This window comes from Antechinus flavipes, chromosome 3, assembly GCF_016432865.1.
Source record: "Antechinus flavipes isolate AdamAnt ecotype Samford, QLD, Australia chromosome 3, AdamAnt_v2, whole genome shotgun sequence".
In the NCBI taxonomy this organism is placed as follows: domain Eukaryota; kingdom Metazoa; phylum Chordata; class Mammalia; order Dasyuromorphia; family Dasyuridae; genus Antechinus; species Antechinus flavipes.
In genome coordinates, this window is record NC_067400.1 from 434,470,366 (window position 1) to 434,600,025 (window position 129,660).

Consider the following 129,660-nt stretch of genomic DNA (forward strand, 5'->3'; position numbering starts at 1 on the left):
TTTCCAGATTCTGGAAAAAACATTGTAAGTCCTTGGACAGATGAATTCCTTGATATATCTTTCCCTTGCTCCCCTCCTTTTAGAAAGTTAAATAATTTGAAGTGGATGGCAGCTTCAGACTCTGTTAATCTACTCAGCTACTTCCTACATTCCTACCCCTACTTAAAGAATATTCTCCAGTTTTAGAAATAATTTCTTATATACTTTTGCCTCACAGAATCCCTAGTTTTCTTTAAATCACAGCTCAGATACAACTTCCTAGGAAGCTAATTGTAAAAGCATTTTATTAAGTGTATACTGTGTCAAGCACTATATTCAGCACTTTCCAATGATTTTTTCATTTGATCTTCACTAGAACCTTGGAATTTAGATATTGTTATTATGCACAATTGAAGAAACTGAGGCAGGCAGAGGTTAAGGGGCTTGCTTAGGACAACACAGCTAGGAAGTAACTAAAACCAAACTTAATTTGAGTCTTCCAGACTTCAAACTTAATGTTTTATCTACTGTCTTCTCTTCCCCTTTCCCTCCCACTCTGGCTGCCTCAACAACATAACTGCATCCTCCAAAAAGCTTTCATATCATGAAATTATTTTGTGCATATTACTCATCTCCATGAATATTATATCATCTCCACCCAGGAGAATGTAGATTCCTTTGAGCAGGAACTATTGCACTGTTGTCCCTTTCCTATTTCATGTAATGAATGTTGCCTACAAAATGCTGTGAGATGAAAGTTCTTGAGGCTTGAGGCTGTCAGTGGATAAGTTTAATTTAGCAAAATGTTTTGTCTTTTTTAAAACCTATCATATTTTCCAAGGAAAATATTTTATATGTGCTATTAAAAAAATCTGAACTTTCTCAGTCTTTTCCCCACTCCCATTGTGGGCTTCTTTGCCACATACATAAAATTTGAAACTCCCTATGTAGAAATTCCTTCCACCAATGAATTGCAATCCATCTGTCTTTTATGACTTTAAAAAGTTGACTGAGGCTTTACATACATTCTCATTTGAATTGACAAGTTTTGAGGTAGATACTATGGGTAACCATTTTACAGAAAACAGATTCAAAGTTGTTAGGTGACTCCTGGTCTACTAATTGGTGTCAGAAAGGAATTTGAATTCAGACTACCTGATCATTCTTTTAGAACTATAGACTTTCGCCCCTCACTAGAGATAACAACCTCAGGTTCAGTGCTAAATAGCTCTTAAGGAAGTTAGCTATCTGATCATCTGATTCAAAAGTGACTGTAGTCCCTGCTGGTATATTGATACTAGGGGAACTATTTGGTGACACCAAGTAAGCACACTGTGTCCAGAATGCAGAACAGTGTCCCTAATTAATGAAGCACAGGGCGTTCCAAAGATGACGCAGAGTATAGGGGCAAATACTTTAGTTATTCTACAAGAATACTTTCTAAAGTGGCCTTAGTACTCAGATGTGTTTCCTAAATATAAACATCATTATTATAATAATTGGTGTTTTTAAGGGAATCCAGGAAAGATAGTGAAGTTTACAGATATAAACTTCTTCTTATAAAAAGAATTTTCCTGTAGATTTAACTAATCTCCAAAAAGAATTTTGGGAAACTCTACTAAAAGAAAGAGAGGGAAGCAATGTTTGGAGCCTAATCAGAGAGTAAAGGGGGGGGGGGTGAGGTTGGTGATGGGATTGGGCTATTGGTCAATTTTCAGAGTTCCAGTTATGTGCCTGGCACTTTTCTAAGCCCTGGAGATACAAAAAAAGGCAAAAAACAGGCCCATTTCTCAAGGATCTCAGAATCTAATGGGAGAGATAACATGAAAAAAATTATACACACAAACACATAAAACGTTTTATTTATATATACATATGATATGTATACATATATGCATATATATTATATATCTATATATATGACAAATTGGAGGTAATCATTAAGAGAAAGGGCTTAGAATTAAGGAGAATCTGGAAAAAACTTCTGAGAGAGGACAGGATTTTAGTTGGGACATATAGAAAACCAGGTGACTTCTACAACAATGTGGAGAATAAGAGGGGAAAGAGCAAGTACCAAAAAAAGGTCTAGTGTGGGTAAAATCTCATTATTGTTCATATGTGTATAGACCTTATGACTTGGTAAATTGGAGGGGGTAGAACTATAAAAGATAATCTATTCCAAATTCTTCTTTTTACACATGAGGAAAAGTAGAATCAGAGATCACTGTAACAAATATTCATTAAGCATGTGCTGTGTGGAAGGGCCAGAGATACAAAACAAAAATGAAATCATTTTCAGCCAGAAGGAACCTACTTTCTGCTGGGGGATTTGGTGGGAGAAAGTAATACATTGATTGCATAGCTAAGTAAATATACTGTTTTTTGAAGTAGGAACAAGTATCTGCAATTGCTTGGGTCAAGCCAATGCTTGCAGGAAGGTGAGCATTCTAAAAAGTGAAGGTGAGGGAAGACTATTAATTCCAGATTTAGGAGGACATGAAATAAGAGATAGAATGACAAATTGAGGAATCCTTTAAAAGTCCAGCTTCTAGAAGTCTACTGTAGGAATGCAGTGTACATGAAAGAAAATATGATTTGGATTAAAAAGGTAGATTAGAGTGAAACTGAGAAAAGCCTTTAATGTTGGGTTGAAAAGTTTGCATTTTATCCTTGAGCCAATCAGGGGCCACTCAAGGCACCTAAAGTCAGGAAGTACAATGATTAAATTTATGCTTATGGAATATTATCCTGACAGCTTTGTGGTGGATACATTGGGAAAGAAAAGACAGAAGCAAGGAAACCAATTAGGAGCACATTATAGTAGTCTGGATATGATACAAAGATTTAATACCAGGGTGATAACCACTTAGGGGAGAGAACCAGGAGCACAGATATAAGCATTGATGTGGAGAAACATTAAAAAGCCTTGGCAGCTGATTGGACTTGGAGTGGGGGAAATAACCAATGACTGTAAAAAATAATCAATGATTGTAAAGATAGTGTTACTGTCAACAGAAATGACTGTAAAGATAGTGTTACTGTCAACAGAAATGAAGAAATTTGGAAGAAAGCTAGGTTTAGGAGAGAAAAATGACCAGTTCTTCAGTTCTCTTAGTTGCCTAAGAGAAAGTTGATAATGCAAATCTGGAGTTTAGGGGAGTTATTAGATGTAGATTTGAGCGTTATTTGAGGGTATAGAAAGGAGCAATGATCCATGGGTTAGAAGACTGCAAGAGAGACAGAAAAGAGAACTATCAGCACAGAATCTTAAGGAACATTTAAATGTTGAAAAAGGAAAGTCCAAAAAAAGTATACAAAAAAAGAAAATGAGAGAGTAGTGTCAGAGAAACCAAGACAGAAAAGCATATCTAAGAGACAGGGGAAGGTTAACAATGTAGAGGGATAAAAGGTCTACTGCAATAATGTAGAGAAAAGACCATTGAATTTTAGCAGTTTAAAAAAAATCATTTGAGGAACAGCTTCTATAGAAAAGCAAAAGTTAGAAGTTAGATGGCAAGGAATCAAAAAGTGATTGGGTGGTAAGGAATTTTCAGAATATAGATTACTCTTTGGATATTTGGTGATGAAAGAGTACAAAGATACAGGGAATTGGCTTGAGGGAGTGGTAAGGTAAAAACATATTTTTTTTTTTAAAGAATGGGGGAGGAAGGGAAAAAAGGGAAAAAAGAAACATGATAAATTTATTATATATTTAAGAGGAATAGTAAGTTGTAGTTAATAGATTTGCAGCTTCATGTGCAATGTATTCTTATTTATATATAATTCTTATTATTATTATGTATTTTAGAAATGCTTGTTTTATTTCATAAATTAAAAATAAAATAAATAAAATCTAAAAGAAAGTTCCTAAAAGAAGGTAGAGAAAATGAGATTGACTGCATATTTAAGTAGAACGGTTAGATATGGCAAACACCTCCATCTCAGAAACTGGAACCTAAGAAAAGGTATAGAAAGGTTTTTGAAGGATACATGAAGAAACTCACAATTGAGGTTAATGACATCTGTTCTTATCGCTGGGTCCAGATCTTTGTTGCTATAGCCTACCAGTTTTCTCAGAGAGCTAGGAGGTGAGCCATCTGCTAAAAGGGCATGTGTCGAAGATGACTTTTATTGTCACAGTTTGGGGGTCTTCAAACTTTGGCAATAACACATCTTGGAGAATTAAACCAAAAGATTCTCACAAGTTGTCATTCTTTCAAAACAATAGTGTACATAAGAATTGAAATGTACATTTAATCATGTTGGAGACATTTTAGCTCACACATGCAAACTGAACTTTTAAATGGGAATTAATTCAATCAATCAATCAATCAATCAAGAAATTACTTAGCACTAGGACCCTAGTTTTAAAAGCTAGGGTCACAAAGACCCCAGTTTTGGGGATAAGAATGCATTATTTGACAAAAATTGCTGGGAAAATTGGAAATTAATATGGCAGAAACTAGGCATTGACCCACACTTAACACCATACACCAAGATAAGGTCAAAATGGGTTCATGACCTAGGCATAAAGAATGAGATTATAAATAAATTGGAAGAGCATAGGATAGTTTACCTCTCAGACCTGTGGAAGAGGGAGGAATTTATGGCCAAAAAAGAACTAGAGATCACTATTGACCACAAAATAGAAAATTTTGATTATATCAAATTGAAAAGTTTTTGTACAAAAAAAACAAATGCAGACAAGATTAGAAGGGAAACAATAAACTGGGAAAACATTTTTACCATCAAAGGTTCTGATAAAGGCCTCATTTCCAAAATATATAGAGAATTGACTCTAATTTATAAGAAATCAAACCATTCTCCAATTGATAAATGGTCAAAGGATATGAACAGACAATTCTCAGATGAAGAAATTGAAACTATTTATAGACATATAAAAATATGCTCCAAATCATTATTAATCAGAGAAATGCAAAGACAACTCTGAGATACCACTATATACCTGTCAGATTGGCTAGAGTGACAGGGAAAGATAATGTGGAATGTTGGAGGGAATGTGGGAAAACAGGGACACTGTGGAATTGTGAACACATCCAGCCATTCTGGAGAGCAATTTAGAACTATGCTCAAAAAGTTATTAAACTGTGCATACCCTTTGATCCAGCAGTGTTTCTACTGGGCTTCTACCCCAAAGAGATACTAAAGAAGGGAAAGGGACCTGTATGTGCCAAAATGTTTGTGGCAGCCCTGTTTATAGTGGCTAGAAGCTGGAAAATGAATGGATGCCCATTAATTGGAGAATGGCTGAATAAATTGTGGTATATGAATGTTATGGAATATTATTGTTCTGTAAGGAATGACCAGCAGGATGAATATACAGAGAGGCTTGGAGAGACTTACATAAACTGATGCTAAGTGAAATGAGCAGAACCAGGAGATCATTATATACCTCAACAATGATACTGTTTGAGGATGTATTCTGATGGAAGTGGATCTCTTCGATAAAGAGAGCTAATTCACTTTCAATTGATCAAAGATGGGCAGAAGCAGCTACACCCAGAGAAAGAACACTGGGAAATGAATATAAACTGCTTGCATTTTTGTTTTTCTTCCTGGGTTATTTATACCTTCTGAATCCAATTCTCCCTGTGCAACAAGAAAACTGTTCGGTTCTGCACACATATTGTATGTAGGATATACTGTAACCTATTCAACATGTAAAGGACTGCTTGCCATCTGGGGGAGGGGGTGAAGGGAGAGAGGGGAAAAATCAGAACAGAAGTGAATGCAAGGGATAATGCTGTAAAAAATTACGCTGGCATGGGTTCTGTCAATAAAAAGTTATTTAAAGAATAAAATAAAATAAAATAAAATAAAAGCTAGGATCATATACCCATATACACACATGCCGAGAAGACAGGTGGAAAACGAAGAAAGCTCTAGTTCTTAAGACAAACATATGCAGGGAATACTTAACAGAAGTGGAAGCTATAACTTATAGTGATAAACAATGCAATAGACTCCTTTTCTGGAGTCCTGATGGATCATTTTTCCTCCTATAGTACATTGCTTTCCTTTTCAGTGATCCCAAATTATCTCTCAAAATTCTTCATATTCATTTTTTCAGTGCATTAATATCATTACATTAATGGTACCATAATTTTTTAGCTATTTAGATAATCAGTGAATATCCACTTTTTTTTCTAGTTCTTTGCTACTGCAAAAAAAAGTACTGCTCTGAATACTTTATTATAGATAGCACTTTTCTTTCTGTCTTTAACTTCTTTGGGATATATGCCCAGAAGAGGGATTTGGGGTCAAAAGATATGAGCACTTGAATGACTTTTCATATATAATTCCAAATTATTTTTCTAGAATGGTTGGACCAATTCATAATTCTGCCAGCAGTTTGTTAGTATGTGAGTCTTCCTAAACCTCTCTCAGTTGGACAATTCTTACTAATTTGCATTGGACATTTCAATTAGAAAAAGAAATATATGGAGATTTTCTGAGCTTCTAAATTCCCCCCCCCAAAAAAAATGTGATAACTGGAGGTGGTGGGGGAAGAGGGGCAGAGAATCTGAAGAAAGTAAATATTTTCTAAGCAAGCCAGAATAGGAGGGGGTGGGGTAAAGAATGACACATGACATTGTCCTCAGTTTCTGAAATCAAAAAGCAATATTGAACAGGAAGCCCCATTTCCCATGCCTAGATCTCTCCTCTCAAATACTCTGCTTCTACTTTTTGGTGTATGTGTATTCAAATTGAAGAGTAGATATCTATCACCTTTTTCTTTCCCATGATTGAGTTGTATGTAGGGTTGTTCTTTGTCCTAACATATCTCTATTTCATTCTGTCAGCCTTGAAAACATGTTATTCTTTTCTACCTGGACAAATTAAATACCTACAGAAAAGATCATTATAGAATACTTAGCTATCTTCTTAATTTATTGTGAAAGGAAGAGAGAGACCTAAAAAGATCTCCTGTAGATTGTATTCTGCCAAGTTTTTATCCTGGGAATTCCAGATTGGCTTTATATATTTTTATCTGGGAATTGTTTCTTTTAAAATAGTTTTAGTCCTGGTAAAGACTGATTCTAGAATGATCAATTCTTGTCTTATGGCTTCATATCAACCTGATGGGTAGGGATGCCTTTTTATTTTTTTTTAAAGCTTATAGAAATTTTATATAATTTATTTCTGAATCTATCTAGTTTTCATGTCTCTTAGACTTCTACCAAAAAAAAAAAGGAAAAACAATATTTCAACAAAACCAGCCAAACACTATAACAATGGAGTCTAATAGCATGTACAGTGTTTCATGCCTATAGTGATCCTCACTCCCCTTGCAAAGAAGAGAAGGAAATGCATTTTCTTGGGTCCTCTTCATGGCCAAGCTTCTTGGCCATTATAATTGCATAGTGTTGGGTTTTCATTTTTTGATCTTCCAATTTGTATTGTCCCGATAATGGACATGCTTTTTATAAGGGTTCTTTAGATTTCTTCACCATATAGTTCACAAGTTTCTCATGTTCCTTTCAATTGATTATTTTTATCATTATGTCCTGTTATGTAATATTCCTTTACATTCATCTACTACAGTTTGTTTAGTCATCTCCCAATCACTTAGCATCTGTTTTTTTCAATTTTATGTGACTAGTTAAAGTACTCTTATGAATATTGTAGCAAATAACAAATCATCAAGCATTTATTAAGCACCTATTATGTGCCAAGGACTGTGTTGGAATTTAAAAAGGCAAAAAAAAAGTCCTATTCTTAAAGATTCCAGTTTAATTGAGGAAGCAACATGCAAATAATTTTGTAAAAAATAAGATATATACAATATAACTTTGGCCTCATCAGATCGTATGTTTAATATTGAGATCAAAGGATATAGATATTAAAGTACCTTTAAAAAACTTTCTAATTGTTTTTTAGGAGAGTTGGGTGACTTCACTGCTCTTTTGATAATATATTAGTTCAACTGTCTTTCTGCAAGGGCAGATATAGAGATTCCCTTTTAGAGGAAAGAAAACAGTGGTATTTTCACAATGGTTCAGTTGCTACCTTTATCTACTGTTCTCATATAAGAATCTGAGACAAATTGAATATTCAGATATTCCCAGATAAAATCATTATTATAGTTTCACTATATCTTTTATAATTTTCCCAGTAAGCAGACTGAAGTTTGAAAAAATATTTTAAAATTCTTGAATAATCTTTGTTAGGTTATATATAATAGATTGTTAAACTATTTGTGAACCTTCAAAAATATATATTGATAGTGAGATTTAAAGTATGAATTCTTTTGTGTATGAGGTAGTGAGGAGCTATATATATATATATATATGTCCTGGGATTTAAGGAGGTTGAACTAGGAGGCCTGAGTGTTAATATGCAAAATGAAATGCCCAACTAAAAGGGTGAAAGTTTGAGTAGAGGTGAAGGCTCAGCTAGGTACTAAAATCCTTGCACTATGGGGAAGAATTATCTGGAGGCTGGCAAATTACAGCAATTAGGTATCAGAATTAGAGGGTGTAAACAGATAAATAAATTTCAAAGAAGTTCAGAGTGATGGCTTTGGCTTATGAGGTCTGTTATTCTTCTTAACAAGGGATGAGTGAAATTTGGTTACTTTTTTCTGTGAAACTTTTCATATGGTAACCCTTTAAAAGAGTTAGTAGTATTTCTATTTTATGATAATTTGTATTATTGGCAAAGTGGAATATAGATAGATTTCAGAAGTGTTTTTGATACTATTTCATACTATTTCCCCATGTTAAGTACTTTAAAAAATGATTGTCAAATGAGGAATGAAACAGCTTCTGACATATCTTAACATTTATTTTCTGTGGGACCTTGGGTGATAACAATTTACTATGAACTTCATCTTCCTTAATTTAAAAATGAAAGTATTATACTCAATGACTTTTGAGATTCCTTTTAGTAATAAATCTATGAGCCTTTGGAATGTTACAGACTAGGTTTATTCCAAGATGTTTATAGTAAAATGACTATATTGATTGTGAATTGGAAATTTTTTTAAAATTTAGACAGAAATTTTTTCATAAATTCTTAATGTAGCTGAGCGACTCTATGTGGGCAATTTTGCTTAATTCAAGGATTTACAAAGTTGAATGTTGTGAACATAATAGATTGTCCGGAATGCTTGATTTTTACTCCCTTAATAATAAGCAATTTGCATGAATATGAGGTATGGGAATGTAATGAGAGTCTTTCAAAAACCTCTTGTGAAAATCAATTGTATTTCTGATTTTCCTGGAGAAAGTATGACGCTTATCTCAAGAAACAATCTTATTTGGTTTTCTTCAAAATATATAGTGCCAATTTCATGCAAAGCACCAAGCTAAATGGGTTTAGGAAGATACAAACATACATACATCAGGTCCTTGCCCTCAAAAAATGTATCTTTTGGCATAGGAGATTCTTGGTCAGATGATGTACTTCTAGAGCTAGATGTGGTTCTTACTCAGAGACTCTGGCTCTTAAGAGCCAGTGCATTCTTCCTCCTGCCCAGACAGTTTAACTGAGAGAGGCAGATTTCAATCAAAGGGAAGAGATCTCAAATGAAGGGGAGTAAAGGTTAAATTGTTGTCATGTCCGATTCTTCATGATTCCATTTTTGGGATCTTGGCAAAAATACTAGAATAGTTTGCCATTTTCTTATCCAGTTCATTTTACAGATGAGGAAATTGAGGCAAACAGGATTAAGAGACTTTCCCGGGGGCTCCATAGCTAGTAAGTGTCTGAGTCTAGATTGGAATTCATGAAAATAATTCTTGATTCCATTGCCAAGTCTCTATCCACTAGTCACCTAAGTATTCTTAGGAAGAAGTGGGGAAGTTGGGTTCAATAGAACACCTTAGAAAGAAAAGTCATAAAAGGATAATGACTGGGAAATGTAAAGGCCAGACCTAATAAGGATAAGTAAGGATAGAGGCAGCCTAGGAGAAGAGGAGTTGTGCTTCTCATAATTGTAACTGTGTGGCACAGGACTTCAGAGAACAAGAAGTGGGAGTTTTCTTGTAAAAGGACTAGGGAAGTACCATTTGAGTGGGGCCTTACCCTCCAAAAGTCATAGGATAATGAATGATAGCAAACTATTTTGTCAGGAATTCACCTTCCCAAAGTTATATGGCTCCAAGCAGTGTAATAATAGTCAGGAGATCTGACTTTGAATTCTGGTTCTGTCACTTGACTTAACTTATATGATTTTGGTAAAATCACTAAACTTTACTGGGTTTTATCTGCAAAATGAAGAGATTGCTTTAGTATAATAAAAACTATTATTAATCCTACTAGCTCTAAATCAAGTGATAGGTATATGTAGAATGGAAATGTCTAGGATGCCTTCTTTTTAAATGTGGAATAGTGAAGGATGGAGGACTCCTGTGGAAATGAAATTAAGAGAAATTATAATACAATAAAGTCATCCAGAAGATCTAATGTTGATAAAAAGATCACCTAAAAGATAAAAGTAGGATAGAAGTACCCCTGAGAAGACATAGTAGGGAAAAGAAATAGTGAGATGCATAAAGTTTGTATCCTAATCATTCAGAAGCACAGCAAATATTTATTCCTATACTTGAAGAAATAAAAATAACTTTTTTTTCAAAGGGTATATTCATCTTGATTTTTTTTAACTGAATAATAATAGTTTTTTTTTTTCTGTCAACTTTCAACATTTAAATATTGTCACCAGTTCTCATCAGGCTATTTTGATCTCCTTTCCAGAGAAGAAATTTACAAATGAAATCAGTCCCAGTGAAGTGTGTATTATATGGAAAGTCCCTTATAGTACTGAAAATTGACTAGTGGTTCTTCTTTTTGCGGGGTGGGATGGGGTGAGACAATTGGAGTTAAATGACTTGCCCAAGGCCATAGTGTGTCAAGTGAGTGAAGCTGAATTTGAATGCAAGTCCTCCTGACTCCGGGGCTGATATTTTATCCATTGTGCCACCTTGATACCCCCCCCCCCCACACACACACACACACACACTGGTTCTTCTGGAGTTTGTCTTCACCTTTAGTCATCTAAATTTTAGTATTTTTATGCTTTTATGGTTGTATTGATTATTTGGGCAAGCTACTTCATTCCTTAGGGGCTCAGGTTCCTCATCTGTCAAATGAAGGAATTCAATTAGATAGTCTCTGAGAGCCCTTATAACTCTAAATTTATGATTCTAATGATAGTAAGCATTTAATGAGTAACTAGAATGTGTCAGGCACTGTGCTAAGTACTGGGAATGCAAAGAAAGGTTAAAAAAAAAAGTCTCCCCTCTTAAGGAGCTAACAACCTAATGGGGAGTAAAAATGCAAACATTTATTACAAACAAGCTATATAAAAAATAAATTGGAAATAATCTACAGAGGGGAAAGTACTAAAATTAAGAGGGATCTTAAAAAAAATTCTAGTAGCAGGTAGGATTTTAGTTGAGATTTGAAGGGAGCCAGGGAAGCTAAGGGGCAGAATTAATGGGGGAGATTATTCCAGGTATGAGAGCCAACTAATAAAAAATACCCAGTCATTGGTTGTGGCTTACTTGTGTCTGAGTTTATGACGTCTTTTGGGATTTTCTTGACACGGATATTGGAATGGTTTCCATTTTCTTCTTCAGCTTATTTTACAAATGAGGAAAATGAGGCAACAAAATTAAGTGACTTGACTAGGGACATCCATCTAGTTAGTGTCTGAAGTCATATTTGAACTCAGGATGATGAATCCTCCTGATTCCAGGTCTGCCACTCTATCCACTATCCCACCTGACTACCCTAGAAGTTGTCACAGCCAAGATTTTAAAAATAGGTCTTATCAATCTGAACCCACCATTCTTTCCACTATACTGTACTCCCTCCTACATTCTACTACTAAACAACTTAAGCAAATAATAGAGCTTTAATTCCAGATGGCTTTAGAATGCTGTTGGGTCAGCCAACAAACATTTATTTAATACTTATTATGTGCCAAGCACTATTCTAATGCAAATACTAGCAGAAATTACTCTACCCTCAAGGTACTTTCCATTTATTGGGGAGGGGGAGACAACACATAAATGGAAACTGAAAGGGAAGTCTATGGGAGCTGAAATGAGGTGAATGAGAATGATAGAGAAGATTGAGTGAAGCCAGGAAAAGAGGGAGAAATATGGCTGACATGGTTTTGAAAAGAATAGTACAATCAAAGGGAGAGGCTGCAGAATGGAGGATACTTCCAGTGGTAAATTTCAGTGTTGGAGTAAGCTTTCAAGATGATAAGGTTTCAAGGAGCATGATAGAGAAAGTCTGGAGTATGCCGTAGAGAGCAATGAGATCATAGTCAAGTCCTAAGGAAATATGATAGCCAAGGGGCTCCTAGCTCATCACATGATAGAATAGTTCTGTTCAGGTAGGATACTTTTTATATGAATGTACCATTATTGAGACCATCCCTTTGAATTCAGCCACTTTTCATAGAACAAAGAATAAGGTATGTATCATTAAAATTTTTGAATTTTTTCTCAATTTTTTTTTCCATCCAGATAATGGCCCATTTACCATCCGCCATGAAAACAGTGACAAATGCCTTAAAACTGCCAGTGGTTGGGTAGTAGCAGTGGACTGCAAGAAGACCAGTGACATGCAGTGGAAGTGGGTATCACAACATCGCCTCTTCCACGTGGAATCCCAGATGTGCCTTGGAATAGATATTGCCAAACCTAAAGATTCCTTGAAAATGTTCACTTGTGATTCCAATGCTATGTTATGGTGGAAATGTGAGTATGGTACTTTATACGGTGCTTCCCAGTACAGATTGACTCTGAAGGATGGACAAGTCACTGCAAATGTAAATGCGTCTGATACTTGGAAGAAAGGAGACTCCAATGAATACCTTTGTGATCAGCCTTACCATGGTAAGTATGTAACTGGTTATTTGGTTAATATACAGGGTTTCATGTTTTGTTTAGCATTTGACTTGTTTGGGGCAGCTAGATGGCTCAGTAAATACAGCACTGGTCTGGAGTTAGAAGGGCTTGAATTCAAATTTGATCTCAGACACTTAACACTGTGTGACTCCCAATTGCCTCCCCCTCCCACCAAATATTAACCTGTTCAACTGAGAGTTACTACTATCTTCACTTGTTCAATTGTTTTTCAGTCACGTCCCACTCTTCATGATCCTTCTTGGGGAGGAGGGAGTGTGCTCCAGGCATGGAAATCAAGTAATAAGAATACCCAGTGTCAGGAATAGAGGCATCACTTTGGTTGTTATTCAGCTTTGTCTGACTCTTCATGACCCCTTTTGGGTTTTCTCGACAGAGATACTGAAGTGGTTTGCCGTTTCCTTTCCAGCTCATTTTACAGATGGGGAAAGTGAGACAGAGAGGATTAAACTATCTAAAGCCGGATTTGAACACGGGATGATAAATTTTCCTGATCCCTAAATCAAAACTATATTTACTGTGCCACCTTATTGCCCATTTTGGTAGTAATATTTTAAAAAATGAAGTTTAAAAAAATACCTTCAATGAAACATTTTTAAAACACAGACAAAAGTTCAGAAGGGTGCATTGGAGGGCGGGGGGAGAGGCATTGTTGATGCTACTGTGTTAAATTTATTTTTTCTTTTAAAAACCCAAGTTATGTATACTATGTAGCTTCATAGGCAATTCATATTTTTCTATTGTAAACAAAAAACATTTTTCATGTTGTTTTACCAGTATGCTGTGTTTATGGTTCATTATCTCCCATTTGTTCTGCATATATCTTGTTCGAACATACTTGTTTGCACATTGTCTCCTTCATTTAACTACAAGCTCCTAGAGGGCAGACTTCCTTCTCTCTCTCCTTCTCCTTCTCCTTCTCTCTCTTCTTCTCCCCCCAACTGGGTGACTTGCTCAGGGTCACACATATCTAATGTTAACGGTCTGAAGCTGGATTCTAATCCAAGTCCTCCTGACTTCAGGACTGGTACTCTATCCATTGTGCCATCTATCTGCTGCTGAGGGCAGACTTTCTTTTGCCTTTCCTTGTATCTCCACCAAATACAAATTTTATTATATTTATTTATTAGATTGCTTGATTTCCCAAAGTTACACAGTAAATGAAGTATTTTAAATTTGAACCTTCTGGTTCCAAATCTATTACTTATCCCACTAGTTAACATTTATTAGATATTTCCAGGGAGTTCCACAAAAAAAAAAAAATTCTACTACTAAAAACTCAATTGATAATGTAATAGAATGTGAGTTTCCTTATAAACCTGACAGCACTGATTTTTATAGTTCTAATTATCATTATCAAATTGACACATATAAGGAGATGGCTCAAAGATGTTTTAATGAATATTTCTCTTGGAGAATGATTAATTTTTCTAATAGTCATTTGCAATACTTTTTGTCAAAAAATATCTCCTTTGAACAGTTGTCTCTTAGAGGATTAGTATAATTTTTACAAATTACCAGTTCCTTATTATATTCCAAATGTCAGTTTTCCAATAAGTTTTAAAAATCCATTCCTCGTCATGGGTTGACTATTTTGCTCATATTCACATCCCTCACATGGTTCCTTTCACTTATTAAGCTGTTAATAAGTATTTGTTACCTGACAGCCAAGTATATTTAGCATATTATACATAATTCCATAAAGTAGACCATAGGTATTTTAATTGATATTACATTGAATCAATATACTTAATTTGGGAAATATTGCTTTTTTTTTTTTTTAACATGTCAGGTATCCATAAACAGGCACTATCTCTCTTACTATAGAGTTTCTTCTTTTGCATCAAAATTTTTTTAAAGTTACCTTTATATAGGTTTGATGTCAGGCTATCTTGGCAAGCTAGTGCCCAGTATTTGATATAGATACTCTTTATTATAAATGATATTTCTATACTTTTGTAGTTTTTTAAAATATACTTCCTATTGTGTTAATAAAACCAGCTATTGCTTCAATATTGTGTTTTCTTTGCCTATTTCTCCCTTCCTCTTTCTTGAATTTAGCAATCATTTGTTACTTAGTGTTTGGAATTTGTGCTGTAAAAACCTTATTCAAATTTTGAAATAGATAAAGAATTATGGCCTCCAAATTATAACAGACCAAAACTAACATTGAATACAATTTTTAATTTTCTGCATTGTACTTGTTTAGGCAAAATCCAGTATTATTCGCCTTTGTGGTTTGCATAGTCATTCTTTTCCTTCTGTTTTCTATCTTGATTTTGCTTAGAATGTAAAGTATTAAGATTGCCAGAGTCCCATCTGGTAAACTTGAATTCTTACCACTGGATATAATCAAGCAAGGTTTCCAGTAACTCTTTAATAGTATTCATTGAAAGTTTATAGTCATCTGTCTTGATGAGCAAAGTTTGACAACAAGGAATCTAAAATCAGAGCAGAAACAAGATATAAAAAAGATATTAGAAGCTTGAGTTAAGAGAATCAAGGTGCATCCCACCATGAGCCTGATTGTCTGAATAGAAGATAAAACTAGAAAACTTTAAATTAAAAAATCTGGCATTTTATTTTCCCCTCCTCATCTGGGAAATACCAAAAGCACTAGTTACAAAGTATAATGTAAAAGGATTATAGGTCTTTTTAGCATAAAATATTTTATTTTCAATATGTGTTCCCTCTGATACTTAACAATGGTCATTTTGCCCACGTATCCTTTGGAATCAGAAGTCATGAATTCATATCTCAGATCTTCACTTTATGACATTTATGATCTTGAGTGAATCATTTCATTTCTCTTCAACTTGGTTATCTCAACTCTAAAATGAAGCTGGACCAGATGCCCTCAGTTATATCTTTAAGCTCAAAATCTTATGAATATGTTTCCTGCTTTTCTCAAGGCAAATTATAACTATATGAGATAAGGGCTCTTTAGGATATAGGAAAATACTTTTATACATTGATTTTTTTTTGGTTATTCAAGGGAAATATAATGTAGTGAAAGACTGCTGCTAATGTAGTCAGACCCTTTTATGGCCCAAAGAACTTAGGTAGGACAAATTGTCACCAGCAGTGAGCATCTAGGTGTCTCTAGCAGAACACACACTGTGGATACAGACCAAGATTGCAGATGGAGCTTCTTGTTCATTGATTTGCCTCTTTCTTCTGTAGCTGATTTGCTCTGTTGAATCTAAAGCTATTATTTTAAGTTTACTTTCAACCCAAGCTGGTGAGCATTCCCCTTGAGAGTTGATCATCTAGCTACAGGAAACACAAGGGACTTAAGAATAAGTCCAGAAACAACAGGATATGAACAGAAAAAGAATTCTCTTAAACAGTTAGCAGAGTTTTAGCAGGGTTTTTGTTATTGTTGATCATTTAATTTAACATTCTTCAATAGAACACCTCAGTTATGTTCCCCTTCCAACTTCATTCTGTGAAACCAAATTATAAGATACCAAGAAAGTAGCTGGCATGTTTCAGTAAAGTAAGGACACCACTTTACACAAAAAGACTTTTGTTGCCTGAGAGGCAAAGGGATTGGATTAGTTTGGTCACTGAGGTCCTTCCAATTTGCAAATTCCATGCTTCTATAAAACTGCAACAAATATCTGTGGCCTGGGCAAGTCACTTAACCCCAATTGCCTCAGCAAAAAAAAAAAAAAAAAAAAAAAAAAAATTTCAACAAATAAAAGGACAGTCTTCATGTATGCAAAGTGGGAAGAACTGCAGTTTTTTTTTTTTTCTTAGCTTGATAATTGGATGGATAGTAGCTGCTTAATAGCAATCCTGCTCTGTTTTTTGCTCCATTTTAGTCAAAGCACCATTATATTATATGAAAACAAAACTTACTCTACAGAAATTCAAACTTGCTACAGTACAGTATGATGTGCCTTGCTTTACATAATAAAATTTGTTGCAAATAAAATTCTATAGGCAGTCCCCTGACTTTTCTGATTATGTGGATGTATGTCTGTGCATGTCCTGCTCAGACACATTTGCTATTGCTAAAATAACATAACATCACTACTGGCATCTTTGTGCAATGTCCAAGAATACACATGGTATCCAGACTTGTGTACTACTACTGTTTTCTGCTTGTCTTTGGAAATTGTGTGAAAGATATATATAATATCTATATAATAAATACCACATATTTTCAAAACTGCCCAGCTTTTCTTTGCTTTTTTTGTTGGTTTTCTTTTATCCTTTGCTGTACACTCTTTGCTTTATTTTTTCCTTTCTCTTCCCATCCCTAAAGAAAACCACAATTAAGCTTAGGTAGACACACATACACATACACATACATATATATATATGGAGAGAGATACATATATGTACATATACATACATATATTTACATACCTATATTTATATATACACATATATAAAAACATCTAAACCTATACATTTATAGACATATAGAGAGAGATAATATCATCCTATGCTTATTTCTCCCTCTCATCTGTTTCTCTGAAAGTATATAACATCTTCCTTCATAGGACCTAATCTTTCCATATGAACAAGCTCATTTCATATGCCACAGTAGATTATCTATGAAAATTTTTTTCTCAATGTTCTGCATTCCTTCTATTCTTGACTATATAGGTTTTATTAAACAAGAAAATTTAAAGTTAAAATAATTGAAATCATCCTTTTTACATTTCAACAAATGCTTTCCCTTATAATATAGTTCAAGGTCTGATACTATTGGATCTACTTCCTTTACATTTTTTTGCCTTGTTTCTTTGAAGTTCCTTACCTATTGTTCTTCCAAATTAACTTTGTTATTTTTCTAACTCAATAAAATATTCTTTAGTAATTTAATTAGGATAACATGGAATAAGTAGATTATTTAGATAAAACTATCATTTAAAAAATTATATCAGGTTTATCTACCCATGAAGAATAAATATTACTTCAGATATGTAAATAAGTTTATGCATATAGAAAGTATCCTGTGTTTACATTTTTATACAGATAAACTCATTTAATTAAAATAGTCCATATAGTTTCTGTGTCTCTTTTGACAGTTATATACTCACATTTTGTTTTGTTTTTAACTCACTAGGCATTTTTTCACTTTTGAATCAATCTATTTTAACTTAATCTTTATCTGAGATCATGATTACTATCCTACTTTTTTTTTTACACAATAAATTCAAATTCCTGCTCTTTATTTTATCTTTGTGTATATCTCTCTTTTTATGTTTCCTGAAAGCAACATATTGTTGAATTCAAATTTTCAGTCCATTTCTATTTTATGAGTAAATTTGTTCCATTTACATTCTAGGCTACAAATACTTGAGTATTTTATTCCTTCCTATTTTTCCTCACTATACTTCTTACCCTATTTATCCTATCTCTTCTCACTCCTCTACTTTATTTCTACCCACTACCTTGCTCTTCAATTAACTTCCCCATCCCTCTTAGGATACCTCCCTTAGCCTCTCCTTCCACCCTATTCCCTTGTATTCTTGTTTCTAAATTTAGAAGATTTTATACATACATATATACATATATATGTATCTATTTCCCTCTTTGATCCATTCCTATTGAGAGCAATGTTCCAGCAATACCCATCCCCCTCCCACCAGCTTCTTCTGTATCAAATTTTCCTTTTATGACTCATTTATATAAGATAATTACTCCTTTTTATATCTTCATATGGTTTCATTTTTTTTAGAATCATCCCATCATACTCATCTCAGCCTAAGCTTTTCTTTTGAACTATCCAAGTGGCAATAATCCTGAGAGTATTGCTGATTTTTAGTCTTTAATATTTACTTTATATTTTTCCTAAATTGTTGAATTGTCTCTTAAGTTTTGGGACTTTTGTCACAAAAACCTGAAAGTCTTTGAGTTTGTTAAATGCGGGGAGGTTTTTTCATTCAGGATTAATTGCTTTTTTAAAAAATGTTTTTGTTAAAAGAAGTGTTATTACCATCATCATTCTACCTTCTATCCTAACAATTTTAGTCGATGTACTTATCAGACTTGTTTCTTTAACTGTAAAATAGAGATAATGATCCTTCTATCTGCCTACCAAGGGTTGTTGTGAGCAAAACACTCTTAGAAACTTAGAGCACTATGTCAATATGAGTTCTTAATTATGATCAAAACATATATAGAGCTGCTACTACAATACTTTTAGGGAACTTTAAGAATCATGACATTATATTTTAAAATGACTCTCTCAAATATATAAATGGCAGCCAAAAAGCCAATAAGATTTTGAGTTGCATTAACAAAGATACAATTTCCAAAGTGAATTTGAATAAAGAAAGAAAAGTCCCCCACAACTCTTTTTTGTCCTGACCAGACCATGTTTAGAATATTGTAATCAGTTTTAAATTGTCATATTTTAGGAACGGGGGAGGGAGAGAGCAGTTAAAATGGTCAAGGATCTTCATAATAATACCATATGAATTTCAATGAAAATAAACTTAAATCATTCCTTGTTCTGTCTATAAAGTGGAACAAGTCTAATACCTTCCATGTAATAGCCCCTCAGATGCTAGAAGACAATCATCATGTTCTCCCAAGTTTCCCCTTCTCCAACCTGAACATCGTCTGTACTGTCACTTGAATCCCACATGTCTCATCCATACCCCATAGAGTGTAGTAATTCAGGTACTGTGTGTGTGTGCTATCTTGTGTGAGTCATTCTCTTTTAGACCACACTACAGATTTTTTGGGGGAACTGGTATAACTAAGTAAATGACTAAAAGAAATGGAACCTTTCCATACACATAATACTTACTAGAATATTATGCCTGCCTCTTTTTATAGTTATTTTTTGGCTTGGTTTTTCTAATTTGTAAGCAAGAACCTGCTTTGGAACACCTTTCATTCCACATGCAGTAAGACACATTAGTTAGTTAAAATGTCATTGACATTGGATAATTAGTCATTCCATCATCATTATGTAGGCATCTAGACTTGGTGTCAGAATAACTTGAGTTCAAATTCTGCTTAAGTGTTAGTTGTGAAATCACTTAACTTTTCTCAGCCTCAGCTTTCCACATCTGGAAAATGGTGATAATAGCACATTTACCTTATGGGATCATATTGTGAGGAACAAATGAAATAACATATGAAGCAGTTAACCAAACTTTAGAACACTATATGAATGCTATTATTATCACTAGCAACAGCAAATGGATTACTACCAAATAAGTCACTTGGGCCATACTTATTGTAATTTCTTTGGGCTGCCAAATATATTTAATCATAAAGCCAAAATCATGTAATTATAAAATACTGTGGCTCCTGTGGACCTTGGTCTTCATGTAGTCCAAACCCTTGTTTTGCAGAGGAAGAAAAATGACTTGCATGTGTGCCTTATAGCTAATTAGTGGTAAGGCAAGGAACATTCATTATTTCCCAGCACTTTTCTTTAGGCTACATCAGAATTATTGAACTATATAATTTTAGAGTTGGGTAGAATGAAACTCCTATCTATATGACCCATATCTGAATAAGAATCTCTTCTATAACTCTAGGCATGATTAGCCCAGAGGAGAAAAGATTCTATACTTTCAAGTATAAAAGGGAACTGGAAGCAGTGGTTAGAATGGACCAAAGTAAAGCAGCAGCTACAAAGGGGCAGATTTAAGTTTGGCATAAAGAACTTCTTAACAGAGGTAGCCAAAATTGAAATGGGCTGTCCCAGGAAACAGCAGGTTCTTCTTCATTTGAGGTCCCAAAGATTGGAGAATCACTTCATAAATGTATGAAATAATTCTTATTAGAATCTAGGTTGGATTAGTTGGCTACTGAGATAGCTCAATTCTACGACTTAGCCTCATTCACTTCTCATAGGTGCTCTTTAGAGAGTGAAACAATTCTATCGCATAATGGTAATTTTATTATTATTATTATTATTATTATTATTATTATTTGCTTATACATACATTTATTTTATTATTATTTTGTTTTTATATGTGTATATTTTTTCATTTATATATTTATATATTATTAGTTTGCTTATATATGTATATATTATTATTTTTATATATATACACATTTTGTTTTATTTTATACTTTGTTTATATATGTGTATATATATACATATAGATAGATATATTACTAGATTAAAAATCATTGAAAGTAGGGACTGTATTTTTTCTAAACTTTTTGTCTCCCCCAATATTTGCATAGTAGGTACTTAATAATTATTTAATAGAAGCCCTTTTTCTTTCCTCTTAAGTAACTAAAATTTATTTATTGATAGCAAGAGTTTGCAAACTATATATAGACCCCATGCTCTATCTAATGTGCCACCTATGTGCCCCAAAATTTTTTATGCATTATATTTCTGTATCTCCATCTAAATGTAAACTCCTTGAAATCAGGAACTATGTCTTATATTTCCCTGTCTTTCATAGGAGCATAGTAGACTTAGTAAATACCTTGTTAATTGATTAGTCAAGGTAGACTTTTCCTAGTTAATGTTATACACTGATTTAGTTTTTCATGAGTCTTATTTCACAGCAAGAGGATTTAATTTACATTTCTAGTACTATGGAAAAGGTAGAATATTTCAAACAAATTATTAAGCTTAGGAATAGAAATCTAAATTGAAAGATATTTCCTGAATTTACTAATTGTTTTTGATATGTTCACTGATTCCTCTTTTAAGCATAACAAGTATCTTACATGAATGTACTGTATATTGGAGCATTAGTAATTTGGACATATTAATCTATCTTTTATCAAATTTTTAAAAAAGAACAACCCATGGATCTTTCAAAAATAACTCAAAGGAGCAAAGCACTCAGTACTTTTATTATTTCTGAAATTGTCCATTAGAAAGTGATTACTTTGTCTCTCTCTTTAAACAGAAATATATACCCGAGATGGAAACTCTTATGGGAAGCCTTGTGAGTTTCCTTTCTTAAATGATAATGTCTGGCATCATGAATGCATCACTGATGAAGATCATAAAGGGGCATGGTGTGCTACATCCTTAAATTATCCATATGACCAGAAATGGGGAATTTGCCTAAAAGCAGGTAAGTATGGAAAGGATTGCCTCCTCTATAGTATGATTTCAGAGATGCCAAAATATCCATCTGTTCCAAAATATTATTTTCCCAAAATCATCATTTTTTTTGAGTAGAAGAATTTATTGGAATATCTTATTAAGATGTGAGGACAAGTAAACTTTTGAAGCTAGTGGATTTAATTTGAAATTAAAATCTACAATGTTCTGAGATTTTGGTGCAATAAATAAAGTGTTATTTGCAAACAGGAAGATCTAAATTTTTTTTATTTGTCAATTGACATTAATAACACTGGGCATCAATAACAAAAAAGATTTTGTCATATTCACAAAATGTTAACCTGCTATGTATTGGGGGTTTTGCAGCCAATTTCAGCTGCAGTTTTACATTTCATCTGATAACTCACACAATCCTCAAAGGAATTGGTTTTACATTTTAAAAATCTTTTTCTAAATAAAACTGAACTGTATTCATTTAACTTGCCCAAATGTAGTCAATGATTTCCTGTCATATTTCACCCATAAAATCTCATTCCTCAACATCCAACAAAATAATTGGCTAACAATTGTTTTCTAATTACCAGGTTAGTACTTCTCCAGTTTGGAGATTTCCTAATAGCAGAGTTTCCTGAACTCATTCCTGAAAGCCCCTAGATTTTCCCAGGAAGAATTCTAAGTATGAATACATGAAATGGAGCTCAAGTAAAGATTTAGCCATAACTTTATAGTTTTGTTAAGTTCATTGGCAATTTCTTGGTAATTTTCTGTCTTGTTTCCAAAAAAGTTTTTTGGTCACTTGAAAAATGAATGTTGTAACTTTCTTTAACTTTTCTTCAGAATTTTAATTTTTTATCATTTCCTTGATTTGAGCCCATACAAATATCCCCACTGATTTTAACCTTACTCACTGATTCTTGGGAAAGTATTTTTCAGATTTAAAAATATCTATGTCATTTCAATTCATTTTGTTTTAGTCTAGAAATGAAAGTTCATCTAGATATGTTTTTTTGTTTGGGTTTTTTGTTTTTCTAAATTGAGATCATAAACTGAGATTTGGGTCAGTTTGTGTTACTAAATGAAGATCTGAAAATAGAAATGTAGAAATGTTCCCTCAAATAAGAGATTCTCAGTTTTCTGATCAGTGGCTCATGAAGCCAGAACTGAAAGTTTCTTTGAGTTTTCTTTTGAGCCTTTGAGTTTTAACCTCCTCATTTTAAGGAGAAGGAAACTGAAGAGACCCCAGGAAGTATGACTTATTTAAGGTTGCACAAATAGAGTATCTGAATAAGGATTTGAACTTGGAGTCTTTGATTCCAGTGTTAGTGTTATTTCACTTACCATTCTGTTAAATTTCTAACTTATCTTTATGAGCATCATTGTTATACTCTGAATCTTCAAGTGTATCTTTTTCAGCCAAATTCTATGTTTCTGATCGTTACATAGTAATTCTTCCTTAACTATATAAAATAGGTATTATAATTCATGATAGATTTGGATATTGTATGATATGTTTAGATGTGGACATATTTGATAAGCAAAAATATTAATTTTTTGAGTTGTTCAGTCATGTCTGACTCTTCGTGACCTTAGTTGGGGTTTTCTTGGCAAAGATACTGGAATAATCTGCCATTGCCTTCTTTAACTCATTTTATAGATAAGGCAAACAGATTAAATGACTTGCTCCAAGTGTTTTTTTTTTTTTTTTACTAACTATAGCTAGTAAGTTTCTGAGGCCAAATGTGAACTCAGGTTTTCTTGACTCCAGGCCCATAGCTCAGTTTACTCTATATCATTGGAACAACAGATAATATGTAACAAGGTCCATGTATCCCATCAGTTCAAAGCTGAATGAAAAGGGAAACAGCAAAAATAACCTGATCACCTATTTTTCAGCCAAAATGAGATAACATTTCATTTCTGAGATTTAAAAGTAAGTTCACTGTCTTGATTTACTAAGACATTCTGGAAGTTTCATGTATATTAGTGTCTAAAAAAAGTATGCAAACACTTGAGAAGACATCAGAAACAATAATGATATTTACCAAATGATACTCAGTACATGACTGACAGAATATGTTGGCTACACAGTTTCTGTGCATGAACATGTTCCAGTCTGCCCTGCCTCATGTGTTAATCACATGAGCTGAGATATTCCAAAACAGATAGGACCCAGCCAAATGGTGATTACTTACTATTCTTCCCATACATACAATAAACAACCATTTAATACTGCTTCATGTTACATAATTTAATTTATATAAAAATTCATATCAGCCAATGTTTGATAGGGAAATCTCATTTTTGTTTTTAGATATAAGATCCAAAATCACATTGTCCTTTAAGCTGTATGAGTAGCTAGATGGTTGTAAAATAAACTTATCTCTGTGGTTGCAATTTGTGAACTGGTAGAACATCTAAATTTTCTCCAGTGGACTGCTTTGCCCTCTGTAGCCTAAATGAGATGACTCTAAAAGAAGCCACCAATGGAAGGAATGAATTGGAAGTCATAAAGACTTACATTAGATACTTAATACTATGTGACTTTAGACAAGTCACTTAATCTCTACTTAGCTTCTTTGACTTTAAATTGGAGATATTAATAGCACCTATCCTCTTGGGTTGTTCCCAGAGAATCAAATGGAATGATACTTGTAAAATATCTTGTACAATATCTGGCACATAATAGGTTTTTAATAAATGTTTATTCTTTCCCTTCCTTCCTTCCTTTCTTCCTTCTTTCTTCTTTCCTTCTTTCCCTCTCTTCCTCTCTTCTTTCCTCCCTCCCTTTTTTCCTTTCTTCATTCCTCCCTCTCTTCTTCCCTCCCTCTATTTCTTCCTTCCTTCCTTCTTTTCTTCCTTCCTTCTTCTGTGTTGCTTGGAAAGATAGAGACTAGAGATGGGAGAAAATAAGAAAGGTTAGGAGAAGGTAGGGCCATAGAAAAGAACTTTTAAGGACATGGGTTTTTTAAAGTTAGGATTTTTAGTGGTAAAAAGTGTTGCGATGTTCTAATTCTAATTAGCAAAACTAGGATCAGAAATGAAGTCTTTTACCATACTCCTTGTTTCTGCTGTCACTCTCTACTTAACCCCATCTACTTTCCCCCCCATCTTAGTCACTCTTTCCTGACCTCTAGTTTCACCAACCATAAAAAATTCCTGATCTTAGAAAAGAACATCCCAAGTCATATAAAGTCAGCCCCAAGTCATGTAAAAGGAGATGGGAAGAAGAGAATAAGTTGTTATTATATGCCTGCTATGTGCTTTACAAATATCTTGTTAAGAGTCTTACATCCCTGTAAGGTAGATGATGTTTATTATTATTCTCATTTTACAGTAGAACAATCTAAGGCAGAAAGAGGTTAAATGATTTCCCCAAAGTGACTGAGGTAGACTGGATTTGAACTCGATATTTTTTTGACACCAGGGCTTAGCAGTCTTACTTAGCAGCCATACAACAATCTGTTTTTGTTGAGTCATTTTTCAGTCATGGCTGATTCTTCATGACTCCATTTAGGGTTTTCTTGACAAAGATCCTAGAATGATTTGCTATTTCCTTTTTCAGCTCATTTTACAGAAGAGAAAACTAAGGCAAAAAGGATTGTGACTTCCTGAGTCACATAGCTGGTATGTGTCTGAGACAGGATTTGAACTCAGGTTTTTCTAACTCTAGGCCTTGTTCTCTACTACATAAATGTGTGTATGTGTGTGTGTGTGTGTGTGTGTGTGTGTGTGTGTGTGTGTATAAAATCTGAAAATGATGAAATGGTAGAGACTAGAACTAGGACTTAGATGCTGAAGTCATTGATGAATTTGTGAATACAATAAAAGGGTCACTGAATCTTATAAAAGACCTAATTCAAACTCAGGTTCTACTGATGAGACCCTGTGTGGACTTGGTTTGAAGTCATTTATGTTTCTGGGCTGTTTCCTCAACCATAAAATAAAGAAATTGGATTAGTTGGATGTGAAGCTTCCATTTCAATTACAAGCACTTGGGTTGTGTAGTAGATAACTTGCAATTCAGAATGGTTACAACTCTAAAGTCTCAAACTCAAAGTTTCTCCAAAGGAGCCCTTATATCCTTTCACCAATTCTACTGCCTCGTTTCTAAATCTATTATTCATCTTCATATGACCTCCCAGGCTCTTAGTTTTATTCAGACTTCACTTGGCCTGAATCCCACAGTAATTTTCTAAGTGGTATTCACACTCTCATCCTAGGATCACCATGTTCCTTTTCTGAATCCTAGACTAGGATGACTTCTATCATTTGCTTTCTCTGTTCATACTCTTAAACTTGCTAAAGAAACACATAGTATCGTAAAGCTAAAGAGAAAGAAATCTCAAACCATATAGTCCATGGATTATTAACCTTGGGCTCTGTGAACATGGTTTGTTTGGCTTTTTTAAAAGATTTTTTTCTGGAATAGTCTTCATAATGTAGTTTTGATTATGTTGATCTTTCTAAAACTTTCAATGATTTCCTGTTACCTACATGAACAAAGATTTAGAGATACACAGAACCTCATCTAATACAATCTAATTTTATGATCAAGAAAACCAAGACCCCAAGAAGTTAATGTCACATATGATGTAGCACAGGCAGAATTCAAACCCAGCTTCTCTCATCCCATACACACTGTTCACTATGCCAAGCTACCCAGTATTGTTAGCCAGACAAAAATGCCATTCACTATTTGGTTTCAGCTAATCTTTGCAGATTTTTCTGCATTATATCTACTTTAAGCTAAACTATATTATTCCTCTAGCATAGTGACTTGTACATATTTTTTGTTGTTAAATTCCAACTTTTTGTAAACTCATTTGGGAATTTCTTAGGAAAGATACTAGAGTCATTTGCCATTTCCTTCTCAAGCTCATTTTATAGGTTAGTAAATTAAGGCAAGACAGGGTTAAGTTACTTGTCCAGGGTCACACATCTAATAAATCTGAGACCAGATTTGAACTTGGGTCATTCTGACTCCAGGCCTGGTGCTCTATCTACTGAGCCACCCAGTTGCCTTGCATATAGTAAGTTCCCAGATGTTTGAATGGATCAAACAGAACTTATAACATCAAAGTTACAAGCAAGCTCCAGGATGGCTTTCAATGTTCTAGAACTCTGTAGCTGAAGGAGAGTAAAACAGTTTTTGGCCAAAAAAAAAAATTTAAAGCAAAGTTTATAACAAGCATGATGGCATCAGAGAAATAACACACTGTGCCTGTGTTCTCTTTCCCCCACCCAAAGATTATTATATATTGGATAATAGAATTGTCAAGGATAGAAAGAGCCTTAACAAGCCTTTACAAGTTCTATAACTGGATTTGGAATCAGGAAACTTTCATTCATATCTAAGTTCTGCCATTTATTTGTTTACCTGTGACCATGAACAAAATCACTTAAACCACTACAGACCTTGAATTCCACATCCTGTGAACGTCATTTTATAAATGAGGAAATTGAAACTCAGAAAGATTCATTGACTTTTCTTCAAGTCACGCAAATGATTCAGTGGAGCTTAAAAAAAAAAACAACTAATTCTTAATCTTATACTGTGCTGTTCCCAGAGATATGTTTTAGTATTTTATCTTCCTCTTGTAATTGTTATTCCATGTTAATACTTCAGAAGTTATTTTTGTAAAAAACTGTAATGAAATTATTAGCACATTTCAATCATCTCTACTTGTGCATGAATCTGTGTTCCAAAACCCAAGTTATTATCTGGTAATTGCTGTCACAGTGGACAGAGTGCAGACCTGGAATTAGGAAAATTCATCTTCCTGAATTCAAATCTGGCCTTGGACACTTAACTATGTGATCCTGGGCAAGTCATTTAAACCTATTTGCTTTAGTTTCTTCATCTGTTAAAAAAAAGAAAAGAAACAAAAAGCAGAGGAAGAAAATAGTAAACCATTTCAATATCTTTTCCAAAAAAACCTCAAATAAGGACACAAAGAGTCCAGCATAATTGAAACAATTGAACAACAAGAAAAATTGAAATTTCAGGCTTAGAATCCTTGAGAAAAAAATAATCTAATGGTGTTTCTTCCATATCACTGTCTCATGATAAGACATCACAATTGTTAATAGTGATATTTAGGTTATCAAACATAATCAATAACATTTTTGTCACATAAAAATTTTGTAAACACTGAAGTTCAAGAATACATGATGGAGGAGGCAGCTAGATGGTGTACTGGTTAGAGCATCAGCCCTGAAATCAGGAGGACCTGAGTAGAAATCTGGGCTCAGACACTTAACACCTCCTAGCTGTGTGACCCTGGGCAAGTCACTTAACTCTCAATTGCCTCAGCAAAAAAAAAAAAAAAAAAAATAGATGATAGAAATAAAAATTCATGCTCTTTTAAATGTTGTTTCTTTCAATAGAGGATGGCTGTGAAGATAATTGGGAAAAGAATGATCAATTTGGAAGTTGCTACCAGCTTAATACCCAGGCATCCCTTACATGGAAGGAAGCATTTGTTTCATGTCAAAATCAAGGAGCAGATTTAGTAAGCATATCAAGTGCGGATGAATTAATTCTTCTTAAAGGTAAGCTAACTCCAAGGTAATATAGATAGAATATCTCATGTAAAAGTTGAATTAAATGTAAAGAAATAACAGGTGAATAGCAGTATCAGAATAAATTTATGCATACTATCTCTGAACTCTAAGAATTTATACTTTGACAATAGTAATACCTGTAAACAAAACTATATCAAGACAGATATTTGTTCACTTTAAATTATTCTGTGCATTGAAAATAAGCTCATGATGAATTATGCAAAGTGTCAGATGAATTCCATATTGGAAAAAAAAAGAATAGGTGATATAAAGACTGAATTAACATTTATTCTAGCTGAAAGGATTTGTAGAAGTAAGAAATAAAATTTTTGAAAAAAGGAATGAAAAGCACTTAAAGATAAAAGGGAGAAAGGAAAACAGGTATGGAAATAGGTATGTAGTAAGGAGAAATAAGAACCTTAAGTTTGTTCAGGTAGTATGTAAAAATTTTGGCCTTGAGTAAGTTTAACATTGTTAGAGTTAAGTCATACATTGTAAATGAAGTGATACTTCCTGTTTATTAATTAAATTAGTAAATGTTTTTAATGCTTACTATTTGTATTGTGCTAATTATTTGGTATCCAAACAAAAATTACAAAAAAAGTCTCTGCCCTTAAAGACTTTCTATCCTTTGCAAAGATATAATGTCTATTCAAGATATACACAGAGTTTATAGAAAGTATCCCAGTGTGAAGTGTTGGAGAAGAAGGCACTGGCATCTAGAGATTTAGGAAAATAGTTCCTATAAGTGGTAGCATTGAACTGAGTCTTAAAAGAAGAAGAGGAATCTTAAGAGATACAGATTAGAAGGGAGAGAATTCCAGACATGAGTGATGGCCAATACATAGGCCTAGCAATGAGAGATGAAAATCAGATGTGAGGAACAACAATTAGATCAGTATAACTGGTCTGTGAAATATGTAAAGAAAAATAATGTGTAAGAAAATGTAAAGACAAGAAGAAACCACTAGATTGTGAAGGACCTTCAATGAGGAACAGAGGAGTTTATATTTGATCTTAGAGAGCCATTAGTTTATTGAGTAGGGAAGTGAAATCATGAAACCTGTGTGTTTTAGTTAAATTCATAGTAGCGGCAGATAGGAAGATGGATTGAATTTGGAAGAAACCTGAGGAACTGAGACTTTATAGAAGGTTGTTGTTATAATCTAGAGGAGAGGTGAACTAGAGTGGCTACTTCAAGAGAAGATATATGGAAAAGTTATCATAGAGAAAGAAATTATAAGATTTGGTAACTAATTGAACATGTAGGGAGTAAAGTGTCAGTGATGACGCCAGGGTTGTGAACTTGGCTAATTGCCAGAATGGTGGTACCATTGACACCAGAAACTCTGAAGAGATGTGAGTTGGGGAGAAAAGGAAGTGAATCCTGATTTAGGCATGTAGGGTATAAGATGGTGCAAGGACATTCATTTGGAAATGCCCAATAAACACAGTGAGAGACTCAAGGCAGATATTATGGCTTAATAAATAGATCTGGGAATCATCTGTGTAGAGATCATAATTAAGCCTATGGGAGTTGATGAAATCACATGGTGAAAGTATGGAGCCTTGGGAGATAGCCAAAATTTGTTGATTCACAAGTTCCAGAAAAAGAAGGCTAAGGAGAAATAATCAGATGGGGATTATTGGGAAAAGAATGACCAATTTGGAAGTTGCTACAAGCTTAATACCCAGGCATCCCTTACATGGAAGGAAGCATTTGTTTCATGTCAAAATCAAGGAGCACCACAAGAACACCAGACCTAGGAAAGTGAAGTGATTACAAAGGATCCAAAGTCCCATTCTGTTTGACAGTTGAGAAATCAGTGCCAGAAGATGGAAGCATCAAGAGAGGAAATGATACATGATGAAACAGGGAAATTTGTTGATTTTGGACCAAGAGTTCCAAATAGCTTGGTGAAAGGGGGCAGGCAGAGTTATAGTAGGACATTGGAAGGATAAGATGGAAGTGGATAGGTGGCACAGTATATAGAACCATGGCCCTAGAATCAGAAGGACCTGAGTGCAAATTCAGCCTCAGACATTTACAAGCTCTGTGACTTTGGACAAGTCATTTAACCCCTATTACCCTGCCCTGTATCCCTTCCCCATTCCCCCAAAAAAAGATTGAAGTGGATAGGAATGAGGCACACATCGGAAAGTCATTTGCCCAGGGTCACACAACATTGCCAGCTGTCTTGAATCTGAATTTTAACTCATGACAATGAGTCTTCCTGACTCCAGGCCTAGACCTCTATCTACTGCATTAACTGGCTGCTCCCTTGAATTAGGATTACTCAGACTCTTTGCATCCATATTTTCCTCTGGTATACATACAGTTAGCACTATGTTCAACCCCTTGCTCTTTTTTTTCCCCCCCTTTCTTCCTACACTCTCCCTAAGAAAATAAGCTTCATGGAGGAAGAAGGAGGTTTACAATCCATATGTAATCCAACACACATGTATAAATGTGTATGTATGAATGCCTAAAATCACATTATGAAAGTACTTTTGTATACATACATATATATTCTCCTTGCTACTCAGTAAGCTCAGAATCTGGCTCTTAACCTTCAATTCCAATTCCTCTTCTAGTGAAGAAGTTCAACAAATGTGTTAATATTCCTTTAGATACCCCAACTTCTAGTTCTTCCATCTACTCCTCCACTTTACTTCAGCCTCCACAAGATCAGTCATACCCCTAATTCACAAGTGTTCTTGCCTCACTTTCTTCTTTTCCAGCCAAATGCTTGAAAATGTCATTACACTAAGTAATTTTTTCCCTTTATCTCCTTTCATTCCCTTTTTAAACCTTCTGTACTCTGGATTGACCTCTTCACCCAACTGATACTTCTCTCTCTCTCAAGTTATCAGTGATCTCTTAATTACCAAATATAAAAGCTCTTTCTCAATCCTCACCCTTCTTGACCTGTAGTATTTGACACTGTTAATTGCCTTTCCTTTCTGAATACTCTTTTCTTCTTGGTTTTTTTGTGATTCCTCCCTCTTGGTTCACCTTCTATTTGTCTGATTAATCCTCAGTTTCTTTTGATGGATCTTGTAAGTCCCTTGATTATATCTCTCAAGGCTCTATACCATGTCCTTCTCTCTCTCCTTTTTCTATCCTATCATTAGATTGTTTCTATCTTTCTCTGTCTCTCTCTATCTCTCTTACTCACACACATTCATACATCTGTATTATGCATATTAGATATTTCAATTAATACTTAATCACTCAACAATTTGACAAATTAAGAAGGATATCATAAGACTTAATTCTTGAAAAAACCTTAGAAATATCTCTTCCAACTCCATTTTGCAGATAACTCGTCCTTAATATATATTCCTTCACATCTCATAGTTCTAGAGCTCAAAATTTCTGTCTCCATGACTTACTTTTATACCTTCATATTGTTAGACTTTTTTTCCTCATTAATTTGAAACTTGGATAATTAGTACTTCTATGAGAAAAAAATATATATATATTTTCTGAAAATATGCTTCCCTATACAAGCAAAACATAATATCTCTAAATGTATATTTACCAACATAATTCCATGAGTTTCTTGAATAATGCTTAATGTATTCTAGTAGAAGGGGTTGAGTCAATTAAATCTGCTCATCTGAAGAGTTGGAAAGTAATTATCTGAGACCAAATCATAAAGAACATTTATGATATCACTAAACCTGGCATTTTTAGTAACAAAAACTCAGGGATTTTCCATATATTTTTAAGTATTACCAAAGAAAATCATAAAATTGCCTCAAAGAGTATATTTAGTATAAAAGGCCCTCTTCTATCTAACCCTTTAGATAGAGGCCCATCTTACGGTACTTATTCTTGACTTTGAGTTGCCAGCTGGGTAATGCTATCAATTGGCTTAGCCAGGATTTTATCATAAATCTCAGGAGTGTTCTTGTTATTTTGTAACAACTTTGTCTTTAATTTTATTTTGTCTTTCATTTGATTCTCTTAACTAAATCTGGACTCATCAAGAGATGTTCGGTCTGATAACTTAAGTCATGATCGTAACTATTCTTTCCTGCTCTAGTCTAGTCTAAATACTGCTTAATGTTCGTAATTTTCAAGCCTCCAACAATATATAACTAAAAACCAAAACCTATTGCATTAAAACAGAGGAATGGGGAGAAGGGGAAAGAGGAGAAAGAAACAAACATTTATTAATTGCCTCTTACAACTAGGCACTATTCTCAGCACTTTGACAACCATTTCAATAGATCTAGTAAACATATATAAAGTGCCTCCTATGTTCCAGGCTGGGTGAAGCACTGAATACTAAGTACTATCACATTCTCTGTGTTACAGATGAGGAAACCGAGATAGGCAAAAGTTATATGACTTGGTCAGAATCACAAAGTTAGTGTCTGAGGCTGGTTTTGAACTCAGGTCTTCTCAATTCTAGGAACTTGTTATACCACCTAGCTGCCTTATTAAGTAAGATTCCCTAAGAACTATGTAATGCCATCAGTCTAGACCTGGGATTTTATTGCTCCTGAAAGCTCCCCAGAGGAATCTCCTTCTCTCAATTGTTATTTAGATGTTTCAGACATATCCAACTCTTTGTGACCTGATTAGGAGTTTCCTTGAGAGATACTGAAGAGTTTGCCATTTCCTTCTCCGACTCATTTTATAAATGAGAGAACTAAGGCAAGTAGGGATAAGTGACTTGCCCAGAGTCACACAGCTAACATCCAAAATCGAATTTTAACTCAGAAAGATGAGTCTTCCTGACTCCATGGTTGGAGTTCTATCCACTGTGCTACCTTGCTGCCTTTGGTGAGCCATGCTTCTACTTTTCACTTCTATTAGAAGTAGTTTGGGGTGAGGCGTAGGGGATTGTTAGAAGTATACTATTGGAGAAGAGTGCTTAAAAATCCAGATTGTATCAACTCAACAAATATTTAGGAAGTGTGTTAGTAATCTAAAGAATTGTGTTGCCCTATTCACTCAGTGCTATTTTTAGAAGATACAAAATTGAATCACAACTTAAATTAGAGTTCTTTAGATTATGTAGTGCCAATAACTTCAGCCTTAATCAGATAACTCAATGAATGTCTTTTTAATCTTTACAGACAAAGAGGGGATTCCAAAAATGTTCTGGATTGGATTAAATCAACTAGATTTTTCAAAAGGTTGGGAATGGTCTGATCACACCCCGTTAAATTTTCTCAACTGGAATCCAGGTGATTTTTTTTTTCTTACTTGGAATAGTATAGACTTTAGTAAAATAGGTTTGGCTCTCTTCTCAATCCCTACCCAAGACTTGAGAGTTTGTGATACTCATAATTCTTTAATTTGTACTTATATTACCTATCTTTAAAAAAAACTTTTCCTTCTATAGTATGCCAGTTGTAATAGTATTAGTAGATAGTTTTGGACTATCTGATGGAGCCATTGAAAATTTATTGGTGACCATTGGATTAACTAGTCCTTGGCACATGGTCTGAGGAACCCTGAGTTACCAGGATGAAACAACTATCTGGATATTTTGTGGAAATGGAGAACCTTTTGAGAAGACGTGCCAAATTTAAATTTGTAGCACAGACCTGACATTTATTACTGAAACTATTCCTCAGATGTTCTAACAAAACTAGCCTTGTAAACCTCAGGACATTTGTGACTTTATCAATAAATCTTGCCAGACAACCTCTGATAAATCACTCCCACACTCAGAAATCTGTTTCTGAAACTAGGGGTAAATACTTAATAAGCATATAAAATTAAAACATAGACCGATGACGCTGACACATTTTTATCTCTTAAAAAGTAAATGCCAATACTTGAGCATATTTTCAATTCTAATAGAATCCCAACAATTCATTCATATGCAATATTCCCAGCAAAATGGATTCTGACTTCTAGTCCTTTTGGCATCAGTGGTGCATATTCTGAGAAAGTTTGGCAGTCAGTCAGATAGCTAGCATTAACTAATTGCTTACCATTTGCTAAATCTGGAGATATAAAGAGAGGCAATAACTTGGTCCCTGCCCTCAAGATTCTTGTATTTTAATGGGTGAAACAACATGTAAAAAATACACATATAGATAGATATAGGGGAAATGGAAGGAAATCTCCAGAAGTAAATTACAGCCAGCAAAAGATTGCAGCAACCCAGGAAAACAAACAAAAGAAAGAGCTCAAGTAAAGCAGTTCAGATTCTAAAACACCCCACTCTTAAAAGTAAAAATTAAGATGTGTGACAGAGAGGATATTTAACACTGCCTCTGTTCTCTACTTTTATACTTCCTTTACTCTTCCCACTAAAGGTCAATGGACATTTCTAGTTACATTCTAATAGAACCTCAAAGGTCATATTTTTATGCCAACTTCTAGCTCAATGTGTACAAATCTCCAGAGAGAATACCAATAGGGAATCATTACAGACATGGAGAGAAGAGTCTTTTAATTCCTTATCATTTCACCATCCTTCCCCATTTGGCGGATTTTCTAATGCTTCCTATATAATACCCTTGAAGTTGCATGATAAAAGTTGGAATTAGAGGGAGAGGATAAGAAAATGAATCTCTCTTTACCTTTTCCTTATGACCTCTTTCCCCAAACGTTCCTGGCTTCCCTTTTCTTTTTTTCCTTCCTTTCTTCCTTCCTTCCTTCCTTCCTTCCTTCCTTCCTTCCTTCCTTCCTTCCTTCTGCCCTTTTTCTTTCCTTTCATCCTTCCTTTTTCTTTCTTTTCTTTTCTTCCTTTCCTTCTCCTCTTCTTCTATATCTTTTTTTTCCTTCCTTCCTTCCTTCTGCCCTTTTTCTTTCCTTTCATCCTTCCTTTTTCCCTTTTTCTTTTTATTTCTTTCTTTCTCTGCTTCTATATTCCTTTAGTGTTCTCTATCCCCTCCTAAAGGTTAGAAATGCTCTTGTACTTTTTTTATTCCATCCTTCCTTCAGTCAGGACTTAAGATTCTTTGTGGGTTTTGTGGGAATGTTAGTTGGGTTCCAGTTAATTAAAGTTTTATTAGATTTACTAGATTATGTTCTTGTTCGCAGAAGTCTAGAAATTACCTTCATTTTCTCTTTTTTTTCTAACTAAATACAAAACCTTTCTTCCCCTCACTCCATTTTTTTTCTTCCCCTGCAACTCTTAAGAAATTCCCAGTTCGCCTACAATAGGTGGCTCAAGTTGTGTAATAATGAATGCTGAATCGGGGCAATGGCACAGTTTTCCATGTGAAGCTCAATTCCCCTATGTCTGCAAGAAACAACTGAATGAATCATCAACGTCATCAGGTAATGCTTCCTTTTTTTGATCATTTGCAAAAAAGACTGTAAAAAATCATAGTTTTGTGAAAAATAAAGTCAATAAATTTAGGGGATCTTTATCCAGATTGTCTTCATCCAAATGTGCTGACAGTGCAAATAGAGAGATATAGCTAATAAATTTTTGTTTTCTAGGAAGGATTCATTTATAGCTCATATTAACTCTGTGGCCTTGTTGAATTTTCTTTAAAACTGAAGTGAATAAAGTGAGGAGAGTAGAAAGTGAACATTTCAGTGTTTCTACAAGTGGAAAACAAAGCTCCTAGACAACAATTAAAGCATGTTTGTACATGTAGTTCTCTAGTTTCTAGAGTTGTAACTTAATAAAATAATTATTATTTTCATAGGATTAGAGTTGTTACTATGCTTTCATTGCCACTAAGCCTTCAATGGTATTACTCAGATTAATTTTGTTTAGATTGACTTCTTAGCATCTTAAGAATGAATAATTATCTCTCAGTTTACATAAGAATAAAATGCAAACTAATTTAAAGTATTAAATAATAGATATAAAATAGATCAAATAGATACAATAGAATTCCTAATTCAGGAAAAGAAGAAAAATAACAAATTCAAAAATATATATTCTAATGTAAGGATATTCCCTATAACATTGTGAACTAGCTCCATTTGGCTGTGAGTGAGCCATTATTTTCCTGAAACCAACAAGTTCAAATTAAACTTACCACCTTCCTCCCAAATTAGCTTCTCCAAATTTTCATAATTCTTTTGAGGGACACACCTGCCAATCACTCAAGGCCAGGATCCTTCCAATCACTCAGATTGGCAATTTTGGAGTCACATTCAACTCTCTCCAGTTTACATCCCTTTATACACAGTATATCCTTTCTAAACTGATTGGTTTACTGTGTCCTGGCATTGGCATTCCATCAACTGACTCTAACATTTTGTATCTGCTAATCTCGAACATGTGGGTACTCCCTCCTCAACACCATAATTTTTTTTTTTTTGCCTAGCTTTTTTTACAATTTTACAATTTTTACAATTTTTACAATGCCTAGCTTCATTTAAGGTTTAACTCATGTTTCTTTCTGTGAAGAAAGCCTTTCCTCATCCTTTTTCTCCAGACCTGCTTTTCTTCTTCAAAATATTATTTATACAAATATCTATATAAATATCTATTCTCCTCTCCTCCTCCTCACCTTGAGCAGTTTTTTAGGAAGCATTTAAAGACAACAATTGGTTTTCAATTTTTCTAAATATCTTCAGCACCTAGCCCAGCATCTAATACATTGCACAGTCAATGAATGTTGGATTGGACTGTTTGAAAAAACCATAGATTAGCAGTTTAAAATTGAGACAAATTAAGTGAACTAAGGTTCTACATAAGGGTCTCTCTCAAATAGACTCTCAGAAATGAAAACCTCAAAGAGGAAAGCAAAAGCTCACTGATAGAGAGCATTGTTTCCTAACCACAGATATTCCAAGTACACATTCAGAAGTGATAGGAATGGTGTCTTGCTTTTATTTACTTCAGAACTTTTTTTTTTTTTTTGGTGAATTTAGGTCAGTTGGTGCCCATAAAGGTAAAGTTGAGAGGAATGATTGATATGGCTGTTCTTTTATCCTAAAAGAAAGGGAGGGGAAAAGGAGAATTCCATATATTATCTTCTACCCTATTTAGCTGTCTCTTGACTAGTGGATAAATGGTCAAAATTGAATTTATTGTCTACATAGATTATTCCAACTTTAAATTTCCTTTTGTAGTCAATGATTATTATACTGATTGCTAAGCTGTTCGTGTAACAAAATGGTAGTGTTTGCTTCACTGATGAGTATTACTCTTTAGTTTACAGAGAGTATTGGTAAACTTGGCCAGGCCTGTGCCCAGAGAAAGATTCATTTATTCTGTATTTTCTCTGCCAGCAAGAGACCAAGGGATATTTTCTTTTCAGCACCTTTTGTTGCTTCTGCTCCTACCTACACAGATATGTGCCCAGTGTGTCAAATTAGGTCTGCCCCTACTAGATCCACCTTCTTGTTTTATTCCCTACCAAAAAAGTCAATATTTCCATAGCATCTAAGATCCCAGCTTTCCCAGAAGAGTTACATTTTAAGAAGGGAGAACTTATACAGTTATTTGGTCAAAATTAATGTGTCTTCAATGGAATATAAATAATTTTTTCCCCACTCCTCAGATGTTTGGACATATTTAGAGACCCATTGTGATCCAAGCTGGCTACCAAACAATGGATTTTGCTATCTTCTGGTAAATGAAAGTAGTTCCTGGGATGAAGCAAATGCAGAATGCATATCCAATCACAGTAATCTAATCAGCATGCATTCTTTAGCAGATGTGGAGTTTGTTGTCAGAAAGCTCCATGAAGGAGGTAAGTTTTTCGCTCTCAAATGAGATGTTTTTAAGCATTCTAATATACTTGGTCTATTAGCAAAAATGTTAACTTTGTGAAAACCTGACAAATTTTATCTTATGGTTTACATGTTCTCCACTATTCCTTATAATATAAGTACTCATTTATATCCTACCAGTGATAATAATAATTTTATAATTCTTAAATGTATCCAAAAATCATGAATATGTGAGGAAAAATAAATGAGTTGTTTGTTTTCCTTCAAGAGACATAAAGCACATGTCATCCTTCTAATTAAGTTCCAGCAGTTAATGTGGAAGTAATGTGGCCTTCTGTAAGATTAGTCATTTGGCAAAGGGAGGCAGGGGGGGGGGTAGAGGAGGCACCCAGATATAGTGAATGGAGCACCAGCCCTGGAGTCAGGAGGACCTGAGTTCAAATTCAGGCCCAGACACTTAACACATCCTAACTGTGAGACCCTGGGCAAGTCACTTAACCCCAATTACCTAGTCCCCCCAAAAAGGATTAGTCATTAGGAAATTATCTAAACTTACAAAAATATATAGATTAAAAGTAACAGAATGAGAAGAGGAGTTGGCACTAGAGAAAAAGAAACTATTGATGTCACTGAAAGACCAAGATAGGTAGTGCTTACATTTGAATTACTCCTAATAAAGAAGAGAGGGAATCAGATGAATTCACAATGAAATTCTATCAGATTTTAAAATAATAAGTAGTTTTCATGACACAGACTATTTTAATATATAGAAAGGTTAGGTTAAATAACACTTCCGTTGATCTCTTGTGCTAAAGAAAATAAAGCTAAGATTTGCTAAATGCCTACTATGTGCTAGTTGCTGAGGATGTAATACAGAGAATTAAACAGTCCCTACTTTCAAGAAGTCTAGAATGGAAGAGACAGGTACAAATGTAAGCATATATATAATAAATATGAAATGGATAATCTCTACGGGGCCTATATCTCAAAGGGATAATAAGAAAGGGAAAAGGTGTGCAAAAATCTTTGTGGCAGCACTTTTTGTGATGGCAAGAAACTGAGTGGATGCCCATCAGCTGGGGAATAGCTGAATAAGTTATAATATATGAATATTATGGAATATTATTGTTCTATAAGAAATTATCAGCAAGATGAATTCAGAAAGTCCTGTAGAGACTTACAAGAACTGATGCCAACTGAAGAGAGTAGAACCAAGAGAACATTGTACCCAGCAACAACAAGATTATGTGATCAGCAATTCTGATGGAATTGGAGATGATTCAGGCCAATTTCAATAGACTTGTGATGGAGAGAGCCATTTGCATCCAGAAAGAGTACTATGGAGACTGAATGTGAATCACAACATAGTATTTTCGTCTTTTTGTCATTTGCTTGCTTTTTGTTCTCTTTCTCATTTTCTTTCTTTTTTGATCTGATTTTTCTTGTGCAGCATGATAATTATGGAAATATGTATAGAAGAATTGCACATGGTTAACATTCACTGGATTACTTGCTATCTGGGGGAGGGAGTGAGGAAAGGGAGGGAGAAAAAAATTAGAACACAGTTTTTCAAGGGTGAATGTTGAAAACTATGCATATATTTTGAAAATAAAAAGTTTAGAAATGTGAAATAGATAAATACAAATAAATATAATAAAGTTAGTTTAAAAAGAGAGGGACACTAACAATTAGGGAAATCAGGGAATGACTTTTTTAGAAGGTGATGTGTAAGCTGCAAAACAAGGATTCTTTAAGACAAAAGTGAGGAGGTAATGCTTTTTAGCTATGTGGGAATAGTCACGATTATATGATCCTCAATGAGATTAGAAAGATAGGTTGGGGCCAAATTATAAAAGGTTTTGTGTTTATCCTATAAGATAGTAGAGAGCCTCTGGAATGTATTCAATAGGAATAGTGACATAGCAAGGTCTTACATTTAATAAAATTACTTTGGTAGAAATATGGACCAGAGTAAAGAGTCTTGAGACAAAGACCAATTATGAGGATGTTGCAATAATGTAGCAAGAAGTGATGAGAGCAGTGAACTAAAGTGGTAACTGTGGGAATAAAGAAAAGGGATCAGAATTGAGAGTTGTTGAAGTAAAAATGTAAGATAAAATAAAAAAAGATTTTTTAAATGTAAGATAAGAATGGTAACTGAGAGAGAGTGAGGAGTCAAGGGAGATGGTAAGATTATGAATCTGGGAGACAGGAATAAAAGTAGTGTCTTCAATAGAAATAGAGAAGTTAGGAAGAAGGACAGCTTCGATTCAAATATAACCAGTTCATTTTGGGACAGGTTGAATTTGAGATGTCCTTGAGAAGTCCAGCTTGAAATGTCCAGCAGGCAGTTGGAAAGAAAACCACAGATCAATGTGATTACTGAATAATAATGCAAAATTGCTAAACATAGAATCATAGATAGAATATAGCCATTTATCAAAAAGACTGCCCCATTATGACAAAGTAGAATTTACAAATAGGTGGTATATACCAGAAAAAAATGTTTAATATCATGCATTTTATCCTCAAGAAAAAAAAAAAAGACTTCATAATGATATTATATCCAGGAAAATTCCTTGATAAAATAAAGCATTCTTCTTATAAATATGTATACATATGAATAAAAAAACATATATTATATGATAAAATGTTGTTAATAATATGATAAAAAGCATACATTTGAAACCACAAAGTATATTATTATATATAGCTGAGCAATTCTAAAAAAAAAATTCTCATTTGGATGGAAGAGCAGGAGGGGAGAAACTAAAACAAGTGTATCTACTTTCTTTACTCCAATCTGATGTAAATTTTGAAATATTGATAAAAGTTATAAACCACATCAAAATATCATTCATAATATTATTATACATATATATCAAAAATTATATCATAGTATCATATACAATTTAATGTTAAAAGCAGTCTTTTTTTAAAAGAAAATGATAAACAGAATGCAGCACATAGCAAGCACATAGAATCTTAATTGATATAATTTTTTAAATCATAAAAGCAATAAAATATGGGGGGAAATCAAAGTAATTAAACATTAATAATGGAAAAGTCAAAACATATTTGCAGACAACATTGATTATATAGCTAGAAAACCTAAGGCTATCTCGATAAAAAATTAATGGAGATAATAAATGAATGTATTAAAATTGTGGGATATAAGATAGAAGTGCAAAAATTACCTGTATTTTTATATATCACTGTCAAGAAAAGAGAAATTAGAAGAAGGAAAAGAGAATTAATAGTTAAAAAAAATGTATCAAATATTTGGGCATTAACTTATCAAGACATAGAAATGTTAAGACAAAAGGAAAGAGGAACCTCTACCCAGTTCTAATAGCTGCTAGGTCTCATACCCCAGATTCTTTGAGAAATCAAAAGTTCTAGGATATTCTGATTTTAGTCTTAGTATACCTATAATACTAACATCAGTGATAATAATTGCATTTATATAGTGACAAAGTTTGTAGAATGTTTTGCAAATATAATCTCATTTTATCCTAACAACCCTGGGATAAATGTGCTTTGATTATTCCCATTTTACAGATGGGGAAACTGAGGCAGTCAATAGTTAAAGAATATATAGTCACATAGTTCACAAGTATTTAAAGCAAGATTTGATCTAAGTTATTCCTGACTACAAGTCAAATGCTCTATCCATATCCACTGTGCCACTCAAATACTTAATTCTCCAGTTTTATTAAGAGGTATTTAATAGGGATAATCAAAATGGTGACTATAAGAACAATCTTAGCTCAGTATTAAACATGCCATTTTATTGTAAGTTGAACTACCAGAAAATGGATCATCTGCAGAATAATTATTTCAACATACAGATCAATCTATAATACCTTCTATATGATAAAAATGTAATCCTTGATGATAGTTCTAAATATATAAATCATGTAATTATTCCCTTAAAGAAAATTGTAATGAATTATAATTGATTCTGAGATTCAAGAATAAGTGGACTTCTCAGCTCCTAACAGTGAGGAGAGTATCAATGAAGCCTCTGCTACTTCTTCATTGTTGTTTAGGAAGAAGTTCCAGAGCATTGCCCAAAGGCTGCTGTCTTATTTCTAAATATCAGGAAAGAAGATTATAAAGACCCTACTCTATCCAAGGCAGATTTTAGAGAAATTTTCCCTCCCTACTTAAATCTGTTTCCTGAATTCCTTATCTGTTTCTTTCTTTTATTTATACAGGACAAAGATAGGAACCTATATCCTGTAGCAGAAGTCCCAAAACACTGCCTTTTACTTTCAAGCAGGCAGGTAGTATGTATTTATTGGCAATTACTGTGCCAGATACTGTGTTAAAGCTCTAAAGATAAAATACAAATACCAAACAAAAAATAGTGCTTCCCCTCAAGGAACTTACAATCCACTAGGATTTGAGGTGAATGGATGGGGAAGACAACAGATTTTTTAAAAGAGCTGAAAAGCAGGGAGAGATAGGAAAGAAGGAGAAGGTATCCATGTTGTATACATAGTAGCAAAGTCTGGAGACAGAAGCACAGCTGGGAGGAGAATAAAAGATAGCCAATCTAGACTCATCTTCAAAATGAAGTTCTTGGATCAGAAACTCAACACCAGAGTAAGGAGTCTGTATGACAAAGTGATGTTTCAGCATGGGAAGGCAACTGAGTCATGGTGTCAAAGTTCAAAAAACAGTTAAAAGTACAGCTACAAATCTTAAGTAAAATATTAGCAGAGAGATTACAGCAAGTTATCTCCAGGATAATATACCATGAGCAAGTAAGATTTATACCAGGAATACAGGGCTGGTTCAATATTAAGAAAACTATTAGCATAATTGACTATATCAATAATAAAACTAACAAAAATTGTATCATTATCTCAATAGATGCAGAAAAAGCATTTGACAAAATACAACACTCATTCCTATTAAAAACACTAGAAAGAGTAGGAATAAATGCAGTATTCTTTAACATGATTAGTAACATCTATGTAAAAGCATCATATGTAATAGGAATAAACCAGAACCATTCCCAATAAGATCAGGGGTAAAAAGGTTGCCCACTGTCACCATTACTATTCAGTATTACATTAGAAATGTTAGTAAATTATCATTTTTTGCAGATGGTATACTTAGAGAATCTTAGAGAGTCAACTAAAAAAACTACCAGAAACAACTCATAACTTTAGCAAAGTTGCAGGATACAAAACAAATCCACATAAATCATCAGCATTTTTATATATTACTATCAAAGTCTAGCAGCAAGAGATACAAAGAGAAATTCCATTTAAAATAACTATAGATAATATTAAAATATTTGGGAGTCTATCTGCAAAGGCAAATTCAGGAACTATATGAATGCAATTACAAAATACTTTCCATACAAATAAAGTCAGATATAATCAATTGAAAAAATATCAAGTGTTCATGGGTAGGCCGAACTAATATAATAAAAATGACAGTACTATCTAAATTAATCTACTTATTCAGTGCCATGACAATCAAACTCCCAAGAAATTATTTTACAGAGCTAGAAAAAATAACAAAGTTCATCTAGAAGAATAAAAGGTTAGGAATGTCAAGAAAATGAATGAAAAAATGCGAACAAAGATGGCCCAGCTGTACCAGATCTAAAACTATATTATAAAGCAGTAGTCATCAAAACCATTTGGTACTGGCTAAGAAATAGAGTATCTGATCAGTGGAATAGGTTAGGTTCACAGACACAATAGTCAATGACTATAGTAATCTAATGTTTGACAAATTCAAAGACTCCAGTTTCTAGAACAAGAATTCACTATTTAACAAAAAATGGCTGGGAAAATTGGAAATCATTATGGCAGAAACTAGGCATTGATCCACACCTAACACCCTATACCAAAATAAATGGGCTCATGATTTAGACATAAAGGGTGATACTATCAGCAAATTAGAAGAACGAAGGATAGTCTACCTCTCAGATCTGTGGAGAAGGAAGGAGTTTGTGGCCAAAGAAGAACTGGAATACTTTATGGAATACAAAATGAATAATTTTTATTAAGTTTAAAAAAAGATTTTGTACAAATAAAACCAAGACAGACAAGATTAGAAGGGAACTAAGAAGCTGGATTTCTAAAACATATAGAGAATTGACTCAAATTTATAAGAATTCAAGCCATTCTCCAATTGATAAGTGGTCAAGGATATGAACAATTTTCAGATGAAGAAATTTAAACCATTTCTAATGTGAAAATGTGCTCGAAATCATTATTGATCAGAGAGATACAAATTAAGACAACTTTGAAGTGCCACTACACACCTCTCACATTACCTAAGATGACAGGAAAAGATAATGACAAATGTTGGAGGGGATGTGGGAAAACTGGGATACTAATACATTGTGAGTAGAGTTATAAATTGATTTGGAACTATGCCCAAAGGGCTATCAAACGGTATATATCCTTTGATCCAGCAGTGTCTCTATTGGACCTGTATCCCAAAGAGATCATAAAGGAAGGAAAAGGACTCATGTGCAAAAATGTTTGTGGCAGCCCTTTTTGTATTGGCAAGAAACTGGAAACTGAGTGGATCAGTTACAGAACTGCTGAATAAGTTATGATTTATGAATATTATGGAATATTAATGTTCTATAAGAAACAATCAGCAGGATGATTTTAGATAGGCCTGGAGAGACTTACATGAACTGATGCTTAGTGAAGTGAGCAGAACGAAGAATTCATTGTACATGGCAACAGCAAGATTAATCAATGATCAATTCTGATGGACTTGGTTATTTTTAATGATGAGATGATTGAGGCCACTTCCAATGGTCTTGTGATGAGGAGAGTCATCTGCATCCAGAGAGAGGACTGTGGGAATTGAATGTGGATCACAACATAACATTCTCAATCTTTTTGTTGTTGTTTGTTTGCATTTTGTTTTCTTTCTCATTCCTTTCCTTTTTGATCTGATTTTTCTTGTGCAATATTATAAATTGTGCAATTGTATAAATATGTATAGAAGAATTGCACATATTTAGCCTATATTGGATTTTTTGCCATCTAGGTATGGAAATAGGAGGAAGAGAGGAAGAAAAATTTAGAACATAAGGTTTTACAAGGGTGAATGTTGAAAATTATATATGCATATATTTTGAAAATAAAAAGTCTTCATAATAATTAAAAAGAAAGTACAGCTATAAAAGGCCAAGCCTAACCTGGGTTGTTTGAGGATGGCCAGAATGGAGTACTGCCATCACCTCCTCAAACCTCTGCAGGTACTCATCACATGGTGAAAGGATGTTCCAGGCATAAAAAAGCAGTTGAGTCATGGTAGTGAAATCTGGAGACATTCAGAAGCATGTCTAGGAGAGATCAAATTAAATTACATTCATGTACATGTTACATGCTTCTCAGTTCCAGCTCCTCAAATAAAATGTTATCTACTATACTAGAACCTGCCCATCAAAGTAGTCAGTTTGGAACAAGGGATTATGTTCCCCATTAAGTAAACAGAAAGCCACCTTCTTTGTGCAGTTCATTTGTGGTCTCTATCATTAGGAACTACATTTCTTCATCAGGAGGTCCTGCCCTAGAAAACTTCCCCTTTAAGCCTGTGACCATTATGGAATCTAACCCTTTAGCTGAGGGTAAGGAGAAGAAAGCAGTTTATTGATCATCTTTGGATGCTAGAAAGTGTCAGTTGCTAATTATACCATTACCAAATGTAAAGAATAGCAGTTAAGTAAAGGTGTTTTATTTCTTCAGAGATGAAGGAAACCCATGCATGTTTCTAGACACGAGAAAGGAATCATAGAACCAGAATGAAGATGAAGAGGGAAGCTATAGAAGGGATAAGCTCTAAGAGAAAATGGAAGGGCTTTGTGAATGAGAGCATACGTAGAGTAGTGATCTTTTGAAGAAGGGCCCTCTCTTCCACAGAAATTTGAACAGCAGGGAAGAGGTGACAGTGTTCAAGGTATGAAGTAGGGAGAAAATCTTAGGATCATAGATTTAAAGTCAGAAGGAGCATTAGATGTCATGTAATCCAACCTCTTGATTTTACAGATGAGGAAACTGTAGCCCATGACAGTGACCTGCCTACACTCACAGAGGTGGTAAAATGGCAAGAACCAAGTTTCTGTGATTCCACAGAGCTTAGTGTGCTTTTATGGACCATGTTGTCATTCTTGAGTCTTTTTTTTCCTATCTTAATTTTTCTTACATTGTAGTTCTCTTTTTATTTCCTGTCTAAATCTGTAGCTCCTTTGAATGATATCATTTTATTGGATCATAGTTTTAGATGATGGTCTCATCAAGTTCCATCCTTTCACTTTCCAGAAAGGTTAAGTGACTTCTCATGCAAGTAGTTAAGTATCAATAACAATTAGAACCCAGGTGCTTTGAAACCCAATACAGGGTTCTTATCCACTGTACCTGGATAGGTATTTCATCCAATATGACTCATATTTATATAGCATTCAAAGTTCTGAAAAATACATATTGCATATATATCAGATCAGTCAGTCCTCATAAGAACTTCATAAAATAATTGATACAGGTCTTATCTCAATTTTTTAAAAATCCAACAAACTAATACTGAGATAAGTTAAGTAGTCCTGGGTAACATAGTTATTAATCATCTGAGGAAGGATACAAATCCAAAATTTTTAGATTTTAAGTCTAACATCATGCCAATTATATCCTTATTCCAAGTAGTCAGTGAAAGGCCTAGTATGAAAGAACCTATGTCCCAAAGTTGCCCATTCCATTATTTGATACATCTGATTTTCTAAAAACTACTAGTATGTTTCTTCCCCAACTACCCTGTGTTCATTTTTGTATATTTTCAGTATGTATTACATCTCTGAATGTACAACATCTAGAATATAAACTCCTTGCAGGCAGGAATTGTGATTTGCTTTTGCTTTGTAATTCTGTATACTTAGCACAATAACTAATATTTAATTAATACTTGTTGGTTGATTGAAATATAAATGTGAAAAAACAAAGAATCCTGATGACAACTTCAAGGGAGAAACTTTTAAAAAGATTAACATTTTATTCACTGAAATGAACTAAGCTTAAATGTAAAGACATTTATTTTTTTTTAAAAAAATTGATACCCATCCAAAAATTTACTAATCTGTGAACTCTTTTCTTTTAGAAACCAAAGAAGAAATATGGACAGGTCTTAAGAATAATGCTACACCAGCTTTATTTAAGTGGTCAGATGGCACTGAAGTAACTCTTACTTACTGGGATCAAAATCAGCCTGATGTTCCCTACAATAAAACTCCTAACTGTGTTTGCTATTCAGGAAAGGTAGGAAAGCATCTGTGGTTTGTGTATCATATTATTGTATTATTTGACTTCAATAATGTTTTTTTAAATTAATGGAAGCCTCTATTTATCTGTAAATAAATTAGGGAAGGAAGAAAAGAATCAGCATCCAGTAGATGAGTTCTATCTCAGCAATAAGTTTGTTGTTACCCAGTTATTTCAATCATGTCTGAGTGTTCTTGACCTCATTTGGTAAAGGTTAATTACAAACTTAGATAGACCTTCCCTCTCTATCTAAATACTTTGTATTTAATTATTGTATATTTATTTGCATTTATTCTTTATATTTATTCTTTACACACACACACACATACACACACACACATATATATATATACACTGTCCTTTTTCCATCCTACCTTATTTACCCCCAATTGGAACAAGATTCCTTGAAAGTAGGGAACATTTTATTCTTTATATTTGTATCCCTAGTGCCTAGAACAGTGGCGTATAGACGCTCTTTGGCTTCTCACATGGTATATACTTTGAGGGGAGGGATAGTCTCAGCTCACTCTGTCTTCCAACTACTGAGCACAATGCCTCTCAGAATCAATAAAGATTTGCTAATAATGATGACAACAGATGATATGTGTCCTATCAGACAAATAATACATTTTCCCTTATAAAGGGGGCTTACCACAGTCATCATCTATAGAAGCAGTTATATGCTATTTGGTTTAAGATCTTGAAAATGAATTTAAGCTTCTGCACTGATTGTGGGGCTAATGGCAATGGGTTCAAATTTCACTTTTAACAATTACTATTTTTCTCATGTTGAGAAAATCACTTAATCTTCTGTACCTCAATTTTTTTATCTGTAAAATGAGGTGTCATTGAGGTTCTTTCTTGCTCTAGATTTATCATAGGTACTATGATCCTGCTACAGAAATTCCAATATAATTTCCTTTTAGTTAACTCAACAAGCATTTGTTAAGTATTTTCTGTGTTCTAGACACTATGCCAAGTAGTTTTTGAGTTACTCTGGTATTTAGAACATGATTACAGCATAAATACTAGCTATATGTAAAAATTCATTCAAAAAAGCTGTGATAGCCATGAAAACTTAAAAAAATCTTTTTAAGTCATTATGATAACATTAAATTCTGAATGTACCAAGAATTTAAAACAAAAGGTTGTTGCTAATAGGAGTAGATTAAAGATAATCTGGTCACACTATGTGCATAGTTAATTTGGGAAGGAGAGGACTTCTTTTTGTTGATGTTATCCTTCCCCTTGAACTTCTTCCATAACTATCTTCCTCTGTCCTTCTTTTAACATTGTATCACTCTCTTCTCATTCTCATTTAACATTGTAGCTCTTTTCTGATTCTTTCCATATTATGAGAATCAATGAAACCTAGGTGTTTGTTTTTTTCTTCAAGACTATTGCATCTTTAAGCATCCTTTTCTAGATTTACTGTTCCTTTTCTTAGGTCAAGGTCAAGAAAAAGAGTCAGCATAATCCTAGCTCCCCATTGCCCTGAATTACTTTAAATTCTATCCCATCCTGGCCAGATCTTTATTTTTACCTGTGGACATCTAAGTCAATCTCCTCTCCAGTGATTCCAGTAACCTCACTTACTGTTTGTTTCTCTACCCTAAATTATTTTCTCATCATCCCCTCACCTCCCAGTTCCTCATTCTTAATCCCCATGACCTCTTTTTAGTCCAGTTCAACCACACACAAATAGCTGTACATTAGCTACCTTTCACTACCATAGTTGGAATTAATTTGGGCTCTCTATATGAATCATGGAGGGTTTTTTTTTATTAAAATTAGGAAATTTGATCAGTTTTTGCCATTTATTTCAGTTCCTCTGTTTGGCAGCTAAAACCTCTTAAACTGAGTAACTCAGCATCCACACCAGAAAGAGGAAGTGGAAAAAACTCATGCAAAAGATTATGAGTTCAAAGGAGATTTATTAGAAGATAATCTTTACCAGTTGGCTAAGCAGAGGAGGAACTTGCCCATTACAGTACTCCAAATATGTGTATTGATTGTTGGAATGATGTGGTAGACCCTTCAGAGATGGCTTCTAAGCTTACCCTTTTGTACAGGAAAAATTCTACTTCTGGCGTGTGTTAGAAATGTTCCTTCCATTTGTGGGGTCCCAAGACAGTGATTTATATTAGAACAAGTTTTTTTGATTCTATCTGTTTTTCAAATCTATGCTTTGAGTGTGATAATTAGTTACATGGTATGTGATTATGGAATTGTGACATTTCCTCATTTACTTCAGGTACTTATGGTTAGCTAACAAAAGGATTATAGAAGGTCTTGTCCACAGTGCCAATGCTATGAGCCTGATGGATAGTACTTTATGGAATTATAATTGGGGAAATAGGAGGCGAAATTGGCTGGTTTCAAGGATAAAAGGAAAGTGCATAGGTATACAGGATAGTAGCCAATTCAAAATTCTTTTGTCAGTTCCTTTCATGACCTTGGATTGATCTTTAAAGTGAGGATCAAAGACATCCTTAGGAGGTACTTTTTCCTCTCAGAATTTTACATGTGAACTCTGAAACTAAGGAGGGAATAAACTTTTAAAACTTTCCCTAAGAGAAATAAAAGCCTTAATTTTTAATATTATAGCTTTGAATTAATATATATTCATGTAAGATTTTCTTTAGCAAGCAGTATCAATTTGTTGCTATTCCCCAAAGAAAGGATTGTACTTGTAGCTAAAAAAATTCTAAGAAATAAAGAGATCCTTATACATTATCAGAAGGCTCATCTGTGAGAATCTCTAATTATGATTCTAAGGAGAATAAGTTCTTTCAGACTTTTTTTTAAGGCAACAAGATAGATAATGAGAGTTCAAATACATAGTGCCATAAGGTTTATAAAGTACTTTTCTACTGTATCATTTTGAGATCATAGGAACCTAAACTATGACTTTAAAGGGATCATAATGGTCATCAAGTGTAATACTCTCATTTGACAGATAGAAAAAATAGGCACAAAGAAGCTATTTGACATATCTAGAGTTACATGGCTATAGTCGAAGGCAGGATTTGAACATAATTTTCCTGAACCATGCTTCAGAAATCTACTCACTGGTAGAGTTAGTGTGTCTACTTATATGAATTCTAGGTAGTAAATATATTCTTATTTTACAAATGAGGAAACAGGTACTCATAAAAGGCTCAAGGTCCATAACTTTGTGAGTGAATTTTAACCATATTCATTGACATGTAAAAAGATTACCTAATGTTCTATTCTCTTTGACACAGTCTTTTCCCTCTGTTTCTGTCTCAACTGATAATGTAGTCAATTAAGAATGATGATAAAGCTCATGGGAAGATTAAATTAGTGTCCCCTAGGAGCCTGATGTGATTCTGACAGTCTAGCTAGATCAATATCCCTGGAGGACAATTGAGAGCTTCTCTAGAGGATTCTTGTCTTTATTGTTTGAAGATTAGAATAACTTGGGGTAAAGTTTTATTTTAAAAAATCCTTTTTTTCCTAAGCAACTTTACTACTTGTTTTTACCACAGTTAGGTCACTGGAAAGTCCAATCCTGTGAAAAGAAACTCAAGTATGTATGCAAGAAAACAGGAAAGACAGTCAACGAAACAAAATTGGATAAGGATTGTCCTCAAGAAGAGGTATATTGAAATTCCTAAGCCAACATGGAGCCCGTCTTAGCCAGAAATGGTGAGGGGAGAATGAGGTTTAGAAGAAAATGTTTTTTCTAGACAATAGTTCTTAACCTGAGGGTCTGTGAATTTAAGTATTTTATTAACTGTTTTTCAATAATTGATTTCCTTTGAAATCCTGTTTTTCATTTTATGCATTTAAAAACATTACTATTAGAAAAGATCCATAGTCTTCACTGGGATTCCCAAAAGGGTTCAGAAAGTTAAAAATCCTTGTACTGGACCAAGCCAAAAGTTTGTAATACATAGAACTAAATTTTCCTTTGGAGTGTTATATATTGGGATGGTAATATACTCTTGAAGTCATCCAAAATATACATATAATTGCTACTTCATGTAAATCATATACTTTTTATCCTTCCTCTTTCTAGAATTTGCTGTCTCATATTCTTAGCCTGTAGAGACATCAAGCTGCTAGCTTCCCATCTTCCATCCTCCAATTAAATTGAGTTTAGGATTTTGTGTTTAATGCTTCAATACTTTGCTTAAGTCAGAGAGACGTTGCCTATCTTAGAAGACTCTGTAATAATAACTTTTTTCTAATTTAGGGCTGGGAGAGGCATGGAGAAGCTTGTTATAAGATATATAAAGATGAGGTTCCCTTTGGAACTCATTGCAATCTCACTATAACTAACAGGTATGATCACCATCAGGTAAGCTGGATATTCATAGAAACATAGACCTGACGTCAGAAGGGACTCCAGGCAATCTAGTCCAACACCTTCATTTTATACGTGAGAAAACTAAAGCCCTGAGAAACTTAAGTAACTTGTCCAAGATCATACACATCTTAAATATTAGTGGCAAAATTTGAACCCAAGTCCTCTAAATTCAGAAGCCAGTGGGCTGGCTGCTTAATATAAGAAGGCATTGGGTTTTTTCCCTAATCTTTTGTCAAGTCATCATGTGATCTCTTCCTCTGCAACATCTCACATCCTCCTCTTTATTCTGATGGCCACAGACTCATTCAGAACTTCTTTAGTTCTCACTTGGATTATTCATGTTCTCTCCTAATTGGTCTCCCTGCCTTAAGTCTTCCCCCTCTAGAGAGGATCAAAAAAGACATTCTCTGCATAGGGACTAAAGTGATTTCCCTAAAGTGCATGTCTGATGTCACTTGCCTCTCAACAAATTCCCCACACCTTCCTCTTACTTCCAGGGTAAAGAAACGAACCCTTCTGAATGGCAGTTAAAGCTCTTCACTACATGACTTTGTTAGCCTTTAATACCTTTCAGAAATTCTACAGTCTAGCCAAAATGGTCTTCTTACCGTTTCTTAAACATGACACACCATCTCCTGTATCCTTGCATTGACACGGGCAGATCCCTAGGCTCAGAATGCTGTCCCTCCTTACCTCTGCCTTAGTCAGTCCTGGGTCCTTTAGAGCTCCTCTCAAGTGCTGCCTTGTTCATGAGGGATTTTGTGAAGTCTTCACTTGTTATTCCTTCTTCTTCAAAAGTTACTTTGATTTATATATTCATTTTATAAATACAAATGTGTATATGTGTGTATATATACAATGTATATGTATACACATACATAGATACTTGTCTCTTTTGATACAAGGTCTCATTTTTGTCCTGGTGCCTAGTAGAGTGCTTGGCAAATAGTTGGCGCTTCATAAATGCTCACTGATTCTTTGAGGGAGGGCAATCAGGGCTAAGTGACTTGTTCAAGGTCATAGAATAAGTAAGGTCAGATTTAAACTCATGTTCTTCTGACTCCAAAACAGAGGTAGTAGCCACTGACCCACCTAGTGGTTCCCTCTTTCTTAAGAAGAATGTTAGTCTCTTTCATCTGTATTGTAATTTGGTATTGTAAAATAACATGAATAATCATTTGAAACTTATTTTACAGATTTGAGCAAGAATTCTTAAACAGCATGATTAAAAAGTACAGTAAAGGTGAAGGAAAATCCTTTTGGACTGGCTTGAGAGATGAAGATTCAAGAGGGGAGTATAAATGGGCAAGTGTAGATGGGAGAAGGCCAGTTATAACCTTTGTAAACTGGAATTCTCTTGAGCCAGGTAAGCAACTCTGCTTTGAAAGAAAGAACAAGTAGAATATTCTACTTGTTAAATTGATTGTACTGAAGAGAAAATGAGATAATATTTGTAAAGTACCCTGTAAACCTAAATTGTTATATAAGTGCAGTAAAGAAAGTTTTCTAGTTCCAGATCTGGAGAGTCCTATGTTCCCATGAAACTGATTTAGAAACAAATCCCAAGAATCTTTTCCCACTCAAATTCAGTAATTACTGGAATTCTAAATCTGAAGTCAAAGGATTTGTGTTCAAACCCAAGTTCTGCCAAGTTCAAACCCAAGATCTGTGATCTTGAGGAAGTCACCTACCTTCCTTAAAAAGCAATTGGCAAGCATTTATTAAGTTCCTATGATATACTATATCTACACAAGGTGCTGAAGCTGTAAAAAAAAGAAAATGGTTGGACTGAATGATCTCTAAGTTCTCTTCCTCCTTTTATCTTATATTATGTGATATTTTGGAAAATCAGTCTGATCTGGAAATTTATATTCCAGAGATGCAAAGCCATGGGATAGCATTCCATGGCAGCTAGAAGTAAATTTCCAGGCTTTAATCACTGGACATCTGAGCAAGTTGCTGTTGCTACCATTAGCCCTTAAGTCCTAGAAAGGAGGGGAGTATAGGTAACAGAGACCCCTCTTTGCCCTACCTCAGATTTCACTTCCCATTAGCAGTCCCTGATCTTAGGACTTGGGAAAAATCAGAATATGCTCATGCTCACTGGTTGGGAAGCCCTGTTACATCCTTAAATATAATAGTTGTAAATATAACCATATGGTTTGTTTATTTGGTGGCAACTAAGAAGGAAAGGAAACTTTTACATCTTAGTTCCGATTTTCCATGTCTACTTTGCTACCTTTTTCAGATTTTGAGCTTTTACTTGCCCTTCTTTTTAGTAGTTTCCATGCAAGGCTGCCAGAATAACTTTGCTTAATTAAAAAAAAAAAACAAACCTCAGATCACATCACCAAAAGTCCCCAGTTAAGTATTAGTTTATTGTGAAATCTGAGTCTTGCTGCTTGGATCAGTCTAAATGCCCAAGTTAACTGAAATCTCTTAATCACCTTATGATTCAAGTCCTTATTCCTTTCACTTTCTCCTTCATCCTTTTTTTTTTCTTATTCTTCCCCTTTGAAAAAATAATAGAAACACTAGAAATTTGGGGGTATTGTTTTGTTTTAAAAAATAAAAGCTAATCTTTTCATTCACTGACTATTTTTTAGCTTCACCTGGTGGATGTGTGGTTCTTGCAAGTGGAAAATCACTTGGTAAATGGGAGGTCAAGGATTGTAGAACCTTCAAAGCACTTTCTATTTGCAAGAAAAGAATTGGGCCTTCAGAGCATGAGGAAGCAATTCCTAAACCTGATGATCCCTGTCCCAGTGGATGGCACAGTTTACCAACAGGGCTTTCCTGTCATAAGGTAAAACAACATTCTTACATTATGTAACATGTAAACAACATGTAATGTTATTACATGGTGACTTACTTCTTTCTGTGGACAGCTCTGCAGCACAGTGGATAGAATGCTTAGCCTGGAATCTAGAAGACTTATTTTCTTGAGTTCAAATATGGTCTTAAATACTTACTAGCTGTGTCACCTTGGGCAAGTCACTTAACCCCGTTTGCCTCATTTTCCTCATCTATAAAATAAGCTGGAGAAGGGAATGGCAAGCCACTCTAATATGTTTGCCAAGAAAATCCCAAGTACAGTCATGAAGAATTCTACATGACCGAAAAATGACTGAACACTATCAACGATCTCTTCTTATTTTCATTGTTCATATTTGTATGATGATCTTGTCACCTTTTTTATAGATAACTTATATCTTATAAATTATAGATAACTTATATAGTTTATAACTTATAGATAACTCATAACTCAGTTACTCAGTGTGATCATTTTTAAAATCTTTTTTTTTTTTTGAAAATTAGGTCCTTCTGCACTTTAAAGTATGGAGTACTTATTATCAGATTCTTGGTTTCTGTGTTCTTCCCAAACCTAAAAAGCAAATAAAATGACCATGTATTTTGGTACAGCTAGCATTAAAAGTTCTATGAATAATTTTATTTTTATAAAAATGAAATAAATTCTTTTTTCTTTTTTAAGCTATTTCACAAAGAGAGAGTTGCAAGAAAAAGAACTTGGGAAGAGGCTGAAAGATTCTGCCAAGCACTTGGAGCACATCTTCCTAGTTTTAACCATATGGATGAGATGAAGGAATTTCTTAGTTTTCTAAAGAGCCAAGTGAGGTAATGACTCTAAGAGAAAATTGTAGTAAGTAAATATAACAGTGATGTTCTTTATGTATTTGTGTTTTGCATCTTCTGGTGAATTTATCATTATTAAGTGAGTCTATTAAGTGTCTATCAGATGATAATAGCTAGCATTTATATAGCACTTTAAAGTTATATTTAAAAAAAACATGGAGCTAAAGAAGATACAAAATGGATGAGATAAGGCACTAGCCCTAAAGGAAATTTCAAACTAGAAGAAACAAAAATAATGATGATAATCATAATAATGACTTCCAATTCTACAGTATAAAGCATTGTTCTCGTAGTAATATGATAAGGTAGGTAGATATTAAAAAAAAATCTATAGTAGCAGAATGGAACAGATACCCTGAGCGGAGTATAAAAAGAGCTATAGGCATTTAGAGGAAGTGAAGACCACTGGGACAAAGAGAGAGCAGTAACATTTAATTGAGCCTTGATGGAATGAGAGAGAAAATTTGGATAGGGAGAAATGGAGGGGAGGGAAATTCGGTTTAGGATGATGTGATCAGGGCTATAATTTAGGGATGTAATTTTTGGCAGCAGTGTGTAGAATGAAATGGAGTAGAAAGAATCTAGAAAAGAAGATCAGTGTGGCTACTGCACAAAAACAGAGAAGAGGCTTCAAAAAAGAGGGCTTATAGTAGGAGTTGCAAGGATATAAGAGAGAAATTGAGGAAATAGAACAAGACTTGGTAACTTTTGAAATGTGGAAAATAAAGAAGAGGAATGAGGTTTTACACCTGAGTAGTGAGGGGAAATGGTGGTATCTTAGACAAATTAGGAAAGCAGGAAGAACTTGTTTGATGTAAGAAAATGATAACTTTGATTGCCACTGTCCTAGTGGGTTGTAGGAAATGTAATTAGTTAACAAGTATTTATTATGCCAGGTACCATGATAAGCACTGGAGAGACAAAAGAAAAAATTGATGTTGCATTTTTTCCCTCAAAATTGAAAATAACCAAGAAAATTCCAAATTGAAATTTTCTCTTGAAAAGGAAAAAAGATAAAACTTTTTGTATCAAATTATGTTTCTGGATCTTAGTCCCTAAAAAGCCTTTGATTTTTCAACCTAAGACTTAAACTTTCCACAGCAAGACTTCCATTGCCCAAATTGTACATAGTATGCCACAATTAAGTCTAATTACTACAGTACTTTTGTATGTGAAAATTTTAAATCCTCCTTTTGTATTGCAATAGAAAGAATTTATGGTACACTGATTCATTAAAGCTAAGGGCTTTGTAATTCTTACAGACAAACATGATAGGGAAAGTCATTGTAGAACAGAAGATGAGAGTAAATAAGGTAAAGGAAAAAGATGTTAAATATCTTAGGAATATGCATTTTGAGCATACAAGTCTTTAAAACTGTCTTAAAGATTAATTATCTATAGTTTGTTATTTAATATTTGTCTTAATTTTATATCATAGAAATTTAATAAAATTAAACAGAACTCATTCTGCTAATTAAAGATGAAAACTTCTAAAAGGCACTTTTTATTGATTTGTGCAAAAGAGCTAAATAATTTGACTTGTAGAACTTAAATTTGTTTTTCCAACATCTTCCTGAAATGGACTACTACTCTTAAGCAAGTAATATACCATAAACTTTCTTTAGCTTGACATCTGTCATAGAATAAAAATATAGACCACCCCACCCCCTTTTGTTTGTTTTAATTTTTGCTGCAAAAACCCTACCTGGTCTTAATGATTGAAAGTGGCAGTATCTTAAAAGGTTTGAGGTTAGGGATATTTTTCTCCTGAAAGAGGATGGACACAATAGTAACTAAGATGATTTGGTCAGCTTCCCACTTTTCAAAGCAAAAAGTTCACGTAATAAGTGAAATAAATAATAATTTTTTTTCATCAGGCTGGGTTGATTTCTGCACAGGAATCTGGAAGATAAGAGTCTATCTCTAATATTGTATTTACTTTGTATCTATAATTTCCTCTTGTTTGAGTGCGTGCTTTCCCTATTTTCTTTGTCCTTTAGAAATGAATTAATGTCATCCTCCTCCTCTGTGAGGTCTCCTCAGATCACTGAAGCCAATAACAATCTCTTTTGAAACCTTAGCACCTGTGTTATACTACTAATTTATCACACAATGTATACTGTCTTTGTTGTCTTTTTATATGTACAAGTCTTCCCAAATAGATTGTAAACTCACATAAGGGATTGGTCATATTATATAGGATGTTCCAAAAGTGTTAATATGGTTTAAAGCTACTAATGCTATTATAGCTTATTACTAGTAAAGCTTAAAATTTTTAAGACACCCTGTGTATAATCACAACATTTAATCTTAGTGTTTTACTCTACTCAAGTTGAATTCAGTTTACTCTTCAGCTAGTGTCTCTTTATATACTTTGGAAAATATGTTGATCAAACTTTCCTCACTTTTCCTCTGCCCCCTTTTCCCTTCTGCTTACACAGTGATGAGCGTTGGATATGGGTAGGATTAAATAAAAGAAGTCCAGATTTTCAAGGATCTTGGCAATGGAGTGACAGTACACCGGTGAGTTAATCCTTCTCCTTTTCTTTTTTTTCCTTCAATTTACATTTTTTTGGAAAATTATATTCAGTGAAGTAATTTAGGGATCTAGTTTTGCATTTTGGAAAAGGAACTTTAAGGGTATAATTCAATTATAATGAGATAATTCATTCATGTCAGCCTCAAAGAATCTTTATGGTCTCCATAGTGGTAGTGACTGATTTATAATAAGAAATACCTTATATTTGTACAATGTTTTATAATTTGAGGTGCAGTATCAACTTAGAGTCAGAAAGACCCGAGTTCAAGTCTTGCCTCTGAGACATAGTGGCTCTGTGGTCCTGGTCAAATTAATTAGCCCCTCAGTTCTCTGAAACCAAGACAATCCCCAGATTCTCAGTTAGTAATAATAATAGCTTAAATCTATATAGCACTTTTCTTTGTACATGTGATTTTATAGAGTGTATGTATGTCCAGTGTTCTCCCCACCTACTCTCTGCCTAATTCTGAAATTTGGAATTCTATTAAATGACTTTTCTTATTTTGGAATTCCTCAGTATTTACAGTGATGCTGCTTTTCCTTATTTCAATCCTCTGGTTAAAAAGAAAAAATTAAAATTACCCATGCATATAACTTGTAAATAAAAAGCTATAATTTAAAAAAAAAAAGAAAAAAGTAAGCTCTTACTGTTCTCAGTTTTTAGATACTGATGTAGCAAAGTAACATTTTATTGCTACCAAAAGATTTTGTTACTCAGACTAGACCTCGTTGGGTTCCTGCATCTTCATGGAAAATGTCATTAGTTCAAGGTCTGTTTCTCTGCTTTTCAGGCTAAGAAATTTGATTTTGTCAACTAACAAGTCAGGTTTACAAACTAGAATGACATTTTATTAGTGTGAAATGGGAGGAATATCTTCCAGGACATCATATTGGGTCAAGGCAGCTTGACTCTTCTACATTAGATAGCTCTGTACAAGGAAACAGTGCTGGTCTTTTAAAATTAGGGTGCTGTGGAACAGCCAGATTAATAAGCCAAGCCACTAAAGGAGGAGAGAATGGAGGGAATAAGCACCCCTTAATAATAAGTAAATAATCTATAATAATCTTAGTACCAGACATGGTACTAAGTGCTTTACAAATATTGCCTTATTTGATCCACACAATAAACCTGAAAGTTAGAAACTATTATTATTCCCATTTTATAGTTAATGAAAACAGAAATTAAGTGACTTATCCAGGATCATCAAAAGTTAAAAGGAGCTTTTGTCACAGCATAGATGGAATTGGACAATAGAACTAGAAAAAAAGTGAGAGCAAAGCAATTGTCAAAGTCAAGGCTGAAAGTCAAATTGGTGGATTAAGAGTTAATGTGGATTAATGTTAATGTCACCAATTTGATGCTGAAATCAAGGAGTTCAGTAGAAGGTTGACAACAAAGGAAGCATATAAGAACATATTTATTATTCAGTTGTTTTCAGTTGTGTTTGACTCTTCATGACCTCAACTGGGATTTTCTTAGAAGAGGTGCTGGAGTAGTTGGCCATTTCTTTCTCTAGCTCATTTTATTTATGAGAACACTGCGGCAAACAGGGTTAAGTGACTTGTCTAGGGTCATTTAGCTAGAAAGTGTTTGAGGCCAGATTAGAACTCAGGAAGATGAGTCTTCCTGACTTCAGGCCTGGCATTCTTTTCACTATACTACTTCACTGCTGCAAAGGAACAGAAGCCTAGATAAAAGCAGATTTAAATTAAAAGATTAAGAGGAGTTTAAAAAGTGAGGGAAATTCATTCATTTTGAAAGCAGAACTATTGAATAGATTAGGGGTTTTCTGTACTCAAGCACTGTATGCTTTTATATCTAGTGGGTAAAGGTTTTCTATATTTTAAAAGCTTTAAATAGACCTTTCCCCTCGTTGCCCTTCTCTCCTCTCTCTATTTCTTTCTCTCTCTCCTTTCATCTCTCCCTTCTTCCCCTTTCCTATGATGAAAGTATACAGATTATTTCTCACTTTCTGACTTTCTTTTTATTAGTCTCTGCAAATCACCTCTCTTTGTTTAAATACAATTATCTGTGACATGTTATAATTTGTTATTATTGGTCGTAATATATCCCATTATTTACATTTTACTAGTTTACTGAAGGGGAAATATTAGAATTAACATAAAAAAATTTGAATTTTAAGTCTTGGTTGCAAAATATATAGCTAGTGACCTTGCAGAAGCCACTTAAATACTTGCTTCAGTTTTTAGACTGATCAAGATATGAGCTTTCCTTTTAAGTTCAAAGAAATAATTATCTATAATATGGGGGAAATGATATATACATTGACTACCTTATACATCTATTGTAAGCAGAGTGCAATGAAAAGAAGAATTGAAGACAGAGGATCTCAATTTGTCTTAGGTTGTGCTAATGACTGTATGGCTTTGGGCAAATCACTTAACCCCTGCTCCTTAGTTTCCTCACTTGTAAAATAAAGTAGTTGGTTTAGATGTCCATGATTTCTTTTCCATCACAAAATCCAAAATCCTATGATATTTATAAAGTTTTCTGTGGCTGTTAAGCACTGTACAAATGTATATAGTGTTATTTCAGACTTTTTAGTGGACATTTGCAGGGAGACAGTCTGTTCTCTTTGGACACTCAACTTATCAGAAACCCATTTAAGAATGAGCTCTACAACTGACTTACTTTTGCACTGATCTAGTTTTACTAACTTTTGTTTCACTCCAAAAATGATCCCAAATTCTGGGAATATGCTTTGTATGAAGCTCCATATATTAACTGCTCTTCTGAACTACAAATCTTTAGCAGGTAACCATAATTCTCAGTGTTCTCTTTCTTTTACAGGTATCTACTGTGGTCATATCAAATGAGTTTCAGGAAGATTATGACATCAGAGATTGTGCTGCTTTCAAAGTAAGTTGCATGATTGGATACCATAAAATACTTACTAAAAAAAAAAAAAAAAAGGATTTTTTTCAGTCAGTCAAAGCTATTTAGATTGCCTACTATGTGTAAGGACCCTATGTTAAGACCTCTATGAAATTTTTAAAGACAATTTGGGTCTATATTTAGCCACATTTAGTTTATAATAAGATTTATTAGAAAAGATTCATATATGTACATAAAAAGATAATTATTTGTATAACATAATAAATAAGTCATCAGGTAAGTGGTATAGATAGTAAATGCTTTAGGAGCGCAAAGAACATGTTTCATATGAAAGTCTTCATGAGACTGATGTCCCTTAAAAGATGGAAGGAATTTTGATAGGTAGGGAGTACAAGGGGAGATATTCCAATCATAAACAAAAGTTGAGAGATAGGAAAATATAAACTATATTCAGCAAGAGATAGGAATAGACCAACTTGACTGATCAAAAGAATCACACAGAAGAAGTTTGGAAAGGGAGACCAACTTTAGATTTTATATGCATTCAAATCTCAGGATGAGGAGATTGGACTTTGTTTTTTAAATAGAGGACTGGAAAGTTTGTCTGCCAAAGAATTTTTTAAAAATCAAAGTGGTAATTTTAGAGAGCTCAATCTGCTTTAGATTTTGAGAGTCAGGAGATCCATGGGTTAAGAAGACCAAATGAATAGCCATTTCAGTAGTCTAGACATGAAGAGATGAAGACCTCAAATAGAGCAATGATAATGGTGACAGAAAAAGAAGGATGGGTATGAACAGTGCAAAGAAAGGATGAAGGGAACTTTATGACTGATTGAGGATGTTAAACAAGAAAAAAGGAAGAGGTAAAGAGACCTAAAGTTGAGGGCAGATGACTGGAGAATGTTGAGGCCATTAGTAATGGCAGGAGAAAGAAGAACTCTTGAGGGAATGGTGAAAGGAGGAGGAGGAAATCTAGAAGAAAGTAGTATATCAGAAACTAAGGGAAGAGATAGAGTGAAGAAAAATGAGACAGCCATAAAATCATAAATGTCAGAGCTGGAAAAACCATAAGGGGCTATTTAGTCCAACCTCTTTAACTTAAAGATGAGAAAATTCAGGTCCAGAGAATTTAAAAAGTTCCCACAATTACATAGATAATAATATGGTCATTATGGCTCTATTTATTGAAAACTTAGATGTTTAGTTATTTGTGTAAAGCAGTCCTATTTTATCAACCTCTCATTTTGTATACAGGAAAAGATAAAATGTCATTTATAAATAGAGTCTCAGACAGAAATGACCCCCTGGATCTTCCAGGTGATGATAGCCATGCATATTCTATGAACATATGTTGACCTTTGATCAAATAGTAAATAAAATGAAATTTCTACTGGACATCTTAATGCATTTTGTGATTACTTCCCTTCTTTATAGGTCAGCCAAATGCAGTGGAGAAGACGTTGGCATTTGTATGAAAATAGAGACTTGATTATTTACTTAAAACCTTTTGCTTGTGATATAAAACTTGAATGGGCATGCCAGATACCCAAAGGTAAATTTTTGTTGAATTGATTTACTGAGCTTGTGGGGCTTCACATTGTGCATTCTATGGAGAACCAAGAAAGTATATATAACCTGTTTTTAGGTTAAAAGACAAAGAATAGAGATAAAGATTAAAAGATGTACTTTTATTTTTTTTAATTTTTCAACAAAGTCTGGTATTTTGATTTATAGTGAAAAAAAAGTTTTGTGTAGTTTATGCTCATTATAGAAGATTGAAGCAAACTTCCACCACGCCACTCTCCTTAACTTCTCTCTCAAAGGTCATCATTAACCTCTTTAACTGTTAAATGACTATTTCTCTTTATCCTTATTCTTCTTGACATTTCTGAAGAACTTAACAATTTGACCACTTTCTTGAATATCCTTTCTTTGTTCTTCTCCAGTCTTTCTTTCCAACATCACTTCCATTTGTTCAGCTATCAGTCAGCAAATGACCCCCAAATCTAATCTAGTTCTGATAACTTTCTTGTGAGCTCCTAGTCCCCAGAGATCCACCTAAATGTCCCATCAGCACCTCAAGCTGATCACATATCTTCTTAGTGTCCCAGCACAAAACCTTGAAATCATCACCAATGCTTTACCTTCCCTTACTACTAATGATGTGAAAATATGAAGTAGATATAAGAAATAGATTTGGAAGTGTATTATGGTTCGATTCATTCATTAAGCAATCATGGTAGATATCACAAGTTACAAGGTTAGTACCTTACTAATTGATTAGCAATTATGTTAAGTATATACTGTGGAGGAGGAATATGTTTGGCAGAGATCAATTAGTTTCCCCTAGTTGTATACTAGGGCATTTTCTAGTATGAATTTTCCCCATGATAGTTTTGCTTCCCTAATAAAAAGTTTGACAACATAAGAACCCAGTATTATAAGTTAGAGCTTATATAGTAAGTGCTGTTTGATGTTCGTGATGTTATCAACATAGACTCTGAAGTCAATAACAATGAATTTCCCAATGAGCAGTATCCTATGTTGCTGAACCTTCTTGCATAATCTGTAATTCTTTAATTTGATTCAACAAAAATTTACTAAGTCTTAATACTGTATTAAGCACAAAGGAGTAAGAAAAATGAGCAAAGTTACATAAAACTGCATTACATTCTGGTAAAGGGATATAGCTCATACCTTGATGATTGTAATACACAATAAGTTGTAAGATGGAAAACTAAACACTAAGTGGAGATGATATTGGCTAAAGGGAAGCTCGACTTCAAGCCTTCATGGAGAAAGTAGCATTTGAGTTGTGCTTTAAAGAATGAATAGGAATTCAACAAGTAAAGAGGAGTGAGAATATTCTAACAAAAGGGAACAACACAAATAAAAAGTACCGAGGCAAGAAAGCACTGGGCATGATCAGAAAATAGAGAATAGTACAATTTTAATAAAGTATAGAACATATAAAAATATAGTTAGAAGCATCAAAGGACATATCAGAGGACCACAAATTTTATGAATGAAAATGATAATGATGAAATAGCTTACCAAAATTTGCAGTCTTCAGAGGAAAAACTATCCCTACAAGCATGTTGAAATAGGAAAAGACAGCATTAATAAGCTAAAGATGCTTTTGAAAAACTATGAAGCAAATAAAATAAAGAAAAGAAAATAACAATTAGAGGAAAAATAAACTGGAAACCAAAAAACTAGAAATTATAAAACTAAAAGCTGACTTTGAAAAGACTGATAAAACTGGTAAATCTTTAACTAATCTGCTTTTTTTAAAGGAAAGAAAAAGCAAATCAACTAAATAGGAAGTCAACACAATATAATCACAACAAAACCAGAAGAAATAAAAGTAACTCATCAAAATCTACTTTCCACAGTTTTATGGTAACAAAAAATGAGAATGGATGAAATAGAAGGATGCCTTTAAAAATATAAACTATATGAACTAACAGATGATCAAATAGAGATGTTGATCCTATCTCATAAAAAGAAAAAAGAGTATCTTTAGAAGAACGATAAAGAAGTATGGGGAGGAAGATTTCCCACTTTTGATTTACAGTGGAAATTTTAACAAAATTTTAAAGAATAATTAGTACCAAATACTACACAGTTATTCTCAAAAAAAAAAAAAAGATGGGAAAAGCACCTTACCAGATTATTTTTTTTTAGTAAAATATATCTCGTCCTAATATAGAAACTAGGTAAGAAGAACTATAGAGGTAAGAAGAACTATAGACTATAAATACTATTAATGAATATCAGTTTTAAAATTTTAAATAAAATTCTACCAAACAGATTACAATGATAAATCAAAAAAATCATCATTACAACTTGGATTTATAGCAGGTTTTACAAGGATGGTTACACAAGGAAAACAATCTACATAATTATATTAAAAATAAAAACATTTAAAACGTGATTAGTTCTATAAACATAGAAAAAAGTTTTGACAAAATACAACACTCATGCTAAAAATCCTACATGGGATAGTCACAAAGGAATATTTTTCTAACATTATAAAAAGCGTCTATATAAAACCAAAAGCATAATATGTATTAGGAATATACTTTTTCCCAATAAATACAAGAGTGAGTAAAAAATGTTTACTCCCTTCACTATTATGTAATGAAGTTCAGGAAATGTTAGCTGTAGCAACAAGAAAAAAAAAGTAATTCAAAGAATATGGTTAAAGAGGGGATAAAACTATCCCTTTTTACTGATACATGAGGTTTACTTAGAAAATCCTAGGGAGGGCAATTGGATAGTGCAGTTGATAGACCATCAGTCCTAAAGTTAGGAAAATGTGAATTTAAATCGAGCCTCAGGGACATTTCACTTACCAGGTCTGTGATCCTGGACAAGTCACATAACCCCAAATGCCTCACAAAAAAGAGGATGGAGAAAATACTAGAAAATCAGAAAAGATATTAAATGAGACAACTGATAGCTTCAGCAAAATTACAAACTACAAAATAAGCCCTCAAAAATCAATAACATTTCTATATGATACCAAAAGCTAAGAGGCAGTAATAGAAAAGGAAATCACATCCCATATCATTACAAAATACATAAAGTATTTGGACATCACTTTTTCAAAGGCTTGTATAAATTTTATTACAAAGTACTCATTAAGGAAATATAGAAAAATTTATATAGCAAAATGAATAGTCAGTACAGATGGCTAGGCCTTGTCAATATCATAAAAATTATAATACTAGTGAGATTAATTTACACTTTTATTGCTATACCAATCAAATTACTAAAGTGATACTTCCTAAAACTCAAAATAAAATTAATTTGGAAAAATAACCAATTTAGAATATCAAGGGAAATTTTGCAAAAAAAAAAAAAATAGGGATGAAGCACTTCCAGACCTGAACCTATATTATAAAGTAGCACTCATCAAAACTATTTAGTATTGGTTTTAAAGTATAGAGTTAGATCACTGGAACAGACTAAACAAGGAGGAATCTGAAGTAATGAAATTCAATAAACCAGTGTTCAATAAACTAGAAAAGATAAAATATCTAGAAAAGAAATATTTGATTTTTTAAAAACTATTGGAAAAATTAGGAGTTTGTCAGAAATGAGGTTTAGACTGACACTTTACACCATATCCCACAATACATTCTAAATGTTACATTAATTATTATTAACTAAGCTTAACATCATTCATACTAAAAAAATTTAAAGGAAGAAAAGGAGAAAAGAATAAGCATTGCTGTAGCACTTACTATGTGGTCAGGCACTATGAGAGATAGAGATAGAGATATAATAATTACAGTTAGGAAGAATTAAGAGATGTTTTAATCATACAAGAAATAGTGATAGTTATAGAAGATAAAACAAATAACTTTGGTTACAGGAAATTGAAAACTTTCTATACAAACAAAACTATATAGTATAAGAAGAGAATGATTCTAATGAGAAAAAATTATAAAAAATTACTCTAAAGGTTTGATATGCAAGATATTTAAGAATTTAAATAGATATAGTTATCGATAGCTGTGTGTCTGTTTAAAATCATCCCCCAGTAGATAGATGGTTAAAGAATGTTAAATATTCTCAAAATGGTTGAAAACTATTAATAACCATGTAAAAAAAAAAGACTGCTGCAGATCATTAAAAAAAAAAAGACAAATTCAAATCAAATGAACCTGAGATTTCACTTCATTCCTTGTAAATTATCAAAGATAACAAAAGATCAGAATAGTTAGTGTTGGAGTATTGTAAAAAGATATTATAGAAAGAAGGAACTCTATAAAAAGAAAAATAAGATTCAATTGTTGGTAGAAATATAAATCAATACAACAATTTTGGAGGGCAATTTATAATTATGAAAATAACAAAATGGTGGTATTAGTTGTGCTAATTCTCTACCATGTCTATTTATTCTTTGATCAAGAGATTATATGGCTAGTAATAAAACCCCTAAGGAAGCCATTGATTAGAATAAAAACTCCAAATGTACCAAATATTTATAGCAACAATTTTTGTATTGCAACAAACTAGAAATACAGTATATGCCTAATAATTGAGGAATGGCTCAACAAATTGTAGCATATGAATACAATGGAATATTATTGTGCTGTAAGAAATTACAAATGTAATTAATATAGCGAAGAAACATGAAGTTCTATGTGAACTTCAAAGTAAAGAGAAGTAACAGAGCCAACAAAACAATTATTCAATTCAACAACATAAAGAACAATCACCAAAAATATCAACTATAAATGTAACAAAATTAGAAAGAACAAGAATGACTTGAAAAAAGAGGTGAGAAAACACTCTCATATTACCCCTTGGCAGAGATGAGAGGTTCAGAAGAATCATACATTGCACATTTTTTTCAGACTTTTTTGACATGTTGATGAATTATACTGGGTTGTTTTTTTTCTCTTTTTGTCTTTAAAAAAATACTGTTTTAAAAATTTAAGATGGTACTCTGATATGGGAGGAAATATCTATGGGGGAAGGAAATCTATGGTGATGTAAAAAAATCTTGATAAAAATTTATTTTTAATACAAGAAAATGGAATGAGATAAACCTAGAAATACATGGCACCAGGTTATGATGGGCTTTGAATGCTAATCAAAGTAAGTTGAAGGTGATAGACAACAAAAAAATCACATTTCAAGAATCCTATAGAGACAGCATGATGTAGGGAATAGAAAACTGGCATTAGAGTCAGGAAGGCCTGGGTTTGTATAATGGCTCTTGATGTATGTTAACTGTATGACCTAGAGTAAGTAATTTAACCTCTTACTGGCTATAAATTGCAAGATTGTCATCGTCAGAAGCGTTCCTCACTGGGAACTCCCTATGCAATGAATTCACAGGTCTCATTTTGTAAATCTTATAACCTTGAGATCTTTTATCTGATCCTTAGAGCATTGGTTACTTGATCCTTGGCACTGGTTACTCACATGCACATAGGTTCTTATTTGGAAAATACTATAGAAATATCACTTTATTAAATACACATAATTAAACCATATGTCACTTAGGGAAAATTTTAACTCAAATATTCAATAATTATTAAAATGGTTCAATTAAATTAAAACCTTGCATAGTTAGAGAGGGAAGATAAATGGGATAAATGACAGAAAGGGAGAAAGAAGACATCCATATTCACATGTACACATGGTTAAATCATGAACACTCTAGTATTCAGAATGTCGAGTGAAATAGAAACAATTGATTGCTTTCTGTTTTAAAATAAACACGAAATTGTACAAATAGAGAATTATTTTCTGAGCCAATCCATATGACTTTTATATATGTTTAACTTTGGGTGAAGTCACTATTAGCTGAACTGACATCCCTATACTCTCTGAGACCTCTTCAGCTCCCATGCATTTGTCATAGGATGGGGAGGAGAGGAGAGAGCCCTATCTATTCAGATGACAGTCCTCTGAGCTTCAGCACTGCTTCACCAACTTCCTATTAAATATTTTCAATTATGTGTCCCAGAGACATCTCAAATTTAGTACAACCAAACAGAAGCTTACTTTACTCCTCATTGCATCTCACAAATGATAAATTTGTGACACTCAGGGTCCTCCACATTCTGATATCAATCTGCCTTTCAAACATTATCTCTTGATACTGCCATTCCATCAGACTATATTCCAGATAAACCAGACCATTCTCAATTCAACGAGACTAAAATTTTAGGTCATATTTGGCTCCAGTCCTAACCTGAAATGAAAGAGGTTCAGCCAGAAGCAGAATAATTTCAAGAATTCTTTTTGATGTACTTTTAAGATCCTAGTAATGGCATGTGATCACAAATTTATACTAAATAGATTTTCTTTGTTGTACAGGACATACACCGAAGACACCAGAGTGGTTCAACCCTGGTAAGTTGAGGAAACATGCCATGCTTTTTAAACTTACAAATAACTTTTAAAAAAATATTTTCTAATATAAAGTATTTTTACCTTTTAGATGAAATATCATTTTTATGCCAAACCAGCAATAGATATATTAGTTGTTTCTGAGCCACATTTCATCTCTGAACCTTGATTTTTGATCTCTCTAAACCTAATAAAATGAAGAGAGTACAAATCAATATCTAACATGTCTTCCAGCTTTAGGTCATAGGATTCCCCAAAACTTTGTAATTTTCTTAAATGTATGGATGCCTTATTTTTTTTATAATTCTTTGCTATTTGTCCATTAATGATCTTCCTCCCCCTTTATATTTAGATCGGGCTGGAATTCATGGGCCTCCCGTTGTTATTGAAGGCAGTGAATATTGGTTTGTTCCTGATACTCACTTGAACTTTGATGAAGCAGTCCTATATTGCAAAAGTAATCAAAGCTCTCTTGCTTCTTTGAAGTCTCTCACAGCACTAAATGCCATCCGATACAAAATGGTGAATGTAAGGATACATTGCATATGTATTTTTCTTATTTTAAATATAATAATAATAGCTAATATTTATAGAGTACTTACCACATGTCAGATACTGTTCTAAGGACTTTACAAATATTATCTCATTTGATCCTCACTCTTATTATCCTCATTTTACTGAGGAGAAAACTGAAGCAGACAGATTAAGTGACTTGCCCAAGGTCACACATCTAGTATATTTCTGAGGTCAAATTTGAACATTGTTCTTCCTGACTCCAGGCTCAGCATACACTTCCCCACTTAGATGCCAAATATAACCTTTAAATGATAAAGGATAGTTTCTCTAACTTCATGTTCCTATTTGAAGGTTTTAGACGTTCAAAATTTATTGTTCCATGAACTTTTACTCCAATTTCAACTAAAATGCTAGATCTACAAAATCAAATTCAGGAAGATTCAGACACCATTGCTCAGTGCTTACCCAGACTCATGATTACTTAAGTATGATTAGATAGTATAATGAATGGTAATTAAGCAAATGAATGCTACCAAATATCAGTAATGCTTCTATGCCACTTTTTTATTTCCATATGGTATTATAGTGTTAAGAAAATTTATTTTCTTGAATGGATGCCCATCAATTGGAGAATGGTTGGGTAAATTGTGTTATATGAATGTTATGGAATATTGTTGTTCTGTAAGAAATGACCAGCAGGATGAATACAGAGAGGACTGGCGAGACTTACATGAACTGATGCTAAATGAAATGAGCAGAATCAGGAGATCATTATACATATATATATATATATATATATATATATATATATATATAATCTTCGATAAAGAGATCTAATTCAGTTTCAATTGATCAAGGATGGACAGAAGCAGCTACACCCAAAGAAAGAACACTGGGAAATGAATATAAACTGCTTGCATTTTTGTTTTTCTTCCTGGGTTATTTATACCTTCTGAATCCAATTCTTCCTGTGCAACAAGAGAACTGTTTGGTACTGTACACATATATTTTATCTAGGATATACTGTAACCTATTTAACATGTAAAGGACTGCTTGCCATTTGGGGGAGGGGGTGGAGGGAGGGAGAGGAAAAATCGAAATAGAAGTGAGTGCAAGGGATAATGTTGTAAAAAATTACCCTGGCATGGGTTCTGTTAATAAAAATTATTTAAAAATTAAAAAGAAAGAAAGAAAGAAAATTTATTTTCTGCCCCAAACTGAAATTATTATTTTTATAGTAAGGACCAACTTTTAGGATAAAGCTTTTATGAAAAATTTAGGCAAACTGACTAACTTAACTACTTTACCAAGATGTAACCTAAATTTCATATTAGAAATTAAGCCAAAGACTTAGAACTAAGAGGAAATACTGAATGTTATTTTAAAATGTCAGGCAATTAGCAATAGCAAACTGGATAGTTTTTTTTTTACATAAGTTTTTCATAATACTGTCTACATTCTATCCTTTGGTTTGGTACATTAGAGATGTCTATTCAGATTTTTTTTCGTATCTATAGATGAGAAAAACAATTTCTAATGAAATTGACCATCCTAAACCATCTTAAATTCATAGATTACCTTAAAATAGTATTTCTATGCCATGGAAAAATTAAAGCTTCAAATTGCCTTAAAATAAATAATAATTTTATTAACTCTAAATATTACTATAAAATTTACCCTTTTGATGTAAAACATAATAATCATTTTAGGAAGACATTAATGTTAAAGAAAAAGTAAAGAATAGGTCAAAAGATAATTATTTCTTGGTGTACTTATAGGTAAATGAATTTTTTTTCCCACAGCAAAAAAATTCATTTACCAATTCAATCCACTAATTTTTTCTTATTTCTTTTTGTTTTCATGTGCAAGGCATTATGGATTGAGTTTTTATGAAATGAAAATTAATTGCATCGAATAGGCAACTTCATATCTTCAGCATTCAAAAATGTGGCTAATTTCATGACCATTACTAATTATTTCTATATTGTAACTTTACAATTCATGGTAATTAGATGTCCATAGATTAGCATTCTAACTAATACAATCACATAGCAACCTGATATATTCTTTTTCTTTAAGCTATCTAATGATCAACAGAAGTGGTGGATTAAAACTCTTGATAACTTTGGAAGTTATCATGATATGAGGTATGTAACACAATATATTACTTTTAAAAATTATCCCTTTTAAATTATTCCTTTACAAAGACAAGTGTTGGTTAGTCATTGATCATAATATGATAGTTTGAGCTCTTAAAAATAAAATGTTACTAAATAAATAATTTCCTGGGTGACTATACTTCCCCATCCCCACCCCTTCAAAAAACCAACAGGCTCAAAACCTCTTTCCAACATGTTATCTTCAAAGAAGAAGTTCATATGTAATTTTATCACTAATGTGTTAAATTTAAAATTATAATCAGTAATAGTAGAAAACAGTGGATAGTGATCTATCTGCCTTTTTCTTTAAGATTTCATGCATGGCCTCGTTTTTCTATGGTATATGAAAAAGAGTGCTGGTACATCTCTTCCAAGAATTGGTTTAAAGGTAAAGTTGATTCTGAATCCTTGAATTAGTATGCAGTGATGACTTGGATAAGTTCAAATCAGTAACTTTGCTATGAATTGTTCAAATTTATATTCTGTATCAATTATATAGTTTATACATCTGACAGAGGATACAAGATTTCATAGTTTAAGCTACCCTTAAAAATACAAATATTTTGCTCTGTGAACATTTTTTTTAGCTTGCTTCATCATATTAATGTGGTCATTTAGAAATAAAATGTAATTTACGTGCCTCAGTGGTCAGAATTAAAAATAAAACAAGACAATTAATCCAAAATAAATTTCTATTTTCCTACACCCCACCATCACCACCTATATTAAAGTCTCTCTAAACAGATACTTATGTGATATATAAGTAACAGTTAAGGAAAGTAAGAGTCAATAGAAAAGTACAGGTAAATATTCATTTATTGGGACAGGAATAACCAGTCTTCCTATTGATTTTTTTAAACATACTAAATGGGAAATGTGTGTAGCTGCAAACTTACCTCTTATTTCTTAGATTTATACAAACCAGCTGACTGCAGACTGAAGCTTCCCTTCATATGTGAAAAAAATAATGTATCTTCATTAGAGAAATATACTCCACAATCAGCATCTAAAGTCTCGTGCTCTGGGGAATGGATTTCATTTAAGGACAAGGTAAGAGGAAATCTTATTTTGTACCCCAGACCATGTACTACTTTCAAAATATAACACATAAGGTGGATATAAATACATCTTAGCAAGACCTACTTGTACAGTTTTTCCCCTTCTATCATTTTAGCCAATCTGATAGGTGAAAAATGTTATCTCAAGGTTGTTTTAATTTACATTTCTCTAATCACTAGTGATTTAGAGCATTTTGTTATATGATATGAATTGTCTTGATTTCTTCATTGGAAAACAGCCATTTCTTAAAACAAACATTTCTTTCTTTCCTTTCCTTTTCTTTTTTTTCCTGAGTCAATTGGGATCAAGTGACTTGCCCAGGGTCACACAGCTAGGATGGGTTAAGTGTCTGAGACCAAATTTGAACTAAGGTCCACCTGCCTTCAGGACTGGTACTCTATCCACTGTACCATCTAGCTGCAAAACAAAAGTACATCCTACTATGTGCAATTTTTATTCCTTACATCAGATGGCAAAGTGTTCTGTGAAATTGTTTCTTGTCATTTGGGAGTACGTGATGAATTGGTAACACTGCCAACTTCTTTCTGATTCTAAGGAGAATCTATGAACATGTCTTTCACTTAGCTATAGTTCATGTCTTCTGATTTCATTTACTAAAGATATCTAATGTTTTACATTACCCACTGAATACCAAAAATTAAATGACTACTTGTAGACAGTCTGAGAAGTGTGTGGTTTTTATTAATATCAAATATCTACCATCACTGCAACAGAAAGCTACATGGACCATTTTGTGATTTTGTTTTGTTTCATAGGTCACTATGGCCAAAAATATTCATCACCTAATAGTCAAAGTTATGATGATTTTTGATGTTTAGTTATTTCAGTCATGTCTGCCTCTTTGTGACCCCGTTTGTGTTTTTTCTTAGCAAAGATAAGTTTGTCATTTCCTTCTCCAGCTCATTTTACAGATGAAAAAATTAAGGCAAGCAGGATTAAGTGTCTTACCCAGGATCACATAGCTAGTATCTGAGGCCGGATTTAACTTTAGGTCCAGCAATCTATCCACTTTATTGTCCAGCTGCCTTTTGATGATTAGTAACTTTATCAAATGAAAGAGTGGTAGAAAGAGATATGGTGTACTGAAGCAGACTGTTGTTTATTACTGACAATGTTTTGAACAAGAATAGTCATGTCAAAAAAATTGTCAAGAAAAAATATTTCCAAAAAGGGAATTTCAGCTATCATGTAGCAAGATGAGAGATTAAAGAAAGAGAGTCCAATTGGGGATAGATACCACTGAGTGTTAAAAGAATCAGAGGAAGACCAACAATGATCTGAGTGAATCCTCTGGGAAAGATCTGTAGAAAATGTAGATAAGTAATGAATAGGGAAGAAAAAGCTCTGAGATTGTGTGAGATTAGTAGAAGCAATATCTATATTAGTGAAACCCCTGATTCAGGCCATCTAATCCATCCAACATTTGTAAATATCTACTTGTCCCATATTCCAATTCATTTGTGGTTAAAAGAGACAGCTGATGCCTGAGGAAATACAACACATCATTGCATGCAAAAATGTGGGACCTCACTAGCAATTATTCAAATCAATTTTAAGGATCATTATGTAGCTAGTAAACTAGTAAAAATAATAATGAATTTAGAATGTTGCATTACAAAAACACACCATTTGTACCCATTGACTTAATAATTCTGGTCAGGCTCTATACCCAGAGGAAATGATCAAAAAAGAGAAAAAAAAATAATCAGTGCAAAGATCTAAACAATTTTATGTGCATGTGTTTTCTCACTAAATAGATAGATTTTTTTTTTTAAATTAGAACTATAATTTCTTTGGTAAAGGAGGTTTCCACTAAGGAACTCTATCAACCCTTACAGATTATAAACTATTAAACAGTTTATTGTCCTTGAGAATAGACTTGGGACACTGAGAGATTAAGTGACTTTCTAAAAATTTCGCAGCCATTATTTGTCAGGGATAGAACTTGAACATGGAACTTCCTAACTCTGAGACTACTTCTAGCCACAAACACAGAAGTGGATCCAAAATGTCATCAATTCATGAGTTATCTCAGATAACACAGATAACAGCTTATCCAGTTCTGCCCAACCTGTGTGGTTTACATCCATATTTTCCCAGAAGTTCATAATTGGGTGTCCATCTAACTTGTTAGCAGCTTTCACTGCTTTTCTCCTGATATCAAGAAATTGTATTTTTGTCATACATTTCCTTAATGACATACTCTACTCCTGTTCTCCTAAAAAGTTTCTCATTGCTTATGTTATATCCTGTTCACACTTGCCAACCATGTGGTACTCATCTTTAATTCTTCAGAGGCAGATCTCACTGTTGTAAAGCAAAATAACTAAAACATCTGTATTAAAAAGAAAGGCTTTGTTCCAATGATCTTGTCATGATGAGAGCCATTTATACCTAGAGAGAGAACTGTGGAAACTGAGGGTGGATTATAACATAACATTTCATTCTTTTTGTTGTGGTTTGCTTGAATTTTATTTTTTCTCATTTTTTAAACTTTTTGATCTGATTTTTCTTGTATGATAACATAATTGTATAAATATGTATGTCTATTTTGGATTTTTACATATATTTTTACCATATTTAATATAGGATTACATGCCATCTAGGGGAGAGTGGAGAGGAAAGGGAGGGAAAAATTGGAACACAAGATTTTTCAAGGGTCAGTGATGAAAAAATTATCCTTGCATATGTTTTGAAAATAAAAAACTTTAATAAAAAAAAACAGGTCTTTGTCATTATTAAAAGCTTGAAGACTGTACACACATACACACACATATTTAAAAATAGATTAGAAATAACTCATAATAAAGAAGTAGGAAAGCAAAAACTATGGCCTATCAATATGATAAAATTAAACAAAATTGTTAAGAAGTATAGTTTATAATTCTTGATTTGTGGGAGGAGTATGTGAAACTGAAGGGAAAGTGGAGTTAGAACCCACGATTTCATGAGTATAGAGGTATGAAAACTCCATCTACCAAAGCAAAGGCAACTCAGTGGCCACTTGGTAGGCTTAGAGAGTCACTAAGGATAACAGGATTTGCCCATGGACACATGGCTAATATGTATCAGAACAGACTTTCAGCTCAGATCTCCTTGACTCCCAGATTTATCCCCTGTATCCTCTTCTTACTCTCCTTGTCTTTGGGGAAAGCAGAAATTGCAACTTTAAAAAAATTAAATTAAATAATAAAAATAAGTAAAAATAAATAAATATGCATGTACAACTACAACAAAACAAAACTGAAGCATGTATATCATAAAAATTTAGAAAAGAAGTTCAAGGACAGAACCAGCTACACCCAGCAAAAGAACACTGGGAAATGAGTGTGGACCACAACATAGCATTTCCACTCTTTCTGTTATTGTTTGCTTGCATTTTTGCTTTTCTTCTCAGGTTATTTTTATCTTCTTTCTAAATCTGATTTTTCTTGTGCAGCAAGATAACTGTATATGTATGTATGTATGTGTATGTGTGTGTGTGTATATATATATATAGTCTTTAACATATACTTTAACATATTTAACATGTATGAGACTACCTGCCATCTAAGGGAGGCAGTGGGGGGAAGGAGGGGAAAAGTTACAACAGAAGGTTTTGCAAGGGTCAGTGTTGAAAAGTTACCTATGCATGTTTTATCAATAAAAAGCTATAATAATAAAAAAGAAAAAGAAAAGAAGTTCAAGGGACATAAATGGAGTTAAACTCCTTCCCCTTTATATTATTTGGTTTCAGTGCTATACATGGATTCCTGATATGACCTTTGAGCTCCCTTCCAACTCAGAAATTCTTCAAAGTATTATTATTTGTGTTTATAAATAATAAGAAAAAGGCTAGTCTGACATCTTGCATTGTTAGCTTCTTGAAGAATTTTTTAGTATTTTTTTTTATCCTTATTACATGGTACATAGTGCCTAACACATAATAAGACACCTGATAAATGTTAATTGATTAATTGATAGTGCTGGACTTACATAAATTTTTGTAGCAGATATTTCAATACTGAAAGAAAAGAAAATTAGTCATATTCTAAAATATATAATTTAGTACACAGAGCAATTTGCTTTGGAGAACTCTTCCTTTAAATTAAAATGGTAAATCTAGATGGTATCCTTATGGCCTGAAAATGAATTCTCTGGAAGATAAACAATTTAGTTCCTAGATACAGATAAAATAAGAGCTTTCATTTCCCTGGCCCTTACATATTATGTGTTCTCTTTGTTTACAGTGTTTCCTAAAGCTTAAACCAAAGCTTTTTACATTTTTTAAAGCTAAAGAAGCTTGTCATACCTATGGTGGTAGCCTTCCTTCAGTTCTGAGCCAGAGTGAGCAAGGTAAGATAAATTAATTAAACCAAGTTTTTTAAACATTTTTGTGGCATGGATTCTTTTGGTAGTCTGGGGAAGTCCATGGGTTCCTTTTCAGAATTATGGTTTTAAATGCATAAATTACAAAGAAAAGCAACTATAGCTTACTTGTCTTGCGTTTTGAAATATAGTTGTTAAAATATTTCTTAAACTCCTGAAACTTAGGTTAAGATTCTCTCAACATGGAAACCAGATCTGATAAGAATGCTACTCATAGGAATAATGGGAAGTATAGCAGAATAATAACAGGAGAAAGCACTAAGAAAAATGTAGAAACAGCTTATGATGTCAGTGAAGTTCTTTTGGGTGATAGTTCAGATCCTGGACATAGTAAAAATATAGATGACAAGGATTTGATATATTTGCAAATATAAGGATTTATAATTTTAAAAATTCTTCAAAATATGTAACATGGGAAAAATCTGATATGTAAAAGTTTAGAATATATGTATTGGGTAGTATGATTTTAAACTAAAGCATATTACTGAGTTTTTAATGAATAAAAAATTTTATCTTAGTATCTATTGAGTTAAGTGAGTAACTAAGGGGGCAAGTATTCACTAATTTTTAAAATTATTTTTGTTTTTGATAACATATAAATTTCAAATCATTCTCTTTCCTAACAGATTTTATTACATATTTACTTCCTGAGTTGGGAGATAATGTTTGGATTGGTTTGTTCAGAAGCACTACAACAAAGATAAGCCAATGGACTGATAATAACAAACTGTTGTACAGTAATTTCCACCCATTATTGCAGGGAAGGGAGCAAAAGATACCATTGGATGTAAGTTTATAGCATTTCATAACTGGCTATAGTTATATCAAATGCCCAGGTGTTCCAGAAAATATTTTCTCAGGAGTAGAAGAACACCCACTGTATATTTTTACATCCTTCCTGTTGTAGAATCCTAAAATCCTAGTTTTCAGGGTTGTGGTCCAGTTTAGGAGTTCTTAAATTCTTTTGTATTATGAACCCTTTTGTCACAATGAGAAGCCTTTGGAACTCCTAGAATGATATCATTTCAGTCATGTCTGACTCTTTGTGGCCTGTTTGGGGGTTTTCTTGGTAAAGATACCAGGATGGTTTGACATTTCCTCCTCCAGTTCATTTTACAGATTAAAAAACTGAGGCAAAAAAGGTTAAGTGACTTACCCAGGATCATACAGTTGGTAGCTGCCTGAAGTCAAATTTGACCTCAGGAAGTTGAATGATCTTGTCTCCAGGCTTGGCTTTCTATCCACCGAACTACTTTTTAGTTGGTGGAAATGCTGAATTCCAGGTAGTTTTTAAAAATTTTAAATTTTTTCCTAAGCAAATTCACAGATTTTTAAAAAATTTTTAAATTTACTTAGTCTTTTGAAATTTGTGATTCTGGGCTCAAAATCATTCAAAAATTCTATAAGGCAGGCATATATTAATTTAATCATGAACAATAGTTTTTTCTCTAAGAAAAGCATATAAATCATAGAGAGATGGGCAACAGTGTATTGGTGTCAATTAAATAGCTACCAGGTACTTCTCCAGCCTCAGTTCATCTCCTTCCCTGACTAGCTTCATTCTTTGATACCATAGGCAGATTTTGAGTCATTGATCATTGATATTCCAAAAATGTGACTTTGAAAGTATTTAAAACACTTGTGTCTGCCATGATATTCCCTACATTTGAATCAGTAAATACTGGCAATGCATAAGAATTGCTGTAATCACATTTTAGGAAGTATGGATGTTTTCTAAAGTTTCACTGCATTATTTTAAAGTTAATTCTGTTTTCTCCATGCTTTGGAGGATTTAGTAGAATTTTAGAATCCAGTTAATTAAGTTCTTTAATGAAATACATTAAAAACTAAAACTCAGAAATTCCTTTGGCCTGAATCATGTATTTCTAAAAAAAAAAATACAACATTTAAATTGTCCTTAATCTTCACTCTTAAGTATTATGAATACCTCTTTGTGTAGTTTTTTGATGACGATGCAAACAACCATTGTGCTGTGATGCTCAACCTTCAGAATTCATCTTTAACCGGGACATGGAATTTAACTTCCTGTAAAGAAGAACATAATTTATCTCTTTGTCAAAAATATTCAGGTATGATTTTATTTTTAAGGAATGTTACACTTGTTTGATAGCTGATATAAAGGGAAAGATAAAATTTAGCAGAAGGAGTATGTCACTGAAATGCATAAATATAGCCTTTACATAGCTTAAATTGGTACAATAACATCCTCAGATATTTTTTGACTTTGTGAAGCAGATTGAGTTACCAAGGTAGATGATCCCACGATCCAAAGTAGTTTAGCCTGAATGGCTTTCAAGAGTGTGTGAACTCTTTTGGCATAGAAATATTTTTTTCCACACTGTGACCTTTTTTAATTTAATAGGTGATACTATTAAATAAATAGCATTCTAAGGACCTGAATAATAATTATAATATAATTAGTTTAGTTCCTAAGCCCTCCTAATTGAAAATGACAATGAAGTAGTTTGGGAATTGAGAGAATCTCATTATATTTTTTTTCTTTCCTTAACCTTTTATCTTATGACTATTCCATTTTCCCCCTAATCAGTGTTCTTTTATAGGGTTAAGTTAACCATTTTTTATACCTCTTTAGCTACTCTTGACAAGTCTTCAGAGGCTTCCCCGTGGTCAAAGGTGGTCCTTCCCTCTTGAGCACATCCTATCAGCAGCTGTAGTCAGAAACAAAAATTCATGTAATATAGTGGCAAGGCTTTTAAATTTAAAATATACATATATTTTAATCAATTAATTAAAATAATAATTTAATATATGTTTACATGTAAATAATAATTTAATATTAATTAATTAATTAAAATTAAATGTCTAGAATTTTTTTAGATCTGTGAGCAGATAATTATTATCAGCATTATGTTCTCAGTACTATCCTGAGGAAAATATAAAAGTTAAGTAGGCAAAACATATATAGATCCCATGCACCCATCTATGTATATATGTGTGTGTACACATATGTATATCATATATTGCGCACAAACATATAACTTAAGTGAACTTTGTATGACCTGAGTGAGCTCTATAAAATTATGTAAAATCACCAAAAAACATGTCCCCTTTGAGCTAGAGCTCCAAATGGTCTGGCGTCCTTTCAGAGTGAGATAAGCTGTATCATTCAGGAGCAAATCAAGCTCCTATTGATCCTGTGGGAAGTTACAACCCCAAGCAAGATTTCACATTCAATTGAGAATTATCAAATCTCCCCTAGAGTTACACATAAAATGGATCTTCAAAAAAATGATCCTTTGCAGATCTATTTCCCCCTTAAGAAAGATATGCCCGCCTCTACCTCTAGAGAATCCTTCTTGGTGCTTCTTTAACAATAAAGTCTATTTACCATAGCCTCTGGATTTAGTGAATTCTTTCATCAGAACTGGTGTTCCAAGAGAAGGAACCTCACTCATTTGTTGTCTCACCTCATCACTTTCATTTACCATATGATTCTGGGCAAGTCACAATCTTTTTCAGTCTCTATTTCCTCCTTGGTAAAGTGGAGAAGATAATGGTACCTGCCTCACAGTGTTATTGTAAGATCAAATGAGGTAATATCTATGAAGCACTTTGCAAACCTTAAAGCATATATAAATGCTATTATTAAACTTTATTATTATTATTATTATTGAAGCCATTAACTGCTTGTCCTACAATTTGATACTGCTCCCTTTCATTTCCAAACTTGCCATAAAGCAAAAAACTGAAATATAACCTTAATGAATGAGATCTGTTAATATGTGTTCTTTCCACTGTGAACCTTGAAATGTAAAGATTGGCTATCCTTTCAGGAATTAAGTGGGTTGTCGGTGGCAGTGTGGAGAAGACACTTGATATATCCCCTTAATAAAGCAATTCAGACAATAGAAGTAATTGACATCGACCTTGAGCAACAATCTGATTTCCAGCCTCTTCTGTATTCAGTACAGACTTACAAATTGCACAGAAAACCTCAGATCAGATGAATGGAGCTTTCCTTTGCTTTCAGAAAAAAAAAAAAAAAAACATTCTTTGTCAAGCATTTTACTTATTCACTACAATTGATTTCTCTTTCATCCTCACACCACTGCCCCAAAACCTCCAAGTTAGTCCCATGTTGCAGGCTGGGGGAGAGGAGGAGCAGAGAGAGAGAATATTGGTACTGAGCTTCTTGTGAATGTTTAACAAAATAAATGGCAAATACCCAGGGCTTTCAAGTGATTTATGTGTGGGTTTTTACACACAGAAATTCAAGACAATCATCCATTGCCAAATACCTCTGGAATTATAAAGTATCAAGATTATTCATACAAAATAATCCTGAAAGCAATGACTTGGTATGAGGCTCTGAAAGAGTGCCAAAAAGAGGGCATGAAGTTAGTGAGCATCACAAATCCTTATCAACAAGCTTTCCTTACTGTGCAGACTGTTCTCAATAATGTTTCCTTGTGGATTGGACTCTCAAGCCAAGATGTAAGTATGCCCTGACTCAATGTAGAAATTGTGTGAACTTTTATTTTCAGAAGTGCTTTGTGTCATGAAAACCTAAATTTATCCAGAATTGTATTTCAGTCAGTAATTGGAAGTAACAATATAGTAAATCAATATAATAATCAATAGCATTTATTATATACAAAGCACTATGCTAAGTGCTACAAATACAAAGAAGGGCAAAAGATATTTCTCGAACTTGAGAGGCTCCTTACTTGATGGGGAGACATTGAGGAGATTTAGGTTTGGGGATTCTCTTCTTTTAGGGAACCAAATGATGAGATCTAAATTTAGGGAACCAAAATGAGATTAGAGTTCTTGGTGGTCAGGGAGTTAAATGATAAAATCCTAGTGGCAGATTCGGAGTTCATGGAACCAAATGGAGAGGTTTGGCTCACCTATACCCCCTTGCCATTTGGCACAAGGGTAGGGAGTTTGGGGGAACCCCCTTCTGGCAGGTGCAGAGATTCTCTGTAAAGGAATTTATAAATCCAAAAACCTAGATTGATAAAAGAGGTTTATTATTGGCATTGGGAAGTCAGCTTTTACTATGCATGAACAGAAGGGCTGAACTCCTTAGAGGCAAAATCCTGACAAGGGGAGTAAAGTAGTGAAAGAGTCCTGGCAGAGAAGTAAAGTCTCATTAGGGAAATAGGTGAGGATAAAGAGAGGGTAGCACTGGAAGAGAATATTATTCCAGTAGGCAGAGGTTTCCTTGGCATAGCATGGCATGGCATGGCAAATCAGGACCTCTGCAAGGAGTTGTTCCAAGTTGCAGGTTTTATAAGGAAATCTAAGACAGAAGTTTCAATTGAATGAGATTCCCTCAATGCTGTCACTGCCCCCAGGCCTAGATGAGACCACTTACTGGGAGTGGTTGAGCCAAATAATAGGGGTAGGAAATCTTAAAATTGAATGCTTCAACTAGTCCCACCAAGACAACAGAATGAAGCTATTTATCTTATTTTCCTTGGGAGGGGTCCCACAGACACAGGGTTCAAGGAGAATCTCTACTTCAAGGAGTTTTAGAGAGTTTGGGGGTCCCTTCAACATCATGCAAATGAGTCTATATAAACAAACTATAGCTAGGATAAATTGGAGATAATCAATAGAAAAAAGGCACTGGCATTAAAAAGGGATCAAGAAAGGCTTCTAATATGTATAGAAGAATTGCACATGTTTAACATATATTGAATTGCTTGCTTCTAGGGGAGGGGGGAGGAGGAAGGAAGGGAGAAAAATTTGGAACACAAGGTTTGGCAAGGGTAAATGTTGAAAACTTTATTCCTTCTGTTGACATAGTTAGAAGGGAAGTCTATTAACCAACTAGCATGGTTCTTTTTCCTAATTATGATTTAGATTTGAGAGGGTTAGGAATGAGGGAAGTTCCCTACATTCAAGCCCAGAGAAGATAAAGAGAATAGGGCCTACAAGCCTAGATTTAGAGCTAAGAATGACCTCAGAAGTCATATGGTGCAACCCTTTTATTTTAGAGATTAGAAAATTGAGGAACTTGCAGACTTATTATATACAAATAGGAAATGGCAGAGTCATAATCTGAATCTAGTATCTCTCACTCCAAATCCATTGTTTTTCTACTGCATCATGTTTGTCTCTAGGAAAGAAGAAAAAAGCAATTCTGAAATTTATTGAGTAGGAGAGCAATATGGAAAGATCTACATTTATGGCCATTTTAATAATAAAAGATAATATTTATATAGCACTTTCTATGTGCCAGGTGCTGTGCTAAAAACTTTACAATTATCTCATTTGATTCTCACAACAACCTTGGGAGGTAAATGCTGCTATCCCTTAGGAAACTGATTTGTCGAGGGTCACATAGCTAATAAGTATCTGAGACCAGATTTGGATTCAGATCTTCCTGATTCCAGGCCTGTCACCTATAAATGGGAAATTTTTGAAAGTTATATGGAGGGGAAAGTAGAGTGAGGAGAAATTTGAGATGAGATCCAACTTAGGAGATTCTTAAAATAATCCATTTGAAAGTGAAATGAAGGACTAAATGATAATGACTTTGTGAATAAAAAGAGTCATAAAAAGAGTCACATGTGAAAGATGTTGCAAAAAGTAGAAATGGCAAAATTTAGCAACTGAATTGATCTATAGGATGAGTAAGAGGGAGGAGTTTAAGGAGAGCAGGGAGTTTAAGAACCTGGGAGACTAGAAGGGTAAGGGTACCACTGACAGAAATAGGGTAGTCTGGAAGAAGGGTTTGAGACAGTTCCAGGTTCTCCAGTTTTAAATGTCTGATAAAGATTGCAGGGCAATATAGTTGCATGAGTCATCTTAATAAACCCATAGGAATTGATAAAGTTCCTAAAAGAAGTAGTATAGAGAGAGAAAAGAAAGGCAGAACAAGTCTTCTTGAGAGGCATAAAACCAGCAAAAGAGACAAAAGAAAATAGGCTGAACAAAATCAAGAGAGAGTAGTGTTAAACCCCAATGGGGAAGAGTGTCTGACAGGAGAATGTGTTCAATTTAGCAGAAAGATCAAGAAGGCTAAAGATAAAGATCATTCATCAGATTTAGCAAATAAAAGAGGTCAATGGTATCTTTGAAGAAGAGGTCTGAATTGAATAATTAAGTTGAGAGATACACATCACATTTGAGATTAGTCAAAGGAGAAGTGGAGACAATGAGTTGGAAAGAGCTTTTTCTAGCATTTTGAGAAAGGATGATAGCTTGAATGGGTGATTGAATGTAGTGAAGGCACATCACCATTCTTTTCATGTCACTTCTTTACTTTTAAAACCTTCAGTGGCTCTCCTTCCCTTTAAATCTTGGTATGTAAAGCCTTCCAAGATATGTTTAAAATCTACAGGTTCATCCTCTACCATCTTCCTTCTTATGTTCTGCCCAATAAATCTTGAATACTCTCCATCCCTGCTTCTCATCCTGTCCTCTTTTGTCACTGTACCTTTGCACATGTTTCCCATTCTTTGAATGGACTCTTTCCTTGCCTTCTCTTGCCTCTTCTTGCCTTCTGAAGTTTCTTTAATTAAGATTCAATTCAGATGTTGTTTCCCCTTCCCTGTAATCTTTACTCTGACACATGCACTTTTTTCTTTTGCCCTTTCATTATAGTAATTTGAGTACTTATTTTTCTATTCCTGTGAAATTCCAGATTAGTATATGATAAATTATATATAAGCTTTTTGAAGTCAAAGTATGTTTTTAAAATGTACTTTATTATTCTGAACTAAAGAAATAAAACAAGCATCTCCATAACACAGCAGATCAGAAGAAAAAAAAGATAATTGTACATGAAACTGCAAATCTTTTATGTCCAACTTACTATTTCTTTTAAATATATAATAAAGTTATCATGTAACTTTTTTCTCCACTTTTTTCCCCTTCATCTAATCACACCCTAAAGAAGGCTACCATTGCACACAAATGTGTGTAGATGTATATAACATGCTTCTATTAGTTTTTCCTATGGATACAGCTGATATCTTCCTATACATGTCCTCTGTAGTTAATTTAGGTATTTATAATAGTCAATTCAAAGGTGTTTTTAAAACAATATTGTTGTTACTATTCATAATGTTCTCTTGATTCTATTGTATACTTACCCGCCCTCAGCAAGTTGGCAGTGCTTTGCATACCATAGCTGCTTTATAAATGTTTGTGAATGAAAGAATTTTATGGGAGGTTTTCAAATGTGGCCCTAGAATATTCACAAAACACATAAAAATGTAATGAGGGGTGGCATAAAAGGATGAACTTTTCATTTAGGCCCAGGTATTCTCCTAAGTACCCCCAATATAGTTCTGGTACAATTGTAAAGTCATTCATTCATTCTCCAGTAGAACTTCATGCTTCTTTAAAAAAACAAAAAACCAAAACAAAACAAAACAAAAAAAATCTTCCCAAGCTCTATATTGTGTTCACTTGTAATAGACACATTTGGTTTTGTGTTTTTGAAAAGGAAGTTGGTAAAGGGATCTGGACAACAAATATTCGGGTAACTTCAACCAGTTTCTATTTATATTGTTTACTTGACAAATTTTCTAGGAGGTTTTTGGCCTTTTTTTTCTTTTCAAACTGAGAAAGAATGACCAGTTCTCTATTTTCCTAGACTAGTCTCAATGTATCTAGTAATCTGTTGACATATTTAATACTTAAAGGGAAGTTCCTTCAGAAAACAATATAACTAAAATGATATTAGACTTAATGTGGGAATTTTAGAGATAACCTTTTTATCCTTAAAATTTCATCATTCCAATCATATAATCATACAAGGATCATCAGTATTGAGGTTCAAAGTAAATTTAAATACTGTGCTTGAAAGTACTTTAGAATCTATCTTTGGCAACAAGGAATGACAGATAAATTAGTGATACCTTTCTGCACTACGCCAATATTGTCCTGGTACTCACAAGCTGGGGCCTCAGAAGTCAACTGCTTCCTCAAGTCTAAGATACCCTATTATTCTGGACTTCTTAAAACTAATTCATGAGCTCTCACCAAAATGTTTATTGACTTTCAGCCCCTAGATACAAGTAGTTTTTTAGGGAAAAAAATTTTTTCCCTTCCAATTAGATGTTAAAACAATTTTCGTTTAGCATTGAATTTAAAAAAACAAAATTTTAAGCTCCAAATTTTATCCTTCCCTCCATCCTTGAGACACTAAGTAATCAGATATAGGTTATACACTCATGAGGTAGATGAGGTTATGCACTCATGATACAATTAGCTTTAACAAAGCCAGTTACTAAGAAAGCAAAGTAAAAATAGCGGTTACAAAATACTATCCCCAGAATCTTGGGTACACTATTCTGAAAGGCATCTCTAGTCATCCTGATCTGTATCTTACCACCGAACCCAGATGGTTCTGGAGGACAAAGTGAAGCCCTCCCTCACTTACTTTCATTTCACTTGCATGTCATGGCAGTACCTCCAGGAAGTAATGGTACTCTTCAAGAACAAAGGATAAACAACACTCTCCCAAAATATATATATAAAGGGTCCCATGGAAAGAATGCCTTGAGGCATAGATATATACACGTGGTAAAGGCAACCCATATCTCCTGATAGAGTAGAGCCTAAAAATCTTTTCATTTTTTTAAATGGAGTCTTTATATGGCTTTCCCATGGGGGTAGCATCTCTGCTGGGTAGGTTGCTGAAATAGCTTCACAGGGTCTGTCTGTACTAATCAGCCCTAGATTAGCTAGTACTAGCTTTCTTGAGTCCATAGATAGCCCTTTTCTGTTATCAAAAATCCCATTCCTCAAAGCTGTTGCTTCTTCCTTTAGGTGATTGTGTGTGTGTGTGTATCCATACGTTATACCTTAAATTTTCTTGAACCAACACATTCTGAACAACAGAATAGGCTGTCTCCCTCTGGATATGTTGTTGGTATCTAGCGTAGATCTAGATATGGTGTCTAGCTAGACACCACGGTCAGTGAAGGAGAAGAGAAAGAAATCCTTCTTCCCTCCCGTTTCCTAGGACTGTTTTAAAAGCCTCCATGAGCATGCCTAATTTATTTGCTTATTCTCTTATGACTCAGAGAACTATTTATACTATGTTAAAGGATAACTGGTTGTGGCTACAATTCTATAATTGGTTTAAGTCATTGTTATAGCCTTATCTGACTAAATCCTGTGACTTGGTTATTGGGAGATTGAGAAGGAGAAGGGAAGAGAAGAAATTTACATACACTCTCCCTTAAACAAATATGAAAAAAAAAAATCCAAGAAATGTGAGAGCTTATATAAAGTACTACATTGTGAAAAAAAGCAGAATCATCAAGACAATAAGTAGACTACAGCTATGTAAATCGAGGTGATATTAAAAGGGGACAAAACAACAGGTCTGTTACAAAGAACAGTGTTGATTCCAACTGAAGTCAAAGCACACCCCTTTTCTTTCCTTTAATAGATGTTAAACTATAAAAGTGTACAGTTGCATATACTTCCAGTCATAATCAGTTTTGTGCTTTTTTGCTTGACTATTTTTATGTTATATACTTTGGTGTAATAGTTTATTTGTATGTTTGCTTAGATTTGTCTGCTAGGTTCAAAGAAAGGTAATCTCATTTTTTTTTTAAATGTATCTTTGCTTTTATAGGATGAACTCAACTATGGCTGGTCAGATGGAAAACATTTCAGCTTTAGCCGCTGGTCTGAAAATAGTGCACAACTTGAAGACTGTGTAATTTTGGACACTGATGGTTTCTGGAAAGCTGCTGGTTGCAAAGGCATCCAAGCGGGTGCTATCTGTTATACCTCAGGAAGTAAGTTATATTTCTAAACATTTCTTCTCTTAAATTGTATCATCTCTATGAGGTAACAAGTTTTAAGGAGCACTGTGACAAATCTTATTTCATATATGGAAGCCATTTACTACTATAAAATGGTAGGAAAATGTGCTCTTGGAAATGGCTTTCTATGATAGATAGGTGCTCTGAAAAGTAGTGTGTAAACAATATTATTGTAAGCTGGAAATTTTACCACTGGCAGTATTTTTTAGCTGTTTTAGCTTCATTTTTCACATAGTATCAACTCCTGTCCCTTTGCTTAAGGTTTTTGCTTCCCTCTGCCTTTTTGTATAAAATAATGCTTGTATATTTCTGGATAATTGATACTTAAAGGAATCCTTTAATAAAGTTAATGATATGAAAAATCATCCTCTGGCTTAGTTATTTTAAGTGTATAAGTTGTTTTTTTCTTTAAGTATGTACAGTCACCACAATTAATTAATTTCCCTTTTAAAAAATTCTGTATTCCTTAAAAGAAAATCATAACTGGATTTTTTTTTAGATATGCAATATTTGGAGGGTGGATGTGTTATTCATGTGTTTATTTTTTTCAAAGAATATATCTGTTTAGATATCATTCAGATAGGTCTCAAGAAATTACAGAAATAATTTTGTCAGAATTATTCTAGAAACTAGTAAAATTTCTCACTGCTTGTTTTTCTGAGATGGAATGAGTAATTGCTAAGAGGAAGAAAGTATTCTTTTCTGATGTTCAGCTGTTACATTTGTGTCCAACTCTTCAAGACCTCATTTGAGGTTTTCTTGGCAAAAATACTAAAATATTTTACCATTTCTATCCCTAGTTCATTTCATAGGTGATGAACTGAGGCAAACGGGGTAAAGTGATTTGCCCAGAGTCACAGAACTATTAAGTGTCTGAAGCCAAAAGGAGCTTTTCTGACTCCAGGCCTTAGCACTTTATCCACTATGCCATCTAGCTGCTTCATCATTCTTTACTCTTGTCTACTAAAATAAGAATTAGTTAACAGCATTTATCAGAGTTTGTATGTTTTTCAAAATTATTTTCTTTTATGTTTTTATGATTGCTCTGTAAATTGTTCTCATAGTTCTGTATACTTTATTCTGTGTCAGTGTATACCAGTCTCTCCACAATTCTCTGAAACCTATATATTCTTTTTTCCCTAGAATACAATAATATTCTGTTCCAATTATATGCCACAATTTGCTCAACCCATTCAATGGGAATCTACTTTGCCTCTAGCTCATTGTTATCACAAAAAGTGCTGCTACAAATATTTTTTGTTTATGTCACCTTTCCCTCTATCTTTGACTTTCCTTGTAGTATATATGTTGTAGTGCTATTATTGAGCCAAATAGGTGGAGTGATTTTTCTATTAAAATTCCCAAATTTTTTTTCAGTATGGTTAAGAGAATAATACTTGGCAATGCTCTCATAAATTTTAAAGTTTTATGAAAATATAAGTGATTATATGACAGTTGTTATTATGTCTTCTAGATGAATCAGAAAAAGAGTTAAAGAAAGTTAACACTGTTAAATGTCCATCTCCTATTCTCAATACACCTTGGATACCATTTCAGAACAGTTGCTACAATTTCATGATTGCCAAAAATAGGTTCCTTGCAATAACAAATGATGAAATACAAGTTAAATGTCAGAATCTACGTAAGTATATTTTGTTTCAGAATTTCTTCTATGACTTCCAAATCTTATATGCACAAAAAGGATTAGATAAGAGAAGAATAATAGGGGAGCATGTTATTGATATTTCTGTTTCATGATATTCAGAATTTCTCATTAGGTATTTCCTTTTATCTCACATTTCATTTAAAAAATGGAATTAAAAAACTTTTAAAAATGAATATTGAAGATCATCTTTACATGTAATTGGAAATTAATATAATATTGAAATAAAATTTAATTTTTTTTAAATTATGAAGATTTCTGTATTGAAAGGATAAAAATAGGAGCACCCTCTTTCTTCTCCCATCAGTTTTAGAAATAAACAGGTAGACATAAGTTTGGTACTATTAAATCATTTCATTATATCTAATTTCATAACTCCATTTGAAGTTTTCTTGGCAATTATATTGGAATTTTTGCCTTTTCCTTCTCCAGCTCATATTACCAATAAGAAACTGAGGCAAACAGGATTAAGTGGCTTGCCCAGGTTCATTTAGCTCATGTCAGAGGCCATATTTGAACTCAAGTCCTCCTGACTTCTAAACCAGCACTCTATCCATTGTGCATATATTACACAGTATTTTAATTTTAAACAAGGTTTAGGCTATTGACAAGAATATAGAAACTATTTAGGTGTTGACATAGGGTTTAGCAAGGGTCTGGGTAAAAATGGGAGTCCAAGGTGAAACAAATAGGCCAATCAGTAAATTAAATTAGAGAAAGAATACTCTCAATGAGATAAACTTTAGGATAAAATTATGCTCACAGGCTATTTAAAAAAATTTTTTTTAAGCCATGCTCTTCTAGACTGCCACAAGTAGCCCCTATTTAAGGCTGGCAGGCAGCAGGAGGAGAAGCATGAATAAAATCATATCTAAGCTCCTTACTGTATAATCATAGATTGTAGGCAGAGCTGACAGGGCCAAAGGCTCTGCTCATGATATAGCAAGGAGCCTGCAGAGAGATGTGGAGAAAGTGTCAGTGCCAGGAAAAAAAATCCATTGAGAGAGCAAGACAACTTTCAGTAGCAGCATAAGTGTAATTATTCACCTTGTCTTTGAGACTAGGGCATCAAAGAGCCCAGTCAGCAGGAGTCTAATCTAAGGACATAGCCGACCATTGGTTCTATAAACTTGAGTCTCTTAGAATAAATATATTCCTACAACACATACTTCTCAGTACAGTCCAAACTAGATTAAAATATAATTAGAAAACATTTAACAAAATAAATAAAGATATAGTGAGACATACATCACATTACATTTTAAAACTAAGTCAATATGTGCTCCATGAGGATCCTAACATATAAGGTTAGTGGCTCCATTTCCACTTGACATTGACACTACTGCTAGAAAAGTAGGTTCAAGGGATTTAAGCAGAAGTATTGTAAGTGTGCCTTTCCCACCTAATCCTCTGGCGTGAGTTTCCTGTAATGCCTGGTACTTAATTGTACTGGTCCTGGCTTCTTGATAGTTTGTCCTGTTGCATGTATACAAGTTTTATAGTTCGATAAGCATTTTTTAAATGCCTACTATGTGCTAGGCACTGTACCAAGTGCTGGGGATATAAATAAAGGCAAAAAGACAGTTGCTTCCTCTAAAGAACTCACAGTCTCAAATGGGAGACAACATGCGAACCACTATGTACAAAGAAGCTATATATAGGATAAATAGGAAACAAATCACAAAGAGAAGACACTAGAATTAAGAAGGGTTGTGAAAAAGTTTCCTGTAGAAGGTGGGATTTTAGCTGGAACTTGAAGGAAGCTAAGAGGGAGAGCATTCTAGGGATGGGGGACACCCAGTAAAATTACTTTGTAATCAGGAGATGGAGTGTTTTACATGAGAAATAGAAAGGAGGTCACTGTCACTAGATTGAACAGTACATGGTGGGGAGGGAAGGGAAGGAGAGTAGAATGTGTTAAAAAGTGGAAAGGTAGTGGGGGGGGGCGTGTTATAAATGGCTTTAAATGTGTATAAGGAGAGTGAAAGCTCTCCAATCTATCAAAATTTCATCAATCTGTGTTTTTCTCTGGGTAAGAGAGAGAACCATAGATCAACTTGATTTGGCCAAGATCCCTGCAGATAGAAAAATGAACTTATGTTGTGGGTGGCTCAAAAACACTTCTTCTCAGGGTCTTTCTTATTACTACTTTGATATTCTTACCCAAGAAAAACAACATTTACTCAGAAAAATTTCCCCTGAAGGAAAGTTCCTAAAGTAAAGAGAGAGGAAAGAGATAGCTGAGATTTATTAGCTATAATTTGTAGGAAGATGGCACATTTAAATTTTCCTTATGTCTAATACACTGAAAGCTTTATTCAGAGAGTTATCATCTTATGTAAGTGGACTATTCCACAGACATCTATGTAAAAAACTATTTTTATGTAATGTGAATTTGCCTCTATACATCTACCTTTTTAAGCCCTATATAACAAAAGTCATAATGCCATTATACAAATATAAATACAATACCTTTATTAATACAAAATAATACCTTTATACAAATCATAGAATGTACTAAAGTGCTCTTTTTAAATATTGTACCATGATAATACACAGAATTATGAAATGAAAGGTAAAGTTAATGATAAAGAATGCACAGTACTGTACAGGTAACATAAGTGTTGCCCCTTCCTCACCCACTGCACCCACGCTTATCATCTTTATTTGGACAGTGGCTATCTTTTTTCTTCGCACATCTGATGGTACTAAGCAATATTATTCTCTTCTAGACTTAGAACTTTTAAATAGTTTGACATATTTGGGTCTGTCTTTTCAGTAAAAGAAAAATAAATTCCCTCAAATGATGAAATGCTTCTGTCTACTGTTTCATTGTGAACCCTTTTTGTTTGACCTTGGTTTCTCAAGATTACTTTTTTTCTGCAATCTTTGCAGCTATCTCCTCAATGAAATCCTCATTCGACAATTCTCCATGAGATTCAATGAACTCCATCAATCATTCTAATCTACTTCGAGCTCTGATTCTTGTGTTAATTTTATAATCTTATTACTTCTTCAGATGTTTCATCTTTATCAAATACACAAAAATTGGGAACAGACTGCTAGCACACTTTTCTCCCCAAACTCTCTTCATAAATGTTTCTGTTACATCTTCCAATAGTCTTAGCAATATTCCAGATTGCATGGTAAATATTATAAGACTTCCAGAAATTTCTCAATGTTGAGTCCATATCTACATCCAAAGCTGCAACTGCCTGGGCAAAGAGAGGATGTAAATAATATGTCTTGACATTCACAATCACTCCCTGATCCTGATTTCTTTCAAAATTCTTTACATTAAGTTGAATTTGCAAAATGTTAATTTACATAAAGCAAAAACTGTCTATATATAGACCGTTGTTCACAATTCAGTTTAATTTATGATGATGAGTTTGTCTCATTCCACTTAAAGGGATTATTATAAAGTCATTTTGTGACATGGACTCTTAGAGCATACTATTAATATGAATAATTTTATTGTCCTCCACAGAAATGGTTTGGTATAGCATGAAAAGGTGTTTTGATGTTCAGAAGGGAAGGGTGTAAACATATTTTCATTTTTGTCCTACACAACTAGTTTTCTGCTTTATGTAGACCAGATTTAACTTCTTGACTTCCTTATTGCTGTTTAGGAGTGGGGGGGGGGGAGAGGGGGGAAGGAGGGGAAAGGTTTATATTGACATGTTAGAATAATCTTTCATTGTAATTGAGCTCTGATGAGTTCATTTATCAAAGTAAACTTAAATATTAAATGTTAACAGTTTTGACATGCAATTAATGGAAGACTTTTGATTGAATAGATCCAAAGGCACATGCTCTGAGTATTCGAAATGAAAAAGAGAATGACTTTGTTCGTGAACAGCTTCTGTACTTCAATTATATGGCTTCGTGGGTATTGTTGGGTGTAACTTATGATGGTGAGTTATGTCTAAAGTCCTTTTCCTCTCTATGTGATCTTGTTCTACATAATTACTTATTTGTCAATCTACACAAATATGAGCAGTGGAATATATAGCTCCATATTTAGAATTTAGGGCACAAAAGTAAAAAGTAATAATTTTGTCTTTTCTAAATTGTGAGATCTTTTGTTCCATTATCACCCTTTACTTACACTCTATCCTGGCCAAAACTTAGAGGCAAACAATGGGAAATGATTTTTCCTTTAATTAGACATATCATAGAAGATCTGGAAATGGGTAGCAGAAAATGGGTCTGGGGAAGAGAAGTTTGGAACATATGCAGGTAATACTTATATATATGTATTTATATATACATATATGTATTTTGGAAAGCTTTAAAGAATATAAGTTTCTTAAAATATATATATGTATTTATAAATACATATATATGTATTGTATACATACACACACACACACATATATATATATAGGTGACTAGATAGATATACAGAAATGTGTGTGTATGTATACATGCACAGAATGGTGAAAGACAGTGAAAAAAAGTGAGACAAAAGAGTATCTGGAAATCATCAACTCAATTTCAGTCATTTATTGAAATAAACTTAATAGTTTTTTTTATAAATAAGCCTCTATTTAATCCCCATTCCTGCTTTAGTAATGATCAATAGTCCCTATAGAGTTTTTATGGCTTTTGGGTGAATTGATTAGCATTTGTATTTGTGTGTGTGTGTGTGTGTGTGTGTACTAATCACACTAATATACTGGTATATACTAATCACTTTGGTATACAGATCAATCATGCTGTTTGTCCTACTATTTAATACATATAATATCTTTGCCTCTCAACTATGTTCATATTAAACCATAAATAATATCACCCCATTCCACCCTTCCCCATACAAATGGGTAGCCAAGTGCTACCAAAAAAGTGCTATTCAAAAATCTAGGTCAAGCTATGAATTTTCCCTTTGCCATCATTTGAGGGGCAGGGAGTGTTTATGACAAAATTTATTATTTAGTGGATGATAAAAGGCAGATCTGTAGTTTGGCCTCCTACTGCTTTTCTTCCTAATATCTTTTAGATATAAATGAAAAAAAAATTTGAAGATAGGTGAAATTTCTAGAGGGAATTCTAGAGAGAATGGTTTCAATGTGTTAAGCAACTAGTTTAATAATAACAATAATAATAATTGACATATATACTGCCCTTTAACAATTATAAAGCACTTTAATTACATTATCACATTTGAGTCCTCTGTATATAGAATATAGATATTACAAGTATTTTTATATCCATTTTGCAGATGACCAAACTGAATCTGACAGAGATTAAGTTGTTCCCTCAGGATTACTTAACTAGTAAGAATTAGAGTTGAAACTTGAATCTGTCCCTTCATGATGACAGTCCAACATTCTGATTTTCAGATAAGATCAGTTTGAAAATTATGTTTTCCATTCTATAATCCAACTCTGCAAATAGTATTTTGTTACTTGGTTTTTAAAATTTTTGATTGGCTCAAGATGAGGATGGGCTAAAACTAGAGAAAGAAGTTATAAGATGATAGAGCCACAATCTAGCCACTAAGAAATGCCTACCACCAGGTGATACTCCCTCTAGATAAGCAAGTGTTCTTTTTTCTTAGGAACTATGTAATATGTATATCTATATCTGTTTCGTAAGTGGGGGTGGGGGGGAAGCAAAGAATTTTGGGAGAAATGAGGTACCCTTGACCTTGACATTGAAGCATATGCCTTATTCTCTGCTGGTTAAGAGAACCATAAAAATAAAGCAGCAGGCCATAAAATGTAAACATATGTACTGCTTCTCCTTAGCATAATTACTATAGACAGATGCTTAGATTCTTTGCCAAGTGATATGAGAACCAGTAGGGAAATGGGAATAGCTAGGCCAAAAACTGGTAAGAAAATTGGAACATGGATGAACCTGGCACCATTTGTTATGCCAATTAGAATTTTGATGAGGCTGGCACCTTTTTTGAAAACTACTTATAAGACTGGACTATAGCACTAAATGCCACATTGAAATTTATGAATCTAGCATACACCATATTTGCTTGTGCATTTTCTCCCTCTCCACCATCACTTTTCAGGAAAAGGCACAGCCTTTAAAATCTGTTTAATTTCAGTCTACTTAGCAGTAACCTTGAACCCCTGATAAAATTAGTTGAAAAGGTATAAGCTGTGGTTAATTAAAACTTTCTTCATAAAAGCAAATGGATGAATGTTCAACTCCTGTTCCTGCCTCTTCATTTTCACTTATCAAGCCTTCAAATACTTCTAATAGTTGCTGTAATTGATAGCCAAGACACTCCCTCTTGAGAAAATTATGTAACAACTGCTAAAATTAACAGTTTTGGGCCAATAACCTAGAACACTTTCTCATTGTCACAATTTAGGGACAAAAGTTATGAAAACAGGAGGGAAATCATGTAAGTAAATGTAATAATTTCTGAAGAAATTTGCAGAAATGTATACACCTGTGTTTGCTGTAATCTACTTCCATTTACCAAGTAAAAGATTATTGAAGTATTTCCAAATGCTGATAGTTCAGAACAAGAATGCTGATTTCCAAATTTGATCTTATAGTTCTCTAAGATATTGACATACAAGGAAATTATATTTTAAATGTGGTTAGTCAAAAGCATGACATGTAGCATTCGTGGTGAGGCAAGAGTATTATGAAATCTATGAAAGGGGAAAAGTGATTCCACTGTTCTGAAAGTATATCAAAGACTAAAAAAAAAGGACTATGAGGAAGTTGTCAAATTAACCTGTTAGCAACCCCAAATGTATTTTGTTTCTAAATATTGAGAAGATCATTTCTAAATTATATAAAGATCTGAATGAAATTTATAAGAATTTGTCATTCCTCACTTGATAAATGGTCAAAGGATATGAATAGGCAGTTTTCAGTTGAATAAGGCTATCTATTCTCATGTGAGAAAATGCTCTATATTATTATTGATTAGAGAAATGCAAATTAAAACAACTCTGAGGTACTACCTTATACCTCTCAGATTGGCTAAAATGACAGAAAAAGGAAATGATAAATGCTGGAGGGGATATGGGAAAATAGGAGACTAATACATTGTTGATAGAATTGTAAAATGATCCAGTCATTCTGGAGAGCAATTTGGAATTGTGCCCAATAGGCTATAAAACTGTGTATATCCTTTGATCCAGCAGTGCCACTACTGGATCTATATCCCAAAAAAGATAATTAAAAAGAAAAGAGAAAATAATCTACATGTACAAAAACCTTTGTAACAACTCTTTTTGTGTTGGCAAAGATTTGGAAATTTAGGGGATGCCCATCAACTGGGGAATGGCTGAACAAGTTGTAATATATGAATGTAATGTACTTGTTTTATAAGAAATGATGAGCAGGGTGCTTTCAGAAAAACCTGAGAAGACTTACATAAACTGATACTGAGTGAAGAGAGCAGAACTAGGAGAACATTGTACACAATAACAGCAACATTTTATAATGATGAACTATGATAGACTTAGCTCTTCTCAGCAATACTGTGATCTAAGACAATTCCAAAAGACTTGGAATAGAAAATGCCATCCATATCCAGACAAAGTACTATAGAGACTGAATGTAATTGAAGCATACTATTTTTGGTTTTTTTCTATTTGTTTTTTGTCTTTTTTTCTTTATGTTTTTTTTCCTTCTTTCTGATTCTTCTTTCACAACATTACTGTTATGGGAATATATTTTAAATGATTGTACATGTATCACCCTCGATTGCTTGATGTCTTGGGGAGGGAGGAAGAAAAAGAAGGAGGGAGACAAACTTGGAACTCAAAATCTTAAGAAAATGAAAGTAGAAAATTATCTTTACATGTAATTGGAAAAAATAAAATATTATTAAATGAAAAAATAAGATTTTTTTTTTAAATTGAGGATGTTTTTCTTCTCTTTAGATGGTTCTTTGAAGTGGTCTGACAAGACTGCCCTATCCTATACAAACTGGAAAACAGGAAGACAGACAATAAAAAACAAGGAATTTTTTGCTGGCTTGAATACTGATGGCTTTTGGGATATCTACCCTTATAATACTGTTGGAGAAGCTCTTTATTTTCACCAACGCAGCATTCTTGCTTGTAAAATTGAAATGGGTAAGTTAATGAATCTAATTGTGATAATTAAGAGAAAAATGAAACAGGGCTGAATATTAGTTAAAATGACTTTGTTCTCATTATAATTAGAAAGGGAGCATTTAAATTCACAGGTGACAGTTTTTTAGCATAATGGGAAGTGATCCAAAAAACTGCCTAGAATAATACTAAGGGTGTAATCCCGTGATTGATTAGGACCTTGGCAATCGAATCCATTTGCAGCCTATTGACTAGAAAAAATGTGGAGAACTTAAAGATAGTTCAAGAGGAAACTCTGCAAGAACTAAAATGCAAGTACTGGCCTCTATGTTTTGATCTTTAAACTTAGTCATAGCTTAAGATTGAATTTTTTTAAAGTTGGACAGTGGTCACTGAAGAATTGAATTCAAGGAAAGGCAGCAAGGTATAGGGTATAGAGAACCAGTCAGAGTCAGGAAGACTTGTGTTAAAGTTTGGCCTCTGACAAATGCTAACTGTGGGACTCTGGGTGATTAATTCATTTAACCAGTCAATGCCACTAAATAATTCTCTAGTACTGTAAGCTACAGAGTTAGTGCTCATCTGCTCTAGTAAAGAGATTTTGTCACCAGAATTTTCCTATATCAGTGAAATCATAGGTCCAGTTCTTCTTACAACCACCACTACTACCAAAAAAAAATAAGGAAATAAGAATTGCCTTTCCCTTATTTTGTAAAGGATTATCATGTAATAATATATTTAAATAACAATCAAAGGATTTCAAAGCACCTTCCTCATAATTCTTTGCAGTATTTTCATCCCCATTTTATAGCTTTAAAATCTGAAGTACCCAGAAGTTATGAGACTTGTCTATGACCACACAGCCAGAAATATATAAGGTAGAATTCAGATCCAGGTCTGTATTCAAGTCTGGAACTCCATGTACTCTTCCATATTGCTTGTTCATAATTACACTGGACTTAAAGCTAGACATCCTTAACTCAAGTCACAGCTCCAACACTTACTAACCTCTCCATTTCTCATCTCTAAAATAGCAATACTTGCTCTACTTACTTTATAAGGTTGCTAAAAGAAAACCTTAAAGTGTCTGTGTGAGCAACTGTTAATTACAACCTACCAGAAGTGACTACAAATAATAACTAGCATCATTTATTGAGAATGTGGGGTACAAATTTAAATGGGAATTGTTTTAGTTATCGCTAAAAACTTACTGATAATGAAAATAAAACGTTATTTAGGGAAATTATGAAATTTCAATTTAGTTTTGAAATACTAGGTTAGATAAGAGGTAGCACTTAATGGAAATATAGAAGCAGTTTTCATAGTCTGCTGATAGATATTAGCAGCCTCCTTCCTTTACTTAATATCTTACTAGAATGCTGTAACAGTGAATGGGTAAAGGGGATGAAGTATCTTTCATTTGACCGTTTCCTAGTCTTTCTACAAAATATTCACTAGTCTTAGACTCGTGTCACATGCATGTCACACTTCACAGGTATGGGTCAGATTATGGTCCATAGGTAAACTAGTTATCCTCTTAAGGTCCCATCCATCCTAGACCTATTTTCCTTGAAAGAGAAAACAATATCAGGGACCAGGAACTGTATTTCATTTTGTCTTGACATCCCATTTTTTATAAGTAAATATTTGAATTTGATTTCATTTTATCCAAGGCCCATCCAAATGCCCCTTTATGGAAATTCTGACATGTCATCTACAAGCTATCTTTAGTAGCTGTTAGTAACTTTAGGCCAATCACTTAATCTTCAGGGGTCAGTTTCTTCATCTGACAAAGGGACCCAGACTACACAGTCTATAAAATTTCTTCCAAGTCTGACATTCTGGGACTATGAAACTTGAGGAGAATGACATGATCTAAATTGTCATTATTCAGTCCTATCATGAATCTTCACAAACAAATAAAAAAGAACACACACAAAGAGTAGATAACCAGTAGTGACCTGGAAATATTTAACAATTTATTCTCTAGGGGAGAAAATGTATGTATGATTTACTTTAATCTGCTTTATCATCATTTTCTCCATCAAAAAGTCAATAAATTAAGTCCCAATTTGTAGTATTTGCCAATTTTCGATGTATGTATATTCACATTAAAATTTTCACAATCAGCTTAAGCCATTACAAACTAATTCTAGCACAAAATAGCTTAAATTTAAATTATACCTACATTACTGTTATATTATCCTAGGTAGTATTTCTGTTTCCATTGATCCACAACATGCTGCCACCATTCTCTGAAAACATCTAGTAGCTTCCTGTTTACTGTGACATCAAACCCATATTCTTTAGCTAGGCCTTCAACGTCTTCCCTTCACTCCAATCTCTTAACAAGCATCCTTTGCTCTAGTCAGGCCAATCTCTTCACTGTCTGACAAACATTTTATACTATACATCTGTACTTTTATTCATTCTCTTCCTCTGAAGCAAAAGCTCCTAACCTTTCTTCTGTTACAGACCCTCTTGGCAGCCTTTTAAAGTCTGTGGATCCCTTTTCAGAATATTTTTAATGCAAAAACAAAATACATAAGATTACAAAAGAAACCAATTATATTGAAATATGGTTGTCATTTTTTAAATTAAGTTCAGGACTTTAAGTTGTGAACTGTTCCATACTACACTTTTTACCTCACTCCCTGTTTTCCTAAATCTAGCTCTCTTTAAGAGTCAATATAAGCCCATGATGTTCTTTATGAAACCCTAACCTAACAAAGCCAGAATTCATTGCTCTCTTCTTTCTCTGAATTCTTTACTGTCAGCACACAATTTAATATTTAATAGTGCTGGGAATCTTTATATATGTGTTTTCTCTCTCCAACTAGAATGCAAACACCCTGAGGACGGGGCTTATTCCTTCAAAACACCTGGCATAGTAGTGACCTTGTAACAGGACTTTACAAATACTTGGGTGGTTGATTTGAAATAAGTATATTATAATCATCCTTTAATTCTAAATATTCTCTATTTACTTAAAAAAATTTAATGATGAATTGAGTACCATACCTTTAAATAGTATATCACCTTATATAGTGCTTAGCACATAATCTTACACCCAGTAGGCACTTAATATAGATACTGACTTTCTGAAGTGTAATTTGAATTTGCTTAAATTCAAGCACTAATACCTTATTAACGTTGTAGTTGACTACAAGGAAGAATACAATCGTACTCTGCCACAATTAATTCCATATGAAGATTCCATATATAATGTTGTTCAAAAAAAGGTCACGTGGTATGAAGCATTGAAAGAATGTTCCCAAAATGAGGGCTCCTTAGCAAGTGTGCATGACAAAAATGGTCAGTTATTTTTGGAGGATCTTGCAAAACGTGATGGATTTCCATTATGGACTGGATTGTCAAGTCATGATGTAAGTAGCATATTACAGAATTATGTGTATAAAGCTTTCTCACATATATTCAGTCAGCATTATCTTCATTTAGTAGATGGAAGCATTCAGCTCATAAATTATGTATGAATCATAAATAGGTCCTACCCATAAATAATTAATTCTAAAAATTACTCTAAATTTGATGTTGTTGGGATATGATTTCCAAACCTGGCATGATAATTCAGTATAGTATATTAAATTGAGTCTAGATATCAGTTCTATTGGGGATTTTCTATTTAAAAACCTTTCTTGCTCCCCAGTCCAAAGCACCTAAATATCCTAAGAATTATTATAGTTCTGGATCACATTGTACTATCTATCTCACCAGAAATCCATGTTGCTTATTGAGATTTTGATTAGAGGTAAAAAATTGTGGGGTCAGATATCATACACATGGTCCCTCTTACAAGCACTCTTTCTTTTCTTGTGTGCCTATCCCTCCTTTTTTGACACCATTAAATACATTTATTTCCACTTTTTCTATCTAAATTGTAGCTGATAACAAACTACAATGGCAATGAATCATGTGAAAAATATGGCCTCTATCGTGATCCTGACAGAAACCAAATATAGTGATAGTAGTAGGTTTTGAATTTGTAATTCTAGAATTTCACTAGATGCTAGGAAATGATTGCTTATGACAATTTGAAGAAATTTTATTCATATACATAAAATAGAATCAGAGGATCATATAGACATTGAAAGGACCCACTTCAGAATGTTATAGATTTTTATAGTTGAGGTTCCAAGAGATAAGATCTTAATGTTATATTTGTAAAATGAAGGAGTTAGACATAGTTCTCTCTAAGATTCCTTCTAGCTCTAAATATCTTATCTCTATTTTTAAGATGTGTTTTAACTAAAAAAGAAAAAAGTTCTTTAAGATTATCACATTCATATGGCTCCCAGCATTTGTCACAATTTATAGAACAACTTTTTAAAAAGTCAGTCATCTAAAGACAGAATAAAACCTCAAGTTGAATATTCTAATTTCAACTTGTTTATAAGAAAATATTCTAAGTTTTGTGTAAAATCCTGAAATTGAAAGTCCTAGATTAATAAACCAAATGAAGATGCAATTAGTGAAACAAAGAAATATAAAACTAGTGTGTCATTCCATTTTAAGTGCATATGGTATTTTTTAAATCTAGATTGGATCTAAATTCAGATTCTCATTATTATTCATTAAAATAGGGAAGTAATTCAATTTTTGAATGGTCTGATGGAAGCACATTTGACTATAGTCCATGGAAGGAACAAAATTCTACGGGAAATTGTGTTGTCTTGCATCCCAATGGAATTTGGAAGTATGAAAAGTGCAGTTCTGTTATGGATGGTGCTATTTGTTATATACCTAAAAAAGGTAAGTCTTGCTTTAGAATGCCATTTGTTGCATGCATATGTTATATAACACTATCTTGGTGGTTCCTTCTCTAGAAAGTGGAGGCCTGCATCAAAGATATTTGACCACTTACCCATCAATAAAATGAGATATAATTTCTACTATCTTCCTGTTCCACTCTCCTTTCTGAATGTATGAATCAGGCTAGCTCTCTCATACTTTTTGTGAGGGAACTCATTACATTTATATCAGCAACAATAAAATATCAGAGGCTCAATAAACTTTAGAGCTGGAAGGGTACCTTAGAAATTATCTGGTCTCATCTACTGGTTTTATATGTAAGGAAGCTGAGGCCCAAAGAGGTTAAGTATTGAGTGTCCAAGATCACACGGTTTTATGGATGGTAGGAACCCTTCACAGATTTAAATTATTATTTATCCATGAAAACATTTAGATCATTTGAAGATTGTATTGTTGAAATGAAAATATATGTAAAATTCTCACCTTTGGACACAGGAACTGTAAGATATGTAATTTTAGAGAGGTCTCTCTAAAGCAAGGCTTCTTAACATAGAGCCCAGGGCCCATGAACATGAATGAGAAAAAATATGTATCTTCATTTTGATATAATTGATTTCATTTATTTTCATATTCTAAGAAGAAATCCATGACACACCAAAAAGTTAAAGCCTTTGTCCTGGAATTTCATGATAGTTCTGTAGGATAGATAGGATCTAAAATGTAATGAATATTCATCCTTATCCCAAGATTTAAAAAGTTACATTTAAGTCAGGAAACATTTATTAAGCACCCACTATGTGTAAGACCCTGTACTAATAAGCACTGGAGGGTATAAGTCCCTGACCTCAAGAAATAGCAATGTACATTGAGTCAGAGGTCCTGAATTCGCTTTATAGTTCTGCTATTTAGAATCTCTGTGACCTTGGTTCTTTTATCTTTTAATTTGGATTCAATCTTTAAGATACTTTTCAACTCTAAATCCTTTGATCCAATATGAAAAACTTACACTGAAAAGTTCTTTAAAACAGCTTTTCAAATTGCCCTTTAATAGTTATTGTTAGCCCCTAGAATATAAATAAATGATGTATTTACTACCACTTAATATAAATTGGACTGATGAGCTGCCTCTCATTTGCAGTAAAGGTACCAATCTATAAATGTTCAGAGAGATAGTGATTAATATTTATATACCATTTAGTGCAGCTAGGTAGTGCAATGATAGAGTTCTGGTCCAGAAGTCAAGAAGATTTGTCTGAGTTCAAATCTGGCCTCAGATATTAATTATGTGACACTAGGCAAGTTACTTAACTTTTTTGTCTCAGTTTCCTCATTTATAAAATGAGTTGGAAAAGGAAATGGCAAACCACTCTAATATCTTTGCCAAAACAAACAAACAAACAAACAAATTGGGATCACAAAGAATCAGATATGACCAAAACAACTGAACAAGAATAATAACAAAGTATAATTCTTATTCTAGGTCGGTCATTGGATCAAAACAAAAACCCAGGGAGATAGGTGCCATAATTGTCCTCATTTTATAGATTTGGAAACTAAAACAAGCAGATGAAGTGATTTACCCAATTAATTCCAGACCCAACACCCTAGCATAGTTTTCTATTTAAACCTAATCTACTAAACATCTTTTGTCCTAAAACAAAAAAAAAAAAAAATGACTCCAAACTTCTCTTACCATGGCATACAAATTGCTTTTGTTACTTATAGAGAAAGAAAAGTGAGAAGCAAGTAACTGATTCCAAGATGTTATGCTCATCAACCAGGAAATAGTGGTACTATGTAGAATAACATGGAAATTAGGATAAAAGGGCATTATTTATGGAAATAGTTTTGGATCTAATCAGTTTCCGATAGTCATGTGGAAATATCCTTTAGGCAGCTAGAGATATAAAAAGTTCAAGACTAGAAGTGAAAAGAATCCTCAAAATTAGTGATATAGCAACAAGATTATTCAATGACCAATTCTGATGGATGTAGCTCTTTTCAACAATGAGGTGATTCAAGTGTTCTAATAGACTTGTTTTTAAGAGATCCATCTGCATTAAAAAAGAGGACTGTGGGGACTGAATATGGATCTCTGCATAGCATTTTTACCATTTTTATTTTGAAAATAAAAGGCTATTATTGGTTTTTTTTTTTTAATATGAGGATGGAAAGTAAAAGAATGGGTAAGTATCTTTGTGAAATTAAGCTCACAGAGAAGGAAAACCAAAAGAATAAGAACTGAGTCTAGGAGATTTCAAGTTACAAATTGATGATTATTGTCATAGTTGCCTCAGAATAAAGGAGAAATATCAAAGAGGCATGTTATATAAGTGAATTAGATTTAAGTGAGGGAAGGCTATGCAAAGTTACTAACCTCACTCTTTCCTCTAGAGCTATCTTGCTCCAGTGGCAAGATATATATCAGGTTGACTGGAGAAAACCCTAGATGTGATAGAAAACCTTGGCTTTTTTAAACTGAGGTCTTTAATAGGTCTGTTTGTCTGAGGCAACACCAATTCTACCGGAGGATATCGGGGTTAATAAGGGAGGCAAATCAGTGTCGGAAAATCCAAGGAAAGAGAAAATTTCGCAATTATCTGAGTTGTTCCTTATCTTTGCTTTTTTATTTTTAGCATAAAAATAATCATAAGTTCACAGTTTACAAAACACCTCCAACTGTGAGCCAAGTCCAATAGAGAGTGTTAGACTCCATTGCAATCCATACTTAAATAAGAATACTCTCTACAGAATTTCCAACATGTAATCATTTGACCATCATTCAAGACCTCTTGGATTCCAAAGCAGAATATTTCACTTGAGGATAGCTTGCAAGCCCCTCCATACAATACTTTAGAAAAATTATTTAGAAGTAAATATTGTGTTCCCTTCAAGTTCTAAATCTGATCCTAGTCCTTCTGAACCTCAGTTTCCTTACATATAAATGCGAATGATTGTATTAGTACATTTTACCTCAGAGGGTTGTTGTAAGAGGAATGCTTTGCAAACTTTACAATTTTATATAAATGTTGAGTTTTATTCCCCTTTTTTGGAAGGAGAAGAGAGTATCATGTTATGATGGCAGGTAGATTCAGAGGACTTAGTTCAAATCCTGCCTTAGTCTCTTAACTATCTTTATGATCTTAACAAATCACTTAACTTTCTCTGGGCCTTAGTTTCCTTATCAATAAAATGAGGAAGATGGACTAGATGTCCTCTGAGGTCTCTTCTAGCTCTTCATCTATGATCTTATAAAGGTTGTCTTCTAATTACAATAGTTTAAAAAAACTATATCTCAAAAAAGTGAACTCTAAGAAGAGAAGGACCCTTGCCCTTCATGAGATTTTATATTGCTACCTGATTACAGGTTGTCCTGTGCTTAAAAAAAAAAAAGAGAGAGAGAGACACAATTTTATTTGGAAGATACAGTTTCTCCTATATACCTTTAAGTAATCAACTTCTTATTCTTTTTTTGCAGCTAAACAGCAACCTTTTCAAAAATCCTCATCACGGTGTCCATCCAAAGGGACCCTATGGATTCCATTTGGAGATTCCTGTTATACATTTGACAAGGCATTATACAATTTCTCTGAGGCCAAACAACTGTGTCCAGAACTTGGTATGGTACTCTTCTTGTTACTTAATTTAAATTAGCTCAGGGTGAAATTAAGAAAACAAAAGCAAAGAAATTCACAATGATTTATATCATCCTAGATAACAATACAGTTTCAGTGAAAATAGTAAAAAAAAAAAATTATTTTTGAGTCATGGCAGTAATGAGGTAAGTATATAGGTCATTTTATTGGATCTCCAGTTCATGGATGCACAATTCATGGAGATCATTTACTGAGATTGCATATCTAATAGAGTGTCCATACAGTCAGTATCCTTGCATTAACAATTTAATCACACAAATCATCCAATTATCCTGCTCTTGTCTATGAAGAGTCTCCTAATTTCTTTTTATCTGAAAGGATGTTCTAATGGATGATGGCTGTTGAGTAATTGTATCTATGATATGTTATTCTACATATCAAACAAGATAAATTAAGAAAATCCTAACAGTAAAGGATGTAAAGAATTCAAATTTTCTATGGAGCTTTTATCCATGTAGTGATAGTTTTGTCGTTTTAGGCAGCTAGGTGGGGCAGTGGTTGGCATTCTGGGCTTCGCGGCAGAAAAACCTGGAGTCATTCCACTTTCAGATATTTCCTAGCTATGTAACCATGGACAAGTCACTTAAACTTTGCCTTAGTTTCCTCCTCTGTGAAATGAGGATATTAGTACATTTAATCCACCACAGCTGTGATGATGATTAAAATGAAATAATATTTAAGCACTTTGCAAGTCTTAAAGTACTATATAAATACTTGCTTTCATTATTATTATCAGTATGTATAATTTGGGACAAATGGTAGTATTCAATTAGTATAAAATATATTTAATATGTACATCTATACCTTTCTTTTCTGTTAATTATCTTACCAAAACTTATTCTGACAGCACGCTAACTCTTAGGTGTCTATATCCCCTGAACAATCACCTGTTGCAGGTCCTTCTTATTCCATGACTCCTTTTGGAGGCTGAACATGGCTTCCTGAAGAGGACAACAGTCTAACTACAATGCTGGACCAACCAATAAATCAGCAAGCATTTATTGAGCACCTACACCATATACTAGACAGTAGGCTAAGTGTTAAGCATACAAAAACAAAAGTGGCAGTCATTGACCTCAGCAAGCTTACACTCTTAATTCTGAGCCTACAGACCCTTTACTTGGAAACTGATGAGAAATTGTGTTGGGATTATATAATCCTTTTAAAGGTCTATGCTTTGATTTCCCAGTTAAACATTTCTATTCCAGGATCTGGTATTGCTTGGGAAATGAGGCAGCATGTTTGTGAAATGATGATAGACATGAGGGATCAAAGCTACCTAGCCTAGTCTTCTACTTACCAATCATTTCCTATTTTGAGGACCTGCAATGGGCAGGTAAAAGTCCATTTCTATGACCAAATGTACTTGTTTAAATTCTGTCATGAAGAGAAGATATTTTGGAAGGCTTCAGGACCCAAAACATATTAGAAACATTTAATTTCTCTATTAAAAACTGTTATAAGCATAAGGTGATGTTTCAGTCAAGCTAAAAATAGCTGGCTGTTTTTCTATCACCTTATTTCCCTAGTCATTATCTCTAGTGGTTGTGACACAGAAAGTCCAGAAGACTGAACCCTAAGGATCAAAAAAGTATTACCATAAAGATATTTCTAAGAAGTTAAAAACCTTTAGGTACAAAATTATCAATCTTGAAATTTGGGAGCCATTCTTTCCTACTGGCTCTCCTTTTAGGGAAATAGAGCTATATGTTGCATAATTCTAGAAGCTACAGGTTATATGTGGCCTCTTTGGGGTTAGTTTCAATATAAAAGCTTAGGATTTTTAGGTAAAGATTGATTTTTACATGGATTTTTATATCAACATTTTTCCATAATAGCATTCTTTAATGTATTACAGATTAGCCATTTGTATATATTGAAAAGTTCTAAAGTAGATAAGCTTTTAATATACTTAATTGTACTACTTCAGATAGTGCAGCAACCATTGTTACCATAAAAAATGAAGATGAGAATATGTTTGTGAGCAGAATGATAAGAGAGCATAATTATGTCACGATGAGAGTTTGGCTTGGATTATCTCAACACTCTAATGGTAAGAATTACTTTTCTGTGTGTTCATTGTGCAGACAAATCGTCAACTGGTCTCATAGAAACTTGTCTCGTTTTCAGCCTTTTCCAGAGAATATAAAATGGTGAACTTTACCAAAAAAAAAAATTCTTCAGTGTTCAAGCTCCTGCAACTTTAGTACTGGTAAAAGGTTCTATGGTTGTTTAGTCTGAGTGCAAATTAATCAACAGACATTTATTGAGTACCTACTATATGAAAGACAATTAGGATACAAAGATAAAAGACTCTGCCCTAAAGGAGTTTACATCCTAATGGAAAAGACAGAAGTTATGCAAGGAGAAATGACAGGAATATGGAAGACATAGGAAGCAGAGGGTGGGTTTAAGAATGATTTTTATTTTAGATGTGTGAATTTTAAAGATATCTTTGTGACATCCAATTGGAAATGATCAATATAATAGTAATAATGATAATAGCTGGTACTTCATAACATATTATCTTAGTTGATCTTTGACAATCCTGTGACACAAGTGCTATTATCATGTCCATTTTAAGGCAGCAGCTGTTAAAAGTTCAGTCTTCACTGTACTTACATATTAATTCCTAAAACTGATTGATCTGTACTTTGGCTTAAGACCTAAGCAATTAATTTAAAGCAGTTTTTCATTGGTGGAAGTTTTCAGAAGGATTTTGACTTAACAAAGAGAAGGAATTAGGGCTATTTTTAAAGCTAAAAATATATTTGTAGTGAAGATGCTTTCATCCAAACCACATTATAAGGAATATAACTCTTCATGATTCATAATCTTCTCATATGTTTAGTCAAAATTTTAGAGGTGATAACCAAGCCTTACTATAATCCCTTCCTACAGATGAGTCTTGGAGCTGGTTGGATAATTCAGTAGTAGAATATGTCAAATGGGGAAATGAAAGTAAGAACATTGGTGGAAATTGTAGCATTTTGCTGGCCTCAAGTGAAATGTGGACTAAAGTTAAATGTGACCAAGGTTATGGAAGAGTTGTCTGCAAAGTTCCTATGGGTAAGTTTTGTCTTGGTCTTATACTATGTAGAGGTTTATACTAAATTAAAATACTTCTGTAGAATTGCACGTTGCCAGAAAAATGATACAAATATCAAGCAGGGGCAAAGGTTTGACTTTGGTTCAAGGTTTATCAATCAAGGTTCCTGAAGTAACACTCCAATGAATTATGGAGACACATTTGGAAACTAACAAACATATTTAACCTTCATGTAAACAGATTTTTAAAACTTAAAACTCCTTCATTTTATAAGAAATTTTTAACTTTGAAAACTTTTTAAAAACTTGATTTAAGGGCCGCTAGGTGGTGCAGAGGATAGAGCACCAGCCCTGAAATCAGGAGGACTTAAATTCAAATCTGACCTCTGACATTTAACACTTCCGAGCTGTGTGACCCTGGGCAAGTCACTTAACCCCAATTGCTTCAGCAAAAAACAAAACAAACAAACAAACAAAACTTGATTTAATTGAGGCAGTAGAGTATAATAATAAAAAGCCAAACTTAGTACCAAAGGACCTGAATTTACCATTTTTTAAAGGAAAATCACTTAACCAGTTCATACCTCAATTTCCTCATCTATAAAATTAGGGTAGAAAAGATGTTGTTTAAGGTCTCTTTCAACTCTAAGTTTATGATCATATGAATGTGTAGATTTCATACTGGCCTTCTTTTTATTTCATTATTAACTTATTTTTCTTCTTTTCTCAGACCCATTAATTTTCACTGTAACTTTGAATCTATTCATGGATTGTTTTTAATTGTTACTAACTACTGAAAATCATCAGGGGAGAAAATAATTACACAGATGTTTCATTACTCACTGGTACCATAGTATAAAATATCACAATAATGATTTTATCTCCGTGAGAAAAAAGCTGAATTTTTCACAATTCATCACTTCTTTCCATGTGCAGGTTGGGAGTTAAAGGGAGGCAAAATACATTCTCACTTCAATGAGCAGAATATTAAAGATAAAACATTGGTGCTAATTTATTAATCACTGTAGGACTGGAATTGTAGAAAGCTAGAAATCTATAGCTTAAATCACTCTGGTGATTAAATCATTTAAAATTAAGTGATTCACAAATAACAGTTTAACCAGGGCAAAGGAAAATTCCCTGTAATTATAGATCAGTCCAATGCAAATGAAACATAAGAAGATTATAGTTTTTAGCATCTTGTCTAGGATCAAAAAATATCCTGAAGCATGATACTTTAAAAAGACTGCTCTGAGAATATGAGAATTGTAAAAGTTTCTTGATCTTTTTTTTAGAAGAAATTGCCCTATAAATCAACAGAATATTAATTAAATGCATTTTATACAGTAAATGGAGCAGTTAAGTGGTACAATTGATAAGGTGCCTAGAGTCAGGAGGACCTGAATTCAAATCCAGCCTCAGGTAGCTGGGCAATTCACTTAATCCTGTTTGCCTCAGTTCCTCATCTGTAAAATGAGTTAGATAAGGAAATAGTAAATTGCTCTAATAGCTCTGCCAAGAAAAACCCCAAATGGGGTCATAAAGAATGGAACATGATTTAAAAAGACGAACAAGAAATATAGTAAATAATGTGGTGCCTTTTTTTCCCAAATTAATTGCTGAAGTTAAGTTTCTATCTCTGTAAAGTGAACTGGAGAAGAAAATGGCAAACCACTCCATTACCTTTGCCAAGAAAACTCATAAATTGAGTCACCAAAGAGTCAAACACAACTAAAACAACTGAACAACAAAAACAATCACTTTATGTATAATTTGTAAAGCACTTTACAAATATTATCACATATGACTCTCACAACAAGCTTGGGAGATAGATGCTATTATTACCACCATTTTACAGATGAGGAAACTGAGTCAGAGAGCGGTCCACAATCATACAGCTTTGAAGTATCTTATTGAAACAAACACTTTAGAATTTTATATGTACTGCCATATTTTTTAAAAAAAACTTTTTACATTAAAACTATAAAAAGTCGATTATTTTTTCCTCTTTCATTTCCTCCAACATCTAATCTCTCTCTCTCTATTACAGGAACAAACTACAGAGCAGCTGCTATCACCATTGCTGTTATACCTTTCTTAGTCTTTGTCTGTGTTCTGATTTGGTGCTTCTACCAAAAGAAACGTTTTCACTGGGCTGGCTTCTCCTTGGTGCGCTTTGACCACGGAGTGGATGAAGATGAGATTGTGCTTCCATCATTCCAGGACTGAATTATTCTAAAAATTTATCGATCTTGTCATTTGTTAAAGAAAAGTACATTTTCAAACTTTCAAGGAGCATGATGTCTATTTCACCAGGACCAAATTTAAAGCCTTTAGGAATATTTTAGGTCTTGAAAGTTTGGTTGATTATTTTTTTATTAATATTCATACTCAGTCACATGCCATTTTTTATTATTTTAATTATTAGAATGGTGAGATGGAATGAAAATGCAAATGAATATGCAAATAAAAGATCGTTTAGTGGGCATTTAAACTGACCATGTCACAACATAGGAAACAGAATATATAAGAAAACAAATGAATACTATTGTGCTAGGTCATACATCTCTAATTGGTGGAAAAAGTGAAGGTAGAAGTTATGTTATATTAGAACTTTCTGTCTTGTGGACAATGCAGTTTCCCATTTGTTCAATCATATTACAACAGGTATATTCTGATTATGTAGAACAAAGTATATGATCAGAAAACAACCAAATTTAAATATTTAAATTTAATTTAAAATCTTAATTATTTAAAAAAAATTAAAGATGGCCAGAGAGGAGTGTTGTTTTTCCTTTATCCTTTGCCTAAGTTAGGCTGGGAAATAGCATTTAAGGAGAGGGAGAAGGGGAAAGAGGGAGTAACTAATTTTTTTTTCTAATGTGAAACCATGAGAAATATTGATTAATACCTGCTTGTCAACTTTTAACAAACTGCTACTTATACTACACGTTTTGATTATAACTAACACTTCTTTCCTCTCAAAAATTAATTTCTTATTCATAATTTTGCTTGGAATGACGCAGCTTCTCACCTTAAAAAAGCTTTGGTTCTTAATTTCCTGAAGTATGGGGAGAAAAACACTATTTTCAAGTTAGATGGGCATTCAATTCACCCCATTACTGTGAACAGTGTTTTTATGTAATTGTTCATGTGCTGAAGGTCATTGTTTCCCATTAAAGGGAACCAAGTAAAGCAGCAACTGGAAAATGAGACATGATATACCTCACTGGGCTAATTTTTAACTAAGATAATTTTGACTGAGACTGGTTTCTTATCTTTCTACTACCAAAGAAGAACTAGGGATATCAATGGACAAGCATTTATTAAATATTTATAATGTGCCAGAAGCTGTGTTAAGCACTGGTTATAGAAAGACAAAAGCAGTGTTTGCTCCTAAGGAGCTTCCATTCTAATTAGGGAGAAGGAAACATGTAAATAAGTAGCTGGTACATACAAGACAATCTTAAGGGGAAAGTAGGGCAATGAAGATGAATGGGACTGATTGAGTCACATGATCCCTGTTCCCAGAACTGGAACCCTGGGGGGGTCATATGATCTCTGGAGAGATGAATTTTAACCCCTGGGATACAGGAAGTTGCAGGAAGTGACAAGCCCTGTCGAAGGCAGCCAACATTGGTGACCATTGGTCAAGGATGATTCCGTCTTTTTAGTCTATCCAATGAGCCGGGATGGCTCCCGGATGTATCTGGGCCTCTCCCTGCAGGGACTAACGCTTTCTCTTTGTACTTGAAGATGTCTCTGATTAGTTAATTGGGAAAGGGGGTCTTGCACCCGTCCCACACACACAAGGAGAATAATGGATGTATCCTATACCTGTGAACATAGATTTTTAAATTGAGATTTAAAATTATTACAATTCCTATCATGATGTTTAATATGATTTATCTAGGAACATTAATTTTCTACAGTTAATGCTATAACATTGTCTAATTTGGAATCTAGTTCTAATGATGGCACCCTCTAGAAATGCTAATTTTGTATAAATGTTTTATTCAGTATTCTACTTATAAATATTTGTACTTCGGAGAATTTTTGTATACAAATATTCATAGTTTTATTTTATCGCTTACTCCCAAGGCTATTAAATTATGTTAAAGTTGTGAATAGTTTTCTAAGTCTTAATATATTCTTCAAATATCTTGTTTTATTGGAATAAACAAATGCCTTAAGTCCATTATACCAGTTTCTTCACCCTAGAAATTGTACAATATAGCAACTGAGTCCATATCATTAAAAGAGTTAAGACAATGTATTTATGGGAGATGTATAAATTTGTACAATAACAAGTGCCTTAAGTTTTTTTTTTTAATAAAAACAATTGGAATTTTTGAGGAAATTATTTCCAGATTGTGATTCATTATAGTGCATAATGTTATGAGTAAATGAATGGTTTGCTGTCCTGATCAGAATTCCCTGCTTTAAAAGACGGAAAACCTTACCAACATTGTAAAATTAAATTGCCAGCTATCCTTCATATTTCTGATGGATCCATTTTCATGAACTGAGAGTTGACTCATTTAGTGAATGAAATGTGTACATTTCTAGATTTCTTAGAATATTTAGAATTGACTCCCATTCAAATTCAGTAGCATCTTGCACTGTCCTCTCTATTTTGTCTATTTCAATATGGATGAGTTTGGGAGTGGGGAGAAATAGAAAAGCCTTAGGAAAAACTGACTTATTGTGCATTTAGTGGTGTGGGTAATAGTATAAGTGGAATAATTAAAAATGTGCCTTCAAACCAATCTTCACTAATATAACAACTTCTTGACAAAATAGCTGCTTGAATTCCCACATACCTACTGCAACAAAATCCTGAAGTTTATAACAGAATAAATAATCTAGAATGTCAATGGGAACTTCCAGTAAGTGGCATCTTCCACCCCAAAACTGCACAAAAAGTGGAATAGAAGCCCATAGAAAATATCGGGAAAGGGTCCCTTCTCCAAAGTGAGCACCAGTATAACTGGAGATAGAAGGCTCTTCTGAGAAAGTTCCAGGATAAAGAGACTTTGGAAGCCCTGGAGATGAACAGTGGATATGGATAACAATCAGAGACACTAACCAACAAAGTTGCAAAGATCAGATCCTAACAGCTTAGGATCAAGTACTCTGAGACCCCTAACACTTCATCCTGGGTTGCCAGAAAGGGCTCTGAAACTCAAATTGGAAGGAGGAGGAACATTGAAGGTCAGGGAATGTCAATGAAAAAACCAAGAGATCTAGAGTAAGATCAAATGGGGCTGGGGATGGTTGTGGGAGAAGTTGAAGGCAAAATCACAAAGTCCCAATTCAGGAATTTTAAACTTCAATCAGGCCAATCAGGTGTCTGCCCTAAGCCTTCTCAAGATATTAACAATTACATAAAAACAAACAACTTTGAAAATCCCAATCACCATAATGGAATCAACTGTAGTTCCAGAGGACTCACAATAAAAAAAAAACATGCTACCTCCAAATAGCTGATGAATTCAGAGGGTTGATTGAAGCATATTTGAGGTGGGGGAAGGAGCAAGAAGGAAATAGTTAATATAGAGATTTGTCTTACCTGACAATTCATATTTGTAATAGATTTTGTTTTTCTCACTTTCTCAATGAATGGGAGAAGAAGAAATGGAAAAAAAAAAGAATTTGGAACTGAAGATAAAATTGAATTATTAAAAAATAACAATTCCCCTGCTCAAGAGGGTAACTTTGAAATAACTACACAATTTTCTGCAGATCATACACAGTTCAAAAATGTTTGTTCAGGGTGAAACTAAAGACCTTTCTGGATCTTTTGCCTTCTCCCTAAACTCAATAATTATTAGTTTCCCCCCCCCCTACTTCTCCTTGATCAAATTCAAAGCCTAAAGTCTAAATAGCTAATTAAAACTAGCATTAAAAGTTGAGAAAATCTTAATGTCACTTTCTCCTAGATAATAACCCTCTATTTAATATGGGCCACATTTTAGTCATCATATAAAACCAATAGAAGAGAATCTTTGAGTCAAAGGGATTTTTAGCCCCATGCTACCCCATCTCACACACATCATACTACATCACTGGTTCTAATAAGCTCTTTGAATACAATTTCAAATACAAAGAAGTTGAAGGTTCCAGAACCCTATAAAGAGTAGAGAAAAATTTAAACTGGGTAGAAAAAGTTAAATGAACTGGATCTTTTTTAAGCAAAGGGAATTACAAGCCAAGAAAATGTCTAAAATAAGTCTTCAAACTGAGTGGATGCCCATCAGTTGGGGAATGGTTGAATAAGTTATGGTATATGAATGTTTTAGAATATTATTGTTCTATAAGAAACTATCAGCAAGATGATTTCAGAAAAGCCTGTAGACACTTGCATAAACTGATGCTAAATGAAGTTAAGTAGAACCAAGAGAACATTATACACAACAAGAAGATTATGTTATGTTCAACTCTGATGGATGTGGCTCTTTTCAACAATGAGGTGATTCAGGCCAATTCCAATGGATATGATAGAGATAGCCATCTTCATCCAGAAAAAGGACATGGGGACTGAATATGGATCACAACATAGTATTTTCACCTCTTTTATTGTTATTTGCTTGCTTTTTTTCTCTTTTTTTTCCTTTTTCATCTGATTTTTCTTGTGCAGCATGATAATTGTGAAAATATGTATAAAAGAATTGCACATGTTTAACCTATATTGGATTATTTGCTGTCCAGAGGAAATGATAGGGGAAAGAGAAGGAAAAAATTTGTAACACAAGGTTTTTCAAGGGTGAATATTGAAAACTAACTGCATGTATGTTGAAAATAAAAAACTATTATCAAAAAAAGTCTTCAAAATGCAGAGCTTTAAAATTTTTGAAAGTAGAAACAATCAGACTTGAAACTCTACCTGCCTGTTTTAGATGTATATATTATATATAATGTATATATCTATATTTACATCTATAATTAGATATATATATAATATATATGAGTACATATATGTCTCCTGTTACATATACTTGTGAATATACAAATATATGTATGTACATATATAACAATACTCATACATACACATGTGTCTCCTTTTCTTGGCTTCATCCTTGACAGAGTATTAGGAAGCAGCTCTGTCTGCTTTCCTCTTCAATTCTTCTCATGTGGATGAACAAGAGGTTGAGTTTGGTCTAATTCAAGTTTCTATTAGTAATTCAATTCTATCTTTTACAAATATATGCTTGTATGTTTTATTTGTATTAAAAAGATTTTTTTAGAATTACTGTTAAGAATTATATCCTCAATTTATATAAGAATTCACTTTTGTTGAATCCATATATATATTTCACTGAGCTAGAAATTTCTTTCAAAATCCATATATTTACTAGTTTTCATTAAACATATAATATGTATATATAATATACATACACATACATGCACACGCGCACACACACACATATCCCCATAGTTCCCAGAATACAAACAAGAATATTATGTTGCTCCCCCTAGTGGATTTACATAAGATATAAGTGATTATAATTTAAAATGTCAGCTATTTAATTTTATTAAATTATCTACATGACATTCTTTTTTAAATCAACAAATGAATTACCACATTTGTGAAAAGGTTTACACTGTGGAAAAATAATATGGGACTTCAATAATGAAAGTGATTGGTAAAGATCTAATCATATCTGAAAGTGTTTTATAAATAGTTTTTGGATTCTAAAGTTATTTTTTACAGTGTTATTTACAATTTTCCTTATATAAATGCTGAAGGATCCTTATTCAAAATTGTACCTAGGTTGATACTGGGTCTATATCAATGTGCTTCTAGATGAAAATAAAATTATAACATGGGGGAATGGTTAAATGGTATTGCCTTAATATAATGAAAAGCCATAATGAAATAAATGAGTGATATGAAAAAATCTGGAAAGATCTTTATGAAATACTAAGAAATTAAGATAAGTATTAACTATAAAAATGGAGTACAACCTATTTCAAAGGGAAAGTGAATGAAAAGAAATGGACAAAAAATCTTAATAAGAATTCATAGGGAGTTACTGGGAAATTATGAAACTTTATGGGATTTGGGACTTCATCAGTGGACAGAAACTCCATTAAGCAATGATTTTCAATAATTGTTCTATATCTTAAAGTCTTAGAATTTCTTGGGACATGTGATTTGGTAGTTTATCCCGTCATAGAAACAGTATTGACACTAAGATTTCAATTTCCTACATCTAAGCTGCATTTCTTTGGGTATTAAAATGAATTCATATTATGCCACTGTTGCTCTCAAATGGCATGGGATTTAATAACCAAGTGTTATTACACAGAGGACTCCACTTATACCATACTGTCTTAGTCAGAATTAAGAAATCTAAGCATTAGCACTATTTACCATATTAGTCTAACTGTAATAATAAACTTTTATATGGTACCTTAATGTTTAGTATGAAAAAGATCCCTAGGGGCAAACTTTTGAAAAGCTAAGGGATGAGATTCTCATTGGATATACAGACACAAGTGGATTCTGATCTACAGCCTAGATTGTTGGGAGGCAATCTGAATCAGTGAAATCACAGATCTTTCCAGAGTTAAGAAAAAGTAAGTGGAAGAATTTATAAGAATTATCATTTGAAGAAGAAATCCATCTTCTTTTAACTTCTCTTGTCTTGAATCTCTTTCCTTGTGCTGTCTCCACAATTGTCACCACAATTATGGAGGTAGCAAAAAGGTGGTAGTACCTATGTTTTTATATATTTTATAGATTGCCATAGTCAAAAATTTCATCACCAAGTGGCTATGTCTCTGCTGTTTACTTTTTTTAAATTAATTAGATCCATAATGCATCACTGGGTCAGAATTTAAAGAATTTCTAGTTTGATAAGATCTGCCACAATTTGTTAAGACCTGAAATTTGCCACCACAGCTATGGAGAACTCAGAATCACCACCATGCCATAATAAAGTATAAGAATAAGATCCAATCACAGATTATTCAAAATATCAACTACCAATCTTTAGGAAATAATGCTGCTGTGGGAAACAGATTCAAGATGGCAGATTAAGAGCAGCTACCCAATTAACAGGGCTACTAGGTGGCTTAGTGGAGAGAGACCAGACCTTGAATCAGAAAAACTTATCTTCCTAATATCAAATCTGACCTAAGACACCTTTTTGCCTCAGTTTCCTCATCTGTAAAATGCTCTGAGGAAGGAAATGGCAAACTATTTCTCCCCCCCCAAAAAAAAAAACAACCCTCAAATGGTACCACAAAGAATCAGACATGACTAAAAATGCAGTGGAATTCTCCCAACATTTCCCACTGAACAACTTTAAAATTTTCCTCAAATAAAATTTTAGAGCAACAGAACCATCAACAACAATAAAATGGGGCAAGATAATTTTCTAGCCTAAGAAAACAAGAGGTAGGCAGGAGAAGTCTATAACTTCATGGTGGAGTTCCTAATAGAGGTCTGGTGTCTACACATGGAAGAGGAAGAGGAAGAGAAGAAGGAAGAGGAGAAGAAGGAGGAGGAGGATGTAGCTTTTCAGAGCTAGCTCTGAAAATAGTAACATGAAAAAACCTGAAGCTTGGGATACCTCAGGTGAGCAGAACCCAACTTTAATATAAAGTTCAAAGTCAAGAAGTAGGCTAAAAAAGTGAGCAAACGAGGTGGGGAGGAAAGGGGGAACAGAGCCAAAATGGTGGAGAAGACACACATGTCTAAGCTCTTTCTTACCCTCAGACTACTTCTTTTATGAAAAGCCTCAGAATTAGTGCTTGACTGTCAAAACCCACAAATATTGAGAGTACAATACATTACTAACAGAAGATATTCTCGAAATTCACCAGAAAAGGTCGTTTTTTGCTTGCGAGCGGGGATGGTTAGGCCAGGCACAGCATCAGGAAAGTTGGCAGTGAGAGCACAGAAGGCATCTTACACTGAGCAGACTGGAGCGGGGCAGGGTTTTGTGAAGATCAAGTTAGCACCCTGGATGCCTTAGAATCAGCTGGAGTCAGGATAAGCAAAAGTCCTTGGTCTTATTCTTGGTCTTTAGGGGTAGAAGTGAACAGGATGGACACAGGATCTCCAAGACCTTCCTTTTCTCTATCTACCACCAAAGTGACTGTGGCTTGTCTTACCTCACCCCCTAATCCCTCCTACAATCATCTGTATACACCAAAAGATTGAATCAGCACAGAATAGTGGGAAGGGCCATTTTCCAAGCATATGCTAATAGAGTATTGTCCAGTCGACAATTAGCCTTAAGTGTTTGGTTGTCCAACCTCAGTGCATCAACTCATAGTTTTAGCCCTTTACAGGGTATGGTCTCACTTGACAAAAAATTTGCAGGGAGAATTTTACCACAGTGTAAAACTTTGCTCTGGCAGCGAGCCAGTAGATCAGCAGAGAAGCTATAAACACAGCAGGTAAAGACCCAAAAAAGCTAGAGTCTTTCAGGACCTGGCCACACCCACCCAGCACCCAGAGTGACTCAGTACGCTTTCAGAGCGCAACCACTGCTCCCAGTGCAGCCATTGCTGTCCCACTGCTGCTTTGCTGCTACTTCCTGTTGTCTATAGAGGAAGCTTGGTAACACCACACTGCTCCAAAAGCAAACAGCAGTTTTTTGTTTGTTTGTTTGTTTGTTTTTGTATTTGTTTTTTTTTGTTTGTTTGTTTGTTTGTTTTGGGGGGGTGTTGTTTAAATGAGTAAAAAGTTAAAGCAAGCTCTAACTGTACATAGCTTCTATACAGATAGAGAGGAGACTTCAAATCCTGAGGAGACTAAAAGCAGATTATCTCTAGATAAAACTCTAATCGGGGATATGATCTAATCCCCACCACACAAGGCTCTTACAGAAGAAATTTAAAAAGATCTTACAAGAGAGCTAGAAGAAAAATGGGGAAAGGAAAGGGAAGCTTTGCAAGAGGATCTGAATAAGTCATCCTACTCATTAAAAGATAGAATAGATAAAGAAATCAAAGAAATAAAGAATTAATGAATGGGAAAAAGAAAATAGCTCTCTAAAAAATAAAATTGTGAAATGGAAAAAAATTCCATAGAACAAAACAACTCATTTAAAAACTCAATTGGACAATTACAAAAAGAAATAAAAAATAAATTAAGAAAATAATTCATTAAAAATCAGAATTGAACAAATGGAAATGAATGACTCAAGGAGACATCAAGAATCAGTCAAGCAAAACCAAAAAAAAAAAAAAAAAGAAAAAAGAAAAAATAGAAAAAATGTTAAATACTTACTGGAAAATAGATCTAGGAGAGATAATCTGAGGATTATTGGACTTCCTGAAAATTATGATTAAAAAAAAGAGCCTAGACACTATTTTTCAGGAAATCATCAAAGAGAACTGCCCAGATATTATAAAAACAGAGGGTAAGAGAGACATTGAAAGAATTCCTCAATCACCTACTGAAAGAGATCCCAAAATCAAAATTCCAAGAAATATTGTGGCTAAATTCTAGAACTATCAGACCAAGGAAAAAATACTACAAGCAGCTAGGAAAAAACAAATACAGAGGAGCCACGATAAGGATTACTCAGGATCTAGAAGTGTCCACATTAAAGGATCAAAGGGCCTGAAATCTAATATTCCAAAAGGCTAAGGAACTTGGTATGCAGCCAAGTATAATTTACCCAGCCAAAATGAGCACTTTTTTCTCAGGGAAGAAGATGGACATTCAATGAAATAGATGAATTCCATATATTTCTGATGAAAAAACCGGAACTAAACAAAAAGTATGACCTCCAAATATAGGACTCAAGAGAAATATAAAAAGATAAAAAGAAATCTTGGGAACTATATTTACATAAAGAATACATGTATAATTTGGTTTTGCTGTTATAATATAAAAAAGAAGCTAGAGGCGGAAAGGCAATTGTACCAAAAAAAGGGAAAAGTGAAGGTATTACATCTCACGGAGAGGCAAAGGAAACCTATTATATCTGAGCAAAAGAAGGGAGGGGGATGAACATAGTGTGGATCTTACTCTCATCTGAATTGGCTTAAAGAGAAAAATATTAGACATTCAATTTACAGAGAAACTTCTCCCACCTCATTGAAAAGTGGGAGTGAAAAGGGATGGAGTAAGCTAAGTAGAAGGAAATACAAAAATTGTAAGAAAAAAGGTTTAAGAAAAGGGGAAGAACTCTAAAATGGGAGGAGGGACCTTAAAAATGGAGAGCTGCATGAGGCAAGTGATGCTCACATGTTTAATACTAGGGAGGGGCATAAGGGGGAAAGAAAAGAGAAAAGCATAATCTGGGGTTAACAATATGGCAGGAAATACAGAATTAGTCATTTTAACCATAAATGTGAATGGACTTAACTCCCTCATAAAGCAGAGGCAGATAGCAGACTGGATTAAAAGTTAGAATCTTACAATATGTTGTTTACAGGAAACATACTTGAAGAAAGGCAATACATAAACAGTAAAGGTAAAAGGCTGTAACAGATTCTACTATGCATGAAATCAAAAAAGCAGGGATGCCATGCTGATCAAGCAAAAATTGATCTAATTAAAAGAAATAAGGAATAAATTTAATATAAATAAAGAAATAAAGTAAATACAATATAAACAAATATTTTAATAAGTTTGATATAAATAAATAAAGAAAAGAAAAGAAAAGAAATAAGGAATATATCTTGCTAAAGGGTAACGTAGATAATGAAGCAATATTAAAAGCAAAAAAAAGTGAGGAAACAATAACAAAAATGGATCATAAAAAGCTACTGTGATGGCAGGGAAGATCAAGACAAAAATCCAGAAGAGAACACTGTGAAAACAGCTGCCAAACAGACTTCAAAGAAAAATACTGATTGACCCAAGCCCAAAGAATTCCTGGAAGAGTTAAAGAAAAAATAAGAATAGTGGAGGGAAACTTGCAAAAAGAAACAGGATAGAAGAAAATTATGAAAATAGAATTAACACTTCATGTGTAGAGAAAGCTTTTAACAACACCCATTCCTATTACAAACACCAGAGAGCATAAGAAAAAAAAGGGGCTTTGCCTTAAACTAATAAGCAACATCTATCTAAAACAATCAACAAGCATTATTTGCAATAATTAGATTGGGGTGAAACAAAGATGCCTGTTATCACCACTATTATTCAAAATTGTACTAGAAATTTTGTCTTTAACAATAAGAAAAGAAAAAGAAATTAGAATAGAAAATGAGGAATAGAAAATGAGAAATAGAAAATGAGGAAATAAAACTATCACTCTTTGCAGATGATATGATGATATATTTAGAGAATCCTCCAAAAACCTATGTGAAACAAATAACAACTTTAGCAAAGTTGCAGGACCTACACAAATCATCAGCATTTCTATATATTACTAACAAAGACTAGCAGTAAGAAATAGAAAGTTAAAATTCCATTTAAAATAATTATAAACAAAATAAAATATTTGGGTGTCTACCCACCAACCCAAAAATTAAATAAACACAATTACAAAATACTTCTTATATAAATAAAGTTAGATCTAAACAATTGGGAAAATATCAGCTGCTTATGGGTAGGTTGAGCTAAAATAATAAAAAATAATTCTGCCTAAATTGGTCTACTCGTTTGGTTCCATATCAATCAAACTGCCAAAAAAGTAGTTTATAGAGGTAGAAAAAATAATAACAAAATTCATCTGGAAGAACAAAAGGTCAAGAATATCAAAGGAATTAATAAATAATAATAATAATACAAAGGACAAGAGTCTATCAGTACCAGACCTAAAATTCTATTATAAAGCAGTATTTATCAAAACCATTTGGTACTGGCTAAAAAAATAGAATATGGATTAATGGGATAGGTTAGGTACACATGACACCATAATCAATGACTCATAGTAATCTAGTATTTGATTAAACTCCCAAACACCAGCTTCTGGGACAAAAACTCACTATTTCACAAAAATTGCAGGGATATCTATAAAATAATGTGTTAAAAATTCAGCAAAAATCTACATCTTATACCCCATATGAAAAAAGGGTCAAAATGGTACATGATTTGAGTATAAAGGATAATACCATAAACAAATTAAGAGAGCAAGGAATAGTTTGCCTATTAGAGAAGGGAGGAACTTATGACCAAAGAACTAAAGAACATTATAAAATGCAAAATGGACAATTTGATTCCATTAAATTAAAAATGTTTTGCACAAATAAAACTAACACAAACAAGATTAAAAGGGAAGCACAAAACAGGGGGAAAAATTTACAGCCAATGTTTCTGATAAAGACCTCCTTTCTAAAAGTATATTAAGAATTATGTCAAATTTCTAAGAATACAAGGATATGAACAGACAAATTTCAGAAGAAAAAATTAAAAAATTATAATCAAAGGGGAAAAAATGTTGTAAATCACTATTAATTCATGAAATGAAAATTAAAACAACTATGAGGTATCACCTCACTCCTTTCAAATTGACTAAGATGACAGGAAAAGATGATGATAGATGTTGGAGGGGATGTGAGAAAACTAGGACATTAATGTATTGTTAGTGGAGTTGTGAAATGATCCAAGCATGCTGAAGAACAATTTGGAACTAAGTCCAATGGGCCATAAAACTGTGTATACCCTTTGATCCAGCAGTGTTACTACGGGGTCTGTATCTCAAAGAAATCATAAAAAAAAAAAAAAAAAGGACCCACATGTGTAAAAATGTTTGTAGCAACTCTTTTTGTAGTGGCAAGGAATTGGAAACTGAGTAGATGCTCATCAACTGGGGAATGGTTTAATAAGTTATAGTATATGAAAGTAATGGAATATTAATGAACAAACTGATTTTAGAAAACTCTGGAAAGATTTACACAAACTGATGCTAAGCAAAACAAGCAGAACTAGGAATACATTGTACAGCACAAGATTGTATAGTGATCAACTAGGAAAGACTTGGTTCTTCTCAGCAGTTCAGTGATCAAAGGCAATCCCAAAAAAACTTTGGATAGAAGATGCCAACTGCATCAAAAGAGAGAACTATGGAGACTGAACATAAATCAACACATGCTATGTTGAGTTTTTTTTTCCTCTTTCTTCGGGGTTTGTTTTTTTACATTCATGGTTTTTCTCTTTTGTTCTGGTTTTTCTCTCCTAATGTGATTCATTAAAAAATGTGTATTTTTTTTAAAAAGGTACATGTTTAACCAAAAATAAATAAAGTAAATTTTCCTCTTTCAAAATAAAAAGGAAAATAGAATTAACAACTTGATAAGAGACACAAAAAAAACTGAAGAAAATAAGAACTTAAAAATAGATTTGATACAATGATAAAAGAGGCATACAAATTCACTAAAGAAGAAATTTCTTTTTAAAAACAGTATTTTATTTTTCCAACATTAATCTTTGCAAAACCTTTTCCCCCTCCCCAGAAGAGCAAGCAATCCAATATAGGTTAAACATGTACAATTCTAATAAACATATTTCAATAAATAAATAATTCAAGAAAGAAAAAAAAAACAAGCAAAACAACAACAAAAAGGTGAAGATACTATGCTTTGATTCACATTCAGTCTCCATAGTTCTCTCTCTGGATACAGATAGCATTTTCCATCACAAGTCTATTGAAATTTCCTTGCATGACCTCACTGCTGAAAAGAGCCAAATCCATTATAGTTGATCATCACATAATCTGGCTGTTATTGTATACAAAGTTCTCTTGGTTCTGCTCACTTCATTTAGCATCAGTTCATGTAAGTCTTTTCAAGCTTTTCTGAAATTAGCCTGCTAATCCTTTCTTATAGAACAATAATATTCCATTACATTCGTATATTATAACTTATTTAGCCATTCCCCAACTGATGTGTTTACACTCAGTTTTCAGTTTAAAAAAGAACTTTTTATAAAACAAAATTGGTCAAATGGGGGAAAGAGTTAAAAATTTTCACTGAGGGAAATAACATCTTTAAAAATATCATTGGGCAAATGAAAGCTAATGATTCCATGAAACATCAAAAAATCAATTTTTTAAAAAACTCAAATAAAAAAAATTGAAGAAAATGTGAAATATTTCATTAGAACTGATCTGAAAAAATAGACTAATAAAGACAAAGAAGATACCTAACAACCACAATCAAAAAACAGAGTCTAGATATCACATTGCAAAAAAAAAAAAAAAGTTATCAAGGAAAATTATCCTGAAATCTTTGATCTAGAGGACAAAATAGACATTTAATGAATGCAATGACCATCTCCTGAGATAACAAAATGAGAAATCCTATGAATATTATAGCTAAATTCCAGAGCTCCCAAGTCAATGAGAAAATACTTCAAGCAGCCAGAAACAATTCAAATATCATGGAGATTATTTAATAATCTAAGATAATATAAGATTTAGCAGCTTCTACATTAAAGGAGCAGAGGACTGAGAATATGATCATCTCGGAGGGAAAGGAGCTAGAATTAGAACTAAGAATCTACTCGGCAGAACTGAAAATGATTCTTCAGAAATTAAAAAAAAAGATTAATGAAATAAAGGATTTTCAGTCATTTCTGATGAAAACTCTAGTGCTGAAAAGAAAATTTGGTTTTCAAAAAGAGAAACATAAAAAGGTAAACATGAAAAAGTAATCATAATAAAGTTAAACTATTTACATTCCTATATGGGAAGATGATACATGTAACTACTGAGAATTTTATCATTGTTAAGTCAGTTAAAAGGCATTTCAGAGATAGAGTACATGGGTGAGTTTGAGTCTATTATGGGAGGATGATCATCAAAAAAAAAAAAAAAGTTGGGGTAAGAGAGAGGAATGCACTGGGAGGAGAGGGAAAGGAAGGGGAAATGAGGAATATTTTCTCACATAAAGAAGGCATGAAAGGAAGACTTTTACAATGGAGGGGGAGGGGACGGAGGTGACAGACAAAGCTTGAACTTCACTCTCATCAGAATTGGCTCAAAGAGAAAATAACATACAAACTCAGGTACAGAAATACAATTTACCCAGTTGAGGAAAAGAAGGAAAAAGGAAATAAAGAGCAAATAATGGCAATGATAAAGGGGAGGGCAGATTAAGGTAGGCAATGGATAGAAACAAAATAGACTTTTGAGGAGCAACAGGAAAAAAAAGAAAAAGAAACAGAAGAAAATTGTATGAAGAGGAATATATATCAATCATAACTGAATGAGAATGGAATGAGTTCATTCATAAAATAGAAGCAGATAGCAGAATAGATTAGAAATCAGAATTCAATAAGATATTTTTACAAGAAACACACTTGAAACAAAGACACACATAGAGTAAAATAAAGGGTTAGAATAAAATCTAATATGCTTCACCTGAAATTTTTTTTTTAAAAGGCAGGAGTAGCAATCATGATCTCAGACAAAACAAAAATAGAAATAGATCTAATCAAAAGGAATAATCAGAGAAACTACATTTTGCTAACAGATAACATAGATAATGAAGTAATATCAAAAAATTACAGCAAGTTTCTTTGAATATGTGCCAAATATATATAAATAACATATATACTAAATATCTACTATATCTAAATATATATCAAATCTAGAACTGAATCAAATTTATAAAAATAAGAGCTATTCTCCAATTGAGAATGATCAAAGGATATGAACGAACTGTTTTCTGAAGAAGAAATCAAAGTTATCTACAATAATGTGAAAAGTGCTATAAATCACTATTGATTTGAAAAACATAAATTAAAGCAACTATGAGGTACCAACTCACACCTATTAGAAATGTCAAATGCTAGAGAAAATGAGAGGAATATGCTAATGAATGGTTGGTGGAGTAGTGAAGTGGTCCAAGAATTCTGGAAAACAATTTAGAACTAGACCCAATGGGCTATAGAACTGTGAATACCCTTTGATCCATTAACACCCCTGATGGATTTATAACCCAAGGCATTAAAAAAAAAAAAGAAAAGGATGTATATGTACAAAAATATTTATTATGTACATATACATCCTTTTCTTTTCTTTTTTTTTTATAACCCCTCTTTTTGTAGTGGCAAAGAATTGGAAATTGAGAGGATGTATATCAATTGGGGAATGACTAAACAAATGTAACATTGTGATGTTACAATATAACTATATATGTTATGCATATATTAGTATATATTATATGTATATATATACTAATATAAAGTATATGTTACAAAAAGCACTCTCTATTCTATAAGAAATGAGAAGAAGGGTGGTTTCAGAAATATTTAGCAAGACCTATTTGAATGGACGCAAAATTAAATGAGAACCAAAAAGTCATTGTGCATGATACTGGCAATATTGTAATGATGATCAACTGTGAAAGACTTGGCTACTATGAGCAATACAACAATCCAAGACATTTCCAAAGAACTCATGATCAAAAGATCTACCTCCAGAAAGAGAATTGATGGATTCTGAAAATTTTAAGTATTTCTTACCTTATTTTTCTTGCTTTTTATATAAAAAATGACTAATTTGGAAATATGTTTTGTATGTTTCACATGTATAATTGATATATAGTTTACCTTCTCAATAGGATGAAAGAGTGTGGGAGGGAAAAAAGAGAATTTGCAACTTAAAACTTTTTAAAATGGTATAAATAAATAATTTTTAAAAGAAAATAATACCTCTGTAAATCTAATTATGGGAGGGTGTTAAAGTTGCCAGTAAGAGACAATAATCATTTGAGTATATTATTTACAAATATGAATGAGGAATTGACTTTGGTTGCATAGCTAGCAAGGTCAAACATTAAAGGGACACAGAGTGAGCTATTAAAATGTGTAAATAGATAAGGTTGACAAATCCATTGCCAATTGAGAGACAGCATGAAATTCAAAAGTAAAGGTTCACAAAAGGAGGTAGATCTTATATTTACTATGTTGCTGACAATTTGGAGGAGAAACAAAAAGGAACAGAGAAGTATGAAAGGTATTTTTTTTTTGCACTTAATAGTATTTGATTTTTTTCCAATTACATGTAAAGATCATTTTCAACATAGATCTTGAGTTCCAATTTTTTCCCCTCCCCCAAGACAGCAAGAAATTTGATACAGGTTATACATGTATAATCACATTAAACATATTTCCACATTAGGTATATTGTGAAAGAAGAATGGGGGGGAGGAAAAAAGCATGATAATGAAAAAACAAAACAAAACAAAAAAAAAAAACACCAAAAAAGTGAAAATGGTATGCTTCAGCCTTCATTCAGACTGAATAGTTTTTTCTCTGTATATATTTTCTATCTCATCTTTGGGAACTGTCTTGGATAATTGTATTGCTGAGAACTAAATCTATCATAGCTGATCATAATGTAATATTCTTATTACTGTGTACAATATTCTCCTGGTTCTTCTCACTTCAGTCAACATCAGTTCATGTACGTCTTTGCAGGGTTTTCTCAAATCTGCTTGCTCATCATTCCTTGTTCAGCCATTGTCCCCGTTGGGGCATGCTTTTATTTTCCAGTTCTTTGCTACCACAAAAAAGAACCGCTGTAAGTATTTTTGTACATGCTAGTCCTTATCCCTCATTTATGATCTCTTTGGAATATAGACCTAGTAGTGTTATTACTGGATCAAAAGATATGGACAGTTTTATAGCCTATTGGGCAGAGTTCCAAATTACTTTCCAGAATACTCACATCAATTCACAACTCCACCAATAAATCATGTCCCAAGTTTCCCACATCTTCTCTAACATTTATCATTTTCTTTTTCTATCATATTAATGAATCTGATAGGTATGAGGTTGTTCCTCACAGCTATTTTAATTTTCATTTCTCTAATCAACAGTGATTCAGAGCATTTTTTCATATGACTACAGAAAACTTTAATTTCTTCATCTAAAAAGTATCTGTTCATCTCCTTTGACCATTTATCAATTGAAGAAGGGCTTAAGTTCTTATAAATTTGACATAGTTCTTTATCTATTTGAGAATGAGACATTTATCAGAAACACTGGCTACAAAAAATTGTTTCCCAGCTTTTGCTTCTCTTCTAACCTTGGTTGTATTGGTTGTGCTTGTGCAAAAACTTTTACATTTAATGTAACAAAAGTATCTATTTTGCATTTCATATTGTTCTCTAGCTCTTGTTTGATCATAAATACTTCCCTTCTCCATAGATCTGACAGGTAAGCTATTCCTTGCTCTCCCAATTTTCTTATGGTATCACCCTTTATGTCTAAATCATGTACCCATTTTGATCTTATTTTGATATACAATGTGAGATGTTGTTCTATGCCTAGTTTCTGACATATTATTTTCCAGGTTTCCCAAGCAGATTTTGTCAAACAGTGAATTCTTATCCAAGAAGCTGAAGTTCTCCAGCTTATAAAAAAATATATACTATAGTCATTTACTACTGTGTCTTGTGCACCTTACCTATTCCACTGATTCACCAGTCTATTTCTTAGCCAGTACTAAATAGTTTTGATGATTGCCATCTTATATGTTTTACGGCACAGTATGGATGGGCCATTTTCCTTTACATTTTTTTTCATTAATTCCCTGCATATTCTTGACCTTTTATTCTTCCAGATAAATGTTGTTATTTTTTTCTAGCTCTAGGAAGTATTGTTGGTCATTTGATTAGCATGGCACTGAATAAGCAAATTAATTTAAACAGAATTTTCATTGTTATTATATTAGCTTAGTCTACACATATACAATTGATATTTTTCCAATTGTTTAGATCTGACTTTATTTATGTGAAAAGAAAAATATTCTTCATTGGAATGAGATGTTTTCCTAGAGCAGTTCTTAAACTTTTTATGTATTCCTTTTCATAATTTGGTGAATAAAATAAAATGTATAAGGTTTTTAAAAGAAATCAAAATTTAGTGAAAATAACTAATTTCTGGATACCCTAGTACATATTGAATCATATATTTCCCCTGAAATCCATCCAGATGACCCCTTGGTATGAGATTTGGTTCTACAGTTATGAGACTCCAATGATTTGTCAGACCTA

The 129,660-nt window shown here is 33.3% G+C and overlaps 1 protein-coding gene across 1 annotated transcript; it reads left to right on the forward strand.

Annotated features, from left to right (window-relative positions):
- Positions 1-12,118: 12,118 nt before the first annotated feature.
- Positions 12,119-113,098, forward strand: LY75 (lymphocyte antigen 75). The gene is made up of 35 exons (XM_051990670.1): positions 12,119-12,251; positions 12,483-12,854; positions 21,743-21,913; positions 28,291-28,455; positions 33,562-33,672; positions 35,585-35,725; positions 37,915-38,106; positions 47,225-47,382; positions 50,898-51,008; positions 51,608-51,696; positions 52,918-53,087; positions 54,328-54,527; positions 55,215-55,357; positions 57,817-57,898; positions 60,727-60,795; positions 62,206-62,323; positions 68,617-68,652; positions 69,002-69,177; positions 71,245-71,312; positions 71,636-71,712; positions 72,235-72,374; positions 76,634-76,739; positions 77,399-77,559; positions 78,733-78,862; positions 81,022-81,248; positions 87,364-87,529; positions 89,031-89,198; positions 93,020-93,136; positions 97,091-97,285; positions 100,424-100,650; positions 101,866-102,034; positions 105,513-105,653; positions 107,621-107,743; positions 108,592-108,759; positions 110,789-113,098. The coding sequence occupies exons 1-35, from the start codon at positions 12,119-12,121 to the stop codon at positions 110,965-110,967; spliced, it is 5,199 nt and encodes a 1,732-aa protein (XP_051846630.1). The 3' UTR covers positions 110,968-113,098.
- The last annotated feature ends 16,562 nt before the right edge of the window (positions 113,099-129,660 follow it).

Excerpts from the sequence above, each read along its gene's own strand:
- LY75 (XM_051990670.1), top strand. The coding sequence starts at position 12,119 with ATGGTTTTGAAAAGAATAGTACAATCAAAGGGAGAGGCTGCAGAATGG. Across the intron at positions 68,653-69,001 it reads ACCAGAGTGGTTCAACCCTG|ATCGGGCTGGAATTCATGGG; the intron begins GTAAGTTGAGGA and ends CTTTATATTTAG. Across the intron at positions 93,137-97,090 it reads GTTGGGTGTAACTTATGATG|ATGGTTCTTTGAAGTGGTCT; the intron begins GTGAGTTATGTC and ends TCTTCTCTTTAG.